At 33.3% G+C, this 144,179-nt stretch overlaps 12 protein-coding genes and 1 long non-coding RNA gene across 14 annotated transcripts; 6 read left to right on the top strand and 7 right to left on the bottom strand.

The window, feature by feature from the left end:
- Positions 1 to 93,030: 93,030 nt before the first annotated feature.
- fand (Pre-mRNA-splicing factor SYF1 fand) lies at positions 93,031 to 96,703 on the bottom strand. The gene is made up of 4 exons (XM_075313462.1): positions 96,530 to 96,703; positions 95,765 to 96,462; positions 94,363 to 95,695; positions 93,031 to 93,699 (listed from the first exon to the last, which is right to left on the bottom strand). Exons 1-4 carry the CDS (start codon positions 96,572 to 96,574, stop codon positions 93,124 to 93,126), a joined length of 2,652 nt encoding a protein of 883 aa, XP_075169577.1. The 5' UTR covers positions 96,575 to 96,703; the 3' UTR covers positions 93,031 to 93,123.
- Positions 96,704 to 97,632: 929 nt separating this feature from the next.
- Positions 97,633 to 98,122, top strand: LOC142241678 (uncharacterized). Its single transcript, XR_012723755.1, has 2 exons — positions 97,633 to 97,851; positions 97,909 to 98,122. It is a non-coding gene; the product is annotated as an uncharacterized LOC142241678 (long non-coding RNA).
- A 1,242-nt stretch (positions 98,123 to 99,364) lies between these two features.
- On the top strand, positions 99,365 to 107,914 carry Naus (cortactin binding protein N-terminal like nausicaa). 2 transcript variants are annotated; one of them, XM_075313464.1, is made up of 4 exons: positions 99,365 to 100,594; positions 102,017 to 102,203; positions 102,266 to 102,402; positions 105,022 to 107,914. In XM_075313464.1, exons 1-4 carry the CDS (start codon positions 99,775 to 99,777, stop codon positions 105,633 to 105,635), a joined length of 1,758 nt encoding a protein of 585 aa, XP_075169579.1. In that variant the 5' UTR covers positions 99,365 to 99,774; the 3' UTR covers positions 105,636 to 107,914. The 2 variants fall into 2 exon arrangements, with proteins under 2 accessions (XP_075169579.1, XP_075169578.1); XM_075313463.1 differs by having other exon boundaries at positions 105,019 to 107,914.
- Positions 107,915 to 109,933: 2,019 nt separating this feature from the next.
- Positions 109,934 to 113,441, bottom strand: Nup75 (nuclear pore complex protein Nup75). Its single transcript, XM_075310642.1, has 8 exons — positions 113,303 to 113,441; positions 112,447 to 113,154; positions 111,570 to 112,042; positions 111,388 to 111,500; positions 110,894 to 111,126; positions 110,632 to 110,822; positions 110,266 to 110,422; positions 109,934 to 110,204 (listed from the first exon to the last, which is right to left on the bottom strand). The coding sequence occupies exons 1-8, from the start codon at positions 113,327 to 113,329 to the stop codon at positions 110,079 to 110,081; spliced, it is 2,028 nt and encodes a 675-aa protein (XP_075166757.1). The 5' UTR covers positions 113,330 to 113,441; the 3' UTR covers positions 109,934 to 110,078.
- Positions 113,442 to 119,838: 6,397 nt separating this feature from the next.
- On the bottom strand, positions 119,839 to 120,338 carry LOC142241032 (lysozyme 2-like). The gene has a single exon (XM_075312776.1). It carries the CDS (start codon positions 120,318 to 120,320, stop codon positions 119,892 to 119,894), a length of 429 nt encoding a protein of 142 aa, XP_075168891.1. The 5' UTR covers positions 120,321 to 120,338; the 3' UTR covers positions 119,839 to 119,891.
- Positions 120,339 to 120,681: 343 nt separating this feature from the next.
- On the top strand, positions 120,682 to 121,169 carry LOC142241028 (lysozyme 2). Its single transcript, XM_075312772.1, has one exon. It carries the CDS (start codon positions 120,687 to 120,689, stop codon positions 121,113 to 121,115), a length of 429 nt encoding a protein of 142 aa, XP_075168887.1. The 5' UTR covers positions 120,682 to 120,686; the 3' UTR covers positions 121,116 to 121,169.
- Positions 121,170 to 123,274: 2,105 nt separating this feature from the next.
- Positions 123,275 to 123,758, bottom strand: LOC142241029 (lysozyme 2-like). The gene has a single exon (XM_075312773.1). The coding sequence runs from the start codon at positions 123,752 to 123,754 to the stop codon at positions 123,326 to 123,328; it is 429 nt and encodes a 142-aa protein (XP_075168888.1). The 5' UTR covers positions 123,755 to 123,758; the 3' UTR covers positions 123,275 to 123,325.
- A 344-nt stretch (positions 123,759 to 124,102) lies between these two features.
- LOC142241031 (lysozyme 2) lies at positions 124,103 to 124,584 on the top strand. Its single transcript, XM_075312775.1, has one exon. The coding sequence runs from the start codon at positions 124,103 to 124,105 to the stop codon at positions 124,529 to 124,531; it is 429 nt and encodes a 142-aa protein (XP_075168890.1). The 3' UTR covers positions 124,532 to 124,584.
- Positions 124,585 to 126,554: 1,970 nt separating this feature from the next.
- Positions 126,555 to 127,038, bottom strand: LOC142241030 (lysozyme 2-like). Its single transcript, XM_075312774.1, has one exon. The coding sequence runs from the start codon at positions 127,032 to 127,034 to the stop codon at positions 126,606 to 126,608; it is 429 nt and encodes a 142-aa protein (XP_075168889.1). The 5' UTR covers positions 127,035 to 127,038; the 3' UTR covers positions 126,555 to 126,605.
- Positions 127,039 to 127,367: 329 nt separating this feature from the next.
- LOC142240985 (lysozyme 2-like) lies at positions 127,368 to 127,811 on the top strand. The gene has a single exon (XM_075312727.1). It carries the CDS (start codon positions 127,383 to 127,385, stop codon positions 127,809 to 127,811), a length of 429 nt encoding a protein of 142 aa, XP_075168842.1. The 5' UTR covers positions 127,368 to 127,382.
- Positions 127,812 to 129,648: 1,837 nt separating this feature from the next.
- Positions 129,649 to 130,077, bottom strand: LOC142240997 (lysozyme 2-like). The gene has a single exon (XM_075312735.1). It carries the CDS (start codon positions 130,075 to 130,077, stop codon positions 129,649 to 129,651), a length of 429 nt encoding a protein of 142 aa, XP_075168850.1.
- A 3,114-nt stretch (positions 130,078 to 133,191) lies between these two features.
- LOC142240460 (uncharacterized) lies at positions 133,192 to 137,635 on the bottom strand. Its single transcript, XM_075312160.1, has 2 exons — positions 137,426 to 137,635; positions 133,192 to 134,030 (listed from the first exon to the last, which is right to left on the bottom strand). The coding sequence occupies exons 1-2, from the start codon at positions 137,538 to 137,540 to the stop codon at positions 133,273 to 133,275; spliced, it is 873 nt and encodes a 290-aa protein (XP_075168275.1). The 5' UTR covers positions 137,541 to 137,635; the 3' UTR covers positions 133,192 to 133,272.
- Positions 137,636 to 141,471: 3,836 nt separating this feature from the next.
- Positions 141,472 to 141,900, top strand: LOC142240606 (lysozyme 2-like). The gene has a single exon (XM_075312312.1). The coding sequence runs from the start codon at positions 141,472 to 141,474 to the stop codon at positions 141,898 to 141,900; it is 429 nt and encodes a 142-aa protein (XP_075168427.1).
- The last annotated feature ends 2,279 nt before the right edge of the window (positions 141,901 to 144,179 follow it).

Genomic DNA, 144,179 nt, shown 5'->3' with positions numbered 1-144,179 from the left:
TCAGGATTTTCATCGAAATTTTGATTTTTTGGGGGTGGTCACGAATTAAGGTCCTTTTGGCTCTAGGACGCATATTTAAGGAGTTATGGCCAAAATAAGTTTTTCATATAAAAATTTCAATTTTTTCAGGATTTTCATCGAAATTTTGATTTTTTGGGGGTGGTCACGAATTAAGGTCCTTTTGGCTCTAGGACGCATATTTAAGGAGTTATGGCCAAAATAAGTTTTTCATATAAAAATTTCAATTTTTTCAGGATTTTCATCGAAATTTTGATTTTTTGGGGGTGGTCACGAATTAAGGTCCTTTTGGCTCTAGGACGCATATTTAAGGAGTTATGGCCAAAATAAGTTTTTCATATAAAAATTTCAATTTTTTCAGGATTTCATCGAAATTTTTATTTTTTTGGGGGTGGTCACGAATTAAGGTCCTTTTGGCTCTAGGACGCATATTTAAGGAGTTATGGCCAAAATAAGTTTTTCATATAAAAATTTCAATTTTTTTAGGATTTTCATCGAAATTTTGATTTTTTGGGGGTGGTCACGAATTAAGGTCCTTTTGGCTCTAGGACGCATATTTAAGGAGTTATGGCCAAAATAAGTTTTTCATATAAAAATTTCAATTTTTTCAGGATTTTCATCGAAATTTTGATTTTTTGGGGGTGGTCACGAATTAAGGTCCTTTTGGCTCTAGGACGCATATTTAAGGAGTTATGGCCAAAATAAGTTTTTCATATAAAAATTTAATTTTTTTCAGGATTTTCATCGAAATTTTGATTTTTTGGGGGTGGTCACGAATTAAGGTCCTTTTGGCTCTAGGACGCATATTTAAGGAGTTATGGCCAAAATAAGTTTTTCATATAAAAATTTCAATTTTTTCAGGATTTTCATCGAAATTTTGATTTTTTGGGGGTGGTCACGAATTAAGGTCCTTTTGGCTCTAGGACGCATATTTAAGGAGTTATGGCCAAAATAAGTTTTTCATATAAAAATTTCAATTTTTTCAGGATTTTCATCGAAATTTTGATTTTTTGGGGGTGGTCACGAATTATGGTCCTTTTGGCTCTAGGACGCATATTTAAGGAGTTATGGCCAAAATAAGTTTTTCATATAAAAATTTCAATTTTTTCAGGATTTTCATCGAAATTTTGATTTTTTGGGGGTGGTCACGAATTAAGGTCCTTTTGGCTCTAGGACGCATATTTAAGGAGTTATGGCCAAAATAAGTTTTTCATATAAAAATTTCAATTTTTTAAGGATTTTCATCGAAATTTTGATTTTTTGGGGGTGGTCACGAATTAAGGTCCTTTTGGCTCTAGGACGCATATTTAAGGAGTTATGGCCAAAATAAGTTTTTCATATAAAAATTTCAATTTTTTCAGGATTTCATCGAAATTTTTATTTTTTTGGGGGTGGTCACGAATTAAGGTCCTTTTGGCTCTAGGACGCATATTTAAGGAGTTATGGCCAAAATAAGTTTTTCATATAAAAATTTCAATTTTTTTAGGATTTTCATCGAAATTTCGATTTTTTGGGGGTGGTCACGAATTAAGGTCCTTTTGGCTCTAGGACGCATATTTAAGGAGTTATGGCCAAAATAAGTTTTTCATATAAAAATTTCAATTTTCTCAGGATTTTCATCGAAATTTTGATTTTTTGGGGGTGGTCACGAATTAAGGTCCTTTAGGCTCTAGGACGCATATTTAAGGAGTTATGGCCAAAATAAGTTTTTCATATAAAAATTTCAATTTTTTCAGGATTTTCATCGAAATTTTGATTTTTTGGGGGTGGTCACGAATTAAGGTCCTTTTGGCTCTAGGACGCATATTTAAGGAGTTATGGCCAAAATAAGTTTTTCATATAAAAATTTAAATTTTTTCAGGATTTTCATCGAAATTTTGATTTTTTGGGGGTGGTCACGAATTAAGGTCCTTTTGGCTCTAGGACGCATATTTAAGGAGTTATGGCCAAAATAAGTTTTTCATATAAAAATTTCAATTTTTTCAGGATTTTCATCGAAATTTTGATTTTTTGGGGGTGGTCACGAATTAGGGTCCTTTTGGCTCTAGGACGCATATTTAAGGAGTTATGGCCAAAATAAGTTTTTCATATAAAAATTTCAATTTTTTCAGGATTTTCATCGAAATTTTGATTTTTTGGGGGTGGTCACGAATTAAGGTCCTTTTGGCTCTAGGACGCATATTTAAGGAGTTATGGCCAAAATAAGTTTTTCATATAAAAATTTAAATTTTTTCAGGATTTTCATCGAAATTTTGATTTTTTGGGGGTGGTCACGAATTAAGGTCCTTTTGGCTCTAGGACGCATATTTAAGGAGTTATGGCCAAAATAAGTTTTTCATATAAAAATTTCAATTTTTTCAGGATTTTCATCGAAATTTTGATTTTTTGGGGGTGGTCACGAATTAGGGTCCTTTTGGCTCTAGGACGCATATTTAAGGAGTTATGGCCAAAATAAGTTTTTCATATAAAAATTTCAATTTTTTAAGGATTTTCATCGAAATTTTGATTTTTTGGGGGTGGTCACGAATTAAGGTCCTTTTGGCTCTAGGACGCATATTTAAGGAGTTATGGCCAAAATAAGTTTTTCATATAAAAATTTCAATTTTTTAAGGATTTTCATCGAAATTTTGATTTTTTGGGGGTGGTCACGAATTAAGGTCCTTTTGGCTCTAGGACGCATATTTAAGGAGTTATGGCCAAAATAAGTTTTTCATATAAAAATTTCAATTTTTTCAGGATTTTCATCGAAATTTTGATTTTTTGGGGGTGGTCACGAATTAAGGTCCTTTTGGCTCTAGGACGCATATTTAAGGAGTTATGGCCAAAATAAGTTTTTCATATAAAAATTTAAATTTTTTCAGGATTTTCATCGAAATTTTGATTTTTTGGGGGTGGTCACGAATTAAGGTCCTTTTGGCTCTAGGACGCATATTTAAGGAGTTATGGCCAAAATAAGTTTTTCATATAAAAATTTCAATTTTTTCAGGATTTTCATCGAAATTTTGATTTTTTGGGGGTGGTCACGAATTAAGGTCCTTTTGGCTCTAGGACGCATATTTAAGGAGTTATGGCCAAAATAAGTTTTTCATATAAAAATTTCAATTTTTTAAGGATTTTCATCGAAATTTTGATTTTTTGGGGGTGGTCACGAATTAAGGTCCTTTTGGCTCTAGGACGCATATTTAAGGAGTTATGGCCAAAATAAGTTTTTCATATAAAAATTTCAATTTTTTCAGGATTTTCATCGAAATTTTGATTTTTTGGGGGTGGTCACGAATTAAGGTCCTTTTGGCTCTAGGACGCATATTTAAGGAGTTATGGCCAAAATAAGTTTTTCATATAAAAATTTCAATTTTTTCAGGATTTTCATCGAAATTTTGATTTTTTGGGGGTGGTCACGAATTAAGGTCCTTTTGGCTCTAGGACGCATATTTAAGGAGTTATGGCCAAAATAAGTTTTTCATATAAAAATTTCAATTTTTTCAGGATTTTCATCGAAATTTTGATTTTTTTGGGGGTGGTCACGAATTAAGGTCCTTTTGGCTCTAGGACGCATATTTAAGGAGTTATGGCCAAAATAAGTTTTTCATATAAAAATTTAAATTTTTTAAGGATTTTCATCGAAATTTTGATTTTTGGGGGGTGGTCACGAATTAAGGTCCTTTTGGCTCTAGGACGCATATTTAATGAGTTATGGCCAAAATAAGTTTTTCATATAAAAATTTCAATTTTTTCAGGATTTTCATCGAAATTTTTATTTTTTTGGGGGGTGGTCACGAATTAAGGTCCTTTTGGCTCTAGGACGCATATTTAAGGAGTTATGGCCAAAATAAGTTTTTCATATAAAAATTTCAATTTTTTAAGGATTTTCATCGAAATTTTGATTTTTTGGGTGTGGTCACGAATTAAGGTCCTTTTGGCTCTAGGACGCATATTTAAGGAGTTATGGCCAAAATAAGTTTTTCATATAAAAATTTAAATTTTTTCAGGATTTTCATCGACATTTTGATTTTTTGGGGGTGGTCACGAATTAAGGTCCTTTTGGCTCTAGGACGCATATTTAAGGAGTTATGGCCAAAATAAGTTTTTCATATAAAAATTTCAATTTTTTCAGGATTTTCATCGAAATTTTGATTTTTTGGGGGTGGTCACGAATTAAGGTCCTTTTGGCTCTAGGACGCATATTTAAGGAGTTATGGCCAAAATAAGTTTTTCATATAAAAATTTCAATTTTTTCAGGATTTTCATCGAAATTTTGATTTTTTGGGGGTGGTCACGAATTAAGGTCCTTTTGGCTCTAGGACGCATATTTAAGGAGTTATGGCCAAAATAAGTTTTTCATATAAAAATTTCAATTTTTTAAGGATTTTCATCGAAATTTTGATTTTTTGGGGGTGGTCACGAATTAAGGTCCTTTTGGCTCTAGGACGCATATTTAAGGAGTTATGGCCAAAATAAGTTTTTTATATAAAAATTTCAATTTTTTCAGGATTTTCATCGAAATTTTGATTTTTTGGGGGTGGTCACGAATTAAGGTCCTTTTGGCTCTAGGACGCATATTTAAGGAGTTATGGCCAAAATAAGTTTTTCATATAAAAATTTCAATTTTTTCAGGATTTTCATCGAAATTTTGATTTTTTGGGGGTGGTCACGAATTAAGGTCCTTTTGGCTCTAGGACGCATATTTAAGGAGTTATGGCCAAAATAAGTTTTTCATATAAAAATTTCAATTTTTTCAGGATTTTCATCGAAATTTTGATTTTTTGGGGGTGGTCACGAATTAAGGTCCTTTTGGCTCTAGGACGCATATTTAAGGAGTTATGGCCAAAATAAGTTTTTCATATAAAAATTTCAATTTTTTCAGGATTTTCATCGAAATTTTGATTTTTTGGGGGTGGTCACGAATTAAGGTCCTTTTGGCTCTAGGACGCATATTTAAGGAGTTATGGCCAAAATAAGTTTTTCATATAAAAATTTCAATTTTTTAAGGATTTTCATCGAAATTTTGATTTTTTGGGGGTGGTCACGAATTAAGGTCCTTTTGGCTCTAGGACGCATATTTAAGGAGTTATGGCCAAAATAAGTTTTTCATATAAAAATTTCAATTTTTTCAGGATTTTCATCGAAATTTTGATTTTTTGGGGGTGGTCACGAATTAAGGTCCTTTTGGCTCTAGGACGCATATTTAAGGAGTTATGGCCAAAATAAGTTTTTCATATAAAAATTTCAATTTTTTAAGGATTTTCATCGAAATTTTGATTTTTTGGGGGTGGTCACGAATTAAGGTCCTTTTGGCTCTAGGACGCATATTTAAGGAGTTATGGCCAAAATAAGTTTTTTATATAAAAATTTCAATTTTTTCAGGATTTTCATCGAAATTTTGATTTTTTGGGGGTGGTCACGAATTAAGGTCCTTTTGGCTCTAGGACGCATATTTAAGGAGTTATGGCCAAAATAAGTTTTTCATATAAAAATTTCAATTTTTTCAGGATTTTCATCGAAATTTTGATTTTTTGGGGGTGGTCACGAATTAAGGTCCTTTTGGCTCTAGGACGCATATTTAAGGAGTTATGGCCAAAATAAGTTTTTCATATAAAAATTTCAATTTTTTAAGGATTTTCATCGAAATTTTGATTTTTTGGGGGTGGTCACGAATTAAGGTCCTTTTGGCTCTAGGACGCATATTTAAGGAGTTATGGCCAAAATAAGTTTTTTATATAAAAATTTCAATTTTTTCAGGATTTTCATCGAAATTTTGATTTTTTGGGGGTGGTCACGAATTAAGGTCCTTTTGGCTCTAGGACGCATATTTAAGGAGTTATGGCCAAAATAAGTTTTTCATATAAAAATTTCAATTTTTTCAGGATTTTCATCGAAATTTTGATTTTTTGGGGGTGGTCACGAATTAAGGTCCTTTTGGCTCTAGGACGCATATTTAAGGAGTTATGGCCAAAATAAGTTTTTCATATAAAAATTTCAATTTTTTCAGGATTTTCATCGAAATTTTGATTTTTTGGGGGTGGTCACGAATTAAGGTCCTTTTGGCTCTAGGACGCATATTTAAGGAGTTATGGCCAAAATAAGTTTTTCATATAAAAATTTCAATTTTTTCAGGATTTTCATCGAAATTTTGATTTTTTGGGGGTGGTCACGAATTAAGGTCCTTTTGGCTCTAGGACGCATATTTAAGGAGTTATGGCCAAAACAAGTTTTTCATATAAAAATTTCAATTTTTTAAGGATTTTCATCGAAATTTTGATTTTTTTGGGGGTGGTCACGAATTAAGGTCCTTTTGGCTCTAGGACGCATATTTAAGGAGTTATGGCCAAAATAAGTTTTTCATATAAAAATTTCAATTTTTTAAGGATTTTCATCGAAATTTTGATTTTTGGGGGGTGGTCACGAATTAAGGTCCTTTTGGCTCTAGGACGCATATTTAAGGAGTTATGGCCAAAATAAGTTTTTCATATAAAAATTTCAATTTTTTCAGGATTTTCATCGAAATTTTGATTTTTTGGGGGGTGGTCACGAATTAACCCTGGACCGTCATCCTTCGTCAAAATGACGACGCATAATTTCATTTTCGATTTAAAATGCATTTTGGTCGATTGGGAAATGAAAAATTTAAGTTATACCAAAACAACAATTTCATGAATTTTTGTCTCATACTAATTAAAAACAAATTGAATAAGGAAATTAACTCAATTTTGGTTCTCATTTTTGCTCACGATGCAAATTATTGCGTTTTGAAAAAAGCCGTAGTCAAAATGACGAAGGATGACGTTAGTGTACAAAAAATAAGGATGACTTTCCAGGGTTAAGGTCCTTTTGGCTCTAGGACGCATATTTAAGGAGTTATGGCCAAAATAAGTTTTTCATATAAAAATTTAAATTTTTTCAGGATTTTCATCGAAATTTTGATTTTTTGGGGGTGGTCACGAATTAAGGTCCTTTTGGCTCTAGGACGCATATTTAAGGAGTTATGGCCAAAATAAGTTTTTCATATAAAAATTTCAATTTTTTCAGAATTTTCATCGAAATTTTGATTTTTTGGGGGTGGTCACGAATTAAGGTCCTTTTGGCTCTAGGACGCATATTTAAGGAGTTATGGCCAAAATAAGTTTTTCATATAAAAATTTCAATTTTTTCAGGATTTTCATCGAAATTTTGATTTTTTGGGGGTGGTCACGAATTAAGGTCCTTTTGGCTCTAGGACGCATATTTAAGGAGTTATGGCCAAAATAAGTTTTTCATATAAAAATTTAAATTTTTTAAGGATTTTCATCGAAATTTTGATTTTTTGGGGGTGGTCACGAATTAAGGTCCTTTTGGCTCTAGGACGCATATTTAAGGAGTTATGGCCAAAATAAGTTTTTCATATAAAAATTTAAATTTTTTAAGGATTTTCATCGAAATTTTGATTTTTTGGGGGTGGTCACGAATTAAGGTCCTTTTGGCTCTAGGACGCATATTTAAGGAGTTATGGCCAAAATAAGTTTTTCATATAAAAATTTCAATTTTTTCAGGATTTCATCGAAATTTTTATTTTTGTGGGGGTGGTCACGAATTAAGGTCCTTTTGGCTCTAGGACGCATATTTAAGGAGTTATGGCCAAAATAAGTTTTTCATATAAAAATTTCAATTTTTTTAGGATTTTCATCGAAATTTTGATTTTTTGGGGGTGGTCACGAATTAAGGTCCTTTTGGCTCTAGGACGCATATTTAAGGAGTTATGGCCAAAATAAGTTTTTCATATAAAAATTTCAATTTTTTCAGGATTTTCATCGAAATTTTGATTTTTTGGGGGTGGTCACGAATTAAGGTCCTTTTGGCTCTAGGACACATATTTAAGGAGTTATGGCCAAAATAAGTTTTTCATATAAAAATTTAAATTTTTTCAGGATTTTCATCGAAATTTTGATTTTTTGGGGGTGGTCACGAATTAAGGTCCTTTTGGCTCTAGGACGCATATTTAAGGAGTTATGGCCAAAATAAGTTTTTCATATAAAAATTTCAATTTTTTCAGGATTTTCATCGAAATTTTGATTTTTTGGGGGTGGTCACGAATTAAGGTCCTTTTGGCTCTAGGACGCATATTTAAGGAGTTATGGCCAAAATAAGTTTTTCATATAAAAATTTCAATTTTTTCAGGATTTTCATCGAAATTTTGATTTTTTGGGGGTGGTCACGAATTAAGGTCCTTTTGGCTCTAGGACGCATATTTAAGGAGTTATGGCCAAAATAAGTTTTTCATATAAAAATTTCAATTTTTTCAGGATTTTCATCGAAATTTTGATTTTTTGGGAGTGGTCACGAATTAAGGTCCTTTTGGCTCTAGGACGCATATTTAAGGAGTTATGGCCAAAATAAGTTTTTCATATAAAAATTTCAATTTTTTCAGGATTTTCATCGAAATTTTAATTTTTTGGGGGTGGTCACGAATTAAGGTCCTTTTGGCTCTAGGACGTATATTTAAGGAGTTATAAGTTTTTCATATAAAAATTTAAATTTTTTCAGGATTTTCATCGAAATTTTGATTTTTTGGGGGTGGTCACGAATTAAGGTCCTTTTGGCTCTAGGACGCATATTTAAGGAGTTATGGCCAAAATAAGTTTTTCATATAAAAATTTCAATTTTTTCAGGATTTTCATCGAAATTTTGATTTTTTGGGGGTGGTCACGAATTATGGTCCTTTTGGCTCTAGGACGCATATTTAAGGAGTTATGGCCAAAATAAGTTTTTCATATAAAAATTTCAATTTTTTAAGGATTTTCATCGAAATTTTGATTTTTTGGGGGTGGTCACGAATTAAGGTCCTTTTGGCTCTAGGACGCATATTTAAGGAGTTATGGCCAAAATAAGTTTTTCATATAAAAATTTCAATTTTTTAAGGATTTTCATCGAAATTTTGATTTTTTGGGGGTGGTCACGAATTAAGGTCCTTTTGGCTCTAGGACGCATATTTAAGGAGTTATGGCCAAAATAAGTTTTTCATATAAAAATTTCAATTTTTTCAGGATTTTCATCGAAATTTTGATTTTTTGGGGGTGGTCACGAATTAAGGTCCTTTTGGCTCTAGGACGCATATTTAAGGAGTTATGGCCAAAATAAGTTTTTCATATAAAAATTTAAATTTTTTCAGGATTTTCATCGAAATTTTGATTTTTTGGGGGTGGTCACGAATTAAGGTCCTTTTGGCTCTAGGACGCATATTTAAGGAGTTATGGCCAAAATAAGTTTTTCATATAAAAATTTCAATTTTTTAAGGATTTTCATCGAAATTTTGATTTTTTGGGGGTGGTCACGAATTAAGGTCCTTTTGGCTCTAGGACGCATATTTAAGGAGTTATGGCCAAAATAAGTTTTTTATATAAAAATTTCAATTTTTTCAGGATTTTCATCGAAATTTTTGATTTTTTGGGGGTGGTCACGAATTAAGGTCCTTTTGGCTCTAGGACGCATATTTAAGGAGTTATGGCCAAAATAAGTTTTTCATATAAAAATTTCAATTTTTTCAGGATTTTCATCGAAATTTTGATTTTTTGGGGGTGGTCACGAATTAAGGTCCTTTTGGCTCTAGGACGCATATTTAAGGAGTTATGGCCAAAATAAGTTTTTCATATAAAAATTTCAATTTTTTCAGGATTTTCATCGAAATTTTGATTTTTTGGGGGTGGTCACGAATTATGGTCCTTTTGGCTCTAGGACGCATATTTAAGGAGTTATGGCCAAAATAAGTTTTTCATATAAAAATTTCAATTTTTTCAGGATTTTCATCGAAATTTTGATTTTTTGGGGGTGGTCACGAATTAAGGTCCTTTTGGCTCTAGGACGCATATTTAAGGAGTTATGGCCAAAACAAGTTTTTCATATAATAATTTCAATTTTTTAAGGATTTTCATCAAAATTTTGATTTTTTTGGGGGTGGTCACGAATTAAGGTCCTTTTGGCTCTAGGACGCATATTTAAGGAGTTATGGCCAAAATAAGTTTTTCATATAAAAATTTCAATTTTTTAAGGATTTTCATCGAAATTTTGATTTTTGGGGGGTGGTCACGAATTAAGGTCCTTTTGGCTCTAGGACGCATATTTAAGGAGTTATGGCCAAAATAAGTTTTTCATATAAAAATTTCAATTTTTTCAGGATTTTCATCGAAATTTTGATTTTTTGGGGGGTGGTCACGAATTAAGGTCCTTTTGGCTCTAGGACGCATATTTAAGGAGTTATGGCCAAAATAAGTTTTTCATATAAAAATTTAAATTTTTTCAGGATTTTCATCGAAATTTTGATTTTTTGGGGTTGGTCACGAATTAAGGTCCTTTTGGCTCTAGGACGCATATTTAAGGAGTTATGGCCAAAATAAGTTTTTCATATAAAAATTTAAATTTTTTAAGGATTTTCATCGAAATTTTGATTTTTTGGGGGTGGTCACGAATTAAGGTCCTTTTGGCTCTAGGACGCATATTTAAGGAGTTATGGCCAAAATAAGTTTTTCATATAAAAATTTAAATTTTTTAAGGATTTTCATCGAAATTTTGATTTTTTGGGGGTGGTCACGAATTAAGGTCCTTTTGGCTCTAGGACGCATATTTAAGGAGTTATGGCCAAAATAAGTTTTTCATATAAAAATTTCATTTTTTTCAGGATTTCATCGAAATTTTTATTTTTTTGGGGGTGGTCACGAATTAAGGTCCTTTTGGCTCTAGGACGCATATTTAAGGAGTTATGGCCAAAATAAGTTTTTCATATAAAAATTTCAATTTTTTCAGGATTTTCATCGAAATTTTGATTTTTTGGGGGTGGTCACGAATTAAGGTCCTTTTGGCTCTAGGACACATATTTAAGGAGTTATGGCCAAAATAAGTTTTTCATATAAAAATTTAAATTTTTTCAGGATTTTCATCGAAATTTTGATTTTTTGGGGGTGGTCACGAATTAAGGTCCTTTTGGCTCTAGGACGCATATTTAAGGAGTTATGGCCAAAATAAGTTTTTCATATAAAAATTTCAATCAGGATTTCATCGAAATTTTTATTTTTTTGGGGGTGGTCACGAATTAAGGTCCTTTTGGCTCTAGGACGCATATTTAAGGAGTTATGGCAAAAATAAGTTTTTCATATAAAAATTTCAATTTTTTTAGGATTTTCATCGAAATTTTGATTTTTTGGGGGTGGTCACGAATTAAGGTCCTTTTGGCTCTAGGACGCATATTTAAGAAGTTATGGCCAAAATAAGTTTTTCATATAAAAATTTAAATTTTTTCAGGATTTTCATCGAAATTTTGATTTTTTGGGGGTGGTCACGAATTAAGGTCCTTTTGGCTCTAGGACGCATATTTAAGGAGTTATGGCCAAAATAAGTTTTTCATATAAAAATTTCAATTTTTTCAGGATTTTCATCGAAATTTTGATTTTTTGGGGGTGGTCACGAATTAAGGTCCTTTTGGCTCTAGGACGCATATTTAAGGAGTTATGGCCAAAATAAGTTTTTCATATAAAAATTTCAATTTTTTCAGGATTTTCATCGAAATTTTGATTTTTTGGGGGGTGGTCACGAATTATGGTCCTTTTGGCTCTAGGACGCATATTTAAGGAGTTATGGCCAAAATAAGTTTTTCATATAAAAATTTCAATTTTTTAAGGATTTTCATCGAAATTTTGATTTTTTGGGGGTGGTCACGAATTAAGGTCCTTTTGGCTCTAGGACGCATATTTAAGGAGTTATGGCCAAAACAAGTTTTTCATATAATAATTTCAATTTTTTAAGGATTTTCATCGAAATTTTGATTTTTTTGGGGGTGGTCACGAATTAAGGTCCTTTTGGCTCTAGGACGCATATTTAAGGAGTTATGGCCAAAATAAGTTTTTCATATAAAAATTTCAATTTTTTAAGGATTTTCATCGAAATTTTGATTTTTGGGGGGTGGTCACGAATTAAGGTCCTTTTGGCTCTAGGACGCATATTTAAGGAGTTATGGCCAAAATAAGTTTTTCATATAAAAATTTCAATTTTTTCAGGATTTTCATCGAAATTTTGATTTTTTGGGGGGTGGTCACGAATTAAGGTCCTTTTGGCTCTAGGACGCATATTTAAGGAGTTATGGCCAAAATAAGTTTTTCATATAAAAATTTAAATTTTTTCAGGATTTTCATCGAAATTTTGATTTTTTGGGGGTGGTCACGAATTAAGGTCCTTTTGGCTCTAGGACGCATATTTAAGGAGTTATGGCCAAAATAAGTTTTTCATATAAAAATTTCAATTTTTTCAGGATTTTCATCGAAATTTTGATTTTTTGGGGGTGGTCACGAATTAAGGTCCTTTTGGCTCTAGGACGCATATTTAAGGAGTTATGGCCAAAATAAGTTTTTCATATAAAAATTTAAATTTTTTAAGGATTTTCATCGAAATTTTGATTTTTTGGGGGTGGTCACGAATTAAGGTCCTTTTGGCTCTAGGACGCATATTTAAGGAGTTATGGCCAAAATAAGTTTTTCATATAAAAATTTAAATTTTTTAAGGATTTTCATCGAAATTTTGATTTTTTGGGGGTGGTCACGAATTAAGGTCCTTTTGGCTCTAGGACGCATATTTAAGGAGTTATGGCCAAAATAAGTTTTTCATATAAAAATTTCAATTTTTTCAGGATTTCATCGAAATTTTTATTTTTTTGGGGGTGGTCACGAATTAAGGTCCTTTTGGCTCTAGGACGCATATTTAAGGAGTTATGGCCAAAATAAGTTTTTCATATAAAAATTTAAATTTTTTAAGGATTTTCATCGAAATTTTGATTTTTTGGGGGTGGTCACGAATTAAGGTCCTTTTGGCTCTAGGACGCATATTTAAGGAGTTATGGCCAAAATAAGTTTTTCATATAAAAATTTCAATTTTTTCAGGATTTTCATCGAAATTTTGATTTTTTGGGGGTGGTCACGAATTAAGGTCCTTTTGGCTCTAGGACACATATTTAAGGAGTTATGGCCAAAATAAGTTTTTCATATAAAAATTTCAATTTTTTCAGGATTTTCATCGAAATTTTGATTTTTTGGGGGTGGTCACGAATTAAGGTCCTTTTGGCTCTAGGACGCATATTTAAGGAGTTATGGCCAAAATAAGTTTTTCATATAAAAATTTAAATTTTTTCAGGATTTTCATCGAAAAATTTAAATTTTTTTTCATATAAAAATTTAAATTTTTTCAGGATTTTCATCGAAATTTTGATTTTTTGGGGGTGGTCACGAATTAAGGTCCTTTTGGCTCTAGGACGCATATTTAAGGAGTTATGGCCAAAATAAGTTTTTCATATAAAAATTTCAATTTTTTCAGGATTTTCATCGAAATTTTGATTTTTTGGGGGTGGTCACGAATTAAGGTCCTTTTGGCTCTAGGACGCATATTTAAGGAGTTATGGCCAAAATAAGTTTTTCATATAAAAATTTCAATTTTTTCAGGATTTTCATCGAAATTTTGATTTTTTGGGGGTGGTCACGAATTAAGGTCCTTTTGGCTCTAGGACGCATATTTAAGGAGTTATGGCCAAAATAAGTTTTTCATATAAAAATTTCAATTTTTTCAGGATTTTCATCGAAATTTTGATTTTTTGGGGGTGGTCACGAATTAAGGTCCTTTTGGCTCTAGGACGCATATTTAAGGAGTTATGGCCAAAATAAGTGTTTCATATAAAAATTTAAATGTTTTCAGGATTTTCATCGAAATTTTGATTTTTTTGGGGGTGGTCACGAATTAAGGTCCTTTTGGCTCTAGGACGCATATTTAAGGAGTTATGGCCAAAATAAGTTTTTCATATAAAAATTTCAATTTTTTCAGGATTTCATCGAAATTTTGATTTTTTGGGGGTGGTCACGAATTAAGGTCCTTTTGGCTCTAGGACGCATATTTAAGGAGTTATGGCCAAAATAAGTTTTTCATATAAAAATTTCAATTTTTTCAGGATTTCATCGAAATTTTTATTTTTTTGGGGGTGGTCACGAATTAAGGTCCTTTTGGCTCTAGGACGCATATTTAAGGAGTTATGGCCAAAATAAGTTTTTCATATAAAAATTTAAATTTTTTAAGGATTTTCATCGAAATTTTGATTTTTTGGGGGTGGTCACGAATTAAGGTCCTTTTGGCTCTAGGACGCATATTTAAGGAGTTATGGCCAAAATAAGTTTTTCATATAAAAATTTCAATTTTTTCAGGATTTTCATCGAAATTTTGATTTTTTGGGGGTGGTCACGAATTAAGGTCCTTTTGGCTCTAGGACACATATTTAAGGAGTTATGGCCAAAATAAGTTTTTCATATAAAAATTTCAATTTTTTCAGGATTTTCATCGAAATTTTGATTTTTTGGGGGTGGTCACGAATTAAGGTCCTTTTGGCTCTAGGACGCATATTTAAGGAGTTATGGCCAAAATAAGTTTTTCATATAAAAATTTAAATTTTTTCAGGATTTTCATCGAAAAATTTAAATTTTTTTTCATATAAAAATTTAAATTTTTTCAGGATTTTCATCGAAATTTTGATTTTTTGGGGGTGGTCACGAATTAAGGTCCTTTTGGCTCTAGGACGCATATTTAAGGAGTTATGGCCAAAATAAGTTTTTCATATAAAAATTTCAATTTTTTCAGGATTTTCATCGAAATTTTGATTTTTTGGGGGTGGTCACGAATTAAGGTCCTTTTGGCTCTAGGACGCATATTTAAGGAGTTATGGCCAAAATAAGTTTTTCATATAAAAATTTCAATTTTTTCAGGATTTTCATCGAAATTTTGATTTTTTGGGGGTGGTCACGAATTAAGGTCCTTTTGGCTCTAGGACGCATATTTAAGGAGTTATGGCCAAAATAAGTTTTTCATATAAAAATTTCAATTTTTTCAGGATTTTCATCGAAATTTTGATTTTTTGGGGGTGGTCACGAATTAAGGTCCTTTTGGCTCTAGGACGCATATTTAAGGAGTTATGGCCAAAATAAGTTTTTCATATAAAAATTTAAATGTTTTCAGGATTTTCATCGAAATTTTGATTTTTTTGGGGGTGGTCACGAATTAAGGTCCTTTTGGCTCTAGGACGCATATTTAAGGAGTTATGGCCAAAATAAGTTTTTCATATAAAAATTTCAATTTTTTCAGGATTTTCATCGAAATTTTGATTTTTTGGGGGTGGTCACGAATTAAGGTCCTTTTGGCTCTAGGACGCATATTTAAGGAGTTATGGCCAAAATAAGTTTTTCATATAAAAATTTCAATTTTTTAAGGATTTTCATCGAAATTTTAATTTTTTGGGGGTGGTCACGAATTAAGGTCCTTTTGGCTCTAGGACGCATATTTAAGGAGTTATGGCCAAAATAAGTTTTTCATATAAAAATTTCAATTTTTTCAGGATTTTCATCGAAATTTTGATTTTTTGGGGGTGGTCACGAATTAAGGTCCTTTTGGCTCTAGGACACATATTTAAGGAGTTATGGCCAAAATAAGTTTTTCATATAAAAATTTATTTTTTTTCAGGATTTTCATCGAAATTTTGATTTTTTGGGGGTGGTCACGAATTAAGGTCCTTTTGGCTCTAGGACGCATATTTAAGGAGTTATGGCCAAAATAAGTTTTTCATATAAAAATTTAAATTTTTTCAGGATTTTCATCGAAAAATTTAAATTTTTTTTCATATAAAAATTTAAATTTTTTCAGGATTTTCATCGAAATTTTGATTTTTTGGGGGTGGTCACGAATTAAGGTCCTTTTGGCTCTAGGACGCATATTTAAGGAGTTATGGCCAAAATAAGTTTTTCATATAAAAATTTCAATTTTTTCAGGATTTTCATCGAAATTTTGATTTTTTGGGGGTGGTCACGAATTAAGGTCCTTTTGGCTCTAGGACGCATATTTAAGGAGTTATGGCCAAAATAAGTTTTTCATATAAAAATTTCAATTTTTTCAGGATTTTCATCGAAATTTTGATTTTTTTGGGGGTGGTCACGAATTAAGGTCCTTTTGGCTTTAGGACGCATATTTAAGGAGTTATGGCCAAAATAAGTTTTTCATATAAAAATTTCAATTTTTTCAGGATTTTCATCGAAATTTTGATTTTTTGGGGGTGGTCACGAATTAAGGTCCTTTTGGCTCTAGGACGCATATTTAAGGAGTTATGGCCAAAATAAGTTTTTCATATAAAAATTTCAATTTTTTAAGGATTTTCATCGAAATTTTGATTTTTTGGGGGTGGTCACGAATTAAGGTCCTTTTGGCTCTAGGACGCATATTTAAGGAGTTATGGCCAAAATAAGTTTTTCATATAAAAATTTCAATTTTTTCAGGATTTTCATCGAAATTTTGATTTTTTTGGGGGTGGTCACGAATTAAGGTCCTTTTGGCTCTAGGACGCATATTTAAGGAGTTATGGCCAAAATAAGTTTTTCATATAAAAATTTCAATTTTTTCAGGATTTTCATCGAAATTTTGATTTTTTGGGGGTGGTCACGAATTATGGTTCTTTTGGCTCTAGGACGCATATTTAAGGAGTTATGGCCAAAATAAGTTTTTCATATAAAAATTTCAATTTTTTCAGGATTTTCATCGAAATTTTGATTTTTTGGGGGGTGGTCACGAATTATGGTCCTTTTGGCTCTAGGACGAATATTTAAGGAGTTATGGCCAAAATAAGTTTTTCATATAAAAATTTAAATTTTTTCAGGATTTTCATCGAAATTTTGATTTTTTGGGGGTGGTCACGAATTAAGGTCCTTTTGGCTCTAGGACGCATATTTAAGGAGTTATGGCCAAAATAAGTTTTTCATATAAAAATTTAAATTTTTTCAGGATTTTCATCGAAAAATTTAAATTTTTTCAGGATTTTCATCGAAATTTTGATTTTTTGGGGGTGGTCACGAATTAAGGTCCTTTTGGCTCTAGGACGCATATTTAAGGAGTTATGGCCAAAATAAGTTTTTCATATAAAAATTTCAATTTTTTCAGGATTTTCATCGAAATTTTGATTTTTTGGGGGTGGTCACGAATTAAGGTCCTTTTGGCTCTAGGACGCATATTTAAGGAGTTATGGCCAAAAATAAGTTTTTCATATAAAAATTTCAATTTTTTCAGGATTTTCATCGAAATTTTGATTTTTTGGGGGTGGTCACGAATTAAGGTCCTTTTGGCTCTAGGACGCATATTTAAGGAGTTATGGCCAAAATAAGTTTTTCATATAAAAATTTCAATTTTTTCAGGATTTTCATCGAAATTTTGATTTTTTGGGGGTGGTCACGAATTAAGGTCCTTTTGGCTCTAGGACGCATATTTAAGGAGTTATGGCCAAAATAAGTTTTTCATATAAAAATTTCAATGTTTTCAGGATTTTCATCGAAATTTTGATTTTTTGGGGGGTGGTCACGAATTAAGGTCCTTTTGGCTCTAGGACGCATATTTAAGGAGTTATGGCCAAAATAAGTTTTTCATATAAAAATGTCAATTTTTTCAGGATTTTCATCGAAATTTTGATTTTTTGGGGGTGGTCACGAATTAAGGTCCTTTTGGCTCTAGGACGCATATTTAAGGAGTTATGGCCAAAATAAGTTTTTAATATAAAAATTTCAATTTTTTAAGGATTTTCATCGAAATTTTGATTTTTTGGGGGTGGTCACGAATTAAGGTCCTTTTGGCTCTAGGACGCATATTTAAGGAGTTATGGCCAAAATAAGTTTTTCAATAAAAAATTCAATTTTTTAAGGATTTTCATCGAAATTTTGATTTTTGGGGGGTTGTCACGAATTAAGGTCCTTTTGGCTCTAGGACGCATATTTAAGGAGTTATGGCCAAAATAAGTTTTTCATATAAAAATTTCAATTCTTTAAGGATTTTCATCGAAATTTTGATTTTTTGGGGGTGGTCACGAATTAAGGTCCTTTTGGCTCTAGGACGCATATTTAAGGAGTTATGGCCAAAATAAGTTTTTCATATAAAAATTTCAATTTCTTCAGGATTTTTTGGGGGTGGTCACGAATTAAGGTCCTTTTGGCTCTAGGACGCATATTTAAGGAGTTATGGCCAAAATAAGTTTTTCATATAAAAATTTCAATTTTTTAAGGATTTTCATCGAAATTTTGATTTTTTGGGGGTGGTCACGAATTAAGGTCCTTTTGGCTCTAGGACGCATATTTAAGGAGTTATGGCCAAAATAAGTTTTTCATATAAAAATTTCAATTCTTTAAGGATTTTCATCGAAATTTTGATTTTTTGGGGGTGGTCACGAATTAAGGTCCTTTTGGCTCTAGGACGCATATTTAAGGAGTTATGGCCAAAATAAGTTTTTCATATAAAAATTTCAATTTTTTCAGGATTTTTTGGGGGTGGTCACGAATTAAGGTCCTTTTGGCTCTAGGACGCATATTTAAGGAGTTATGGCCAAAATAAGTTTTTCATATAAAAATTTCAATTTTTTCAGGATTTTCATCGAAATTTTGATTTTTTGGGGGTGGTCACGAATTGAGGTCCTTTTGGCTCTAGGATGCATATTTAAGGAGTTATGGCCAAAATAAGTTTTTCATATAAAAATTTCAATTTTTTCAGGATTTTCATCGAAATTTTGATTTTTGGGGGGTGGTCACGAATTAAGGTCCTTTGGCTCTAGGACGCATATTTAAGGAGTTATGGCCAAAATAAGTTTTTCATATAAAAATTTCAATTTTTTCAGGATTTTCATCGAAATTTTGATTTTTGGGGGGTTGTCACGAATTAAGGTCCTTTTGGCTCTAGGACGCATATTTAAGGAGTTATGGCCAAAATAAGTTTTTCATATAAAAATTTCAATTTTTTCAGGATTTTCATCGAAATTTTGATTTTTGGGGGGTTGTCACGAATTAAGGTCCTTTGGCTCTAGGACGCATATTTAAGGAGTTATGGCCAAAATAAGTTTTTCATATAAAACTTTCAATTTTTTCAGGATTTTCATCGAAATTTTGATTTTTTGGGGGTGGTCACGAATTAAGGTCCTTTTGGCTCTAGGACGCATATTTAAGGAGTTATGGCCAAAATAAGTTTTTCATATAAAAATTTCAATTTTTTCAGGATTTTCATCGAAATTTTGATTTTTTGGGGGTGGTCACGAATTAAGGTCCTTTTGGCTCTAGGACGCATATTTAAGGAGTTATGGCCAAAATAAGTTTTTCATATAAAAATTTCAATTTTTTAAGGATTTTCATCGAAATTTTGATTTTTTGGGGGTGGTCACGAATTAAGGTCCTTTTGGCTCTAGGACGCATATTTAAGGAGTTATGGCCAAAATAAGTTTTTCATATAAAAATTTCAATTTTTTCAGGATTTTCATCGAAATTTTGATTTTTTGGGGGTGGTCACGAATTAAGGTCCTTTTGGCTCTAGGACGCATATTTAAGGAGTTATGGCCAAAATAAGTTTTTCATATAAAAATCTAAATTTTTTCAGGATTTTCATCGAAATTTTGATTTTTTTGGGTGTGGTCACGAATTAAGGTCCTTTTGGCTCTAGGACGCATATTTAAGGAGTTATGGCCAAAATAAGTTTTTCATATAAAAATTTCAATTTTTTCAGGATTTTCATCGAAATTTTGATTTTTTGGGGGTGGTCACGAATTAAGGTCCTTTTGGCTCTAGGACGCATATTTAAGGAGTTATGGCCAAAATTAGTTTTTCATATAAAAATTTAATTTTTTTCAGGATTTTCATCGAAATTTTGATTTTTTGGGGGTGGTCACGAATTAAGGTCCTTTTGGCTCTAGGACGCATATTTAAGGAGTTATGGCCAAAATAAGTTTTTCATATAAAAATTTAAATTTTTTCAGGATTTTCATCGAAAAATTTAAATTTTTTTTCATATAAAAATTTAAATTTTTTCAGGATTTTCATCGAAATTTTGATTTTTTGGGGGTGGTCACGAATTAAGGTCCTTTTGGCTCTAGGACGCATATTTAAGGAGTTATGGCCAAAATAAGTTTTTCATATAAAAATTTCAATTTTTTCAGGATTTCATCGAAATTTTTATTTTTTTGGGGGTGGTCACGAATTAAGGTCCTTTTGGCTCTAGGACGCATATTTAAGGAGTTATGGCCAAAATAAGTTTTTCATATAAAAATTTAAATTTTTTAAGGATTTTCATCGAAATTTTGATTTTTTGGGGGTGGTCACGAATTAAGGTCCTTTTGGCTCTAGGACGCATATTTAAGGAGTTATGGCCAAAATAAGTTTTTCATATAAAAATTTCAATTTTTTCAGGATTTTCATCGAAATTTTGATTTTTTGGGGGTGGTCACGAATTAAGGTCCTTTTGGCTCTAGGACACATATTTAAGGAGTTATGGCCAAAATAAGTTTTTCATATAAAAATTTCAATTTTTTCAGGATTTTCATCGAAATTTTGATTTTTTGGGGGTGGTCACGAATTAAGGTCCTTTTGGCTCTAGGACGCATATTTAAGGAGTTATGGCCAAAATAAGTTTTTCATATAAAAATTTAAATTTTTTCAGGATTTTCATCGAAAAATTTAAATTTTTTTTCATATAAAAATTTAAATTTTTTCAGGATTTTCATCGAAATTTTGATTTTTTGGGGGTGGTCACGAATTAAGGTCCTTTTGGCTCTAGGACGCATATTTAAGGAGTTATGGCCAAAATAAGTTTTTCATATAAAAATTTCAATTTTTTCAGGATTTTCATCGAAATTTTGATTTTTTGGGGGTGGTCACGAATTAAGGTCCTTTTGGCTCTAGGACGCATATTTAAGGAGTTATGGCCAAAATAAGTTTTTCATATAAAAATTTCAATTTTTTCAGGATTTTCATCGAAATTTTGATTTTTTTGGGGGTGGTCACGAATTAAGGTCCTTTTGGCTCTAGGACGCATATTTAAGGAGTTATGGCCAAAATAAGTTTTTCATATAAAAATTTCAATTTTTTCAGGATTTTCATCGAAATTTTGATTTTTTGGGGGTGGTCACGAATTAAGGTCCTTTTGGCTCTAGGACGCATATTTAAGGAGTTATGGCCAAAATAAGTTTTTCATATAAAAATTTAAATGTTTTCAGGATTTTCATCGAAATTTTGATTTTTTTGGGGGTGGTCACGAATTAAGGTCCTTTTGGCTCTAGGACGCATATTTAAGGAGTTATGGCCAAAATAAGTTTTTCATATAAAAATTTCAATTTTTTCAGGATTTTCATCGAAATTTTGATTTTTTGGGGGTGGTCACGAATTAAGGTCCTTTTGGCTCTAGGACGCATATTTAAGGAGTTATGGCCAAAATAAGTTTTTCATATAAAAATTTCAATTTTTTAAGGATTTTCATCGAAATTTTAATTTTTTGGGGGTGGTCACGAATTAAGGTCCTTTTGGCTCTAGGACGCATATTTAAGGAGTTATGGCCAAAATAAGTTTTTCATATAAAAATTTAATTTTTTTCAGGATTTTCATCGAAATTTTGATTTTTTGGGGGTGGTCACGAATTAAGGTCCTTTTGGCTCTAGGACGCATATTTAAGGAGTTATGGCCAAAATAAGTTTTTCATATAAAAATTTAAATTTTTTCAGGATTTTCATCGAAAAATTTAAATTTTTTCTCATATAAAAATTTAAATTTTTTCAGGATTTTCATCGAAATTTTGATTTTTTGGGGGTGGTCACGAATTAAGGTCCTTTTGGCTCTAGGACGCATATTTAAGGAGTTATGGCCAAAATAAGTTTTTCATATAAAAATTTCAATTTTTTCAGGATTTTCATCGAAATTTTGATTTTTTGGGGGTGGTCACGAATTAAGGTCCTTTTGGCTCTAGGACGCATATTTAAGGAGTTATGGCCAAAATAAGTTTTTCATATAAAAATTTCAATTTTTTCAGGATTTTCATCGAAATTTTGATTTTTTTGGGGGTGGTCACGAATTAAGGTCCTTTTGGCTTTAGGACGCATATTTAAGGAGTTATGGCCAAAATAAGTTTTTCATATAAAAATTTCAATTTTTTCAGGATTTTCATCGAAATTTTGATTTTTTGGGGGTGGTCACGAATTAAGGTCCTTTTGGCTCTAGGACGCATATTTAAGGAGTTATGGCCAAAATAAGTTTTTCATATAAAAATTTCAATTTTTTAAGGATTTTCATCGAAATTTTGATTTTTTGGGGGTGGTCACGAATTAAGGTCCTTTTGGCTCTAGGACGCATATTTAAGGAGTTATGGCCAAAATAAGTTTTTCATATAAAAATTTCAATTTTTTCAGGATTTTCATCGAAATTTTGATTTTTTTGGGGGTGGTCACGAATTAAGGTCCTTTTGGCTCTAGGACGCATATTTAAGGAGTTATGGCCAAAATAAGTTTTTCATATAAAAATTTCAATTTTTTCAGGATTTTCATCGAAATTTTGATTTTTTGGGGGTGGTCACGAATTATGGTTCTTTTGGCTCTAGGACGCATATTTAAGGAGTTATGGCCAAAATAAGTTTTTCATATAAAAATTTCAATTTTTTCAGGATTTTCATCGAAATTTTGATTTTTTGGGGGGTGGTCACGAATTATGGTCCTTTTGGCTCTAGGACGAATATTTAAGGAGTTATGGCCAAAATAAGTTTTTCATATAAAAATTTAAATTTTTTCAGGATTTTCATCGAAATTTTGATTTTTTGGGGGTGGTCACGAATTAAGGTCCTTTTGGCTCTAGGACGCATATTTAAGGAGTTATGGCCAAAATAAGTTTTTCATATAAAAATTTAAATTTTTTCAGGATTTTCATCGAAAAATTTAAATTTTTTCAGGATTTTCATCGAAATTTTGATTTTTTGGGGGTGGTCACGAATTAAGGTCCTTTTGGCTCTAGGACGCATATTTAAGGAGTTATGGCCAAAATAAGTTTTTCATATAAAAATTTCAATTTTTTCAGGATTTTCATCGAAATTTTGATTTTTTGGGGGTGGTCACGAATTAAGGTCCTTTTGGCTCTAGGACGCATATTTAAGGAGTTATGGCCAAAAATAAGTTTTTCATATAAAAATTTCAATTTTTTCAGGATTTTCATCGAAATTTTGATTTTTTGGGGGTGGTCACGAATTAAGGTCCTTTTGGCTCTAGGACGCATATTTAAGGAGTTATGGCCAAAATAAGTTTTTCATATAAAAATTTCAATTTTTTCAGGATTTTCATCGAAATTTTGATTTTTTGGGGGTGGTCACGAATTAAGGTCCTTTTGGCTCTAGGACGCATATTTAAGGAGTTATGGCCAAAATAAGTTTTTCATATAAAAATTTCAATGTTTTCAGGATTTTCATCGAAATTTTGATTTTTTGGGGGGTGGTCACGAATTAAGGTCCTTTTGGCTCTAGGACGCATATTTAAGGAGTTATGGCCAAAATAAGTTTTTCATATAAAAATGTCAATTTTTTCAGGATTTTCATCGAAATTTTGATTTTTTGGGGGTGGTCACGAATTAAGGTCCTTTTGGCTCTAGGACGCATATTTAAGGAGTTATGGCCAAAATAAGTTTTTAATATAAAAATTTCAATTTTTTAAGGATTTTCATCGAAATTTTGATTTTTTGGGGGTGGTCACGAATTAAGGTCCTTTTGGCTCTAGGACGCATATTTAAGGAGTTATGGCCAAAATAAGTTTTTCAATAAAAAATTCAATTTTTTAAGGATTTTCATCGAAATTTTGATTTTTGGGGGGTTGTCACGAATTAAGGTCCTTTTGGCTCTAGGACGCATATTTAAGGAGTTATGGCCAAAATAAGTTTTTCATATAAAAATTTCAATTCTTTAAGGATTTTCATCGAAATTTTGATTTTTTGGGGGTGGTCACGAATTAAGGTCCTTTTGGCTCTAGGACGCATATTTAAGGAGTTATGGCCAAAATAAGTTTTTCATATAAAAATTTCAATTTTTTCAGGATTTTTTGGGGGTGGTCACGAATTAAGGTCCTTTTGGCTCTAGGACGCATATTTAAGGAGTTATGGCCAAAATAAGTTTTTCATATAAAAATTTCAATTTTTTAAGGATTTTCATCGAAATTTTGATTTTTTGGGGGTGGTCACGAATTAAGGTCCTTTTGGCTCTAGGACGCATATTTAAGGAGTTATGGCCAAAATAAGTTTTTCATATAAAAATTTCAATTCTTTAAGGATTTTCATCGAAATTTTGATTTTTTGGGGGTGGTCACGAATTAAGGTCCTTTTGGCTCTAGGACGCATATTTAAGGAGTTATGGCCAAAATAAGTTTTTCATATAAAAATTTCAATTTTTTCAGGATTTTTTGGGGGTGGTCACGAATTAAGGTCCTTTTGGCTCTAGGACGCATATTTAAGGAGTTATGGCCAAAATAAGTTTTTCATATAAAAATTTCAATTTTTTCAGGATTTTCATCGAAATTTTGATTTTTTGGGGGTGGTCACGAATTGAGGTCCTTTTGGCTCTAGGATGCATATTTAAGGAGTTATGGCCAAAATAAGTTTTTCATATAAAAATTTCAATTTTTTCAGGATTTTCATCGAAATTTTGATTTTTGGGGGGTGGTCACGAATTAAGGTCCTTTGGCTCTAGGACGCATATTTAAGGAGTTATGGCCAAAATAAGTTTTTCATATAAAAATTTCAATTTTTTCAGGATTTTCATCGAAATTTTGATTTTTGGGGGGTTGTCACGAATTAAGGTCCTTTTGGCTCTAGGACGCATATTTAAGGAGTTATGGCCAAAATAAGTTTTTCATATAAAAATTTCAATTTTTTCAGGATTTTCATCGAAATTTTGATTTTTGGGGGGTTGTCACGAATTAAGGTCCTTTGGCTCTAGGACGCATATTTAAGGAGTTATGGCCAAAATAAGTTTTTCATATAAAACTTTCAATTTTTTCAGGATTTTCATCGAAATTTTGATTTTTTGGGGGTGGTCACGAATTAAGGTCCTTTTGGCTCTAGGACGCATATTTAAGGAGTTATGGCCAAAATAAGTTTTTCATATAAAAATTTCAATTTTTTCAGGATTTTCATCGAAATTTTGATTTTTTGGGGGTGGTCACGAATTAAGGTCCTTTTGGCTCTAGGACGCATATTTAAGGAGTTATGGCCAAAATAAGTTTTTCATATAAAAATTTCAATTTTTTAAGGATTTTCATCGAAATTTTGATTTTTTGGGGGTGGTCACGAATTAAGGTCCTTTTGGCTCTAGGACGCATATTTAAGGAGTTATGGCCAAAATAAGTTTTTCATATAAAAATTTCAATTTTTTCAGGATTTTCATCGAAATTTTGATTTTTTGGGGGCGGTCACGAATTAAGGTCCTTTTGGCTCTAGGACGCATATTTAAGGAGTTATGGCCAAAATAAGTTTTTCATATAAAAATCTAAATTTTTTCAGGATTTTCATCGAAATTTTGATTTTTTTGGGTGTGGTCACGAATTAAGGTCCTTTTGGCTCTAGGACGCATATTTAAGGAGTTATGGCCAAAATAAGTTTTTCATATAAAAATTTCAATTTTTTCAGGATTTTCATCGAAATTTTGATTTTTTGGGGGTGGTCACGAATTAAGGTCCTTTTGGCTCTAGGACGCATATTTAAGGAGTTATGGCCAAAATTAGTTTTTCATATAAAAATTTCAATTTTTTAAGGATTTTCATCGAAATTTTGATTTTTTGGGGGTGGTCACGAATTAAGGTCCTTTTGGCTCTAGGACGCATATTTAAGGAGTTATGGCCAAAATAAGTTTTTCATATAAAAATTTCAATTTTTTCAGGATTTTCATCGAAATTTTGATTTTTTGGGGGTGGTCACGAATTAAGGTCCTTTTGGCTCTAGGACGCATATTTAAGGAGTTATGGCCAAAATAAGTTTTTCATATAAAAATTTCAATTTTTTCAGGATTTTCATCGAAATTTTTATTTTTGGGGGGTGGTCACGAATTAAGGTCCTTTGGCTCTAGGACGCATATTTAAGGAGTTATGGCCAAAATAAATTTTTCATATAAAAATTTCAATTTTTTCAGGATTTTCATCGAAATTTTGATTTTTTGGGGGTGGTCACGAATTAAGGTCCTTTTGGCTCTAGGACGCATATTTAAGGAGTTATGGCCAAAATAAGTTTTTCATATAAAAATTTCAATTTTTTAAGGATTTTCATCGAAATTTTGATTTTTTGGGGGTGGTCACGAATTAAGGTCCTTTTGGCTCTAGGACGCATATTTAAGGAGTTATGGCCAAAATAAGTTTTTCATATAAAAATTTCAATTTTTTCAGGATTTTCATCGAAATTTTGATTTTTTGGGGGTGGTCACGAATTAAGGTCCTTTTGGCTCTAGGACGCATATTTAAGGAGTTATGGCCAAAATAAGTATTTCATATAAAAATTTCAATTTTTTCAGGATTTTCATCGAAATTTTGATTTTTTGGGGGTGGTCACGAATTAAGGTCCTTTTGGCTCTAGGACGCATATTTAAGGAGTTATGGCCAAAATAAGTTTTTCATATAAAAATTTCAATTTTTTCAGGATTTTAATCGAAATTTTGAATTTTTGGGGGGTGGTCACGAATTAAGGTCCTTTTGGCTCTAGGACGCATATTTAAGGAGTTATGGCCAAAATAAGTTTTTCATATAAAAATTTCAATTTTTTAAGGATTTTCATCGAAATTTTGATTTTTTGGGGGTGGTCACGAATTAAGGTCCTTTTGGCTCTAGGACGCATATTTAAGGACTTATGGCCAAAATAAGTTTTTCATATAAAAATTTCAATTTTTTAAGGATTTTCATCGAAATTTTGATTTTTTGGGGGTGGTCACGAATTAAGGTTCTTTTGGCTCTAGGACGCATATTTAAGGAGTTATGGCCAAAATAAGTTTTTCATATAAAACTTTGAATTTTTTAAAGATTTTCATCGAAATTTTGATTTTTTGCGGGTGGTCACGAATTAAGGTCCTTTTGGCTCTAGGACGCATATTTAAGGAGTTATGGCCAAAATAAGCTTTTCATATAAAAATTTCAATTTTTTCAGGATTTTCATCGAAATTTTGATTTTTTGGGGGTGGTCACGAATTAAGGCCCTTTTGGCTCTAGGACGCATATTTAAGGAGTTATGGCCAAAATAAGTTTTTCATATAAAAATTTCAATTTTTTCAGGATTTTCATCGAAATTTTGATTTTTTGGGGGTGGTCACGAATTAATGTCCTTTTGGCTCTAGGACGCATATTTAAGGAGTTATGGCCAAAATAAGTTTTTCATATAAAAATTTGAATTTTTTAAGGATTTTCATCGAAATTTTGATTTTTTGGGGGTGGTCACGAATTAAGGTCCTTTTGGCTCTAGGACGCATATTTAAGGAGTTATGGCCAAAATAAGTTTTTTATATAAAAATTCAATTTTTTCAGGATTTTCATCGAAAGTTTGATTTTTTGGGGGTGGTCACGAATTGAGGTCCTTTTGGCTCTAGGACGCATATTTAAGGAGTTATGGCCAAAATAAGTTTTTCATATAAAAATTTAATTTTTTTCAGGATTTTCATCGAAATTTTGAATTTTTGGGGGTGGTCACGAATTAAGGTCCTTTTGACTTTAGGACGCATATTTAAGGAGTTATGGCAAAAATAAGTGTTTCATACAAAAATTTGGATTTTTTCAAAAAAAAATTGAGAATTTTGATCGAAATTGTGATTTTTCGGGGTCACGAACTGTTAATGCAACATTGAACTGGCTTTTTGAAAATCCATTCGTTTTTTCCCTTCACATAAACCCGCCTACTCATCCAGCCACATATATATATGAACTCTTGTTTGAATGTTCTGCAATGTTCAATTTATGTAAATTTCATTTTGTCGAAATTTACTTTTATTAAGTTGTGAAGTTTTTAAAAATGCAATCATAATTCCCTTAATAACACTTTTCTCGGGTGTGTTGGAATTAAGTCGCTTATCCTGTGGCATTCCTTCTCTTGTTGTTGAATTTCCATTCTGGTTGTTGCTGCTGTTGTTGTTGTTGTCGCATCGTCATTATTGTCCTTGTGGATATTGTTTGCCTGCCACCTTCAATGGCACCGTTGTCGTTGCCACAGTCGATGTTACGGCTCTTGTTAACTTGCGGAACTACAAAAATCTTTTCGAACAACACATTCCAGTGTACCTTTATGGCTTTTGCGAGTTATTATTGTCATTGTCGGACGACGACAACCATAGTAGTATGGACTATTTTGCTTTTGGCTTTTTGCCTGGTGTATTTGAACTGCAGCAAGGAATCTTTGTTCTTGTCAGAGATTATTTGCCAAGGTATAAGGATAGCAGTTGAGATGTGGAAAATTTGGATATTGGGAATTTGGCAAAAATTTAAGGGATTCCGAATTTTTTTATTAGACAACAATCAAGTGTGACTATAGTTACATTAAAATAATAGCAATTAAAAGGCTTGGTATATTTGATTTTAGTTTTCTGGTGAGTGCGCATGAGCAAGCGGACGTAAATTCATATAGAAGTTAGATAATGGTCATACGGATATAAATAAAGGAAAGTAAGTAAATTAAATATAGTGAATAAGAATATAAGCGAGTGCGGAGCAAGTAAGTTGCCCACAAGAAAATAAGCGAATGTGTGGTAAATCCTCTTGTGCGGATACATCCGGACAAAGAATGAAGCCGACCCATTTTTGTCGGAGCAGCTGACACTAAATTGTTGCCTCCGGCGGCGGCGACGGAGGCGGCTTGATGGCTAAGCCATTCGGCGGCGGACAATTATCCATTATAAAACCAATTTGAATTTATTCGAATGGTAATGAGATTAGTTGGACAACCAATCTTACAATCAAACTTGCATTCGTTAAAATTTTCTGAGCTAAATTGTAGATGGAAGGTTCGAAATTTCGGCACAAACTATGAGAATTATTAATACATTTTTATACCCACCAACATAGAATGGTGACGGGGGTATAATAAGTTTGTCATTCCGTTTGTAACACATCGAAATATCGATTTCCGACTATATAAAGTATATATATTCTTGATCAGGGAGAAATTCTAAGACGATGTAACGATGTCCGTCTGTCCCTCTGTCTGTCTGTCTGTTGTAATCACGCTACAGTCTTCAATAATGAAGCAATCGTGCTGAAATTTTGCACAAACTCGTCTTTTGTCTGCAGGCAGGTCAAGTTCGAAGATGGGCTATATCGATCCAGGTTTTGGTATAGTCACCATATAAACCGACCTCCCGATTTGGGGTCTTTGGCTTATAGAAATCGTAGTTTTTATCCAATTTGCCTGAAATTTGATATCTACAGGTATTTTATGACCATAAAGAGATGTGCCAAAAATGGTGAGTATCGGTCCATGTTTTGGTATAGCCCCCATATATACCGATCTCCCGATTTTACTTCTTGGGCTTATAGAAACCGCAGTTTTTATTCAATTTACCTGAAATTGGAAATCTAGAGGTATTGTAGAACCACAAATACGTGTTCCAAAAATTGTGAGTATCGGTCCATGTTTTGGAATGGCCCCCATATAAAACGACCTCCCGATTTGGGGTCTTGGGCTTATAGAAACCGCAGTTTTTGTTCAATTTACCTGAAATTGGAAATCTAGAGGTATTGTGAGTATCGGTCCATGTTTTGGTATGGTCCCCATATAAAACGACCTCCCGATTTTACTTCTTGGGCTTATAGAAACCGCAGTTTTTATTCAATTTACCTGAAATTGGAAATCTAGAGGTATTGTAGAACCACAAATACGTGTTCCAAAAATTGTGAGTATCGGTCCATGTTTTGGAATGGCCCCCATATAAAACGACCTCCCGATTTGGGGTCTTGGGCTTATAGAAACCGCAGTTTTTGTTCAATTTACCTGAAATTGGAAATCTAGAGGTATTGTAGAACCACAAATACGTGTTCCAAAAATTGTGAGTATCGGTCCATGTTTTGGAATGGTCCCCATATAAAACGACCTCCCGATTTGGGGTCTTGGGCTTATAGAAACCGTAGTTTTTATCCAATTTGCCTGAAATTTTAAATCTAAAGGTATTTTATGACTATAAAGAGGTGTGCCGAAAATGGTGAGTATCGGTCCATATTTTGGTATAGCCCCCATATAGACCAATTTCCCGATTTTACTTCTTGGGCTTCTAGAATCCGAAGTTTTTACCTTATTTGCCTGAAATTGGAAATCTAGAGGCATTTTCGGGTCATAAAGAGGTGTGCCGAAAACGGTGAGTATCGGTCCATATTTTAGTATAGCCCCCACAAGAACGATCTCCCGATTTAACTCCTTGGGTTTCTAGAAACCGTAGTTTTTATCTGATTTGCCTGAAATTGTAAATATTCTGGTATTTTAGGCTCACAAAAACGTGTATCGGATTAAGTTTTTATCGGTCCATTTGGTAATGCCTCCATATAGACCGACTTTACTTCTTGAGGGTGTAGAAGGCGCACTGATCATGAAAATTGCTTGAAACTCAATGTAAAATTTCCAGATTTTACTTCTACAGATTTAAGATTTCAAATCAAGGCGTTATTTTATAATTTTCTTGCACACTTACAAGAGATGTTAATGATTCCTCTAAAACTCAAACAAAAATGGTTCTTATAAATCCAGAATCTGATATAGTCCTTATAGGTGAAATCTTTAAATTTATCTTCGGGAAGTGTCCTCAAGTCCTCAAGCCCTCCTGAAATTTCAAAGGAAACCCTAATATTTGGTTCATGGTGGTGGGCAGGGCTGTGGAGCCGGAGTCGGAGTCTGAAGATTTTGCTGGAGTCGGAGTCGTAAAAATTTCGCTCGACTCCGACTCCGGCTAAACCAAATTTTTCACTTCACATTTTTTGTAACTAAGCAAGTTTTTACGCAGATTAGTTTCAATTGCGTTATTCATTCGATCAATGTACAGCATGATTGTAAATGAAAATCAACTTCCAATTACGGCTATCTTTTTATGTTTCCTAGAATGTTAGACTAGCAGATGGGCTGGATTGATCCATTTTAATGCCCATATCAATTTATTTGAAATATTTCGAACAATCGAAATTATTTTTTTTTTAATTTTATTTTAAGGCCATATACATATGTGGAATATTGACAGAAAATTTTTTAAAAGTTGTTTTTTTTTATAGAAAATTTTGGTAAAATTTTATTTCTGTACAAAAAAATTTGTAAAAATTTTATTTCACTAGAAAATTTTGTCAAAATTTTATTTCTATAGAAAATTTAGTCAAAATTTTGTTTCTGTAGAATATTTTGCAGAATTTATTAACTACACAAAAATTTTTCTAAAATTGAATTTTTATTGATAATTTTTCCAAAATTTTATTTCTATAATTTCTATAGCAAATTTTCTCAAAATTTGTTTTTCTTACTGATACTCACTGCTACAAAAATGTATTCAAAATTTTATTACTATAGAAATATTTTTTTTCTATATAAAATTTAGTGAAAATTTTATTTCTATAGAAAATTTAGTCAAAATTTTGTTTCTATAGAATATTTTGCAAAATTTTATTTCTATAGAAAATTTTGCAAAGTTTTGTTTGGTACACAATTTTTTTTTAAATTGTATTTCTATTGATAATTTTCTCAAACTTTTATTTCTATAAAAAATTTGCCAAATTTTATTTCTATAAAAATTTAGTCAAAATTTTATTTCTATAGAAAATTTAGTCAACATTTTATTTCTATATAAAATTTTGCGAAATTTTATTTACTAGACAAAAATTTTTCCAAAATTGTATGCTCACTGATACTCACTACTAAGTCGAAAACTTGTAGAAATGACTCAAATTTTTCAATGAATGAATCATAAATGCATTTTTGCGAAACAATTGTCTAAACAATTATAAATATTTCCCAAATATTGCCCGAGATTTTGTAGAAGTCTGATTTGAGATTTTATCAAAATGTAGATCTAAATACAAAGTTGTGCAGAGTATATTATAATCGGCCCGCCCGACTTTAGACTTTCCTTGCATTTTTATTTTTTGTTAAAATTGTGTTACGTCCCATAACGTTAGTTTTAAATTTTAAGTACATAGATTTTGTAGAAGTATATACAATTTTACCTAAATCGATTCAGATTCAAATTCATGCATATGGGAATATAAACCTTTATATAGCTCGCAAAATAAAAACTTTGGTCGAAGCATGGATCGAACCCACGACCCTTGGCATGCAAGTCAGACGTAGCAACCACTGCTCCACGGTGCCCAAGTAAATGTATTTTTTTGTTAAATAAACTTTGTTTAATCGGCTCGTGGGCGCCGCAAGCTATGCTATATAAATATAACTTATATGGGTAATTGTCTATTGATGACAATGACGGCTACATAGCTCAGTGGATAGTGTGTTGGCTTACAAATTGCATGGTCCGCGGTTCGATTCTCCGTCCAGGCGAAAGGTAAAACAATTTTAAAAATTTATAAAATCGTATAATTTCTTCTACATTGTTGGTATTACAGGAAAAGGTGTTAGAACTAAAAAACTTCGTGGAAGTGAGAAAGATGTGAGGGAAAATGCAATTAGCCAGAAACAAATTTTTTTGAGTTAGTCTTTATGAAATTGTTTTTATATCCTGGAAAAGAATAAACGTTTATCATAAAAAGTATATACTTTTCTTCCAAATACACTTCCTTTCAGCGAAAAGCAAATGAGAAACGAACTCTGTTTGTCTAAAATTTCGTTTTGGGAGGAAATAATTATTTTTTTGCGTTTAATATCTCAATGAAATGAATAAGAAGTTCCATAATAGAAGTGTCTGACCCCTAGGCAAGCCACAACAGAGCTGCCTAGAGGATTTCCTACAATAGTAGCGAAAACTCCAAATTTCAATTCTAGACATAGAGTGGATTTCATATCAATATTATGTGCAACAAATTTCTTTTCTCAGAAACGAAACTATACACCAACGAAGTTTTCTTTTGTAACATAGATAAAAAGGGCTCTTCTAGGCCAAACAAAGATTCCTGGGAACAAACGTGACAAAAAGTACAAAAAGTCAACTTTAATAAGAAAAAAAACTTCGGTGGTCTAAAATGTCTTATTTTCTGAGAAAAGAATTATTTTTGTATGCCAAATCAATCCCTAAACATCCTCACATAAATCCCTAAGCACTCCTTCCTCACCACCGAAATTCATAACCACCAATTTAGTGGCCCACAAGACAGAACTTGTTTGCTTTTAGTAAAGATAGGCAACCAGGTTGGTAAAAGTTGGTGGTGGGCCTGAGTGGCATTTAACAATGGCCAAAGTTACTTAAATATAAGCATTGTTCATCCGGCCACCAGCTTTGTGTGATTACTGAGCCTGTAATATTCACACCTCTATGTTATTGCCACAAACTCAAGGGGGTTAAGTCGTGGACTATTTTCAAATATACTTACAGGTTTAACAACCAGTTAAGTTCCATAAAACTTTAAAGGGCGAAATGTTGGGCTTAAGAATGGGAAATCTGAAGGCAGTAGCAAAATCTAGTGGAGGATTTTTCATGTGGTTTTAATTCCAAGGCGGAGATTATTTGATGTCATTTAAAATCAACGTTCTTATGTTTAAATGGTTTTATTATGAAAGTGCCTTTCTTCCTTCCTGTACTCCACATTTACACAGTTATATTTTCTCGTTTTGTTGGAATGAAAAAATTTTGTGCAGTGAATGGGCTTGGAATAATGATTAGTATGTGGGAAAACGGGTTGAATTGCTGTTTTGGGGTGGAGAAACAAATATTTTCCTAATAATACCTTATGCAAATTTTCTTTTATTTGAAGAAGCATTTTTCCGGTTACCGAGGAAATTAAATGAAACCCTCGGAGAAAAATTAATGAACCATACATGAAGAAAACTAAGGAAACATTTGGCTTTAGAACTAATTAGAAGTAAACGATCAAAATTTCGACAAAGAGATATATGTTAATAACTTTATGTTAATCTTTTATCCCTTTTGATGCTTTTGGTTTAGCCTGAAATGATCAGGTAATTTTTTAAGCCATATAAAATTCCAGGGCTAGACACTAGAACAATTAGGACCTTGTGTTTAGAATAAATTTTGTGATACCACAAATGGTGAACTTCTCTCTTACCAATGACCCGATTATATGTTAAGCTCGCTGATAAGGGATTTCCTTCTTATAGCCGAGTCCGAACTCCATTTCACATTGCAGTAAAACCAGTCAGAAATGTCTACAGAATTCCTGAGGGGGAATAATCCACAGCTGGAACAATTTTGGTGATCGGTAGTAGCTGGGATTGAACCCTGAACCTTTGAACACTGTAGCTCCGAAGTGTGGTTGGTAAACCTCACATTATTTTGCTCCTCCTCCGTTCTCAAGAATATCTTGCTCATACTAACTACTGTTTCTCAACTGAGTGTTTGGCCAGTATATCTAAAGACAATAGATGCAATGTAGCGTTAAGAGAATCTCTACTTGTCTTATTAAATACATCTGAACAGTTCGTTGTACTTTTTCCAACATCGCCGGAAAATTCGATTGCTGTAATGAAAAAAATATTGACTTTCTATGAAAAAGTATGCATTCTAAACCAGTGATGTGGAGTCGGAGTCTGAAGAGTTTGCTGGAATCGGAGTCTGAGTTGTAAAAATTTTGCTCGACTCCGACTCCGGCTCAACTAAAGTTTTTATAACACTTCACATTTTTGTAACCAAAGATGTTTTTACACAAATTAGATTCCATTGTGTTATTCATTCGATCAATGCGAGGTATGACTGTAAAGGAAACGCAACTTCCAATTATGGAGATTATTTTATGTTTCATAGAATGTTAGACCACCACCATAAAAATTTATTTGAAATATTTCGAACCATCGATTTATTTTTATACCCTCCACCATAGGATGGGGGTATATTAACTTTGTCATTCCGTTTGTAACACATCGAAATATTGCTCTAAGACCCCATAAAGTATATATATTCAGGGTCGTGGTGAAATTCTGAGTCGATCTGAGCATGTCCGTCCGTCTGTTGAAATCACGCTAACTTCCGAACGAAACAAGCTATCGACTTGAAACTTGGCACAAGTAGTTGTTATTGATGTAGGTCGGATGGTATTGCAAATGGGTCATATCCACTTTTACGTATAGCCCCCATATTAACGGACCCCCAAATTTGGCTTGCGGGGACTCTAAGAGAAGGAAATTTCATCCGATCCGGCTGAAATTTGGTACATGGTGTTAGTATATGGTCTCTAACAACCATGCAAAAATTGGTCCACATCGGTGCATAATTATATATAGCCCCCATATAAACCGATCACCAGATTTGGCTTGCGGAGCCTCTAAGAGAAGCAAATTTCATCCGATCCAGCTGAAATTTGGTACATGGTGTTAGTATATGGTCTCTAATAACCATGGAAAAATTGGTCCACATCGGCCCATAATTATATATAGCCCCCATATAAACCGATCACCAGATTTGACCTCCGGAGCCTCTTGGAAGACCAAACTTCATCTGATTCAGTTGAAATTTGGTACGTGGTGTTAATATATGGCCTCAAATACCCATGCAAAAATTGGTCGAAATCAGTCCATAATTATATATAGCCCTCATATAAACCTATCCCCAGATTTGACCTCCGGTGCCTTTTGGAGAAGCAAAATTCATCCGATCTGGTTGAAATTTGGTACGTTGTGGTAGTATATGATATTTAACAGCCTTGCCAAAATTAGTCCATATCAGTCCATAATAATATATATTCCCCATAGAAACCGATCCCGAGATTTGGGTTTGGAGCCTCTTGGAGGAGCAAATTTAATCCGAGTCAGTTGAAATTTGGTACATTGTGCTACTATATGGCCGTTAACATCCATGCCTAACTAGGTCCATATTGGTCTATAGTTATATATAGCCCTCAGATAAATCGATCCCCAATCACACAAAAATTGGTCCATATTAAGTTCATAATTGTATATAGCCCCCATACAAGCGACCACCATATTTTAATTCTGGCTCTCTACGTACCGTGTAAAAGTCCATATCGATTTGTAATTATTTGTAGACGTACCTATACATACCTTTTTTGTCTAATATATACCACGTATGGACTAACTCACAATTTAGAAAACGATGTTAAGACGTTTTATGATACCACAACGCAAGTAATTCGATTGTGGATGACAGTCTTTCGTAGAAGTTTCTACGCAATCCATGATGGAGGGTACATAAGATTCTGCCTGGCCGAACTTACGGCCGTATATACTTGTTTTTATTTCATTTTAAGACCATATACAGTATGTCAAGAAAGTCTTTTGACATTGCCAAATATTTCAAATTCTAGAAATAATTGAAATATTAAATATTTTATTAAATTTTTAATTCTGTGTACGTATGTATACTTTGCAAAATACATAATAAAATATTTTTTTAAAATTTCATTATATTTAATTTTGGAACAAAACATAATTTTTATCCCATTGTCAAAACACTTTCTTGACAAACTGTACCTATACATACATATATCGAAAGTTGGCAGAAAATTTTGTCAAAATTTTATTTCTATATACAATTTTGTAAAAATTTTATTTCTATAGAATATTTTTGTCAAAATTTTATTTATAGAGGAAATTTTGTAAAAATTTTATTTTTATAGAACATTTTGTCAAAATTCTATTTCTATAGAAAATTTTTCAAAATTTTATTTCTATGAAAATTTTTGTTAAAATTTTATTTCTATAGAATTTTTTTGTCAAAATTCTATTTTTATAAATTTTGTCAACATTTTTTTTTTTTTTTAATTTTGTCAAAATTCTATTTCTTTAGAAAATTTTGTCAAAATTCTATTTCTATGTTATAGAAAATGTGGCAAATTTGCTTGAAATTGGTTCAGATTTAGATATAGGTCCCATATCTTTTGCCTGATTTACATTCTAATGACTACATATGCCAAAACTGTTCTCCGAATAAGGAGAACATAGGTAGCGGAATTAACAGTCTAATTATGCACACCAAATTTGGTCAAAAGCAGTTTAGATTTAGATATAGCTTCCATTTATCTTTCGCCCGATATGCATTCATATGGCCCCAGAAGCCGGAGTTTTAATCCGATGTACATAGAGAGTTTTGCACAGGGAGTAGAATTAACATTTTTACTATGCATGCCAAATTTGATGAAATTGGTTCACATTTAGATATATCTTCCATATATATATATATATCGTTCGCTCGATTTCGACTCATACGACTTTCGCAGTTCAAAATTTAACTCCAATTTACTTGAAATTATTTCACAGAGAGTAAAATTAAAATTTTAGAAGTGTGTGTCAAATTTTGGTCAATATCGGACAGGATTTTTATATGATAATTTAATCTATTAAACGTAGGACCCATAGGACCCATAAAACGTAGGCCTTAAAATTGAAATATAGAGTTCAATTGGCATCAAATGTGAAATTTAGAACTACAAATTTAAATGAGATTTAGTTATTTATTACCCGAAGTCGAGTCTGATAAAAAATGCTGGAGTCGGAGTCGAGCAAAATTGGGTCGACTCCACAGCCCTATTCTAAATATTAGAACAAGCAATTTACACAATATTACGGACAAATTTCTTAAAAAAAAAAAACAAGAATTAAAAGAAAGTTTATAATTTTTGCTTTAAAAATGTCTATCATTAAATTTAGGACACAAAACTTTGAAATTTAAATCTTTTCGTTAATGTCATATATTTTTTGGAAGTAGGGAACATTTTCCTTAAAGTAAAGAAACACAATTTAGATTTAAAGAAATATTCTATAAAGTAACTGATATATTGAATCTTTGTGTTAAAGATGGGTAAATTTAAAATATAGGCTAAGACTTATTTTGAGGATTTTGTATCTTTGATTTAAACCTTTTTTCAAATTAAGGAAACAATTTTTACTTTGAAGTATTTGTTATAATTCAGATTATTAAACTGAAATTTATTTAATTAACAATTTCATTTAATTAATAATAATTAATAGCTTTGTTATTGTATAGGAATCTGTGTCTGTATTCTAATTTTAATTTTATATAGCCTAGATTAAAAGCTAGATAGCTTACTAAAAATATCTTTATTTTAAAGAATCGGAATCTTTGGCTCGGAATCATTACCAAAATACTTAACAGAATAACAAAATCCAAGTAAACTCTTGCTTTTTTGAGTGTGATCCGATCTAACTATATGCAAGACTATCTGCCATTATTTATCATTCTGAAAATTTATTTTATTCATTCTTTTCTTTATTTTTACAAACATTATTTCTCTGAGTGTCTAACCCAAAAAGCAAAAAAATATATAAATTTTTATATACATACATATAAATTTAGACCAACAACTAGTAGCCGTCTGAGTGGCTTTTGGAGGAAACAAAAGAGATGTGGACATTTACATAAACAATAAAGAAATTTCAGCACATTTTCACAAATGAAATACAAATGTAAATGTCCACATAAAATACCGAAATTTCACACAATCTAAGTGCACACTCAAACTCATTCATACAAACTACTAAATACAAAATTTTAGCAAATGGATATATTAAGATGGGTAAAACATATCTACACACCATTACCATATCAAAATTGGTCCATATCGGTCTATAGTTACATATAGCCCCCAGATAAACCGATCCGAAATCACACAAAAATTTGTCAATATCGGTTCATAAGTATATAACCCCCATATTTCAATTCTGGCTCTGTAAATACCTCGCAAAAGTTCATATCGGTTCGTAATTATTCGTAGACTTTTCCTATATATTCCGGCCAAGAACTGAATTATATACATATTTAATCGGCCTTTTTTGTCGAATATATACCCCGTATGAACTAACATACAATTTAAAAGACAATGTTAAGAAGGTTTAAGATATCTCGGCAAGTGTTACCGAAACCCAAGTAATTCGATTGTGGATGGCAGTCTTTAATACAAGTTTCTACGCAATTCATAGTGGAGGGTACATAAGGTTCGACCTGGCCGAACTAACGGCCGTATATACTTGTTATTTTGGTTTTCCACAAAAATATTTTTTTTTATTTTCCTCATATATATAAAAGAAAATATATATAAAAGAAAATATATTGAAAAAAAAAATCCCATATAATAATGACTCACATTAATGTAAACATTGTACTTTGAAAACTTTTAGAAATGTTGTTACCCGTTGTTACCAAAAGTTTTGTGATTAACTCAACAACATCAACTAAAATGAAGTCGTTTATTTGTGTAGATGTATGAGTGAATGCGGGAGTGAGTGAGTGAATGGGTGAATAAGTCCTTTTCATAGTTTGTACATACAAATACATATGTATATATGTGTTCTCAAGTACAAAGACAAACATGTGTATATCATATGTAGAAACTACATGCAAGAACATAATGGTAAGCCTTTTCCAAAAGGACATATTGTGCAATGATTATAAATACATGAACACACACACACACATAGGCACACTCAAATACAAATTCAAAGAATGAACTATTGAAATGTGTAAATGAGGCAACAGCCTTATATGGTAGCATTAGTGGTAGTATTCTATGGCAATATTTCCATTCAAAATTTTCACTAGAATAATCAGTAGAACAAAATCAGCCTTCATATGTCTATATATATATATGTTGGTGTGTATGCATACATGGCAGTAGTTATGTATGTATGTATGCTATACAATAAAGATCTATAGAAATAACATATACGTATATGTATGTAAAGGAATGTGGGCTTTTTGCATCAGAACAAGAGAATGCGGAATGAGTATGTAACAATTTTTGGAAACCTAGTTTCTCCAATGTATTTTAAGCTAAAACATAGACATCCTTTTGGCTATATGCGACAAATGGAGGTTAAAATATAGGTACCAATAGCAGTATTAAGTAGCATCAAATACACTGCAGTAGGGTATAATATTTCAAACCTTTTCTACACTGAAAACACAGGACACAGAATATACACATTACTAAGGACAAATTTCTTTAAAATAATGAAATTTTCAAATTGGCATTTGTTTATATGTGAATAGCTTTATTAACATATCGCAAATAGAGAATGAAAATTTAATACATGAAGTATAAAAAAAGGTTACTGGGATCCAAAGATTTTGATCTTCACTTAAGTATTTTGGTATTGATTCCGAGCTTCTGGCTTTAAATCTACAAACAAAAAATAATTTTTGGATTCAATACCGAAATTAATTTTTAATTGAAATGTCTTCAATGATAGCATTGAAATGATAGTATCAATCACCGAAGTCAATTAAAGAATTAATTGATACTATTATTTTGTGTGATTTATTTTTGTTTTAATTAAAAAAAAATTTTTGAATCAGTTAAATTTTTAATTGGTCCAATTAATTTTTAATTGAAATGTCTCCAATGATAGCATTGAAATGATAGCATCAATCACCGAAGTCAATTAAAAATTAATTATTATAAAATAATTATTTTTTGTGATTTATTTTTGTTTTAATTAAAAAAAACGTTGAATCAATTAAATTTTTAATTGAATAATTTTGAAAATTCAATTTAAATTTTAATTGGAAATATTTTTGAAATTTTTTTTTTTCTGTGTAGGAGCAATAAAATTAAATTTCATTTTCTTTTCGGAATTTCATTTTAATTTAGCGGAATAATAATAAAACTATTCACGTACAAATAAATGCCAATATAAAAATCTAAATTTTAACGGCTATTTCAAAGTAAAAAATGTTTTCTTCAATTCCACTCCAAAAAAAAAAAACAAAACATTGTACCAAAGATGCAAATCCTCAAAATAAGTCTTAGCCTATATTTAAAGCGTTTTTATAAAAAATCTAAAGGTTGAGTTATATATCTTGCGTTAATCCGTGCGTTGATGGAAGGGCTGATTTTTTTCAGTTTGAAGCACTCCAAGAAAACTGTTGCTTTCAAAGAAGAAATTCAACTCTTCAATCAACGGACGCATTAACGCATGGTATGTAATTCAACCTTAAAAATTCAATATTTCAGTAAATTTAAGGACGATTCTTTAAATCAAAAATGTGTTTCTTTACTTTCAAGAAAATTTGCTTAGTTCAAAGACATACGGCTTTAACGGAGGGAAGCAAAATTCCAAAATTTAATAAAAACAAGTATATACGGCCGTAAGTTCGGCCAGGCCGAATCTTATGTTCCCTCCACCATGGATTGCGTAGAAACTTCTACAATCGAATTACTTGGGTTGCAGTAACACTTGCTATATACAATTAATTATGAACCGATGTGGACCAATTTTTGTGTGATTGGGGATCGGTTTATATGGGGGCCATATATAATTATGAACCGATATGGACCAATTTTTGCATGGATATTAGAGGCTATATATAAACACCACATACCAAATTTCAACCGGATCGGATGAAATTTGCTCCTCCAAGAGGCTCCGGAGGTCAAATCTGGGGATCGGTTTATATGGGGGCTATATATAATTATGGACCAATTTTAGAATGGTTGTTAGAGACCATATACTAATACCATGTACCAAATTTCAACCGGATGAGATGAATTTTGCTCCTTCAAGAGTCTCCGGTGGTCATCGATTTATATGGGGGCTATATATAATTTTGGACCGATATGCACCAAATTTTGCATGGTTGTTAGAGACCATATACATACGTACCATATTTCAACCGGATCGGACCAACTTTCAACCGGATGGGATGAATTTTGCTCCTTCAAGTGTCTCCGGAGGTCAAATCTGGGGATCGATTTATGTGGGGGCTACATATAATTTTGAACCGATATGCACCAAATTTTGCATGGTTGTTAGATACCTTATACTTACACTACGTACCAAATTTCAATCGGATCGGATGAATTTTGCTCCTCCAAGAGGCTCCGGAGGTCAAATCTGGGAATCGGTTTATATGGGGCCTATATATAATTATGGACCAATATTTGCAAGGTTGTTAGAGACCATATACTAACACCATGTACCAAATTTCAACCGGATCGGATGAATTCTGCTCCTCGAGGAGGCTCCGCAAGCCAAATCTGGGGGTCGGTTTATATGGGGGCTATACGTAAAAGTGGTCCAATATGGCCCATTTGCAATACCATTTGACCTACATCAATAACAACTACTTGTGCCAAGTTTCAAGTCGATAGCTTATTTCGTTCGGAAGTTAGCGAGAACAGACAGACGGACGGACGGACGTGGCTACATCGACTTAGAATTTCACCACGACGCACAATATATATACTTTATGGGGTCTCAGAGCAATATTTCGATGTGTTACAAATGGAATGACAAAGTGGTGGAGGGTATAAAAATGGAGTGGGCCGTTCTCCACTCGCATTCATCAACAGCGGGGTCAAAAAAAATGCCGAATTTATCGGGAAAATATCCTAAAGCCCAGTATTTAAGCCGTGGACAAACAAACATTTCGACTTCAGACCATGAACATTCTAATAGCACCAGACTCTGCATTATCTCATTCAAGACGCGTCAACCAAAGATGGCTTAAAAAGGAGGTTTCTCGCTTTAATTATATCCCAAAATCTACTGATCTCAATCCGTTGGACTATTGCGTCTGAGGTATTTAAAGAGTAATGTTGGGGTTAAAAAATGCCTAAGTGTCGATCATCTGAAGACAGCACTTCGACGAGATTGGGCCAAATTGCCACTTTCATGCAGTATGTGATGGCTTTGTCGACCGTTTAAAGGCCATAATTCGTTCCAAAGATAACCAATTCGAACTGATTCAAAAATGTAATATTATTTCCGAAATTTTTGATTTTGAACAAGAAAATTAAAAAATAGAGGTTGCACAACGATTCATCAAACGGTCTTGTAGTCTTAAGAGCTTTACCTTAATCAGCCACCTTGGTGCAATGGTTAGCATGCCCACTTCAAACCCAGTTTCTACCTAACACCAAAAAGTTATTCAGTAAAGCTGGTGATATTTCTGAGTGTTTCAAAGCTTCTGCAATTTGGAACACCGTTCGGACTCGGCTATACAAAGGAGGTCACTTGTCATTGGGCTTAACATACGAGGACGGTTCGGAAACTTCTTAGCCTATCAATGAAAGAGAATAGTTAGTTTTTCAAAAATATTTTTATACCCTCCACCGTAGAATTGGGGTATATTAACTTTGTCATTCCGTTTGTAACACATCGAAATATTGCTCTAAGACCCCATAAAGTATATATATATTCTGGGTCGTGGTGAAATTCTGAGTCGATCTGAGCTGTCCGTCCGTCTGTTGAAATCACGCTAACTTCCGAACGAAACAAGCTATCGACTTGAAACTTGGTACAAGTAGTTGTTATTGATGTAGGTCGGATGGTATTGGAAATGGGTCATATTGGACCTCTTTTACGTATAGCCCCCATATAAACGGACCCCCAAATTTGGTTTGCAGATCCTCTAAGAGAAGCAAATTTCATCCGACCCGGCTGAAATTTGGTACATGGTGTTAGTATATGGTCTCTAACAAACATGCAAAAATTGGTCCACATCGGCCCATAATTATATATAGCCCCCATATAAACCGATCCCCAGATTTGACCTCCGGAGCACCTTGGAAGAGCAAAATTCATCCGATTCGGTTGAAATTTGGTACATGATGTTAGTATATGGTATCCAACAACCATGCCGGAATTGGTTCATATCAGTCCATAATTATATATAACCCCCATATAAACCGATCCCCAGATTTGACGTCCGGTGCCTTTTGGAGAAGCAAAATTCATCCGATCTGGTTGAAATTTGATACGTGGTGGTAGTATATGATATTTAACAACCATGCCAAAATTGGTCCATATCAGTCCATAATCATATATAGCCCCCATGTAAACCGATCCCGAGATTTGGTTTTGGAGCCTCTTGGAGGAGCAAATTTCATCCGAGTCAGTTGAAATTTGGTACAGTGCTAGTATATGGCCGTTAACAACCATGCCTAACCAGGTCCATATCGGTCTATAGTTATATATAGCCCTCAGATAAATCGATCCCCAATCACTCAAAAATTGGTCCATATCGAGTTCATAATTGTATATAGCCCCCATATAAGCGACCCCCATATTTCAATTCTGGCTCTCTACGTACCGTGCAAAAGTCCATATCGGTTCGTAATTATTTGTAGACTTACCTACACATACCTTTTTGTCTAATATATACCACGTATGGACTAACTCACAATTTAGAAAACGATTTAAGATACCACAACCCAAGTAATTCAATTGTGGATGACAGTCTTTCGTAGAAGTTTCTACGCAATCCATGGTGGAGGGTACATAAGATTTGGCCTGGCCGAACTTACGGCCATATATACTTGTTGTAATTGATTTTTGTTTTAATTAAAAAATGTGTTAAATCAACTAAATTTTTAATTGAACATTTTTGAAAATTCAATTACAATTTTAATTGGAAATATTTTGGTAAAAATTATTTCTGTGTAGAATCGGGCAGAACTCGGTTATAAGAGAGAAGTTCACCACTGTGGTATCACAATGGACTGAAAAGTCTAAGTGAGCCTGAAATATAGGGCAAGCACTATACCTAACCTAAAATTAATTGAATTACATGAATTTCGATTTTTGTCACATTTATCACACGACTGGAGGATATATCACACTACGTCTATTCGATGTCATATCCCTTCCAATGTCTAAACTTTCAAAACAACTTCATAATTTTTGTCACAGTCTTACTATTTCTATCCAGACATATCTTTATATTATTATGGAGAATCATAATGACAAAGGGTTTACTCCCTTGGAAGTTCACAAAAGTTCAACCACCTTAGTCCTGCAATCTAACGTCTCTCTCTCACTCTCCATAAAGTATTCAACTAACAACCCTATCCACAATACCTGCATATCATGGAAACTGTAACCTCTATTCAATCTCAATTTTTCAGTTCTTATTGTTGTTTCAAGAATCGTGGCAAAGCCATCACGGATGGTTATAGCAAAATATGCCTTACCGTCCATTAACTGGACGAGCTACTACTAAATACAATCGACCATTGTTGTGTTAATGCCACTTATACAGTCAAAGGCACGCATCCTGGCTTAATTCAGTATTGTGTTTCCCCTTCCGGTGTTATGGTTCTCATTGTTTTGTCACCAAATGCAAAGGTATTGTTTCGAACACGGTTTGCCATTTGTATTATAGCCACTTGATATTAACGTTTATTATTTTTATATTAACATAGTTTGTTTTATTATCGTTGTTGTTGTTTTGCTTTTTAAGCTTTTACAAATGCAATTGAACATGGAGAGGGTGTTTGATCGAATCGTGTTGGTGTTAACAATGAAGCTAGGCAATGGTTTCCTATTGTGTTAGGTTAGTTATGGAGTATTATCATGATGCCATTGTAAATATCATCCAACAGCTGCATTTTTATACAATTTGCATTGGTGAATTGATGTGATACTATACAATTGGATTGAAACGAAAGTAAATGACACTTTTGAAAATATTCAATTAAATAGGTAAATATAGTGTAAGTATTGGTATCAAACTTTAATTGATTGCATTAAAATAAGTTTGGATGATTTCATACTAGTTTTCGGTTGTATCAAACTAGTTCTGGTTGCATCAAACTAGATGTGGTTGTATCAAACTAAATGCAAAAGCCTTACCCAATCAGGTTTGGCCCGTCGCAAAATGTGACTTTTGCGACATATGTTTACGACGGTACAATACGTACCCAGCAAAAACTCCTATTACCAGGTATGAGTACAAGTATGCCTGCGCCAAATTGGTAACAACTTCCTCGTACATATATCAGTAGTAATACTTTTACACGGGCATGACATTGGAGGAAAGTACTTCCGTGCAAGCATACCAGCAGTCGAAAAATAAGTACTTTTTCGCAAGCATACCAGCTCTCCAAAAATAATATCTTTACCATAAAGATACCCAAAAAGTGCGAACTCACACCTGTTGTTTTGTAATTCAACACACTATTGCACGCTCCACGACATGGATCTATTCAATGATGTTATTTTGTAATATAAATTATGTACAATACAACTTTAGAAAACAAAGGTATATTTTATTGGCAATTTTTTCTGAAATGTAATTTGGCATTACTTATCGCTACTATTAACGGTGCCCACTGTAGAGCCGAACCCGGACCTCAAGATATGATTTTGATTACCGGTATTAATAGAAGAATCACTTTTTGCCTACACAGGTAAGTTATTATTTTTAAACCCCAGGTAATACTGCAAGTAGTAACTTTTTGATTACCGGTATTAATGAAACAATCACTAGTGCTTACCCAGTTTTTGCTGGGTATGTCGCATAAGTCGTAAACCTAATGTAGAAAACCTAATTTTTAATTAAAGAAATTGTGAATATTTTTAATTTAATTCAGCTAGGCTCCCCGATAAAAGGGAGGCAAAAAGTGCTTTATATTGTTTTATTCAAAACTCTACTTATTTTTACATCTTTCATTCGCAACTTCAAACTATTCTTGGTCTGCGTGGTCTATAACGACCATCCATTGCATCAGCGAATGACTAACTATATTTTTGAACACTTTACATTATCGCGCTAAAACAGACATTTTTTCACGGTTACTTTAATAATTCATTTTAACCCTTTCACTACCGAAATAAACCTAAGGTTAAAAACTTTAATTTCTCTTCTGTTTTTACTAGTACTAACAGCATGTAAAACAAAAATTGTCATGTTGAGATCCTACCTCAATTACTTCAAGAACTATATGAGCTTGTTCTGAAAATTGGATTCTTGAATTGTGACCAAATGGCCTTACGAAAAGAAGCGCTATTTGGTCTATAATATTTTTCAAAGTGTAAGAAAAAATACAAAAAAGAACCCGAAAAGTATCAGCTATAGTTTTTGTATAAATGTCAATTTACTAAAGACATACAATAGAAAAATTGTCTCAAATTTTTATATTTTTCGTTTATTGTTAAAAAAGTTTATAAAAATATATTTTAGTGCCCACCAATATGGAAAATATGTATAGCTTAGCTTAATTAGCTTAAATCGAAACTAAGTGGGAAAATAGAATTTGGTGTATTTTTCGAATGTCCTTCTAAGTGAACATCGGTAGTGAAAGGGTTAAATTAAATACAACTTTTCAATTGTTGGTTTGGATCATTCCCCATCTAGTTATAATAAAATTTGCCAAAGACAGTTATGATTTTATTCTGCTTTTATAGACTTATTTTCGATTTTAGTCGCTAAACTTGAACTTAGTACCCACCTTATTAAGCCAAAAAGAGATTTTATAAAATTCTCTCTAAACAGCAATTCACTTAGGCAAGACTTTAGTAGTTTTCCTTCCTTCGAGTTTCTGCAGAAATTTGTGAAACGTGAATTATGAGCGAGTTCCGAACGTCACGTTTACTGCACCATCGAGTAGTTCATAGTAATAGTGGCTTGGAGTCTCCAATTGAGTTTTCTAACTCGTTAATAATTTTAGGAACATTCCTCAGAATTGAAACTTCTTCTCACATATCATCATCTTGGATAGCATTCTCTGCCTAACTGAAGGGACTAAAGTATTTTGAGTTTGCGACGTTTGCTACTTTTTATACATTTACGACACGTTTGTGACGTTTACGACGTTTACAACTTTGCGACAGTCGCAACCCTATGTTAAAAAAGTTTGATATAGACCATCTCTGTACCCAATGGGTCCTTGATGTGAATTCATTACGGAACGGAACCTAAGTCCTGCATAAGCAGGATAAATCTGCAATCAGACGTTTGTCTTTGTCTGATCTTAGTTTGATCACAACTATAGTCATACAGCTGAATAAATAGAAGATAAAACTGTTGCATTTGCCTGAGCTTAGTTGGATCACATGTTTTGCCATGAAAGATATTTCCGCTGGAGTAATTCCACCTATTCGAGGTCCCTAGATACTTATATCCTATTTGATCCTGGGTTTTGTTACAATTTCGCTGCACGTAACCTCTATAATTTCATGATTGGTTTCAACATCAAAAACACTCAATGAATATACCAACTTCCAAGCAACAAACTCTTTACTGAATGTAACATATCTACTGATTCTACGTAATATGCCATTTACTCTGATAGCTAACAACGTATTTTAAAATCCATTTAAATATGAAACAAAATGCTATTTTGCACGTTTCACTGGTCAAACAAAAATAATGCAAGTATGCCAATAAGGGATACACAAATAGGATTTAAGGATTTTCTTTACTATCGAAACCTATTCATTAATAAGTGTCGGCGCCAATATTCCGTGATGCATAAAAGCCTAATAGGATTTACTGAGAAAAGTTCATACGTAATAAATTCTCTATTCCATGGCCTATTATTCATAGTTGGTTCATCCTTAGGGAATTGAACAGTAAGTTTAATCCTTTTAGCCATTACTATATTGTCATTATAATTATCTCTGGGCCAACGGGTAGCATCAGGTTAATCTATGATGAAATGACCTGGGATAAAGAAGAGTTTATTTTGAAGAGAAATATCGGACAACTAAAATTTAAGGATGTGCATGCAGGTTATAGTACGAACTGACTCCACCGAGTGCGTCAAGAGTGATTCCGGTACCATGAGAAATACATTTCATCCCATTAAACACTTCGGGAAGTGAGGTAATTGACCAATTTTCTGACATTCATTTTAAATGTTTGGGTACAGCATTTCACTACACTTATTCAGATTTTGAAGTGTTGTCCAACTGACCCAAAAGGACTCATGATACAGATGGCACTACGGCGGTCAAAATTTTACACCTTTAAATATTCCGTCACGATCTACAGCTAATACTGAAAGTCCAAACGGTGACAACATAGTCCACAAAAAAATCATTAATCGATATGAAAGCCCTAAGGACTATATACTTATGTTTACTCTTATTCTTCATCTCCTCGTCTGATGTTAAAGGTGGAACGCCAGCTGTTGTAATGAATGACATTAAACACTAAGTCTATGTCGCCATCCCTGTCTTGTTCAGTGGGAATGTTGGCTTCTTAGCTCCGTATGTTTACTCAATATGTTGCCAACTATGTATGTCAGCAGTGATCCCCACCTCAATCTCTTTAAAATCTACTACCATGGCAACTATTGAATAGCCTGCATAAGTTATTATTATAAAATCTAGTGATAGACTGGGTGAATTGATGTGAAGCTTTTGATCACCATTACCACCTAGAGTTCATCCCTCTATAGGACCTGAAAAGACTGGAGTTGCATTTACCTGCAAATGGTTGCACGCATGACGTTCTCGTTTACTACAGATATTATCCCTTTGGATGAACCTTTAAAGGTTTCAAATTATTATCTGAAACAGGTTGAATGGAAGAACGCAATCTTCCGATAACTTTACGTGGATTTTTTCTTTGTTATCTACCATCCCTTATGCCTTCATGGAGAATTTGGGGCCGATATCAGAAATCGGATCCAATAGAATACATTTTCTGAATGCCCTCACCTACCTAGACCCTATCTGCTGATTTTCTACCCAGACAGAGCTGGGGAAGTCTAGTTGATAAACTAGACCTCCCCAAGCGAGGTTAGTTCCAGTTAGCTTGGCCAAAGTTTACTCATTAGCCGTTTTCGGGTCACCCTCAGTGTCACACGCTAAGTCCTATGGGCCATTAGGAACAACATAATCATGGTTATGCGAGACGAACCATTTTCGTTTGTGACACCTATTTAGATTTGTATCATTCGCCTGATCCTCAATAGACCATTCCATGGAGTCTCAGCCCAGCAATGAGAATTAACTGTCATGGGGTTTTTGATCGGCCGCCAAATCATGCAAACTTCATGCAGCAATTTAACCACTGAGACTACAGCCTTCAGTTCAACGACTGCTATTCAACCACTAAGACTGCAGTCACTGAGTCTTTAGCCAGTAGTTCGACTGAGATTTCCGTCAGCAGTTAAACCACTGAGCATTCAGCCAATTCAATTGCAATTCATCGACTGAGATTTAAGTCTGCAATTCAACCACTAATGCCTGTGTCCATAGTTCTATCACCGATAATTCTGCCTGCAATTCAACAACGACGGGAATTCAGTTTTCAATAACATACAACCATGAAGATATCAATCTGCACTTTAACCACTAATACTTCGGTCTGCAGTTCACTAAAATTTTAGTTTGAAGTTCAACGACTGAGATTCCAGTTTACAATTCAACTACTGATACTTCGGTCAGGAGTTCATCGACTGAGATTTCAGTATGTAATTCAACCATTAATAATTCGGTCTGCAGTTCAATCACCAAGACTCCATCCTGCAATTCAACAACTGAGATTTCAGTTTACAATACAACCACGAAGATATCAATCTGCACGTCAACCGCGGAGACTTCAGTCTTCAGATCCATCAATAAAACTTTGGTTTGCAGTTCAACGATTGAGATTCCAGTCTGCAATTCAACCAATGTTACTTCGGTCAGGAGTTCATCGACTGAGACTTCAGTATGCAATTCAACCACTAATAAGTCGGTCTGCAGTTCAATTACCAAGACTCCATCCTGCAATTAAACTACTGAGATTTCAGTTTGCAATACAACCACGAAGATATCGATCTGCACGTCAACCGAGGAGACTTCAGTCTTCAGATCCATCACTAAAACTTTGGTTTGCAGTTCAACGATTGAGATTCCAGTCTGTACTTCAACCACTGATACTTCGGCCAGGAGTTTATCGACTGAGAGATGAAAGTTTGCAATTCAAGTACTGAGACTTCAGTCTGACCTTCAACTACTGAGAATTCAGCCTGCAATTGAACCACTCATTATGTCTCCTAAATAGGATGATTTGCTGCAGTAATGACTTGCACGTCAACCGCGCAGACTTCAGTCTTCAGTTCAATCACTGAAACTTCGGTCTTTTCAATCACGGAGACTTTCTATTGAGTCTGAGATTTCAGTCTTAGATTCCAGTCTACAATTCAAACACTGATACTTCAGTCAGCAGTTTAATCAATTGAAAGTTCCGACTGCAATTCGACTGAGATTTCAGTCTGAAGTTCAACCACTGAGACTTCAGTCTGTAATACATCGACTGAGATTTCAGTATGCAATTCATCCACTAATACATAGGTCTGAGAGAAGTTCACCACTGTGGACTGAGCCTGATACATCGGGCTGCCACCTAACCTAATCTATGACTGCAGACTTCAGCCTGCAATTAAACCATTGAGATGACAGTTTGCAATTCAATTACTGAGACTTAAGTCTTACTATGGCCACTTAGTATGGCTCCCAACTAAGGTGGTTTTCTGCAGTAATGTCTTGTATTCGGTCTGGTGAACCTATTCGGAGGCATATACGAATTTAAAATGATTTTACCTCTCTATCATAAAGGAACTTCATTGAATTGTTCAAAAATTCTAAAATACCAGCAGAAATTCCAAATATTCAAAGGTCTACTATAAACCTGAAATTTCTTTGGTAACAAAATTTTCCAAAACCAATTTTTAATCAAGCCTTATTAAGGCTCAAAGTGACTACCTCCTCAGTTAAAAACAAACTTTCAATTGTTAAGGTTTTCGAAGCGATAACGTATTCCTCCGGTACACAGCTTATCTATCTCTCGCTAACTATTCGCTCAATGGTTTTTACACTTTAGCAATTTAACAAACCGACAAGTGTTATTTAATTATACGCGCGTTGATTTTATTGTAAACTTTTGAATATCCATCCTGCCGTTTTTATAGTATTTTGGATAGCGGGACCTTTTGCCCATACTAGTTACTGGTGATGTTGTTTCTGTTGATATTCCAGTTATTGTTATATTTCTTGCCATTGTTGGTGTTTTCATTTTTGTTTTTTTTTTTTTTTTTTTGCTGTTGGGACTTTTATTACTGTGGCTTTTAAAGGTTGTGAAAAGTCATTGTAAAGTTTTTCCGTTTCAGATTCAGAAACAAAAGTTTACACGCCGCTTTAAACGAACCTCGAACTCAGTAGTTCAACTATTTTCACAGTCCCCTACAACGCCATCACAAAACTGTGGTGACGATGATTTGCCCTCAAACACTAGGCAATACTTTCAACTACTTGTGCTCTTCGTTTAACCCAATCTTGGTTGTTCTCGTTAAACTTTAGTTAAGATATGCGTTGGAAAACTTTCATGTTTTGTAGTTTTCGTTTTTTAGCTTGATTGCGTTTAATGTTTACAGCTTGAGTTGCTGCTATTTCAGTTGTTCATCGATGTTATGCAAGGGGTATTTTTGTTTGCATTTTTATAGCATATTTTCAGGCTGCGTGTGGGAAGATCTTTTCATATGAGAAAATTCTACTTCTGTCCCCACGCCACAAATGAAAAAAATAAAACTTCCCTAAGAACCCTCTTTCATAGTTTTCCCCAAGCATATAGAACTCAATTTAAGGAACATACTTTTAGGGGTGCAAGGCTAACGATACGGAAATAAGTGTTTAATAAATTCCACTTTGATAAACACATAGCTTAACATGGATAAGAGTAAACCAAATGAAGTGTAAAGATATCTAGCATAAGAAGTAAAAAAATAACAAACACAGCGAAATGTTTCACCTTTACTTGAAGAATATAAGATGATGAGTTTTTGGCAAAAGTTCATTTGCCAGAAAATATACTTCACTTTAGGTCCAATTTATTCAATTTATTTTCTTAACCTTAGAATATATTATATTTCTATTTAAGTCCCAAAAGTATACACTTCACTTGCAAAAAAAAGATATCTTGCAATAGATCCTTGCACTTATGCAGAAAAACCTTTTAAGCTTTACTTAGCCGAAGTCTTTTTTTAAATCTCATTTATTATACGGTGATTTGTAAAGAGATACAAATCAGCATAAGTAAAACATATTTGGAATTTCGTTTCGTTTTTTTCTCCTTGTTTCCTTTTTTAGGTTTACCATCGAAAATCTCTACAATTTATTCTGTGGATTTTCTTTATTAACTCGTTTTACCAGATTTTCTTTTTTAACAAGACAGAGACCTAGAGAGACAGTGGTTTCACAATTGTTTGTAGATATTGTGAAAAATTTGATAGGGGGAAAAGTCATAAGCCGGCGGTAATTGTAGTAACTGACAGTTTATTGTTAAGGATTCTTCCTCTGGCATCTGAGTCCGAATGATCAGACACTATTAGGCACCAGCACTAGAGATGTCATTAACATTAACATCACTGATATTTCGGCTAATCGTACCCCAACGTGCAGTTTATTTGCTGATACTTATAACGATCCTCTCTATAAATCTATCTCCTCTGGAAGTTGCTAACTTCTGGCTCTCGGCCGTGCTCAGTCTTGGGAGGCTTCGCTTTCCGTCAGGGATAGATTGCGGATCCGTATACAGAAATTAAGAAGATAAGGTAGCTCTTGTGTTTAGTGCAATAAGAGTGTGTGTATATGTGTGTATCGAAAACGTAGTGGTATATATCGAAAGATGAAAATGGTGTTAACTAAGACGAGCCGGCTTAGGTATTTAACTGCGGCACATATTTCTGTACCCGACCTACGTGCTGACAACAAGGTCAAACCCACTAATTATCAATTACATAGACATCAGTCTGGAGTATAACCACTGAGACTTCGGCCTGTAATTCCATAACTGAAGCTTCAGTCTGGTATTCAACGACTGAGACTTGAGTTTGCAATTCAACCACTAATACTAAGATCTGCATTTCTGATCACTAAGACTTTATCCTGCAGTTCGACTGAGACTTCAGTCTGCAATTCAACGACTGATATTTCAGTCTGTAATTCAATTAGAAATATTTAGGTCTATAATTCAATCACTGAGAGTTCAGCCTATAATTCATCGTCTGACATTTCAGTCTGTAGTTCAATCACTGAGCCTTCAATTCATCCACTCAGATTTCCGTTTGCAGTTCAATCACTGATAGCTTTGTCTCCACTTCAATCATTGAGACTTTCACCACTTCAGTTCAATCACTAAGACTTTAACTGAGGCTTTGGTCTGCAATTGAATCACTGAGACTTAAGCCTGGAATTTAACCACACGCTCACAAAAAATGGCTTCTGTAACATATACTCCCAAACATATTTTGCTTCAAGCATATACATTTTTGGGTATTGCCCAAACATTTATATGTTTGATCTCTTCCAATATATAATATGTTTGAAAGCATATTGGTCTAAACAATATATGTTTGGGTAGTCTAAGTTCCAAACATTTTGTATTTTTGCATCCAAATTCAATAATGTTGTCTTCCAAAAAACAATATGTTATTATGTGAACATATAATATGTTTGGAAGCATTTTGCACCCAAAAATATTATATGCTTAAAAAAATTCTCCCAAACAATATTGTGCTCAAAATTTTATTTATTTTTTTATATATTTACAATCATAATGAATTATGAAAATAAACAGGTAATATAGGTGCTAACAACATAGGTTTTCGACCTGAATGCTCAAAATTTTGTTTCTGCCCAATTGTATATTCCCCGACATCTTTCTCACTTCCACGAGATTTTTTAGTTCTTAGCACCTTTTTCTGTAATACAAACATTGTAGAAGAAATTATTAAATTTTATGATTTTTTTTATTTTAATTTTACCTTTTGCCGGACGGGGATTCGAACAGCGGACCACACAGTTTGTAAGGATCAAAGAAGTAGCTGATCAATTGCCCAAGGAAAAATAAAATGTTAATTTTGTAACAACAAGCAACAACCACCAACTTAATTCAATATCGCTCCCTGTTAAATAGCGCTCCAAGCTACTAAACACATATATGTTTATAGGCTATTTCTAAATTAATATATGTTTGCATCCAAGAATATTATATTTACAAACATTTTATGTCCCAAACATAATATGTTCTAACATATTAACATATATGTCCCAAACATGTTATGCTAGTTTATGAACATTATATGCTTGCACTCAAAAATATTGTGTTTAAAAATTTGTGTTCCAAACATATAATGTTTATAGCCAAACATATGAAAAACAGTCTTTTTCATCCGTGCACTGAGAATCAGGGATGGAAAATACAATTTTTAAGAAAGTACAAAAAAGTTATTTTTTGAGCGGAAAGGTACTTTTTACTAAATTTCAACAAAAATTTCACTGGAAAATTATTGTCAAGAGACTAAATTTTAAAGAAAATAAAATTTTGACAAAATAAAATTTTGCAAAAATTTTCTATAGAAATAAAATTTTGCAAAAAGAATCTGTAGAAAAAAAATGTTGCAAAATTTTTTCTATAGAAATAAAATTTTGCAAAAATTTCCTATAGAAATAAAATTTGTACAAAATTTTCAATTGAAATAAATTTTTGACAAAATTTTCTATAAAAATAAAATTTTGCAAAAATTCTATATAGAAATAAAATTTTGACAACATTTTCTACCGAAATAAAAAAATCGATAATATAGAATCACATTCTTTTTTCGACTAAAACATTCTTGAAGTTCAATAAAATCCGGTTTTTGACTATGTCTTTTACAAAATCGAGATTTTCTTCCCACATGAACATGTGTGTTTTGCCATATTTGTAAAAGACTATTAGCAAATAAGGTTGATAAAGACTTTCTCAAAATATTAAAATATTTTGTCAAAGCTATTGTACCATAAATCTGATATCGACTCAAAAATGTCTACACAAAAGGTACTAAATCATTCGCGGGGGTACTACGGTACTGACCGGGGTGAAAAAGTATTGAAAAAAGTACTATAGTACTGCATTTTCCATCCCTGCTGAGAATTCAGCATGCAGTTCAACGACTGAAATTCCACTCTGAAATTCAACTACTGATACATCAATCTGGAGTTCAAACACTGAGAGTTCAATTTGCAATTTGACGGAGATTTCAGTCTGCAATTCATAGACTAAGAGTTAAGTCTGCAATTCATCGACTGAGATTTAAGCCTGCAATTCAACCACTGATGGCTATGTCTGCACTTTAGTCAAACATAGCCATGAAGCCTGCAATTTAACGACTGAGATTTCAGTTTGCAATTCAACCACTAATATATCAATCTGCACTTCAACCACTGATACTTCAGTCTGGAGTTCAATCGCTGAGAGTTCAGCCTATAATTCGACTGAGATTTCAGTCTGCAGTTCAACTACTGATACCTGTGCAATTCAACTATTGATTCTTCCGTCTGGAGTTCATTCACTGAGAGTTCAACCTGCAATTCAACGACTGAGTTTTCAACCTGCAATTCAACGACTGAGTTTTCAGCCTACAATTCAACCACTCAGATTTAAGTCTGCAATTCAACCACTAATACTTCATCATAGAGTTCAATCACTGAGAGTTCAGCCTGCAATTCAACTGAGATTTCAGTCAGCAGTTGAACCACCGAGACTTCAGTTTCCAATTCAACCACTGATCCTGTGTCTGAAGTTCAACCACAAAGACTTCAGCCTGTAATTAACCACTGAGACTTCAGCCTGCATTTTAACGTCTGAAATTCCATTCAGAAATTCGACTGAGATTTCAGTCTGCAGTTCAACAATTGAGTTTTCAGCCTGCAATTCAACGACTGAGATTTAAGTCTGTCATTCAACCACTAATACTTCATCATAGAGTTCAGCCTGCAATTCGACTGAGATTTCAGTCAGCAGTTGAACCACTAAGACTTCAGTCTACAATTCAACCACTGATGCCTGTGTCAGAAGTTCAACCACGGAGACTGAGTTTTCAGCCACAAATTCAACGACTGAAATTCCAGTATGCATTTTAATCACTGGTCTGGAGTTCCAATCACTCAGAGTTCTGCCTGCAATTCGACTGAGATGTCAGCCTGCAGTTCAACAGCTGAACCCTCAGTCTAGAATTCAACGACTGAGATTTCCGTATGTTCTTCAAGACATCGATCTGGAGTTTAATCACCCAGACTTCAGATTGCAATTAAGCGACGTAGATGTCAGTTTTCAGTTCAAGTACTGAGACTTCAGCCTCCATACTCCAGCCTATATTAACAAATCTAGTATATAACATTTAAGCCATTTCTTCCAGTCCCGACTACTATTAGCACAAAGTGTCATAGCAGAATCTTCAACATATCTCGCAAATACTTCCAACAATATTAAGATCTCCGAACCTGATAGAAACAGAAGATCCCTATACAAATCCGTAGATTCGAGTTTATATAGTTAATAGTAATAGGAAACCATCCTAAATTCTAGCGAGTTCCTGTTCTTATGAACATGGATATTGTCCATAAAAAATTCCCGTCAACTGTAACCGAATTTTTTTCTCCGTTTACATATCAATGAGTGCAATCGTCTAGAATACATATTTGATCCGAAAAAGAGAAATTTCTTATAAAATCGCCTCCCGCATAGACCTTTCGTTGAAGTGACTCAACAGAGATAGGCCTTCTATGATAAGATTTCATTAGTCTAGTTTCCATTCCACTGTCTCTGAGTGGTGGGTGGGAGTGCAAAACTCTTTTACATATGACAAACATATTAAGAACACTCTTTTTGGATATTTCATACTTATCCTTTCTTTTTGCCATTCACCATGGAATGGAACATAAATTCATTTCATACTTTGTACAACATTCTGAGGAAAAATGAAAACAAGAATAACAAGAGCAATAAGTTGCAATGGAATCAACCCAAAAGGCTTGTAACAACTTTCTTATACTTACTCATCATAAACTCTAAGGCGTTGTGTGGCATTCTCGTCAAGAAAACTGAAACTACAATCTCATTTCTCTTATTCATGGTTAGGGGGGTGGGGGGGAGGAAAGATGTCTTCGCAGCAAAACATGTTCATTTTAGCGCGCATAAAAATTTTATGCAAAATGCATATTTTTCATTTATTTCGTGTATGAATTTGTCCATCATTTATTGGGCCGCAAGAGAAAGAATGAAGCTGAAAGGAATGTATACACTTTAAGAAAATAATATATGTCAATAGGAATTCATAGGTCCTGGGCGAAGTGTTATATTGTGTTGTATAGAGAATAAGGATTATCTCCCAGTTTTATTCTCCATCTCGGGGCCATATTTTCTAAATTGATTTTGATCCTTGTTGCGAATTAGACGCCCGTTCAGTATAGTGTTTTGGTCCATATGACAAACCTGAAGCTTGCAAAAGCCAGAGACAGAAGTAATGCTGCCGATTACGGCTTGGTTACCAAATCCTCTACATAGGTTAGGTGGCAGCCCGATGTATCAGGCTCACTTAGACTATGCAGTCCATTGTGAACTTCTCTTTTGTCACTGAGTGCTGCTCGATTCCATGTTAAGCTCATGGCAAGGGGCCTCCTTTTTATAGTCGAGTCCGAACGGCGTTCCACATTGCAGTGAAACCACTTAGAGAAGTTTTGAAAGACTCAGAAATGTCACCAGCATTACTGAGGTGGGATAATCCACAGCTGAAAAACTTTTTGGTGTTCGGTCGAAGCAGGAATCGAACCCACAACCTTGTGTATGCAAGGCGGGATGCTAAACATTGCACCAAGGTGGCTCCCTCTACATATACAATGTTACACGCAACTCTAGACAATAAACGCAAATTTCCACTGTATTAGGTTGGGTTAGGTTATAGAGGATGAAACCAGCCCGTAGCAAAGGGCTGGTTTCCCTAGTGTGTCCTCACAGTTGTTTTCCTTCAATTTCATCAATCATTCGAGCATTGGAGTTTCCAGACGAGTTCTAATAACAGAGTTTTCTAGGTCTTCCATTCCGAGGCCTTGGTGAAGGCAAGTATATCCTTCAGGTTACAGTTCCGTACATCCTGAATGAAAAAGAAGCCCAGTATCTTGTTTTTATACCCTCCACCATAGGATGGGGGTATATTAACTTTGTCATTCCGTTTGTAACACATCGAAATATTGCTCTAAGACCCCATAAAGTATATATATTCTGGGTCGTGGTGAAATTCTGAGTCGATCTAAGCATGTCCGTCCGTCCGTCCGTCTGTCCGTCTGTCCGTCTGTCCGGCTGTCCGTCCGTCTGTGGAAATCACGCTAACTTCCGAACGAAACTAGCTATCGACTTGAAACTTGGCACAAGTAGTTGTTATTGATGTAGGTCGGATGGTATTGAAAATGGGCCATATCGGCCCATGTTTACGTATAGCCCCCATATAAACCGATCCCCAAAATTGGCTTGCGGAGCCTTCCGGAGCAGCAAAATTCATCCGATCCGGTTGAAATTTGGTACGTGGTCTAAGTATACGGTCTCTAACAACCATGTAAAAATTGGTCCATATCGGTCCATAATTATATATAGCCCCCATATAAACCGATTCCCAGATTTGACCTCCGGAGCCTCTTGGAGGGGCAAAATTCATCCGATCCGGTTGAAATTTGGTACCTGATGTTAGTATACGGTTTCTAATAACCATGCAAAAATTGGTCCATATCGGTCCATAAATATATATAGCTCCCATATAAACCGATCCCCAGATTTGACCTCCGGAGCCTCTTGGAGGAGCAAACTTCATCCTACCCGATTGAAATTTGGTACGTGGTGTTAGTATATGGTCTCTAACAACCATGCAAAAACTGGTCCATATCGGTCCATAATTATATATAGCTCCCATATAAACCGATCCCCAGATTTGACCTCCGGAGCCTCTTGGAGGGGCAAAATTCATCCGATCCGGTTGAAATTGGGTACCTGATGTTAGTATACGGTCTCTAACAAGCATGCAAAAATTGGTCCATATCGGTCCATAATTATATATAGCTCCCATATACACCGATCCCCAGATTTGAACTCTGGAGCCTCTTGGATGAGCAAAATTCATCCGATCAAATTGAAATTTAGTACGCGGTGTTAGTATATGGTCTCTAACAACCATGCAAAAATTGGTCCATATCGGTCCATAATTATATATAGCTCCCATATAAACCGATCCCCAGATTTGACCTTCGGAGCCTCTTGGAGGAGCAAAAGTCATCCGATGCGGTTGAAATTTGGTACATTTCGTTAGTATATGGCCTCTAACAGCCATGTAAAAATTGTCAAATTTTATTACTATAGAAAGTTTTGTCAAAATTTCATTTCTATAGAAAGTTTTGTAAAAAGTTTATTTCTATAGCAATGTTTGTCAACATTTTATTACCATAGAAAATTTTGTCAAAATTTTATTTCTATAGAAAATTTTGTAAAAAATTTATTTCTGTAGAAAATTTTGTCAACATATTATTTCTATAGAAAATATTGTCAACATTTTATTTCTATAGAAAATTTTGTCAAAATTTTATTGCTATAGAAAATTTTGTCAACATTTTACTTCCATAGAAAATTTTGTCAACATTTTATTTCTATAGAAAATTTTGTCAAGTTTTTATTTCTATAGAAAATTTTGTGAAAATTTTATTTCTATAGAAAATTTTGTCAAACTGAATTATATACGTACTTAATCGGCCTTTTTTTTGTTTTATATATACCCCTTATGGACTAACTTACAATTTAGAAGACAGTGTTAAAAAGTTTTACGATACCTTGCCATCGGCAAGTGTTATCGCAACCCAAGTAATTCGATTGTGGATGACAGCCTTTAGTAGAAGTTCCTACGCAATCCATGGTGGAGGGTACATAAGATTCGGCCTGGCCGAACTTACGGCCGTATATACTTGTTTCTAAATTATAATGCTGGACACTGGCCCAGAAAATGGAAGGAGTCTTCTGTTGCCTCTGGGTCGAAATACCATCTACAAATATCGTCAGTCATTAAGCCAAACCTTACCATACATTTTCCATGTGTATTATTGAACTCTTCTTCGGAAACTCTTCGACGTAAATAGAAGCAGAGTTAAATCTTTGCGGGGCTTCTTAGTCCTTTTCCTGATGTGGCCTTGGAATTCCGATTAATTAACAAATGTTTCTTCCACTGGAATCTGGAATCGTTTACATAACCTAAACAAAAACTGTAAATCCACATGAATGAATTAGCCCACTCTTCCATAACATTCCTCTCAGTGTACCTACGCCTTATGCCGACGCCACATAGACAATAAGTCACAGCATCATTCAGTTTTCTTTTGGCCGACAAGGGTGGCTTAATGTCACGATGTTGTGATGAAATTTTTGAAAGTTTTTAGAAGGAGGCACTGGCATATCCAAACCACCCCAGAACTAGTACTGTCGGTGTTGTGGATGTGGATCCTGATGATAGCTAACAAAACATATCCTGCTGATTCTTGGCGCTGCTGATGGTGTTAAAATAACAAAGTTTTATTAAGCGTTGGATTGTTTTTCGCCTTTTATTCGTGACGGGATTTTTTTCTTGCTCTCTGCATGCCTGTGACTTGGTGGTGGCGGACGTTCTTTACTTAAGGCCTTTTCCATAGGTTTGTATGTCACTCAAGCATTGCTTAAACTCCCCACATAAGGCATAGCTAGTTCAATGGAATGGGGGGAAAACCAAAAAATATATATGCTGGTAATAAAGATTAGTTTGTAAAGGATTTTATAGGTTTTTTTCTTGGTTATTCGCAAATCGTGAGGAATCTGTGTGTGGGAGTGCCTCTGCATCTAGGTTTGAAATATTTCTCTTTCATATTTCAAAAATGTTCACGTACTTCGCTAATAACTTTGCACTTTGCAAATTTTTTCCCGGGGAAAATTTTAATAAAACATTAGACAACAATGTGAGAGCTTCAAAAAGTGTGACCAATTATACGATATAACGAAGAGTTTTGGGGAATTTGAACATAATTGAAGATCTGTGACGGATTGTGGGTTATTTGCCTAATGGAAATTAATTAGGTAGAGAAACGAATAACGATGGTGGCGGTTTCATAATATAGGGCAGTAACAGATCAACGGGCATAGGTTTCCGCCTCTGTATTAAGCTCAGGCAATTTTTATACCCTCCACCATAGGATGGGGGTATATTAACTTTGTCATTCCGTTTGTAACACATCGAAATATTGCTCTAAGACCCCATAAAGTATATATATTCTGGGTCGTGGTGAAATTCTGAGTCGATCTGAGCATGTCCGTCCGTCTGTTGAAATCACGCTAACTTCCGAACGAAACAAGCTATCGACTTGAAACTTGGCACAAGTAGTTGTTATTGATGTAGGTCGGATGGTATTGCAAATGGGTCATATCGTCCACTTTTACGTATAGCCCCCATATAAACGGACCCCCAAATTTGGCTTGCAGACCCCCTAAGAGAAGCAAATTTCATCCGATCCAGCTGAAACTTGGTACATGGTAGTATAGGGTTTCTAACAACCATGCAAAAATTGGTCAACATCGGTCCATAATTATATATAGCCCCCATATAAACCGATCCCCCAATTTGGCTTTCGGAACCTCTAAGAGAAGCAAACTTCATCCGATCCGGCTGAAATTTGGGACATGGTGTTAGTATATGGTCTCTAACAACCATGCAAAAATTGGTCCACATCGGTCCATAATTATATATAGCCCCCATATAAACCGATCCCCAGATTTGGCTTGCGGAGCCTCTAAGAGAAGGAAATTTCTTCCGAACCGGCTTAAATTTGGGACATGGTGTTAGTATATGGTCTCTAACAACCAGGCAAAAATGGGTCCACATCGGTGCATAATTATATATAGCCCCCATATAAACCGATCCCCTGATTTGGCTTGCGAAGCCTCTAAGAGAAGGAAATTTCATCCGAACCGGCTGAAATTTGGTACATGGTGTTAGTATATGGTCTCTAATGACCACGCAAAAATTGGTCCACATAGGTGCATAATTATATATAGCCCCCATTTAAACCGATCACCAGATTTGAACTCCGGAGCCTCTTAGAAGACCAAAATTCATCTGATTCAGTTGATATTTGGTACATGGTGTTAATATATGACCTCAAACACCCATGCAAAAATTGGTTAAAATTGGTCCATAATTATATACAGGCCCCATATAAACCGATCCCCAGATTTGACGTCCGGTGCCTTTTGGAGAAGCAAAATTCATCCGATCTGGTTGAAATTTGGTACGTGGTGGTAGTATATGATATTTAACAACCGTGCCAAAAGTGGTCCATATCAGTCCATAATCATATATAACCCCCGTATAAACCGATCCCCCGATTTGGCTTGCGAAGCCTCTAAGAGAAGCAAGATTTGGTTTTGGAGCCTCTTGGAGGAGCAAATTTCATCCGAGTCAGTTGAAATTTGGTACATTGTGCTAGTATATGACCGTTAACAACCATGCCTAACTACCCAGCAAAAAAATTTGGAAGTTCTTCCAAAGGCACAGCTTTAAAAGCACTTCCAGAAGATGCACTCCCATTGATTTTCTTTATTTTAACTACCCAGGAAGTTCTTTTAATTAAATTTTTTATAACATACTTTTTTCATACTTTTAATGGGTAATTTTAACTTGTTTTATTTCAAATAGGTTGCAACCAGAGTAAGAATTCATAAAATGGTACAAATCATTTAAATTTTGTCGAAAAAAATGCTAAATCCAATCTGAAAAAATTTTGAATTTTTGAAAATATTTGAAGTCAAACGTTTACGACAAGCGTTAGAATCCATTAAAAATTATAAAAAATTATAAAAATTATTCATTTGACAAAATATCACAGAATTTTTTAATTTACATCCAAAACATTGAACTCGGATCACACCTAAAGAAGTGATGCAAATTCAGTGCAACGGCTGTTGAAATTGAGGACTTCCGTCCTATGACAAGCCCATGTTAAATTCATCGCTTCTGCGTTAATTTTGCACCACTTCCGGATCCAAAAAGAACATTTTCATTACTTTTTTGGCGACGCTTTTTTTGCTGGGTAGGTCCATATCGGTACATAATTATATAAAGGGTGATTCTTTTGAGGTTAGGATTTTCATGCATTAGTATTTGACAGATCACGTGGGATTTCAGACATGGTGTCAAAGAGAAAGATGCTCAGTATGCTTTGACATTTCATCATGAATAGACTTACTAACGAGCAACGCTTGCAAATCATTGAATTTTATTACCAAAATCAGTGTTCGGTTCGAAATGTGTTTATCGACAAATTTTGTTCAGCGATGAGGCTCATTTCTGGTTGAATGGCTACGTAAATAAGCAAAATTGCCGCATTTGGAGTGAAGAGCAACCAGAAGCCGTTCAAGAACTGCCCATGCATCCCGAAAAATGCACTGTTTGGTGTGGTTTGTACGCTGGTGGAATCATTGGACCGCATTTTTTCAAAGATGCTGTTGGACGCAACGTTACGGTGAATGGCGATCGCTATCGTTCGATGCTAACAAACTTTTTGTTGCCAAAAATGGAAGAACTAAACTTGGTTGACATGTGGTTTCAACAAGATGGCGCTACATGCCACACAGCTCGCGATTCTATGGCCATTTTGAGGGAAAACTTCGGAGAACAATTCATCTCAAGAAATGGACCGGTAAGTTGGCCACCAAGATCATGCGATTTGACGCCTTTAGACTATTTTTTGTGGGGCTACGTCAAGTCTAAAGTCTACAGAAATAAGCCAGCAACTACTCCAGCTTTGGAAGACAACATTTCCGAAGAAATTCGGGCTATTCCGGCCGAAATGCTCGAAAAAGTTGCCCAAAATTGGACTTTCCGAATGGACCACCTAAGACGCAGCCGCGGTCAACATTTAAATGAAATTATCTTCAAAAAGTAAATGTCATGGACCAATCTAACGTTTCAAATAAAGAACCGATGAGATTTTGCAAATTTTATGCGCTTTTTTTAAAAAAAAAGTTATCAAGCTCTTAACAAATCACCCTTTATAGCCCCCATATAAACCGCTCCCCGCTTGAGGAGCCTCTAAGAGAAGCAAATTTCATCCGAACCGGCTGAAATTTGGTACATGGTGTTAGTATATGGTCTCTAAAATCCATGCAAAAATTGGTCCACATCGGTCCATAATTATATATAGCCCTTATATAAACCGATCCCCAGATTTGACCTCCGGAGCCTCTTGGAGGAGCAAAATTCATCCGATCCGGTTGAAATTTTGTACATTTCGCTAGTGTATGGCCGATAACAACCATGCCAAAATTGGTCCGTATCGATCTATATTATATATACTCAGAGCTCCCAAAAAGTTTATATTTCTATAGAAATTTTTGACAAATATTTATTTCTATAGAAAATTTTGACAAATATTTATTTGTATAGAAAATTTTGTCAAAAGTTTATTTCTATAGAAAATTTTGTCAGAATTTCTGTAGAAAATTTATGAAGCATTTCATAGTTGGAGAGGAATATTTTGCAAAATCTTCCAAAACATCAAGAATTCTACCAATCTACCAAACAGTAAAAAATCTGCCATTTTTGGTAGACTCGTGCTCATAATTGTATGCGCCCCCATATTTCAATTCTGGCTCTATAATTACCGCACAAAAGTTAATATCGGTTTGAAAATTATTTCTTCCCTATATATACCGGTCAAGAACTGAATATTAGAGACCATATAAATACTAACACCACGTACCAAATTTCAAAGAAAGAAGAATTTTGCTCCAAAGAATTTTGCTCCTCCAAGAGGCTCTGCAAGCCAAATCTAGGGGTTGGTTTATTTGGGGGCTATACGTAAAAGTGGTCCGATATGGCCCATTTGCAATACCATCCGACCTACATCAATAGTAACTACTTATGCCAAGTTTCAAGTCGATAGCTTGTCTCGTTCGAAAGTTAGCGTGATTTCAACAGACGGACGGACATACGGACGGACGGAGATGCTTAGATCGACTCAGAATTTCACAACGACCCAGAATATACATACATTATGGGTTCTTAGAGCAATATTTCGATGTGTTACAAACGGAATGACAAAGTTAATATACCCCCCATCCTATGGAGGGTATAAAAATAAGATAATCAAAAGAAAAATGGTTTGATACGGGATATGAACCTTGGTGATCATAGCCCTTATTTGGTATTAAAAATTAAATTGTGCATACCTGATTATAATTTCGTTACCATTACGTTTTCAGATCACGAACGCTGGTTGATGTTTTAACAATTCTCCGTTTGCAACCACACTGTGTGTTGATTCACTTTCATGAACAGATCGTTTTGAAACACACACACACCGTTCATGATTTTGGGTCTATGGGTATTAGAGCTGAGGCACATACAACATGATATGTGAACATTTTATAGTTCTAAGTAATCTTGGCAGACATCCCTAAAGCTGGGCTCCTCGACCTTGGGAAAATTTGAACAACCTTCCAAATCTTCATTTCCTATTCAGCTCGATTTCGATTAATTTGTTTTGTTTTTGTTTTTGTTCTTGTTATTGTCGGTTTCTACTTCAATCATTATTTTTGTTGGTTAAGCTGCTCTTGTAGTTAAGACAATGCATGTTTTTTTTTTGTCGTTCCACTGTACGGCGTACAACTATAATGGTCCGCAATTTCACATTGATTTGCTAGAAATTTAGCACAAAGATTTAAACATCCACGTCTTAAAGGACTTGTTAGGTTAAAGTGGCAGCCCGATTAAGTTGCAGGCTCACTTCGACTATTCTGTCCATTGTGATAAGCATATCATATGGGCGCTACAAAATAGGTCTATAAACTCACAGCATACAACTTGGCGTATTTATGTCATGCTATTCACAAAAATATTCCTATAACAAACACTGTATGTAAATACATTTCAACACAAACGAAGTTGAGATTTAAATGGCTATCCCATAAAAGTGAATTATTGCAAAACCAATCAAAAAAATATTTAAATACATATCTTTTAAAGCAAATATTTTTATTGAGGTCGTTTTTTTTTTCTCGTGACATTTCATTTCATTCCAATGATCGCAGCTTTTTCATTGAGCACACTAATGAAATATACACTCTGCGGTGAATAGTGAATTTTAATTTAACGCTAAGGTAAATTTTATTATAATTTTTTTTTTTGTTTTGCCACCTTTTATCCTTGTAGCTGGATATTTTCATGATTCTGCTGGTTTTTCTACTCCCACATTTTGGGTGTTTTAAATTGGCCACTTCCCCCCACTCCTGGCCGTGGGGTTTTCCGCATGTCTATTGCAAAGAAAAATGTTATAAAATAGACTTCAATACAATTGTGGTTTTATCATTTGTTGTATTTTGGTGTGCAAAAAAACGTACCGAAGGGAAAGGGGTAATTCCCTTTAATTTCAAATATTCACAAAACGGGGTGGTCCGTAACGCCCAAGAGAATATATTCTCCTGTTCCGTTTGTTTGTCGTTGTTGGTACAAACTATCATTTCGTGTTTTTTTTTCTCTGTGGTTTTTGTGCGGAACATTGCCCAGAATTCCTTTTTTACGCGCTTCACTAAATTTTTGCTTCGTTAAGCAACAAAAATAAATGTTTTTCGTTTAAAATTTGCTTCCTCGTTTTTATTTCGAAGCTGTGAAGCATTTTCCTTTCTATTTTTCAATGTAGCATTATTTTTTGGTTTAGTTTTTATTTTCTTTGCTGCTTTGGATTGTTGTGGTGAATTCATTTCATCCATGATTATTTTTATTGCATGAAATAGTTTTTGGTTTGTTTAAATATCTGGAAAGACAATAAGTTAAGGAAGAAAATTGACAATGGGATTTTTTTGTTTTTGTTTTTCTTGGTTCCAAAGACTCCCATCGTTAAGGTAGGGTGTAATTTTTGTAAAAATATAGGCTTCTAATTTACCTCGTTAGGAAATAGAAACTAATGACCATCATAATATATTGAGAAAATAATGTCATTTATATAAGTTAAGAATCGCCAATAAAGTTTGAAGGAAGTAGGTTAGATTAGGTGGCAGCCCGATGTATCAGGCTCAGTCCATTGTGATACCACATTGGTGAACTTCTCTCTTATCACTGAGTGCTGCCAGATTCCATGTTAAGCTCAATGACCTCATTTTTATAGCCAAGTCCGAACGGCGTTCCACATTGCAGTGAAACCACTTAGAGAAGCTTTGAAACCCTCAGCATTACTGAGGTGGGATAATCCACCGCTGAAAAATATTTTGGTGTTCGGTCGAAGCAGGAATCGAACCCACCACCTTGTGTATGCATGGCGGACATGCTAACCATTGCACCACGGTGAAGTAAGTAAGTAATAACGGTTTTGTTTAGCATTTAAATCACTTGTGTTAGGTTAGATTGCGATAAAGTCGCCGCCTGCTTTGTTTCAGGCTCACTTAGACTATTCAGTGAATTGGAAGAGCCACTATACTCTACCATATGCAGAAGAACGGTGGGCTCTAAATGGGACCTACAGTAATAGAAAAAATTACGTCCCAAAATCGTGAACGTTCGGTAACAAAATGAAACGGAAACGTTCACGAAAAATCATGACGGAAGTTCACAGTTTCATCCACGGGCGTTCACGATTTAAGGAACGTCTTTCGTTTTTCTTTGGTCATGAAAAGTCTTAAAATATTTTATATATATTTTTTTTATAAATTCGTAACCATTAGATCATTGTCGTTTTTAAAACGAATGGTGTCATTTCATCGTTATCAGATTGACACCGTTTGACATCACATGTGTGCTCATTCTCTTTCATGAACGGATCGTTCTGAAACGTACACCCGTTCATGATTTTTTATGGGTGTAAATCCAAAGGCAACGGACTGGATATATGAGAGCGTAATAAGGTCAATTCTGATATACGCGTCAACATTCTAGTGGATATCGATGGAAAGGAATTGATATATAGAAATTGTACAACGGGCCCAACGGACATGTTGTCTTGGCAAAACTGGGGCAATGAAGGCCACATAGATCATACCCTCGGAGACGATGCTGGATTTTAGACCTATAGAAGTTCAGACCAAAAGCATAGCCGCCATGGCTGTGATGAGATTGAAGATATTAGGAGAATGGATAGAAACTCGAACCATCAAAGTACAAAGGAGAGACGTTGGGTGAATTAGCGGATGCTGCATCAACCCACGATCGTATACCTGAGGTGGCCATAGATACCGAGTGTGACTTTCTGACGCCAGTAATGGAAAATGGCCATGAAAGAATGAGACCCCAAAACAGATACCAGAGGGAAATAACTGCTACACCGATGGTTGGAAGATGGGTGAGAGGACTGACTGGGCGTATATGTGGAGGAGCCAGACACCAGGATCTCAATGTGCGATTAACGGAGCACAGGACAATCTTGCAGCCAGAAGTATGTGCCATAACGAAATAACACGTGAACATTTTCACAGATTGCCGGAGATCATTGAAGACTACAGTAGACATTACGCGAACCAAATTGGAATGCACAAGCATGATCAACGAATACTCGCAATACGGCAGGGTCCGTATCATGTGGGTGCCACGACATGTCGGAATACGGGGAAACATAAAGGCAAATGAACTGGCGATACGACCTAGGGGAAGTGAACGTAGAGAACGTAAAACTAATAGAGGCAATGTGGGCCGAGTTGGATGAATGGACACGGGAGACACATACAGCGATGTAGACCAAAGCAATGGTCGAAAGACTGGCGAAAATACTATGGGGTGACCCAGATAGGAAAAAGATTGGAGAACTACTCAAGGAGAGTAGGACGACAGTCAGGAGGACCGTGGGAATAATGACCGGACACCTAGAATTGAGAGTGTATCTGTGCCGATTAAGAGCAGCAGAGGATGGCGCATGGAGGGCGTGTTTTGAGGATGATGAGACCTTGGAACACTACCTTAGGATAGGTATAATGACAGCCAAATCATGCTCACTTAGACTATTCAGTGGTAAACTTCTTTCTCTCTTATCACTGAGTGCTGCCCGATTCTATGTTAAGGTCACTGATAAAGGACCTACTTTTTATAGCCGAGTCCGAACAGCGTTCCACATTGTAGTGAAACAACTTGGAGAAGCTTTGAAGAACTCAGCATTACTGAGAGGAGATAATCCATCGCTGAAAATCTATTTTTGGTGTTTGGTCGAAACTGGGGTTGATCCAGCAACCCTATGTATGCAAGGCGGGCATGCTAACCATTACACCACAGGGACTCACTACCTTTGTCACTGCCCTGCCTTCACTATGTAACCATATGGGTGAAGATGTGATTCGGGACCTGGCCCAGGACTGGAAACAAATGAGAGAATTTGTTCGATATACAGAGTTCTTAGAATAAAAGAAGTATACGATGGATAGAATAAGTTAGAGCGCATAACACGCCGATTATTGGCTTACGTGTATGACAGCCGACATGAGACAGGACAACCTGCGTCTTCTTTTCAACCTAACCTCAAGAAGATGTGTTAATTTCTGACTCATATGGGAGTTTATTCGTTTCGGAATCCTTCGCCCTAACGATTTTGTACATTTTCATTTGGATATAATGGAAGCCATAAATCACACTACGCTGGGACTTGGCTAAATGTGACAAAAACTGTACGTTCAATATAAACCCCGAATGTCATCCAATCAGCGGTCTTTTCTTTAGTCTTTTCAATATAGATTCAGGTTCAGGAGGTTTTGCGGGTATCCATGCATGTGATCTAGGTTTATCCGTTATGACTTTCTACTCGATTAACGTCAGAGTGGCTCCTTTCTTAAATTCACCAAATAACATTAATTCTTTGGAATCAAGTCGTCCATAGTCATCACAAAAATGTCTTCTAATCTGAGGCAAATGATCTTTGATCCCTTTTAGAAGCTGATAACTCATCCGATTTGATTGGCAGGAGAGATTAGACAGCCCGTTATTTTTATTCTAATAAAACATGCATTTCGAATGTACTTTGTCAAAGTTTTGGATAAAGAATCCCCCATCGATTGTAGATGGCGCTATTGTTAGCTGACAATGTCTATGTAATGTAATGAAAATAATATACCTCTGGTCACGGAAACTCATCATTCTTCTAGGATTCATCATTGTGCTTTCAGTTTTTCTTCGCTTTGCTTTTTATTTGACAACAAAAAAAAATAATGGGTATATAATTAATTTTTGGCTGTTGAAAATTTTTGACGAGAAAACCAATCCCCTCAAACAGCAAAATATTAGAATTTCCAATTCCAAGTAAAAGGAATGAACCTTCCTAATGAAACCATTAAAAGGTTTTGAGGTTTCATTCGATGGTGTGAATTTTAACTGCTCACAAGCCAACAATAATGGTCATAGTCCGAATTATCCTTGATTCGGCCATAGCGCACACTTCTGTGGTATTTAAAGGTAAGATAAATAAAATGAGATTTTCACAATGCTCTGCATACATCCCAAAGAGTTTGAGGCAGGGAGGAGAATGACTGGGTATGGGATACCGGATAGAAAAGATTACAACGATAATAATGACTAAAACAAAGTACAAAGAAAATTTAATAAATGACTCCCGTTATTGTTTTTCTTTGGATTTTTGGATGGTGCAATGCTTTTGCCAAAAGCCAGCGGAAAAGATAAAAGGAAATTTATTAAATGAAATGGAAAAATTAAAACTCCCCATAGAAACATACACACACCCAGAATAAACCCAGATACCCACAAGGACAGTTGTGGAAAACCAAAGATTTAAAAATTATTATTTTGAAAAATATTAGACCAGACGTTAGGTTAGGTGATTGCGAAAGGTGGTATTTAGAAAGACAGAAATTAATATTAAAAAAATCTTTAGTGAAGTTGGAAACATTTTTGATTATTTGAGATCTATACTAAAGGCTAAGGAAATTCGAATTAGCCAGCGATGAAACATGTAACATATATAGTTAGCCTTGTGGAAATTGGTATCTGGCATTTTCGTGTCAATAACTTAATAATTCCAATTCCTTAATCATCATGACCAATAAGCTCGTATTAAAATTATAATAATGTTGGTCTTATTTTTTGTGTACTAGATAACAAGGTTGTCAAACTTTCCCTTAAAAGGTCGAACCGCCCCTTATATCCATCATTCCAAAACAAAAATCCCTACGTTTCATTACAGTTATACTTTTCAAATCATTAACCTAATCTATTTTAAATCCAGCACCCCACCGCATTCTGGAAACCATTGTCGCCCTTTTAATTACATTTTAAGTTACATTTAATCCATCTCATAAAGTAAAAGAACCAAACTAATTATTGTAATTCCAAGTGAATTTTTCCATATGAAGCAGAGTGAATCTATGAATGAGTGAATGAATGAAAAAATGAAACGGTGCGATGATGTTATGTGTTGTGGTGGTCACCATCACCAGCCATATAATGTCATCTTCATAGTACAGCTCTTCTGTTTATTTGGCTCTAATCCCAAAGTATCCTAATGAACGATGGCAAACATTAACCCAAATATTTTTGTAATCTTTAGATAACTTGAATGTTTGAAAAAGTGAACAAAAAAGTGATTAAGAATACCAAACACCCTCCCAAAATGGTAGAAAGACATTAATCATGACACCCGGGAAACAGAAAAACAATTAAAAGGCCACATAGTAGATAATAGAGGATACTCTGGTTTAAAGAACCCATTTAGGATGGAAAAAATTTGTGTGGCTAAAAATCTTAACGGCTTGGTAATAATTGGCCAAAGGCCATTTTATTTAAATGTTTAACATTTGAAAAATTGAAAAATAAATGATTGGTCAAATTAAAACACAAAAGGTAATTGCAAACCTTCCACACCCAAAAAAATAATTCTTTCCTCCCAAACGAAATTTTAGACAAACAAAGTTCGTTTCTCATTTGCTTTCGTTGAAAGGAAGTGTATTTGGAAGAAAAGCATATTTTTTTTGTGATAAACGTTTATACTTTTCCAGGATGTAAAAACAATTTCATAAAGACTAACTCGAAAATTTTTTTTCTGGCTAATTGCATTTTCCTTCACATCTTTCTCACTTCCACGAAGTTTTTTAATTCTTAGCATCTTTTTCCGTAACACAAACAATGTAGAAGAAATTATACGATTTTATAAATTATTAAATTTTTTTTTACCTGTCGCCTGGACGGAGAATCGAACCGCGGACCATGCAATTTGTAAGCCAACACACTATCCACTGAGCCATGTAGCCGTTATTGTCATCAATAGACAATTACCCATATAACTAAGTTATATTTATATAGCATAGCTTGCGGCGCCCACGAGCCGATTAAACAAAGTTTATTTAACAAAAAAATACATTTCGTTGGGCACCGTGGAGCAGTGGTTGCTACGTCTGACTTGCATGCCAAGGGTCGTGCGTTCGATCCCTGCTTCGACCAAATTTTTTTTTACATATATTCCAGATATGATCGGAAGATTCCGAAAAAATTTTCAACATTACATTCTACTATATTAAATTTTTACTATGAACTGTAAAATGTGTCTTATTAAAGACCTAAATTTAGAAAAGAACAGTGTTTGATATAAACGAAATGGACTGTGCTGTTGGTTCAAAAATAACTTTTTTTATTGAAAAAATAAAAATTTTGTAACAAACGAATTTTTTTGTTGATAAAAGCGTATACTTTTCGAAGTAATTCAAAAAACTCTAACAAAAGAAAAACGTTTTCGGTACACGTTTTCCAAACGTTTTTTTTTCTTTGCGTGCACAGTCCTCAATCAGATGACTGAGCTGGTTGTGTTAGCAAGACTAGGCAATATCGTAAGCCAGGGAAATCTAATCTACTAAATCTAATCTACTAAAATTTGAAGGACATTTAACCATAAAACTACCAAATAAACCAATATTATTTGACTTCTACAAAAGGCAGCAAAATGAAGACTTTGATAGTATGGCTGGCATAACACAAAAATTAAAATTTTTAAATATATTGATTTTATATAAAATTTAGTCAAAATTTTATTTTTATAGAAAAATTTGCTAAATTTTATTTCTTTAGAAATGTGTGTAAAAAATGTATTTGTATAGACAATTTTGCCAAAATTTTATTTCGATAGACAATTTTATAAAAATTTATAAAAAAATATTTCTATAGAAGATTTTGTCAAAGTTTTATTTCTATAGAATTTTTTTTTCAAAATTTTATTTCTATAAAACATTTTGTCAAAATTGTATTTCTATAGAATTTTTTTTTCAAAATTTTATTTCTATAGAAAATGTTGTCAAAATTTTATTTTTATAGAAAATTTTGTCAAATTTTATTTCTAAGAAAGTTTTGTCGAAATTTTATTTCTATAGAAAATTTTTGTCAAAATTTTATTTCTATAGAAAATTTTGTCAAAATTTTATTTCTATAGAAAATTTTGTCGAAATTTTATTCTTATAGAAAATTTTGTCAAAATTTTATTTCTATAGAAAATTTTGTCGAAATTTTATTCTTATAGAAAATTTTGTCAAAAATTTATTTCTATAGAAAATTTTGTTAAAATTCTATTTCTATAGAAAATTTTGTTAAAATTCTATTTCTATAGAAAACTTAGTCGAAATTTTATTTCTATAAAACATTTTGTCGAAATTTTATTTCTATAGAAATTTTTTTTCAAAATTTTATTTCTATAGAAAATTTTGTCAAAATTTTATTTTTATAGAAAATTTTGTCAAATTTTATTTTTAAGAAAGTTTTGTCAAATTTTATTTCTAAGTAAGTTTTGTCGAAATTTTATTTCTATAGAAAATTTTTGTCAAAATTTTATTTCTATAGAAAATTTTGTCAAAATTTTATTTCTATAGAAAATTTTGTCAAAATTTTATTTCTATAGAAAATTTTGTCAAAATTTTATTTCTATAGAAAATTTTGTCAAAATTTTATTTCTATAGAAAATTTTGTTAAAATTTTATTTTTTTCTTATAGAAAGTTTTGTCTAACTGTTATTCTTACAGAAAATTTTGTTAAAATTTTATTGCTCTAGAAAATTTTGTCAAAATTTTATTTCTATAGAAAATTTTGTCAAAATTTTATTTTTATAGAAAATTATGTCAAATTTTATTTCTAAGAAAGTTTTGTCAAAATTTTATTTCTATAGAAATTTTTGTCAAAGTTTTATTTCTATAAAGAATTTTGTCAAAATTTTATTCTTATAGAAAATTTTGTGTAAAATTTATTTCTATAGAAAATTTTGTCAAAATTTTATTTCTATAGAACATTTTGTCGAAATTTTATTCTTATAGAAAATTTTGTCAAAAATTTATTTCTCTAGAAAATTTTGTCGAAATTTTATTTCTATAAAAAAATTTTGTCGAAATTTTATTTCTATAGAAAATTTTGTCAAAATTGTATTTTTATAGAAAATTTTTTTCAAAGTTTTATTTCTATAGAAAATTTTGTCAAAATTTTATTTCTATAGAAAATTTTGTCAAAATTTTATTCTTATAGAAAATTTTGTCAAAATTTTATTCTTATAGAAAATTTTGTCAAAATTTTATTCTTATAGAAAATTTTGTCTAAATTTTATTTCTATAGAAAATTTTGTCAAAATTTTATTTCTATAGAAAATTTTGTCAAAATTTTATATTTATAGAAAATTTTGTCAAAATTTTATTCTTATAGAAAGTTTTGTCTAAATTTTATTATTGTAGAAAACTTTGTTAAAATTTTATTTTTCTAGAAAATTTTGTCGAAATTTTATTTCTATAGAATTTTTTTTTTCAAAATTTTATTTCTATAGAAAATTTTGTCAAAATTTTATTTTTATAGAAAATTTTGTCAAATTTTATTTCTAAGAATATTTTGTCAAAATTTTATTTCTACAGAAAATTTTTTCGAAATTTTATGTCTATAGAAAATTTTGTCTAAATTTTATTTCTATAGAAAATTTTGTCAAAATTTTATTTCTATAGAAAATTTTGTCAAAATTTTATTCTTATACAAAATTTTGTCTAAATTTTATTTCTATAGAAAATTTTGTCAAAATTTTATTTGTATAGAACATTTTGTCGAAATTTTATTCTTATAGAAAATTTTGTCAAAATTTTATTCCTCTAGAAAATTCTGTCGAAATTTTATTTCTATAAAAAATTTTGTCAAAATTTTATTTCTATAGAAATTTTTTTCAGAATTTTATTTCTATAGAAAATTTTGTCAAAATTTTATTTCTATAGAAAATTTTGTCAAAATTTTATTTTTATAGAAGATTTTGTCAAATTTTATTTCTAAGAAAGTTTTGTCGAAATTTTATTTCTATAGATTTTTTTTCAAAATCTTATTTCTATAGAAAATTTTGTCAAAATTTTGTTTTTGGTAGAATTCTACCAACTTTGGCAACTGTGAGTACGATTCCCATCGTATTAGAAAATCCCCTTAACAACTCTGAAAACTAAATCCTTAAAAATACCACTTAAAGCAAATTATCCATTTATCTTTCTTTACAATGTCATTTATTTTCCATTGGACAAGAGTTCCAACTTATTTTAGTTGCATAGGAAAAAGTTAATCATAAAATGAAATCCTTAGCATCATAAGAGCAGCATATATATGAGTCTTTCCATTGAGAAGTTGAAGAATGAGGTGAAATTATTGGTTTCCCAGATTGTTATGCCTCGCATAGCCACAAAGACTTTATTATTTTTTAATTAAAAAGTTTTTATTTTTAATTAAAAAATTTTAATTTAAATTTTTCGCATAGGCACAAAGACTTTATTATTTTTTAATTCGTTAAGGAAAAAAATTTCGGCCAATACAAGCGTCGCTATGGTTGACATAAATTTAGGTTATTAAACATAAAAAATACTTTATTGTAAAAAAGAATTGTATTTGTAAAAAAACTCCTTATTCAGAGAAAAGAAAAAAATGCAGCGTGTAACGGTTCTCTTATTTGTTAGCTCTAAACAGTCTTAATTTTCATGGAATGCCCCTTGCTATAGCATAAAGTAGCTTCAACATTATGGCATAGTGAAAATGAAAATCTAATGCCAATGCTAGCCACCAATGTAATCAGAAGCATTTTTCAAAATGATGATGGCTTCTTCGATGTTGATGATAATGATGACGATGAGGGTGCTGATGTTGATGATGTGATGGTACTTCAATACTTTCCTAAGTATATGGCAATTGACGTTGCTTCACAGTATGACGATTTGCCCAACGAGTAATGAAACGGACATGGAAATCTTAAAAAAAGCTTGGCAAACGCACTTACTGCCGCAGCACAGTGGTTTGAGAAAAATGTCATGTGGTTACCAATGGAATGCATGTTGTCTTGATTCATAATGATGGGCAATCGCCGGGAATTTGCAAGTTCTTAATCATATTTTGAGCCACCGTGGTGCAATGGTTAGCATGCCCGCCTTGCATACGTAAAGTCGTGGGTTCGATTCCTGCTTCGACCGAACACCAAAAAGTTTTTCAGCGGTGGATTATCACACCTCAGTAATGCTGGTGACATTTCTGAGGGTTTCAAAACTTCTCTAAGTGGTTTCACTGCAATGTGGAACACCGTTCGGACTCAGCTATAAAAAGGAGGTACCTTGTCATTGAGCTTAACATGGAATCGGGCAGCACTCAGTGATAAGAGAGAAGTTCACCAATGTGGTATCACAATGGACTGAATAGTCTAAGTGAGCCTGATACATCGGGCTGCCACCTAATCTAATCATATTCGTGCTTGCTTCATAAGATTGCCAATCGTGAGGTTAAGTGCAGTAGCAATCCTTTATTTCAGGCTCACTTAGACTATTCAATGTCAAAAGGACCTCCTTTTTTAGCCAAGCACGAACGGCGTTCCACGTTACGTGAAACCATTTAGAAAAGCTTTGAAACACTCAGAAATGTCACCAGAATTAGTGAGAGGGGATAAACCACCGCTGAAAAACTTTTTGTTGCTCGGTCGAAATTGGGATTGAACCCATGACCCTTTATATGCGAGACACCATGTAAACCCAAACGGCCCGAACGGCGTTCCATGTTACGTGAAACCATTTAGAATAGCTTTGAAACACTCAAAAATTTCACCAGAATTAGTGAGAGGGGATAAACCACCGCTGAAAAACTTTTTGTTGCTCGGTCGAAATTGGGATTCAATCCATGACCCTTTATATGCGAGACACCATGTAAACCCATCTCCCGATTTGATTTCTTGGCCTTCTATATTAGTTTTTATTAGGTTTACCTGAAATCGGAAATCTGGATGTCTTTTAGGACCACAAGTAGCTATGCGGAATATGGTGTTTATCGGTCCATGTTTTGGTGTAATTCTTATTTCTAGAAACCCACATTTTTATCCGATTTGCCTGAAATTCGACATCTATAGGTATTGTGCCGAATTTGGTTTATTTTGGTAAAGCGCCCATGAAGACAGATCTTCCGTTTTGAATTTTTGGGTATATAATTTCTTCCATTTATTCCGTTACCATTCCACTGTGCTTCCTAGCCACACATCGTCGCCATCAATTGGAACTCATTACTCAAATTTCCAAAAGCCAGGAATATTTTTTTACTCCCATTTCTTGGTTTTTTTTTTTGCCTTTCTGGAAATAAATGAAAATGTTGCCATAATTTGTTTGTTGTTATTGCTACTTTTATTCCTTTGCATTCTATAGAAAGAAATTTTTAGAGAATGAAAAAATAAAAATCGGCAAAGTTTCAAGTTCTTTGCAAATGACTTGAGTTGAAGTCAATGCTGGTTATGCTTGTGGGAGTGTATTCACGATGTTGATGATGATGGCGTTTGCCATTCTGCAGCCATCAATGATTTGCGAAGGATGGTACTCTCATTCGCATAGAACCACTAAAAAATTAAAGTTTTCGCATAGAACTAAAAAAAAATCCCATCCCATTCGAATAACTGGAAGAAAAATGTGGAGGAAACGAAAAAGGTTTCAGGAACAGGGAAGACTACTTGTGAATATTTAGTGCAAAACTTTAGTGCACACACCAACTAAGCTTTTTAGTGTTGTTAGTACAAAGATACTTGTGCACACATAAAATGTTAACAAATTATAATAATAGACAAATGACTTATGATTGCATTTCCACTCTAGGGTGGTAATCGTATAAGGAGGATGGTATGACAAGCCGGTCACATAAATTAACCATATTAGGACAAAGTTCGCCTATTATCCGTTATTGGCTTGTGATACTTACTCCTTCTATAAAGATGAATGTTTTTAGAGCAAGATAAAGTGTCCTTAATGATATAGAAAACAAGCCAGGCCAGGCCGAATCTTATGTACCCTCCACCATGGATTGCGTAGTAAGTTCAACTAAAGACTGTCATCGACAATAGAATTACATTAGTTATGGTTACACTAGCCGTTGGCAAGGTATCTTCAAACGTTGTCTTTTTCAACCGGATCAAGACCAATTTTTGCATGGATGTGGGAGCTATATACTAACACCACGTACCAAATTTCAACCGGATCGGATGAATTTTTCTTCTCCAAGGGGCTCGACAAGCCAAATACTAAGTTTGAAGTCGGTAAATTGTTTCGTTCGGAAGTCATTTCAACAGACGGGCGGACGGACGGAGGGACGGACATCGCTAGATAGACTCAGAATTTCACCATGACCCAGACTATATTTATGGAGTCTGATACCAATATTTCGTGAATTGAACATATCGCACATCCAAAAGGCGCAAGATCTCACCGATGTACACAAAAAAGTTAGACTGGAAAGAGTCAAGGTGTTACTTCGCTTCGCAGTGACTTGCAAGTGACCAGTTATCGAAACTGGTTTTCTCTAATGGGAAGCCATTCCAAATTGTGAACAAACAAAATGGTCGGGTTTACTTACCGAAGATGTCAGCTAAAAATGTGCACCTTAGATTGTCCACCAGAACTCAAGCAGCGCCCATGTTAATGATGTGGGCCGCCGTGGCGGTCGATGCTTGCTTCCCGCTCGTATTCAGTTTGTGAACAAAGGAAATGCCCGAGTTTACTTGCTGAAATTGGTTTTCTCCCATGAGAAGCCATTCCATATTGTGCAGTTTGTGAACAAACAAAATAGCCGGGTTTACTTGCCGTAGAGATCAGCTAGAAATGTGCACCTTCAATTGGCCAACAGAACTCAAGCTCCGCCGATGCTAATGGTATAACCTCCATAACGACGGTCGCTCCTTGGAGTCAATGAAAATTGAAGACCTGACTGACAAACATTTCTGACGCAAACTCTGGACATTTCTACAGAACTCAACACTATCGCACTCAGCATGCGTAAATCAAGAATGACTTAAAATTGAGGTTCCTCACTTCATTTCTACCGCACAGTGGTCACCAAAATCTCCGTATTTTCATTCCGTTGGACTTTAGCACTGAGGCATATTGGAGAGTAAGATTGGCACTAAAAAATACCAAAGTGTTTATAATCTCAAGACGGCATATCGCTAGCAATTGGCCAAAATACCGGAGAGCCACTTCGGTGCAGGGTGTGATGGCTTATGTTAGGTTAGGACATTATTCGTTCCACGAGCGCCCCCTTAGGCAACACATCTACTTCTTCATTTCCCATTATTCCACAGTGCCCATGTACCTAACAAAGGGTGACATTATCATGTTCAGTAAGAACTCTATGCTCTCTACGACAGCGACTGACTACCTTAGACCTTATGTCTGCATTTACCCAAGACATTTACAACCGCCTGCCGGACTGTCGATGAAGAAGCTGATATCGCCTCTAAATAACAGCTGCATCAACTGCGATTCAGTAGTTTTTATAATTGCAGAAATTTCTGCTTGAAAGATTCTACAATCGCTGTCTAATGTACACGACTGTCGTATTTCACCGCTACCAGTTCCTTCGTCCATTTCAGATTCACCTATATAGATATTCAGAGTTTCGAAAGGTATCCTCCCTTACTCCCACTTATCCATACTTGATATAGTATATTTCGGCTGATATGGCGACTGAGCGCCATATAGTCCGTCTCTTTATAACGCTCGGCAAGAAGTTCGGTATGCCTGCAAACAGCTTTTAAGTCTCAATACCTCTCCCATCAGTACTTCTAAAGCGGCAGTGGATGTAATTCTCATAGCACTTGCCATAAAAATAAATGGCGTTCTATTCATTCTATTATTTTTATACCCTCCACTATAGGATGCGGTGTATATTAACTTTGTCATTCCGTTTGTAACACATCGAAATATTGATCTAAGACCCTATAACGTATATATATTCTGGGTCGAGGTGAAATTCTGAGTCGATCTAAGCATGTCCATCCGTTCGTCTGTTGAAATCACGCTAACTTCCGAACGAAACAAGCCATTGACTTGAAACTTGGCACAAGTAGTTGTTATTGATGTAGTGCGGATGGTATTACAAATGGGCCATATCGGACCACTTTTACATATAGCCCCCCATATAAACAGATCCCTAGATTTGGTTTGCGGAGTTTCTTCGAGGAGCAAAATTCATCCGATCCGGTTGAAATTTGGTACATGGTGTAACTATATGGTATCTAACAACCATGCAAGAATTGGTCCGTATCGGTCCATAATTATGTATAGCCCCCATATAAACCGATCCCCAGATTCGACGTTGGGAGTCTCTTGTAGGAGCAAATTTCATCCGATCCGGTTGAAACTTGGTACGTGGTGTTAGTATATGGTCTCTAACAACCATGCAAGAATTGGTCCATATCGGTCCATGATCATATATAGCCCCCATATAAACCGATCTCCAGATTTGACCTCCGGAGCCCCTTGGAGGAACAAATTTCATCCTATTCGATTGAAATTTGGTGCGTGGTGTAAGTATATAGTCTCTAACAACCATGCAAGAATTGGTCCACATCGGTCCATAACCATATATAGTCCCCATATAAATCGATCCCCAGATTTGGTTTTGGGGCCTCTTGGAGGAGCAAATTTCATCCGATTCAGTTGAAATTTGGTACATTATGCTAATATATGGTCGTTAATAACCATGCCTAACTATGTCCATATCGGTCTATAGTTATATATAGCCCTCAGATGAACCGATCCCCAATTACACAAAAATTGCTGCATATAGGTCCATAATTGTATATAGCCCCAATATTTCAATTTTAGCTCTCTAATTACCGCGCAATAGTAAATTTTTTTTCTGATTCAATCACGAAATTAATTGATCCAATTAATTTTTTAATTGAAATGTCTTCAATCACGAAAATGATAGATCAATCACAGTTTTAATTGGGCATAGAAAAAATTCTTGATTAAAAAATTAATTGATTTCATTACCAAATTTCAATTAATTTTTTAATTGATTCAATTAAAAATTTAATTGATGTTGATTGCAAAACTCAATTAATTTATTAATTAAAAAAAGGTAACAGTTATCAATTACATTCTGAATTGGCTTAGAATTTTTATTTGGATTAAAAATTTATTGTTTGAAAAAAAAAAATTAATTAAAAATTTAAAAAAAAATGTTCATCACTTTTTTAACTGTCTTAGTCTTCCGAATTTGATTAAAAGTTAATTGTATCAATTAACTTTTTAATTAAAAATTTTAAAATTTTCAATCATTGACTTAATTAACTTCATGTTTCTATCTTGATTAAAAAGTTAATTGTACCAATTAAATTATTAATTGAAAAAAATTTCAACTTCAATTAACTATTTAATTGGAAATATTTTGGTGATATTTTTTTCTGTGTATATATACATTTTTTGTCTAATATATACCACGTATGGACTAACTTACAATTTAGAAGACGACGTTAAGAAGTTTTAAGATACCTTGCCATCGGTAAGTATTACCACAACCCAAATAATTCGATTGTGGATGACAGTCTGTCGTAGAAGTTTCTACGCAATCCATGGTGGAGGGTACATAAGATTCGGCCTGGCCGAACTTACGGCTGTATATACTTTTTCGATATTTGATTTTGGTGGTTCACGATTTCCACGAAATGTGGCGGTTATATGTAGCCACAGACTTTTTAACCGCAGTATAAAACCCAAATAAAAAAAGGGAAGGTCGCAGTCCCCATAGTTCCCGGCCTAATTTTAGAAACGTGTACAATGCCACATAGGCCTTCTTAATGCTGTCTGTGGTATTTTCCCTTACAGTTCCAGTTTCCAAACCGGGCCAGGTCCCGAATCCCCTCTTAACCGATATGGTTAACCCTTTGCCTAACAAAACACGCCCTCATCATCATCCTCTGCTGCTCCTATTCCACGCCCTCCTGACTACTCTCCTTTATCGCTTTATGTGTCTCTGGTGCCCATTCATCCAACTCGCTCTGCATTGCCTCTATTGTCTTTGCGTTCTCTAAGTTCACTTCCCTATGTGTCCTAGCTCTTATCATCAGTTCATTTGCCTTTACGTTTTCTCTTATCTATGCGAGGGCTTTGTCGGCCGTTTGAAGGCCATATATAGCCAATTCAAACAAATCTAAACTGAAAATTTGATATTTTTGCGACATTTTTTGCTTTTGAATAAGAAAATTAGAAAAAATGAAAAAAGGATTTTACTGCATTGCATGTCAGCCACCCTGTATTGACCTAATTTCTTTAGAGTATATAGCTTGCTCATATGATGTAAACTTTAGGAAGAACCTAAACTTTCCATACCACTTATAAGTTTCACTCCTTTAGCATACTACACGCCAATTTGTGGTGATGAAGCACTTCCTATCCCATGCAGAATACGTGTAGGTGTGGGTTTTGATGTTCTTTTTGGTTCGAATGAAAAACTTTTCGACGACAGTCAAGTGTAATTTATGTAATTTATTTGCTCCCTACCCCTACTAAAGCAGTCCCCCCTACACTCTCTCTCTCTCTGCACTTCAGTGGACCTATATATCTAGAACTCTATTAGATATTTTGCTCCTTGTTCCCGGAGAGAAGGAAGACAAGCAAATTGTTAAAGTATTATTTTTTCCACTTGACTCGAATACGGAGAAAACAAAAAGACACTAGGTTTTCATAACAGGAAAAAAAAACAACGACGACATTCGACTCAAGTCATCTCTAATTAGTGGCAGGAAATGCCATTTTGCTCCATCCACGCAAAATAATGATTGTCGCTGTTTAATGAAGTGCAAAGCGGAAGAAAATACTCAACTCGAACAATTTTCGAAATTTCAAAGTGAAGTGGTAAACTTTCCTATTTTCTTCCACCACTCTATTCCTCCCTCTTTCACTTAATTTTCATTGGAAATTCTTAAGTAGTACTTGTAAAGCATAGAAGATTATTTTCTTTAAAGCCAGCTTTTAATTAAAATCAAAATGATTTTTATCAAAACCAAAAACAATTCATTCTCGAAGCTCAAGCAAAAAATTTCCCAAGTAATTAAGCCACGTTTCATCGCCTTTTATGACACTTTGGAAAATGCTTTGGTATATTTGAGGCGGGTGGGGAGGTGGAGTATACCTGATTGCCTAGACTCTCCTGCTCTTATGGTTTCTATACGGCCAGGAGTTTATGTCTTTAATAACCATTTTGCAAGTTGACTATGGTCGCGATAAGCCTATGCCTCTATCATGAATTGTTTTTATGAGGGACTATCTGTCTCTCTGTCTCGGTGTTTGTGAGTGTGTATGTGCCTAAAAATTTTTGAGCATAGCCATTAGATTTTCCGCCTCGCTGTGCGCTGTTCTCCATATCTCGTTTTGTTCTAGTGTTTTGTTTTTTTTTTCCACCCATTTATGGTCTACAATTATCTCCTCTGTATAGCTGGGAAATATTTAGAAATTGCAAAATTCATAGAGATGAAAACATTGCATGCCTTGGCAATTTTTGTCAGTTGTCTCCATAGTGGAAACAGGATATAGAAGGAGGCCTTGTTGGAGGAAGCTGAAAAAACTATTTCGAGTTAACAACATCGCCAATAAGAACTAATGCCAGTACAACGAAAATTTCTATTTGGTCAAAGATGAAATGTCTGAGATTACCAGTATAGTGTTAATGCAGTTATGAAGCTTCGAAATGCCGGGCTAGAAACGATCAATACATTTGTAGGAATGTATTGATCGTTTCTAGCGTTAGTAGGAATACCTTGGACATACCTTGTATGTCAACAGACATATACACTCATAGAAAAATGTCGTCAAAAACTAGACTATATATAATTATGGACCGATTGGACCAATTTTTGCCAAGTTTTAATGGGACCAATCTGTACAAAAATCATGTACCAAATTTCAACCAGATCGGGTGATTTTCTACTCGAGGAGGCTCCGAGTCAAATCTGGGGTCGATTTATATGGTGGTGGGCTAATAAATATGGACCGATATAGACCAATTTTTCCATTGAATTTTGGAGAAGATACTGACAATTTGAACTTTGCTCCTCCAGGAGCCTGTAATTATGGACCGAATGGACCAATTTTTGATAGGAAAAATTTTTGTAGAGGATCTGTACTAAAACCACGCACCAAATTTCAACCAGATCGTTGTATTTCCTACTTTAAGAGGCTCCGAGGGTCAAATCTGGCTAATAATTTTGGACCGATAGAAACCAATTGTTGCATGATTGCTGGAAAGATATACTGACAATTTGAACTTTGCTCCTCCAGGATGCTCAAGAATCTCAAATATGGGAATCGGTTTATATGGTGCTACATACAATTATGGGCCGATAAATATGGACCGATATAGACCAATTTTTGCATTGATTTTTGGAGAAGATACTGACAATTAAAACTTTGCTCCTCCAGGAGCATGTAATTATGGAGCGATTGGACCAATTTTTGATAGGACAAATTTTTGTAGAGGATCTGTACTAAAATCACGTACCAAATTTCAACACGATCGTGGTATTTCCTACACCAAAAGGCTCCGAGGGTCAAATCTGGTGTCGATTTATATGGGGGGGCTAATAAATATGGACCGATATAGGTAGGAGAATGGGACTGGGCGTTTTTGTGGAGGAGCCAGACACCGAGATCCTATCACGGTTGCCACTCGTGTGAAAAATAATCTGCCAAAATTTGAAAAAAATTTTACCAAAAATCTATCAAATTAAAAAAATCTTATTTTGAAATCTTAGATCAAAATTTTGTGCTTAGTATGAAAAAATGTTTTTTCTTCTAAAGAAATGTTTTATTTTTTTATTTTACCACTTCATTTCAATTTATTGCAATATTATCTATTATAATCCAGTTAGAGACAAGTTTTTGGGTGTAAAAATATCCCTGGAATTGTAAGTGTGGAATTTTAAATGTTTTAACGATTTTAGCTTGCACCAACAAAGTGCACGGGAGAACTTGCAATGGACTTTGATAGTACGACCGTAATTAAAAATATATTTAAAGTTATTGAATTTATTGAAAATTTTGTCAAAATTTTATTTCTATAGAAAATTTTGTCAAAATTGTATTTCTGTAGAAAATTTTGTCAAAATGTTATTTCTGTAGAAAATTTTGTCAAAATTTTATTTCTATAAAAAATTTTGTCAAAATTTTATTTATATAGAAAATTTTGTCAAAATTTTATTTCTATAGAAAATTTTGTCAAAATTTTATTTCTATAAAAAATTTTGTCAAAATTTTATTTCTATAGAAAATTTTGTCAAAATTGTATCTCTATAGAAAATTTTGGTCAACATTTTATTTCTATAGAAAATTTTGTCAAAATTTTATTTCTATAAAAAATTTTGTCAAAATTTTATTTCTATAAAAAATTTTATTTCTTTAGCAAATTTTGTCAAATTTTTATTTCTATAGAAAATTTTGTCAACATTTTTATTTCTACAAAAAATTTTGTCAAATTTTTATTTCTATAGAAAATTTTGTCAACATTTTATTTCCATAGAAAATTTTGTAAAAATGTTATTTCTATAGAAAATTTTGGCAAATTTTATTTCTTTAGCAAATTTTGTCAAAATTTTATTTCTATAGAAAATTTTGTCAAAATTTTTATTTCTATAAAAAATTTTGTCAAATTTTTATTTCTATAGAAAATTTTGTCAACATTTTATTTCTGTAGAAAATTTTGTCAAAATTTTATTTCTATAAAAAATTTTGTCAAAATTTTATTTCTATAAAAAATTTTGTCAAAATTTTATTTCTATAAAAAATTTTGTCAAAATTTTATTTCTATAGAAAATTTTGTGAAAATTTTATTTCTATAAAAAATTTTGTCAAAATTTTATTTTTATAGAAAATTTTGTCAAAATTGTATTTCTATAGAAAATTTTGTCAAAATGTTATTTCTGTAGAAAATTTTGTCAAAATTTTATTTCTATAAAAAATTTTGTCAAAATTTTATTTCTATAAAAAATTTTGTCAAAATTTTATTTCTATAGAAAATTTTGTCAAAATGTTATTTCTATAGAAAATTTTGTCAAATTTTATTTCTTTAGCAAATTTTGTCAACATTTTTATTTCTATAGAAAATTTTGTGAAAATTTTATTTCTATAGAAAATTTTGTGAAAATTTTATTTCTATAGAAATTTTTGTCAAAATTTTATTTCTATAAAAAATTTTGTCAAAATTTTATTTCTATAGAAAATTTTGTCAAAATTTTATTTCTACAGAAAATTAATGTACCTCTTAGTTGGAGAGATATATTTATACTAAACGAGAACATTTTCACAGATTTCCGGAGGACAATAAAGGCAATAGCAGACTTTAGGGTTCGATCGCGAACCGTATTAGATGGCAAAAGAATTATCAACGAATACCCAGAATATGGCAGGATTATATGGGTGCCGGAACAGGCTGGAATAAGAGGAAACAAAAAGGCAAATGAAATGGCGATCAGAGCTTGGACACATAGAGAAGTGAGCTTAGAGAACGCAAAACCCATAGAAGCAACGCTATACAGAATACGCTTTGATTTATCCTGTTCGTTATATCGGTCCATACTACCATAATTTTCAATCTAGTCACCGTTATGGTCACCTCATATTTGACCCATTTTGCTATAGGTCTGATGAGGTACTGTATTGTCTCTAAGACCTTTGTGGACGAAGTCATCATAGTTCCTTAACCTTACCAACATAATGGACGCACATACTTCATTCAATTTGCATATTTTGATTCAAAATTAAATGACACAAATTATGGTCAAAGTTGTTCTACAAACAACTTCTTTATTGAAGAATATGTATAAAACATCATGATGCCATGGAATCATTTTCGAAATATCTCAAAATATAAATTCCAATTTAACAGCATCAAATATCAGTTTTAAGTCTAATGTAATGTGTCAAGCATTTTAATCGCTCAAATTGTCCCTCATCATTTGCAAACAAATCCCCCAGAATAAGGCACAAAACAAGAATTCGAACACAACTCAAGGCTCCACCTCAAATGAAGTTATGTAGTAAGTACGAGATGTTGAATTGCATTCTCCATCGTCCTTCATCCAAGAAAACACTGGAAATGTTTACATAGACTATGTTGTTTACCATTTTTGTGTTAATACCTCATTGTTTCGATTCCTCTCCCTGCCATCAGCCATCAGCTCTTTTGTTTGCTCTTATCCGGAACTTTTATCTTCTTTCATTATAAAGAAGACTTGTGATGCAACAATGTATTACAATGTTAACATGTCCCTATCACCAGCAGTAGCTAAGCTAAAGAAAAGCAACAAAAAGGAGGCCGAGTAGTAGCAGAAACATCAGCTCTTTAACAACATTGTCTTCCCAGATAGTTCTATATATTTTGTTATGTGGTTTGGTCTACTGATGATGTAGCCAACCCAGTAAGTTCATCCAATCGGTTCGAGTAGTTGTTGCAGTTGTAGCATAATTTGCGGCTTGTCTTGTACAGAGATTTTAAGCATCAGCTGCATATTCCATGCACCGACAAAAGGGGCTCACCCAACTCATGTATGGGCCCCCATATATTTTAAAGGAACAAATGGATACTTAGGGAAAATTTTGTACACACTCGATATGGAGTTCATTTGTACATATAGTACATAACATTCACATACGCTTGCCGAAAACAATGTCCTTGCTTATAAAAGACAGTGGCAACTATAATATGCATGTCAACCGCCATGTTTCTATGGCTGAGATTTAGGTTAATTTGTGAGACATGTGAACATAGATCACAAAACTTATAACACAAGACCGGAAAAAGAACTCCCCACCAAAAAAAGGGACCAAAGCACACGTACACATAGAGGCAAGTTTTGTTTTAGGAAGAATGAAAACAACAGGAAAGAATGTTAACACAAACATCTAAGGAAGAGGAAACATGAAAGTTTTCTTCGAAACAGGAATAAATAACACAATAATGGGGCTACAGACAATAGATTGATAGGGTCATACAGGCTAGAATATTTCATAATCCATTAAATTGAAGAATGTTTGAATTTTAAAGCTACCTTACTAAAATTATTGCAATTTACAACTTTTCGATTAAAATACTACACAGAATAAAATATAAAGTATGACCAAAATATTTCCAATTAAATTAAAATTTTAATCAATTAAACAAATTTAATATATTAATTATTCCAATTAATATTATTATTAAATAAAAATACATGTCCAATGAAAATATAATAAAATATAATATAAATAAATGTATGTAAATTATATGTTTAATTAAATAAATTAAAAATTAATTGAAATTGTCGAAGGTTAAGTTAGTGTTGAACTTCTCTTATCAATGAGTGCTACTTGATTCTATGTTTAGCTCAATGACAAGGGGCCTCCTTTTTTAGCCCGAACGGCGTTCCACACCAGCATTATTGCTGAAAAAACTGTTTGATGTTTGATCGCAACTGGGATTGAACGCATGGTCCTTTTATACATTGCACCACAGTGGCTCTCTAGTCCAACTAAATAATCAAGTTTAATCACGTATACATTTTTCATGATTAAAGGGTCCTAAGGATGGCATACGACTGGACAAGACCCAGGGTCCAGAATGTTAAGCCGGAGAAAATAGAATTATGCCTATTCACTAGAAGGACTAAAATTATGGATGCCACAACAATCCATGATCGTATACCAGAAGCGATCATAGCTGCCGACGCCAGTATGATGGTCCTGGGAGAATGGGATCATAGAACAGATACCAGGGGGAAATAACTGCTGCACTGATTAATCAAATATGGGGAGAGGACGTGACTATGCATTAAAACTCGACCGAAGCATCGGCTTCGGCATTCGGCCAAAAATCGATTATCGGCCACGAATCGGCTTCAAGAGGCCTATTAACCGAAGCCGAATAATTTATTTGATATTGAATTGTCCAAGTGTAGAATTTGTCTCAGTCAAAACAGTACAAATAAACAGTAACAGTACAAATAATACGTAAAAAATTATTAAAAATCTTGTTTTGTTACTATAATATCAAATGAATTGCCTTTTTTGTTGTTGTATTTATGCATTTGTTTAAAAAAATATTCTAATATTGAACTAAAAAACACCAAATTTCTTTAATTACAAATTTGAGGAAAATATTATTTGGAATACTAGAACTCTATTGATTGAATTCTCTCAACATGTTGTCCAGAAGGGCGTTGGTTGATTAAAGAAATAAATAAATAAATAATCGATATTTTAAATAATCGGCTTCGGCCGATTATTGCTTTTTTTGACGAACATCGGCTTCGGCCAAAAAAACCCGCTTCGGTCGAGCTCTACTATACATACATGTGGAGGACCAAGACACCGAGATCCTATTCCGATTACCAGTCCACAACATAATCAACCACCCGAATACAGGCTTACCATATGTGTATGTCTGCCATCATGAGACTGGGAAAACTGGATCCTCTTTTTAACCTAACCTAACCTTAACCAATTTCAATTAAAACAAGTATATACGGCCGTACACCATGAATTGCGTAGAAACTTCTTCTAAAGACTGTCATCCACAATCGAATTAAGGCCGGTACTATGTTCATTTTTGCGAAAAAAAAAAAAATTATAGAAACCATTATTTTGCACATAGAAAGCGGTGTTTATTTAGGTAACAGGGAGCGCTATTTAACAGGAACCGATATTCAATTAAGTTGGTGCTTGCTGCTTGCTATTACAAAATTAACATTTTATTCTTCCTTGGGCAATTAATCTGCTCCTCCTTTGATCCTTTGTATATTTTCGGAACAAAAATATGATCCGTGTTTGCGTTATAAACCCACAAAAATAATTTTAATTAATAAAAAATGATTTCTTAATTCACATGGCAAATGACGCCATGCTATAAAAATAGTTTTTCAAATCGAAAAAACAAAGTACCACAAATGGAAAACATTTCGCTAGTTTTTCGCATTTTTTGGTTTTGTATGGAGTTTCAACGCGAAAACCGAACAGAGTGCCGGCCTTTACTTGGCAAGGTATCTTAAAAACACCGTCTTCTAAATTGTAAGTTAGTCCATACGTGGTATATATTAAAACTAAAAAAAGGCCGATTAAATACGTATATAATTCAGTTTGACAAAATTCTCTATTGAAATAAAATTTTGACAAATTTTCTATAGAAATAAAATTTTGACAAAATTTTCTATAGAAATAAAATTTTGAAAAAATTTCTTTAGAAATAAAATTTTGACAAAATTTTCTATAGAAATAAAATTTTGAAAAAAATTCTTTAGAAATAAAATTTTGACAAAATTTTCTATAGAAAGAAAATTTTAACAAAATTGTCTATAGAAATTTGGAAAAAATTCTTTTGAAATAAAAATTTTGACATTTTCTATAGAAATAAAATTTTGATAAAATTTTCGATAGAAATAAAATTTTGAAAAAATTTTCTATATAAATAAAATTTTGACAAAATTTTATACAGAAATAAAATTTTCCATAGAAATAAAATTTTGGTAGATTATTTTTGGCTCGAGTGGCAATCATGATTATGAACCGATATGGACCAATTTTTGTGTGATTGGGGACCGGCTATATATACTATAGACAGATATGGATCAATTTTGGCATGGTTGTTAGAGACCATATACTAACACCACGTTCCAAATTTCAATCGGATCGGATGTATTTTGCTACTCCAAGAGGCTTCGGAGGTCAAATTTGGGGATCGGTTTAATGGGGGCTATATATAATTATGCACCGATATGGACCAATTTTTGCATGGTTGTTAGAGATCATATACTAACACCACGTACCAAATTTCAACCGGATCGGATGAATTTTGCTCCTCCTAGAAGCTCCGCAAGCCAAATCTAGGGGTCGGTTTATATTGGGGCTATACGTAAATGTGGTCCAATATGGCCCATTTGCAATACCATCCGACCTACATCTATAACAACTACTTATGCCAAATTTCAAGTCGATAGCTTGTTTCGTTCGGAAGTTAGCGTGATTTCAACAGACGGACGGACATGGTTAGATCGATTTAGAATTTCACCACGACCCAGAATATATATACTTTATGGGTGCTTAGAACAATATTTCGATGTGTTACATACGTATCCAGCAAAAAATACTTCAGCAGCTTGTTTCGTTCGGAAGTTAGCGTGATTTCAACAGATGGACGGACATGGTTAGATCGATTTAGAATTTCACAACGACCCAGAATATATATACTTTATGGGGGCTTAGAACAATATTTCGATGTGTTACAAACGTATCCAGCAAAGAATACTTCAGCAGTAAGAGTTTAGTTGCGCTTTTTGGTATACAATAAAGTAGGCAGTACATCCACACTGCATGAATCGATGGCAATAACGTAAACGAGTAATCAAACTAGTTTATGATCATTCGTTTACGTTATTGCAACCAATTCATGCAGTATAGATACATGAAAGGTAGTGCTGTTTTCCTTCACGCCAACAATGCTATACTCAAGATTATATACCACTTCTGAGCAATATTTCTATTAAAATGAGCCATTATATCAGCGCTATGTAGAAGCTGCTCTAAACCGGGACATACCCCACAAATATCAACGCTGATTCGATTGTTTTGTAAGCAGTTGGTACTGCCTCTCTCCCTTACAATCCTGCTGAAATAGTGCTCCATTGTTTGTTCAAATTTTTAAGCTTAGACCTACAGTAGAAACGAATTGTGCTCGTCGTATCAACTACTATCTTTTAACCGGCCACAATTGGATGGAAAAAAATGAATGCTAGTTCGAGATTGATATTACATTGAGCTGCGGCCAAAGAGATTTGCATCGTTTGTTGTTTTTTTGTGAATTGAATTTTGATCAACATCAAAAGTCATTAAAGGATTTTTAACATTAATAAAGTAGACATCGCACTTTCGGTTTTTTTTTGCAAAAGTAAGACTTGCCTTTTATTATCCCTAGAGTGAGCAAGGATAATCCACCGCTTTACCTATGAGAGGTTCCAGGGTCAACGCTTCAATTTCAGTCTTTTATACCGCTTTTTTCAAATGAGAACAAAATAAACCCTGCACTCATCCTACCTCAACTTCATTGAAAGTCAATTTTTGAAATGAACAGTTCCGGGGAGAACTCGGTTTGCCTACTACATACAGTTTTCTTTACGGATGTGGCACAAAAATCTGAAAAGTATGACAATTTGTAGCTCAATATTGCCGCCACTAAGATGTTACAACCCTACAACCAATAACAATTTCACTACATTTGACAAAAATAGTATACTACTCCATTTTTATAGTGGAACAAAAACAAATCTCTTACCTTTTCTTAAAAAAAAGTTTATGCGTTTATTCTTTATTTGTCTATGTTATCAGTCATCGAAATGTATATCATTACCCTTTCTTTCACTTTCAATCATCGTCCTCATCATCATTTGTTTTTGTCTTTAGGCCACCAAACACTTTGGATGGTATTGACTTTTGTTCAATTCTCAATTTCTTCATAATCAGATCGTTATCATCTTTACGCGTAGCCCCCTCATTGTGGGCACCATCATCGCCTCCGTTTTCATCCTCTTCTCCATCGTCTTCGTCGTCTTCTTCATCACTGTCACCGATATCAATCTCATCGGGATTAACAACTTTATCCTTGGCCATACCACCTTGAGTCTCACCACGTACAAACATAATATTGCTGGCACTTTGTGCTTTAGCTGGCGGTGCTGGTGGTGGTGCCATATTTCCTTGTTGGCTAGCGGCGGATGCTTTAGCATCCAATTGCCGCATAGCATCGGAACCAGCAGCATCTGCTGCTGTATTGCCTGAAGTCATAAACTGAGCAGCCATCATATTAACTTGAGTATTATAAGTGGCCTGTACAGAGCGTTTGATACGTAACATCTCACGCATGGTATCTTCATTGCCATGACGGACTTCAAACTCTTTCCAAGTTTGCCAGAAATCTGCTGTAATACGAGGATCACAAACCTGAAATGCAAATAAGGAAAAGAAGTGATGTGATTAAACATCGGATATTTGAAAAACTTTAGAGTAACCAACACTACTACGTGTGGAGGAAATCACATTTTAATGGAAATCATTACAATTTTTTTAGCACAGTGATCGCCGATACGATAAGTACCGAACTAAGGATAAAGCATAATGGGTCTTGTACAATATTTTAAACAACCTGACGAAGTGTTTAAATATGGGATTATGGGCTATAACTGAGACCATGACGCGTCCGTGAATGTATGTATATCGATTCACGAATCTAATTTTTCTATAATAGGATTTTAGATAGACTAGGTCAACCCAATAATGTTACAAAATGTCAACATGGGCAATACTTTTCCAATTATTTGCTATATAAAACGATTCATTTATCTATTTCACAGTTCTATGGCAGATATTTGGATATAACACGGTCTATATTATAGGCTTTGTGGGTTTGGTTTTTAAAAGCTTGTACTCCGGTATATAACTTTTGTTTTTAATGTAGTTTCGATTTTGACATACAGGAGTCATTAGTCATAGTATCACAATGGATTGAATAGCCTAAGTGAGGCTGAAACTAAATCGGTCTGACACCTTAACCTAGTCATAGTAATTTTTGTTATAAATGCCTTTTTTCACCCTCCACCAACTTACCTGAGAACAATGGGCATATATAGCTCGAGCTCTATCAACTTCACCCAATTTTGTTTCCATTTCAGCAAATCGTACACACATAAGACGCATATTCTCTTCCGGCAAACTTTCAATGGCCTTCTCGTAGATTTCACGTGTACGAGGTAAACCATAAATTTCTGCTGCCTTTTTCACAAAAATATTATACATGTCAAACATTTCCTCAGGTTTGACAGCACTTGTAGCTCTATCATAGACGGCCATGGCATGACGGGCCAATCCGTGTTCTTCTTCCAATTTCGCATATAACAGATAGAAATATTTTGCATGTTCAGGAGGACAATTCTCCAGACATTGCTCAAACAAATCACGGGCTCTTTCTAGCTTGGAGCCACCGTAACGTTTTAGGAATTTCGTTAAATATGCATTCCATATATCATAGACATTGGGCCATTTAAATAAGGATATACCCTTCTCATAGGCTCTAAAGGCTTCCTCAAAGTAGTTATGTTCTTCCAAGAACAGGCCATAATTTATGATAATTTGTGGAGTACATATCTTCAAATCGATAATACGATCGTAGACAGCCTTACAGGTTTTGAATGTACCAAACGATTCCTCCAAATCGGCATACAAAGACCACACCTTTAAGGATTTATAGAGACGCATTTGTACAGTTTCTGTATCATCATGATAGGCCACTTTTCGTTTTGGCATTACGGTGGCCTTTTGCATGAGCTTCAGAGCTTCTTCGAAATTTTCCTGGCGTATTTCCATTTCAGCCCACTCGCACCAGACACTTGCCAAATCTTCCACTTTTACATATTCGACTTCAGTGGCTCTTTCGAAAACCACTCGAGCATCATCTAATTGATTATTCGATTCGTAAAACTTGGCAAACTCTACCCATAGGGTGTGCAATTTTCCAACTGCCAATTTGGGTTGTACAGTCTGCACAGCTTCTGTATAAGTATTGATGATTTCATGAGGTTTATCCTCGTAAAGTTTAACGCGCTTATGCCATTCATGCACATTATGGGGATTTTGTCTTAGGAGCACAGAATTCAATAGAAGCAAACGTCGGTCCATTAAATGCTCGAAGCGTGCCAAACGCAATTCAACATCAATGTCATCCTCTTCGGTGGCATCAGGATCATTTGCCACCATTTCCATTCGCTTATTAAGAGAAAGTTCTTCAAATTGGGCATATTCGTCAAAGACCTGAGTAAAATCACGAACAGTACGCACAGTTTGAATGGCTTCCTCATAGATATCTCGGGCGCGATCGAATAGACCGGAACGAACATAATAATCCGCCAAGCAGTTCCAAAGATGACCCAACTGATCAGTATATCTAAAAAAAAATTGGAGACAATTACAATAAAACTAATTGAATATTTCCCCAATTATTATCAGTGTTTACCTCCTTAGACCACCCCTGATGATGGCATCGACATTCAACGAATGAACTTTATCGGGATTTTTCGATATCAATTCACATAATTCTGTCCATAACTGATGACTGGACTTGCCATGCTTTGAAGCAAAATGTTCATTATCCACAATACTGGCCAATTGCTGGGCAGCATCATCTAAACGATTAACACTTAACAAATATTCAATGTACTCTTCTGCATCATCGGGGGCCAATTTCAAATAGCGGCGGAAAACTCTCACTCCCGTTTCAGGAATATCATATTTCTTAACAAACTTCAAATATAATGGCCATATACGATGATGCTGGGTCACCGGTAGAGCACGTAAAGCTCTATCAAAAACATGTCTGGTCCTCGTTATTTTACATTGACCCGTCATGAATGTACCATAATCCATCCAAATACGTGGCATTTTATGCATAAACACAAGAGCTCTTTCAAATGTATTATTGACTTCCTCATACATGGGATCTGTAATACATTTCCCGCGCACCTGCTTCCTACGAGTTCGCAGATAATTATACCAGATTTTATAACTTCCGGGCAATTCTTTCAAAGCTCTTTCATAGACAATATTTACGGCATTGTTAGGTGCCCGTGATTTGTGGTCTATGTAACGCAACCAATGTTTCACAGAGTAAGCATTACGTAGAATTTCCTCCTCGTAGGGAACATCTTCATCAGGCTGATGGATGAAATTTGTTGGGAAGCAATCAGTACATGTACACTTTGCTTAATAAAGACATACTCACAAATTCAATTTCCATTGTAATAGAAGGCGCCAGTGTTAATGCCATTGCAATAAGTTATTGTGGATGTTCCAGAATATAATTTCCAGTTTTTAAATTACTCGCAAATATATGGCCAGCAGTCAATGTAAATCAAGGGAAAACAAACGTTTTAACGTCACATTGCTGTCAACCCCAGCCGCTAACAGCTGATGGTGAAACTTAAATTAAAGCGTTCAACGGCCATATGTATAGATGCTTTAGAAATGTGTAATCACATCCTTAGCATCTGGCGGCAAGCGAACACACGTACATAGATTACACTACCTTCACACCATGCTGGAATTTGTAGTTTTTTGCTTCACATTCGTATGGAAAATCAATCATCAACTCTTGGAAAAGCGAAATTTCGAGCATAGTCTATACGTAGTATTACACGTTGCTGATAAAGTAGTTTTATTTGTACAATAATGTCGAAGATTTCGCACGAAATCTTCAGTTCATAGATATACATTTCAAGAGAAATACAAGCTAGCTGCCAACATTGTTTTATGCACTTTACAGACTATCAGTTATTCCGGACGGAATGTCGGTGAATCTTACAGTGTCGGATCGATACGACTTGTCGGCGATGACTGAATAATCGGTAAATGTGTTATCGATCCCATAAACATGCAGCAGTATCGATTATGCCTTCGGACTTAACTTATAATGTGCACAATACATGGGATATGTTCGACACGAGCACTGTCGTCCGGAATCACTGATACTCTGTAAAGCGCATTACAGTGTTTCCAATCGATACGAATTGTCGGCGATGACTAAATAATCGAATAAATAATGTGGCCAATAAATTTTACTCACGCAAGCTCACGCACGATATTGTTTGGTAGGACTCACGAAAAGAAAACTTGTACTCATGCAAGAAAATGTCGTGACTCACGAATAATTTTAGGAGTAATTTACCTTATCGATCTGTCCGAAAACATGAGCAAATTCTTAATATCCAAGGTGCCACTAAAATTGTAAATGAATTCAATTCGTAAGCGTTTTATGTCAATGGGCGAGAATATTTTCGTGAGCGTATTTTTCCGAAATTCATTACGCGTGAATCCCCTGCCAGCATTTCAAAGTTCCATTTCATCCTCATCGTTACCACAGACTCGTAAATGTCACTTCAACCATCATGAAAAGGTACATCAAAAAGTACATGAAAGTATTTTGCCATCCCTACTACGATTTTATTTTTTGTGAAACGCCAAGCGCAACCAGCTTGTTATATTTAATTAAATAAAAACGAAAATAAAGTTCTGAAAACATAGATTATACGCTTAAAATTGTTAAAGGTATATTGGTGAACAATTTGGTGATTTTCCAAATGGAATAAAGTGATTGTTTTTCAGATATTTTACAGACATGCTGCTTCCATCAAATAAAAACACTAGTTGATAGACGCTGCAACATGTAACTCGCTACTTGTAACTCAACATCATCATTAATGCCAAAAATTATTTAAAATGTAATGTGATAGTGGTATAAATGTTATATTTTTAAGAATTTGTAAATGTTTACACAAATTAATAAATATCTAAACAAACGTGTTTTACTCGACCACAATGATTCTTTTACAACTATCTTAAAATGCACTTTTTCGGATTGTTTGGAGGGTCCCTTATTGGCGTCGTTCTAAATTGATCTATAAAGGCACCTAATAATTGCACTCATGCGAAACTTTTTGTAGTAACTTTTGCGTGGTACAACTTCTCAATAGTGACGGCGCTTTTCCGACGAGTTTTTGATATCGTATACGATTGTTTTCGACGTGGTGGAGATTCTCAGAAGTGTCGTCAAATTCCAAAAATGTTGGCAGGGTCACGAACATTTTCATGAGTCAAGACAATTTCGTTTCACGTGCACACCTCTAGCATAAGGTAAGTACTATGTTCGCTTTTCGAGTTGAAATTTTCGTGGTTACTTTATTAGAACAGTTCAATATAAAGCAGATAAACTAACTCAATTGATTCACAGTTTCTTGTTCATCTAAATTTTGGCAAGACATTATAGGAATATGTTTGTTTTCATTTATAATTTTGACTATTTCAAAAAAAGTAATCGCGAAAATAAAGTGATTTTCAACTCGAAAACCGAACGTCAAGGCATATTAATTAAAGGTAAAGTCACGAGCAAGCGTGTGTACCCCCCCCCCCCCCCCATGATATTAATAATGTCAAACTAAAATGGCAGATCACTCAAGTTTTGTTTGTATGTGTAGTGTTGTTGTGTTTGTGTATGTGTAGTGTTGTTGTATTGTTGAATACATAAATAAAACATCAACATTGTTGAATACTAAACGTAAACAAAGCCTTTGACAAGATGAATGTCGATATTAGTCACCTGATTGCATGACTTTACCTCTTTAATATGCCTTGACCGAACGTAGTACTCACCTATAATGCGCTTTACAGATTATCAGTTATTCCGGACGGAATGTCGGTGTTTGTAAAGAATCTTACAGTGTGTCGGATCGATACGACTTGTCGGCGATGACTAAATAATCGGTAAATGTGTTATCGATACCATAAATATTCAGCAGTATCGATTATGCCTTCGGACTTAACTTATAATGTGCACAATATATGGAATATGTTCGACACGAGCACTGTCGTCCGGAATAACTGATAGTCTGTAAAGCGCATAAACCAAAATAAAATTTTGGTGAAAAACCGAACTTGCCGGTAAACTTGATGTGAAAGCCTGGCAACCCTATATATTTTGTGTAACCCTGTCGAAAACATATGCCTACTTTGTAATCGCTAATAATCGATATCGTAAATTTTATGGATAAAATTCCAAAGGCAGAGCATATCGATAATCCATATACCATTCGATTACACGGGATAAATAAAAATAAGAGACAGGAAAAAATAAAAGTGGAATCAACGAGCTGCGAAAAAAGCTGGCTCGTTGAAAATAAAAAAGCGATTACCTCTAGTGGTAAAAATAATTTGTTTTTGAGTTGTGCAAATTTTTGTTATTGTTCCTGTGCATTTTGGTGCAGATATTTTTTGCATCACTTCACATCACTGGGTTACACATAGACGTAGAGTAAACACACAGACACATTTTCAGACAAGGAAGAAGAAAGAAGAAAAAAACCGACCGACGACAACCGTCGAGGGTATTCAGAGATACGACCAGATTCATGTAATTGGTTAATAGCCAGACCGAGTCTTCAAAAGGATCATTTTAATTGTTTTATTCGTGTCGGAATGGAACAAAATGCAAATGATCCGTTCGCTTCGGAGAACAGTGGTACAGCGAGATTTATAGGAGGAGGAGACCACTCCCTAGACAATGGATTGCCGGGAGGCTCTGGAGGATTGGGTAACTCCAGTGCTGGTGGTACTGTAAGTGCTGCCCATGAATTTCAGACCATGAAGCCGGGTTTAAGCGGGGGACTTCCCGGTCGCACTGAGATACCTCATAGTGAATTGGTAAAAATGCTATACTATCTGGAGGGAGAATTACAAGCCCGCGACGTAGTAATTGCGGCATTACGCAATGAACGTGTAAAACAATACATCTCACAATTGAAAACTAAGAGGCTGCAACCGAATGATCCTCATGCCGCAATATTCCGCGACAAAGTCGCATTATCAGGTAATCTAATATCAAGGGAGTCATCCACACAGGCTGCCCAAGCCGAAATGGAAGTACGTCAAATAATTGAACAACAAATGGAGCAACAATATCAGATGGTTAACAAACAGAGGGCCACACATTTGCGTATGGTGAATATTCTTACGGAATCGTTGGAGAATAATCAACGTATGCTACAAGAATTGGAAGAGGAAAAACGAAAACATGAACATGATACAGCCCAGGGTGATGATATTACATATGGCCTGGAAATGGAACGTACAAAACTAAGGCAAGAATTGGAGGAAGAAAGGGCTCAGGTTAAGAAATTGGATAAAGAATTGAAGAAGCTTCAAGAAACATTGGAATTCGAAAGAAATCGCCAAAAACAGATAGTACTGTTGTTGATAGCAGAACGAAAGAAGATTATGATGAAGTACATTGAAGAGGGTAAGTTGATTAAAGATTATAAAGATTTAAATGAACATTAAGTTTAATTTATTAATTATTACTCATTTCATGGTAAATTGTTTTAAAATTCTTTAAGCTCAAAAACATATACAAAATTTGATCTATATATAAAAGGCCCACCGATGATCCAACATTGTGTTAAATCCTGGACCCAACATTGTATTAAATCATTTTTCGAGTAAATTTATTAATCCCTTTTGTGTTCACAAGAATTAGGACAATTTTCCCCCCAAAACCCACGAAATTACGCACCAAAGGTGTTTTGGTCCGGCCGAATCCCTTTGGACCCGCAAAATCTGAAGATATAGATCATATATATAGATCTCTAATATGAATCGGCATATTTGCTAAATGTGATACTATTATACTCATATTGACTTCATTTTTCAAATATGGCACAAAATAAGCCACCGAGTGCGAGTTTAGATATGGAAGGCTATGCTATGTATGTTTTTTCAGCAAAGATCAATCACCACAATTTGTTTACAAAGATCAATCATCACAATTTGTTTACAGGCGGGATACTTCTAACAATTTAAAAATCGTTGTTAAATTATGGTTATTTAAGTGTTATAGTCAAAATTGGGTTATCTACTCCATGTTGGGTTAGCTTAGCTTAGGTATTGTGGCAGCCCGTTATTTTAAGCTCAGTTAGACTATTCAGTCCATTGGGATACCACAAGTGGTCAACTACTCTCTTATCAATGAGTGCTGCCCGATTCTTTATTACGCTCAATGACAAGATAGATTTTATAGCCGAATCCAAAGTTGCTGCAACCGCTTAGAGAGGATTGAAACCCTCAGCAATGTCACCAGCATTACAGACAGGGGAAAATCCACCACTGAAAAACTTTTTGGTGTTTAGCTGAAACTGAGATTGACCCCTGAATCTTTGTATGCAAAGCGGGCTTGCTACTCCATGCTAATACTTCAAGATAAGAATTTCTCTCTTATTAATGGATGCGGCGCGAATGTATTCGTAACTCAATGACAACGGACATTTTTACTGCCGGGCTGGAATCGGAATCATCTTAATCGATGACTGGGAAATGTGCTTTTAAGATTGTTTGAGAGCATAGCGGTCAGTATCACTCTAACGAGTTAAAACTCAAAATATTAATCGATATGGCTGAAATGTCCAGGGTGGTGCAATGGTTACCTCAGTAATACTGATGAAATTTTTGAGTGCTTCAAACTTCTCCAAGTAGTTTCTCACATTGTGTGACACGCCATTTGGACTTTTGGCATCGATATTATAAAAATTTTGTGTATTTATGCGTTGGCCTACAAGATTGTATGGGTTGTCCTTACATACAATCTATACTAAGTTCCACTTTGAAATTTAATTTGTAAGACCTCGTCTTTAAGACAAAATATGACTTACTCACTTCTTATAATCAGGAAAACGTTCAGAGGATCTTGCTCAAATATTAGCTGAAGAAAAGCAACGTTCCGATACTATAGCTGAAGGACTAGAGGAAGAAAGTAAAAAATCTTTGCGCATGGAAGAAGATTTAGAAAAGCAGCAAGCAGCTTTTGACCAGGAACGTAAAGTGCTAAAATCAAGTTTAGCAAAAGAAGAGCTAAGGTGGTTATCAAATTTAATCTTACAAGCAAAATTTCTAAATCTCTCTTATTATTTTACTAAAGAGTCAAAGAATTGGAACAAGAGCTAATAGCATTACGAGCCGAAAATGAAACTTTGAAAAAGCATCAACAACAACTACAACAAAACGCTGCTGCTTTAGCTGCTGGCAGTACGGCAGCCAAGTCAAGAGCTTTTAGTGGTAAGTTAAGAGTTTGAAATTGTTTTTGTTGTTTTTATTTTCTTAACTTATGTATTAGATAAAGTCTATGAATATTTAAATATTTAAAGCTTTGGAGTAAACTTATTTAATTTAATTTGAAACTTTTTAATTTTCTTTGATACAGAAATATTTTGTTAACAAAAAACAAATTATAAAATAACAAATACTACTTGAGAAAGTTCTATTATAACCAAACCAAAAAAAGCCAAATTAAATAAAACAACTTAATTACAAATTCCTTCTTATGCTTCTTCACCTTCTTTTTTTCCTTAAATCAAAAATACAAACCAACTCCTTGACCATCAAAACTTAAAATTGCCAAAAACCAAACCCAAAACAATTTAAACCAATCTATCTCTACAAAATATACCAAAAATCAAAGATATCTGAAAAATGTATAAAAAACAAGGTGATTTTTTTGATTTTCTTCTTCATTTCATTAGTTTTTACCCTACCTCTTTGTCAGTTTAAATCTTTGTCGCATAACTCTCTATGTCTTGTTATCATTCTAAAATTCACCAGCACTTTTAGTATATTCTCTTTTTATTTTTGTTTTTTTCTTTTAATTTTTTCCTTTTAAATTTTTTTATTTTAAAATAAATATATTTTGTATTAACAGAAAATGGCACTTCTTAAAAAATCATTTACAAATTTTGTGTTATTCGTTTGATTGTAAAGGAAAAAACAAATGTCATTTTATATATTCTTTTTCGAACTATAGTCATAAAAATTAACATTAGAGTTCGACCGAATTTGTCATGTCTTTATTACCATAGTAAATTTAAAGTATGATTTTAACAAACATATACGATTTGGAATGGAAATATAGTGGCATAGGCATTTTCAGATTTGTTCAAACTCAACATTTAATACAAGATATAATCATTTTCCAAAATTGAGTATTTGAGTTTTGATTTAAAACAAAAATCTTTAGGTAAATAAAAATGGGCTGATCCATGATCACAAAATCTAAAACACGAGCATTCTTAAAAATTTAAATTCCAAATATAACATAAATCATATTGCAAATGTGGAATTTTGATTCTAACTTTTTTGAAAATTTCAATTTTGAGTTGATTACCGTCTGTCTGTTATAAATAAAAACAATTTTTAATTTCATATAGGATACCCGATCAAGTTTTATTTTTTGAGCGTCAAAAACTTAGGCAAAAATAAATAAATAAATTAATAATTAGGCAAAAGAAGTTCGTATTTCAATAACTAAATTGATTGACCATGGGTGTAGATGTTCATAGTTTGAATCTCAGACTAACAAACCCCTAGAAATTTTACAAATGTTATAAACTTCCACGGCAATGTAGATATATTTTGGGCTTGTAATCACGGTTGCCATAGTTGGTAGAATTCTACCAAAAATGGTAGATTTTTTACTGTTTGGTAGATTGGTAGAATTCTTTATGTTGTGGTAGATTTTGCAAAAAGGAGAAATACATTTTTGACAAAATTTTTGACTATAGAAATAAAATTTTGACAACATTTTCTATAGAAATAAAATTTTGACAAAATTTTTTATAGAAATAAAATGTTGATAAAATTTTGACAAAATTTTCTATAGAAATAAAATTTTGACAAAATTTTCTATAGAAATAAAATTTTGACAAAATTTGCTATAGAAATACAATTTTGACAAAATTTTCTATAGAAATAAAATTTTGACAAAATTTTCTATAGAAATAAAATTTTGACACAATTTTCTATAGAAATAAAATTTTGACAAAATTTTCGATAGAAATAAAATTTGGACAAAATTTTCTATAGAAATAAAATTTTGACAAAATGTTCTATAGAAATAAAATTTTGACAAAATTTTCTATAGAAATAAAAATTTGACCAAATAAAATTTTCACCCCAAATTTTGGTAGATTATTTGTGGCTCTAGTGGCAACCGTGCTTGTAATTCTTCCCTAAAATAGTGCCTAACACTCTGTGGCAAGCCGTTTGGGTTTTAATCCGATGTAGCTCCAATATAACCCATTATCCAAGTACGAATTTTGTCCTTCATGGATATCAGTACAATTATATGTAGTAAAGCTATATGTAACACCACTCAAAGTCTCTTAAAAAAATGCCAATTGTAGTATGGTTTAATTTGGGAAAAGTCGATTAATCCTATAGTTGAATTTTAAAGACCACGAACAAAATAAAAAAAATAGTCGATTAATACAATATCGACTGTTAAATACCCCTTCACATGTATCACCATGCCCCTTAGATACACCTAGAATCCTTGATGCAATAATTATTATTAATAATCCTACACCAAGTCCATTTGTCATGTCCATGTCCGCATAATATACGTCAATTTATTTTTATCAGGCTTTAGTTAGTGTATTTCCATGCTGCATTGTTTCGCGTTTCGGTCGAGCTCTATATTCCATTTAATATATATATAACTAGTATTTCTTCTTGTTCTCATTTGATGCGATTTTGTGGCAATAACATCTCTTCTTCCACGTTGGCTATATATGTAATGACACTAATTGTTATTTGTTTCCATTGTTTGCTTCTTGTTTTTTGCCCCGCCTATCATCAACAATCACACCCAAAAAACACCTCTATGTAATGTTAATGTAGCAGAAGATGGATGTGCCACATCTATGGTTAATATAGCGAAAATTGTACAACCCACGGCTACAGTATCTAGTGTCCCTGTATCAGGTCCCACCACTGGTATTGCTCGATCCCTAGCCCCAGGACAAAATTTACGTACGGGTGTTGCAACAGCTCCTACTATAGCACCATTACCTCAAATGGCCGCCACACCAGTCTCTCAACAAGCATCAACAATAGTGGCCACAACAGAGAATGTTATACCATCACCGTTAAATTTGAATCCTGCTTCCTCGCCATCGATTGGAGCGGCCCCACCATCGCCATCACCACCTAAAATGCAACCAACGGCAACAATACAAAGGGCTCCCGGTGGTAAATATTCAGCTTTAGCAGCTGCTGCTGCGGCCGGCCACTCACTTGATCAAGCTCCTTCACCGCATCCGGTCCCCATAGCGGTACCACCAGTCACAGTGCCACCGTCTGGGGCCAGAGGTGCTCCACCACCCATTCCCCCCAACAAGCCTATCGTACCACCAAAACGTGAACCATCATTATCACGTTTGGGTTCGATAACAGGTGCTGCTCCGAGTGTAGCGGCTGCCGCCTCAACAGCTACTAGTAATGCTAAAATTAATTAGACAACCTATATATACATACATATATATAAATCCAATTGCAACAAGAACACACAAATAAGGTAATATAAAATGTTTACCAATCTGAATGATAACAAAACAAAAGAAAAGAAAAACATCAAACTGCAACAACAATAATACTCTCTTAAATTACTTTATACATAAACAAAAGATGATGAAAGATAGATACATACGTACAAAATGGCTACGTACTATTTAAAATAAAATTGATAAATTTAGATCTTGAATAATTATTCCAAAATGTTAGGAAACACGTAAAACAAAACTGAAAGTGAATGTAATCTCTTTTATTAAATAATAATTTTAGATTTTTTAGGCGTACATTTACAAAAAAAAAAGGAATAAATTTGGGTCAGAAGATGAAAACCCTAATTAATTGAACATGGCATCACATACATATATGCAAGTTCAATGTATTGCATAATAAAATAACACAAAAACATCTGATTCAATCACGAAATTAATTGGTCCAATTAATTTTTAATTGAAATGTCTTCAATCACAAAAATGATGGTATCAATTAAAAAATTTATTGTGTCAATTAAAAATTTAATTGATCCAATTAAAAAATTAATTGACAGTATTAATTTTTGTGATTGATTTTTGTTTCAATTAAAACCTTTGTTGAATCAATTAAATTTTTAATTGTATACTTTTTAAGCTCAATTAAGATTTTAATTGGAAAAATTTTCGTGCAATTTTTTTCCTGTGAAATAACAAAAAATTTAAATTATTATTTATCTGAAGATATTGCTTTTAATATATTTTGTAGTTTTTATTTTGAATGTTTTCAATTTAATTTTTATTAATTTAATAATTTCTAAGATAATTAGGTCATTTCTGATTCAATTACAAAATTAATTTATCCAATAATTTTTTTAATTCTAAATTCTTTAATCTCGAAATTGACAGTACAAATCATAGAATTATTTAGAAATTACAAATATTACTTGATTTTTTTTTGACACTATCAATAATTTTTTTAATTGGTTCAATTTTTTTTCCACAAAACAACTAATGTTTTAAATGAGTTACGGCCATTTTCATGTTGCTCCGTTAGGCTTTAACTGCCAGTTAACAGAAAGTAAATTCCAAATATCTTCTCTCCGGTTAACTTTAACTGAAATTTTTTCGTCAGTTAAGTTCCAAACTGGCCTATGGAATATAAAGGCAGGATGACAGCTTCGTCTATAATACGGTTTAAAAGTTGGTTAGTTAACGGAACACTAACGGAGCTTTATGAAAATGGGGGTTAATCGATTATTTATTTTTTAAAAATTATTTTTTTTTATTTTACGTTTTAGGTGAAGTAATGTTCCTAAAATGTAGTGTTTTTTAAAGAATCTTTTTGGATTTGAGTCCAAATGTAATGATTCTAGTATGCATATATTTCAGAAAAGAATTTTTTTTATGTTTTTTTTTCAAAAACGAAAAAATTTGATTTAATGAAAATTTTTATTGGACAAATTAATATGTTAATTAAAAAATAAAAAATGTTCAGTAATTTTCTTAATTGATTTTATTTTTAATTTGATTACAAAATTAATTGTATCAGTTAATTTTTTAATTGGTTACGTTTTCAACTGCAATCAACATATATTTCGGAAATATTTTCGTGATATTGTTTCCTATGTAGAATTATTTACTTTATATTCCATATTTAATCTAAAGTCGACTTTTAGATTCTTTCGTTAAAAGTCGATTTTGGCCAACATTAATAGGCGATTAGTCCTTTTTGTTGATTTTTTTATTCCAATGATCCAATCAGTCGAAATCTATTATAATTGATATTGGAATTTTGCCATGAAATTCCACTATTTTCTATGATCCCTTTCGATATATTAAATGTTCGTCTATTTATTTATGTATTTTTAATATTCCTCTTCTGTCCCAAAAAGTTTTTCCTTTTTTTGTAAAATATTGTACGAGTACTTTGTAAATTTTAGTTATATTTCATATTATTTGAATTGAAAAAAAAAAAAACAAAAGAAAACTTACAACTAATCTGTATTATGAAGAAGAAAATTGTAGCAACTCCATTTTTTAAGTATTATGCCACAAAACAAAAACAATTCCCAGAAAACTCCAATAATGATTAAAAAGTGAGCAGCTATAATTTACTTATTCCGTTTTGTTTAATTAGCCATAAGCTGCCTGCCTGTATGAACGCTATTATTGTGTTTTTAAGTATATGTAATTTTCTCCTACGTTAAGTCAACAAAAAAGTGATTGTGTAATAAAGAATGACTTAAAACCATGAATAGTTTTGATTTGTTATATTTAGAAATATCTTAGAAAAATAGTTTATATATACTTTAAAAACACCTAAGCATTATACGTTTCAATTAATTTAAAATCAGTCAGAATAGAAGAGATTTGAGTTTATTTGCGGTAATAATTTATAACCCCAATTAAATATTCTTGGTGAAATATTATAGGTTTGGATACACACAAATAGAAATATTTTTTGTCTTCAATCACGAAATTAATTGATCCAATTAATTTTTGAAATGTCGTCAATCACAGAAATGATAGTATCAATTAAAAACAAAATAATTGAAAGTCAATTAAAATATTAATTGAAAGTTAATTAAAATATTAATTGAAAGTCAATTAAAAAATTAATTGATACTATTAATAAAGTGTAATAAAGAATGACTTAAAACCATGAATAGTTTTGATTTGTTATATTTAGAAATATCTTAGAAAAATAGTTTATATATACTTTAAAACCCCTGAGTATTATACGTTTCAATTAATTTAAAATCAGTCAGAATAGAATAGATTTGAGTTTATTTGCGGTAATAATTTATAACCCAATTAAATATTCTTGGTGAAATATTATAGGTTTGGATACACACAAATAGAAATATTTTTTGTCTTCAATCACGAAATTAATTGATCCAATTAATTTTTTAGTTGAAATGTCTTCAATCACAGAAATGATAGTATCAATTAAAAACAAAATAATTGAAAGTCAATTAAAATATTAATTGAAAGTTAATTAAAATAATAATTGAAAGTCAATTAAAAAATTAATTGATACTATTAATTTTTGTCTCAATTAAAAATTTATTGAATCAATTAAATTTTTAATAGAATATTTTTAAAACTCAATTAAAACTTTAATTGGAAAAAATTTTGTGAATTTTTGTTTTTCTGTGTAGGCTGCAACATATTTTGGGACAACTTCACCATTATTTTATATATTTTAAATATTTTTTTTATATATTTGGGAATACTCCTTTTGTGATTGCTTTGAAAATTATACCAAAATTTCTGGCAAAGGGCTAAGCTCGAAAAATTTGAAATTGAAACCGCCCAAACAGTGGCAAAACGATTAAGTTTTTGTTCTTGTATCTATGTTGCGCTTAATACCAAATGTTAGTATTGTCTTTCGTTTTAAGCAAAAAATAAAAATGTAGTACAGAAATTATTTAGACCACAGTACCGAATTTTCTCCTATTCTCCTATTACGACTTCCAATTGTTAGACTCTCCAGATTCATCTGTAGTTGTTGGCCTAGACCTTCCCTATGCGAAGACATCGTTTTTCCAATTGGGGTCTATTTACTTTTAAAATGAACGCTGATGTCTTGGTTTTCGAAACATGTTCATGGCCTGCAATAATATTTAATTTAAAATCGAATGTCAAAGTTGGTTAAGCGAGCCCTGTAGTCGCGAAAAAATTTTCCAATTTTATTCAAAGGTAAACCTGGATTTTATTTTCAATTTTTATTTAAAAAATAAATAAATGAAAGGACATTTTCAAAATTTCTTTTACATAGAGCTAATCCAATACAAATATTTAAGAATCAACTTTTTTTAAATAGTTATTCGAATGACATAAAAGACTCAATACTACAATAGATTGAAAGAACGCCAATATACGGAAATATATACACTAAAATAAAAAAATAAACAAAAACAAATAATTTGACAATGTAACTACCTTTTGCTATATCCTATTAAAATCTATCAAATCATTTAAAACAAAGCAAAACGTAAAATATAATTTAAAAAAAAAAAAGAACTACATAAAAACAAATTCATATGAATGTATAGAGTTTTATAAAGGCTAGTTACCTTTAAACCAACTGAAAACAAAATAAATTATGAAAAGAAAAAGTTTCATGTAGATTAAACAAAAAAAAAAACATATGTTGAACAAATTTAAACTTAAAAAAATTGTATTTCAAAAATAAACATAAAATGTCATGTTTTGAATGCCGCGAGTATATATTCTCTGAAAACTTTCCAAAAGAAAAAAATACCACAAAATTAAATTAGATTGTGACAAAAAAAATCTTGCGACAATTTATTAACCCGAAAAAGGAAACAAATACATCATTATAAAAAAAGAAAAACCTAAAGTATAAATTAATAAAAAAAAACGTATGATATAAAAAATGACATCTATCATCTTTTAACCCATCATAGTGTTTTCTATTATAATCGCCCTTGATAGATTTCGAGCACATGCCAAACGCAAAAGATTTATGATCTCTTCAATATTCTCTATGCGATAATCTTTAAGTATATTAACGGGTTCCTAAAAAAAGAAAGAAAAAGACTAAGCAAAAGGAAATTGATTTAAGGGGGGAAAAACTTACATCTGGGAATTTTTGTAAATGTTTCTTTTTCTTATCAATTAAGGGGACCAATTCCGATTCCAAATGATGAAGTATGGCACAGGTTTCTTTTGATAGAATTTTAGGATCTTTCGACTCCAATAAGGGAATAGTGTCGATCAGTAAAGAAGGCCAAAAACTGAAATGTGAAAACAGGAGAAAGAATTACATAAAACTAAGGTTTTAAAAATGTGTAATAGCCCATTCAGATTAGGCTAGAAATTCTTTTTAATATAGTTAAAGTAAATTTTGGAAGTGTAATGTCTGTGAGGTATAATGATAATAAAAAAGTGGATTTTTCAACTTGTTCCAAATATCTAATTTCAAATAATTTCAATATATACTCACTACTCTGGTGTTATTTTAGACTCTAGTAAATTCACCAACAATTCAGCAGCTGGTAGAAAATCTCTTTTTCTATAGAATTGATAAAAATCAAAGTATTTCACCAAGAATACCAAACGAGGAGATATGAACATTCTAGCCCCAATATTGGCAATAATATCCGGACATAGCATGTCCCCGGTTTTTGAGTAATGCTGGAATGTGAAGCAATAATATATTTAAAAAATTGCAACTGCTTTTGAAAATTTAACTTGGCGTAACATACCTTCAATAGAAAGTCCGCAATGGATGTAACGTATATCGTGTCTTTGGATCGTATTGCCCATTCCAAAGCATTTCCATAACGTTCATCATCTAACGATTGTTTAGCTTGTACTTTACAAATTTCTTGCTCAGCGTTGGAGAAACCCATTTTATTGCAGATTTCTAAAATTTTTGTGGCTTGTTTCTCAGTTTTTATGGGAATTTTAGTTAAGCACAATTCCAAAGCAGCAACTCCTAGAAAATAAGAAGCATAAAGCCTCGTTAGTGTTATATGCCCGTTAGGAACTTAACTGCTCAAATTTTTTCAGTTAAAGTTAACCGGAAAGAAGATATGTGCAATTTAATTTTTGTTAACTGACAGTTTAAGCTCAACACAGCTACATAAAAATAGCAATGTACTTTAGTTTCATTCTGACGAAAACAAAAATTCTCGAAAAGTCTGAAAAAACTATTTGGAGGGAAACTCTTTTGTTTAACACCATATTATAATTTTACCTTCTTCCGAGCAATATTGTAAATAATCCATGCCCAATTGCCACAAAGAACTGCGTGTCATTAAATTACTACCGAATTCATAGAGCAAAGAATCTCTCAGCTTTATGCAATCACTAAAAAAAAACAAGAACACAAGATCTTAAATTTATTTCTTTAAATTTAAAAATTTCATTATATCTTACTTCATTTGATGTTCTCCAACAACTTGCAATTGTCCACAATTATATAGCAAATCAGTGAGATGTGTCACAAACCATTGATTATCAGCCATAAGCTGAATGGCATGTATAACCTGATGCATATCATTTTCCATTAGACTTAATATCACCTTATCCAAATGTTTCAATTGTGGTTCTTTACCCTGTTGACTTTTCATACGAGCCCAACGATCCAGCCATGAATTGGCTGCAGTACCCAATTCAAAATGTTTACATGCTGGATTAGTATAGAATAGGTAGCCCGGAAGATATTCATACCAATACTCTGATTTGTCTATATGAGTGTTCCATGTTTGTGTATCACCTATAATTAAATGTACTAGTTCTTCCAAAGATGGTTCTATCGATAAAATATTGGCAGTTAATTTTCTTTCGGTATCAGTGATCCAATATTGCCACTGTGAACGGAATTTCTGTATAGAGAAACCTCCATAGACCTGGAAAAAATAAAAATCATCAAAAAGGAGTTCATTGTATAGGTTAAAGGAATACAATAAAAAAATTGTGTGATGAAATCCTTTTATAATTATCGTCTGTGGCAACTATAGTGAATCGAAAACTTCAGTAAAAAAATAAATGGCAATTAAAAATTAAGCGTGTCTGTGGTTAACATTTAAAATATGTAGAATATTTCAGGGAAACCTCTCGACTGTGGATACCCATGGTTTTGTCCACATTTGGGTGATGACCACTTTTGAGAGATGTTCGCTTTTCCTAGTGTTCAAATTTGGGAGTTGTATTGCATATACTCATGACAAATTTACATAAAAGGATTTACATTCACATCGATAATCTCAGTTTCTCGAATTACGAATGTATTGCCTATATAGGCATGACTTACATTAAATGTTGGCATTGCTTTCAAAATCTGTTCGGTCATTTTGAATGCTGCACTTTCCGCTTGTGGATGCAATTGTAATATGGCTCGAGCCACATCCACTTGACCTTGCAATACAAGACCTTTTAAAGCCGGCCAATATTCTTCGCTATCACTAGCATCACGACCCATTAACAACAAATCTGTGGCCATACGTTCGGAGGCGGGAAAATGAAAACGTACCCAATCCAACAACTGAGGTACAACCACATTTGATGGTGTCTGATCCAAAAATAATATTTCACTTAAATGCCAAACACATTCTATCGAATAGAATATTGATATATACTGTTGATACATTTCCTTTTCGGGGGTTTCCTCTTCGGCCAAAGTGGCAGCATCTTGTAATTTTTCCAGACATGCTCTTATAATGCTACGATATGTTCGTGAAATTTTTGTGTAATCTGCTTTGGAGCCCTTCCGCTTCAATGCTTGTAGAGTGACAAATGTTGAATTTGCCTCAGCAATAAGACTTCTTAGTATAGGATCATCAAATATGAATTCCGGTTGCAACATATGAATCGAGACGGGATCTTTGCCGGCATATTCTGTGGGCTTATCTGTTGTCGTCGATGTAATGGGGCGGAATGCATGAACAGCAATTTTATTGCCGCTTACAAATTTTCCTGCTAATGTATTTCCATATCGTGTACTTAGCGGATCAATGATTCCCTACAAAAAAAGAAATTGTTATTAAAAGAAGAGACAATTTGTAAACAAAAAACGTGCTACCACCGCCAATTCATGAAAAGGCATTAAACCAAGCAGCTTTCCAGCAACTTGATACCGCTTAGTATGTTTTTTGCTTGAAATTACTTACAAATACTGCAATTGGTTCATCTTCCATATTTTATTTGTAATTAATTGATAAACTTGCAGAAAAACAATAGCAAGAGACGGAATCTGTCAAACTCTGCCGGCGCGTAGTGTTGGGAAATAACGAGTATTTGATTACGAGTATTCGTTACTGACTAATTTTTTGAGTAGTCGTTACAATTAAATGAGTACTAAATATCTTCAATACAATCCCATAACAACCGCTTGAAAATGCAAAAATTCAAAAGTTTTTCAAACAATTAATAAGTTAATTTCAGATCTTAAAATTAATTTTAGCAATCAAAAGACTGTTAGAATAAAATTAAAATATCCCACGGAAATTTGGATGGTGATGCCTAAATATGTGTAAAGAATATAATAAAATAAAAATGAATTTGAATTTGATGTGCATTATAAAAGAGAACAAAACTAAAAAATGCAAGTGAGAAAAGTAGAGCTTAACTGTATGGTCTCTCTCGATAAAAAAAAAAAAAAAAACATTGAGAGAGTTTACGTTGCCGTCAATATGCGTTGCATGCGATTAATATCCGCTTCCTCTCTTTACTCAACAGGTTATTTTATTGTCATCCAAAAACTAAACTAACAGTTCGGTTTTTATGCTCGTATCGTGTAGTTCGTTTTTGTGTTATGCAAATGTGCTATTTTTATAGTGTTGTGTGTTTGTTTTTCAATTTCTTCTGGGTTAAAAAACTATATTCATGAAAAAAATACTCGCCAAATATTTTGAATAAATCCAATTGGTGCTTTACATGAAAGTTTGTTTACTGTTCAATGTTTTTTAAATGCTTACATATATTTGTTGTTAATGGAGAAATTCATGTTGTCCAATACATAACTGGTGGATCACGTACGTGCTGTACTTTTGTGGAAGTAGTTTGAGTGAGTACGAAATTTTGCGCTATTTAATAGAAATACAACATCAACCAAAGTTGTTCTTGTGGTGGGAAAATAAAGTAAGATTTGTATTTCTTCACACACACAAGCTTACATTAAATATGAGAATACATTGCTTGTGGTCTACCCCTGCAAACATTTTCGATCGCAAATGAGTCTTCTTTGAATCATTTTGATGTTCAAAACGATTGCGGAAGAGCGAATCTGAGAGTCATTTATGCGTCCCCAGTATAAAGTAGTTGTGTCTCAAAATGATTCTTTTCCTTGAGTTATAAATGAGTCTTTCAGATTAGTAAAAAAAAGTCATTTGAAAGAAGTATAATATGATAAATCTACTTACTCATATACGAATCAATCGAATGCTTCATAAATAACCCCTACAAAATATTAAGAAATAACTCCCCACGTCAGATTAAATATTGAGTCTTTTCAAGCGGATCAATGATTCCCTACAAAAAAAGAAATTGTTATTAAAAGAAGAGACAATTTGTAAACAAAAAACGTGCTACCACCGCCAATTCCTGAAAAGGCATTAAACCAAGCAGCTTTCCAGCAACTTGATACCGCTTAGTATGTTTTTTGCTTGAAATTACTTACAAATACTGCAATTGGTTCATCTTCCATATTTTATTTGTAATTAATTGATAAACTTGCAGAAAAACAATAGCAAGAGACGGAATCTGTCAAACTCTGCCGGCGCGTAGTGTTGGGAAATAACGCGTATTTGATTACGAGTATTCGTTACTGACTAATTTTTTGAGTAGTCGTTACAATTAAATGAGTACTAAATATCTTCAATACAATCCCATAACAACCGCTTGAAAATGCAAAAATTCAAAAGTTTTTCAAACAATTAATTAGTTAATTTCAGATCTTAAAATTAATTTTAGCAATCAAAAGACTGTTAGAATAAAATTAAAATATCCCACGGAAATTTGGATGGCGATGCCTAAATATGTGTAAAGAATATAATAAAATAAAAATGAATTTGAATTTGATGTGCATTATAAAAGAGAACAAAACTAAAAAATGCAAGTGAGAAAAGTGGAGCTTAACTGTATGGTCTCTCTCGATAAAAAAAAAAAAAAAAAAAAAACATTGAGAGAGTTTACGTTGCCGTCAATATGCGTTGCATGCGATTAATATCCGCTTCCTCTCTTTACTCAACAGGTTATTTTATTGTCATCCAAAAACTAAACTAACAGTTCGGTTTTTATGCTCGTATCGTGTAGTTCGTTTTTGTGTTATGCAAATGTGCTATTTTTATAGTGTTGTGTGTTTGTTTTTCAATTTCTTCTGGGTTAAAAAACTATATTCATGAAAAAAATACTCGCCAAATATTTTGAATAAATCCAATTGGTGCTTTACATGAAAGTTTGTTTACTGTTCAATGTTTTTTAAATGCTTACATATATTTGTTGTTAATGGAGAAATTCATGTTGTCCAATACATAACTGGTGGATCACGTACGTGCTGTACTTTTGTGGAAGTAGTTTGAGTGAGTACGAAATTTTGCGCTATTTAATAGAAATACAACATCAACCAAAGTTGTTCTTGTGGTGGGAAAATAAAGTAAGATTTGTATTTCTTCACACACACAAGCTTACATTAAATATGAGAATACATTGCTTGTGGTCTACCCCTGCAAACATTTTCGATCGCAAATGAGTCTTCTTTGAATCATTTTGATGTTCAAAACGATTGCGGAAGAGCGAATCTGAGAGTCATTTATGCGTCCCCAGTATAAAGTAGTTGTGTCTCAAAATGATTCTTTTCCTTGAGTTATAAATGAGTCTTTCAGATTAGTAAAAAAAAGTCATTTGAAAGAAGTATAATATGATAAATCTACTTACTCATATACGAATCAATCGAATGCTTCATAAATAACCCCTACAAAATATTAAGAAATAACTCCCCACGTCAGATTAAATATTGAGTCTTTTCAAGAGTTAGAAATTACTCCTTCTAACTAGTATTTTATTGTTTCCACGAAATACACTTGTGATTAAAATTTGCATATTTAATTTATGGCTTTATTGTTGATATAAAAATTCAGGTACTTAAAGAACTAATAATACCTATCCTTAAATATATAATGAAAAAACAAGTATATACGGCCGTAAGTTCGACCAGGCCGAAGCTTATGTACCCTCCATCATGGATTGCGTAGAAACTTCTTCTAAACACTGCCATCCACAATCGAATTACTTAAGTTGCGGTAACGCTTGCCGATGGCAAGGTATCTTAAAACCTCCTAACACCATCTTCTAAATTGTATGTAAGTCCATACGTGGTATATATTAAATCAAAAAAGATCGATCCAATACGTATATAACTCAGTTTGACAAAGTAGGCATAAAATTTTGACAAAATTTTCTACAGAAATAAAATTTTAACAAAATTTTCTATAGAAATAAAATTTTCACAAAATTTTCTATAGAAATAAAAATTTAGACAAAATTTTCTATAGAAAGAAAATTTTGACAAAAATTTCTGCAGAAATAAAATTTTAACAAAATTTTCTATAGAAATAAACTTTTGACAAAATATTCTATAGAAATAAAATCTTGGTAGATTATTTTTGGCTCGAGTTGCAACCATGATTATGAACCGAATAAAATTTGAACAAAATTTTCTATAGAAATGAAATTTTAACAAAATTTTCTATAGAAATAAAATTTTGAAAATGATGAAAATTTTATTATGAACCGAATAAAATTTTAACAAAATTTTCTCTAGAAATAAAATTTTGGCAAAATTTTCTATAGAAATAAAATTTTGACAAAATTTTCAATAGAAATAAAATTTTACAAAATATTCTATAGAAATACAATTTTGACAAAATTTTGTATAGAAATAAAATGTTGGCAAAATTTTCTATAGAAATAAAATTTTGACAAAATTTTCTATAGGAATAATATTTTCACAAAATTGTCTATAGAAATAAAATTGTGGCAACATTTTCTATAGAAATAATATTTTGACAAAATTTACTGCAGAAATAAAAGTTTTACAAAATTTTCTATAGAAAAAAAAAATTGACAAAATTTTCCATAGGAATAAAATTTTGGCAAAATTTTTCATAGAAAACAAATTTTGACGAAATTTTCAGTAGAAATAAAATTTGGACAAAATTTTCAATAGAAATAAAATTTTGACAAAATTGCCTATAGAAATAAAATTGTGGTAAAATGTTCTATAGAAATAAAATTTTGACAAAATTTTCCATAGAAATAAAATTTTGACAAAATTTTCTATAGAAAAAATTTTGACAAAATTGTCCATAGAAATAAAATTTTGACAAAATTTTCCATAGAAATAAAATTTTGACGAAATTATCAATAAAAATAAAATTCTGACTAAATTTTCTATAGAAATAAAATTTTTGTTGTTTTTTTATTTCAGCTTAAAACCATACATTGACTAAACTACAATTGTAGCTTAACCAACAGAGGAAAAGAATGTTTGTCAAATTTATTTGGGCAAAGCCCTATAGACTGCAAGATGGTTGGATGGACGCACGTTTCGGAATTACCACATTCCTAATCAGCATCCTCTACTTGCAGCAAAACTATCAACCAATTATCAGAATAAATTCAGGCAGTTTATTAAACCCAACAAAAACCACACTTGAACCCTCCGAAAAAAGGTTTTACATTGATAGCCGGCTTATGCCGAAATAAATTCGAAACAAACATATCTCTTTTCCTATGCCACTGTCAAATCATCGATTTGAATTCACATGGCTGGGTTTATTTTGAGCGTGCCTCCTCTTCTTTTTCCATTTGTTTTGTTTTGTTATTGTTGGTTTTGTTCTTTAAGCATTGTTGTTGTTTTTTTATGCTTAAAGAACAAAACCAACAATAACAAAACAAAACAAATGGAAATAAAATTTTGACAAAATTTTCTATAGAAATATTTTGACAAAATTTACTGTAGAAATAAAATTGTGGTAAAATGTTCTATAGAAATAAAATTTTGACAAAATTTTCCATAGAAATAAAATTTTGACAAAATTTTCTATAGAAAAAAATTTTTGACAAAATTGTCCATAGAAATAAAATTTTGACGAAATTTTCAATAAAATTCTGACTAAATTTTCTATAGAAATAAAATTTTCTACTGAAATAAAATTTTAACAATGTTTTCTATAAATTCATTATTAAACATTTATTTCGAATAAGACTACATTTTTTTTATACAACACACAAAATTTGATCAACAACTTGAAAAATTCTTTAAATTTGGTAGATTTTTGGTAAAATTTTCTTCAAATTTTGGTGGATTATTTTTGGCACGAGTGGCAACTGTGATACCAATACTATAGGTGTAAAATTAAATATTGCTCCTACATGTATCTTACATGTAGGAGCAATATTTAATTTTACACATCTCTAGTAAAATTTGCAATTTCTCTATCTGACAACTGTCAAATGTAGTCTCTCTTTTGCTGCGTCTAAACGTGTAAACAAACGGCTTCTAGTCAAAAATTGGAATTTGCTATTTTTTGAATAAAAAATCGTCCAAATGCCGATAAATCGGTAAAATTGGCAGCCCTGTGTGGTGGTTATAAAGGGGAACAAAAACAAAACCCAAAACTGCGAATGAGAAAATAGTTTAATTTTATTTCTCTTCCGATAAAAAAACACACACACACACAAAAACTGAGAGTTTCCGTTGCCGTCAACATGAGTAGCATGCGTTTAATATCCGCTTCCTCTCCTCACACAACAGGTTATTTTATTGAAACTATCAGTTACCCAGCAAAAAAATTTGGAAGTTCATCTTAAGGCACAACTTCCAAAAGCACTTCCAAAAATGTCCTCCCAAAGTTGTTCATTTGAGTCAATTTTTTATAACTCGCTTTTTTCATATTTTTAATGGGAGATTTAAAATTTTATTGTTTTAAATGGGTTAAAAATAGATAAAAATTAATAAAATCGTGCAAAATATTATATTTTGTCGAAAAAAAAAGATTGCTAAATCCTTTCCAGAAAAATTGCGAATTTTTGAAAATATTTGATGTCAAACGTTCCAGACAAGCATTATAACACATTAAAAATCACAAAAACAAAATTTAAAAATTATTTATTCGTCAAAATATCACAAAATTTCTTTATTCACATCCAAATCAATGGATTCGCATCACACCTTAAGAAGAGATGCAAATTCAGTGCAACGGCTGTTGAAATGGTGGACATCCGTCCCATGACAAGCCCATTAAAAATATTTGAGATATTTATTTTTTTATCAGTACATGGTTGTTAGATCATTTACGTGCTGTACTTCCGTTTTAGCTGACTTTTCGCCTGTTTCTACTAAAAAAATTTTTTGATTGTATTCCAATCCAAAAACTGACTGAAAGTTAGCTATTTTAGGAACCAAAAACTTTTTGAACTGACTTTTAGTAATTTTAGCAGATTTTTCTATTATTATTCTCCCCTTAAGTGAAAAAGCAATCACACTATTCATTTTGCCGGCAACAACTCCCATTCTCTGCTATGATTGCAAACAAAAAAACTATATTAGCAATTACGCAGACACAAATCTGTTCTCCTAACCTATTAATTGCTATACGAAATAAAAAATCCCTTTAGTCGCATTGTAATGTTATAACAAGTAAAATTAATGAAAATCACATATATTTTAAGTATAAAGCATTTTATTCAATGGAAAATTTAGAAGCAGTCATCAATGCTGGCCAAAGTACCGTCACAGTATTTCCAGGTGGACCAGGCAGTCCAGCCTTGTTGTTTCAAGACCAATTGGGCGCACTTGACGGCTGGTTCAATGCTGTCAACCAAGAAATCTTCGCACTTGACTTTGCATTCGTTGTAGGAGAAAGCACCAGAGGGAGGAGAGCACCAGTAGTAGTTGTTGATTTGGAAGATACCATAGTCGCGGGAGCCATTGGAGTTCAAGGAGCCGACAGCCTTGGTGTTGTAGGAAGATTCGTGTTGAGCAATGCAAGTCCAACGAGCCAATTGATCCTTTGGTACACCCAAATTGTACATAGCCTTGGCCAAGGAACAGCGAGTGTAGACCTCAGCGTAAGAGGGGGCAACCAAAAGGATGGCGGCCAAAACGGCGAAAGTGAACTTGAACATTTTGCTTCAATGGTAATCAAAGTAAAACTGTGATATAAATTTGAAAATTGACCATATTTATAGGTAAGTGGTCAAGAGCCGTGAATAGATAAGATATAGTGATTTGATGGATGAGGGGATTAGACAGAGTTTTGTCTAATATTTGGTCGTTATCAAACAATAAGATAAAACTAAAATATACGCAAACTTATTAATGTTATATTCCTTGAGATATTCAGATATATCAAACTGATAATATGTACATTCATTTCTATCTATAAAATATTTTTATCAAATTAGTTTTAGTTTTATTTTTTTATTTTACTATAAAAGGCCCAGCATTTTCTGAAATTATCATAGTTTGTTTTCGATTACATCTGAAGCAAAATGTTCAAGCTCACTTTCGCTGTTTTAGCTGCCGTCCTTTTGGTCGCTCCTGCTTTCGCTGAGGTCTACACCCGTTGCTCCTTGGCCAAGGCCATGTACAACTTGGGTGTTCCTAAGGATCAATTGGCTCGTTGGACTTGCATTGCTCAACATGAATCTTCCTATAACACCAAGGCTGTTGGTTCCTTGAACTCCAATGGTTCCCGCGACTATGGTATCTTCCAAATTAACAACTACTACTGGTGCTCTCCTCCCTCTGGTGCTTTCTCCTACAACGAATGCAAAGTCAAGTGCGAAGATTTCTTGGTTGACAGCATTGAACCCGCTGTTAAGTGCGCCCAATTGGTCTTGAAACAACAAGGCTGGACTGCCTGGTCCACCTGGAAATACTGTGATGGTACCTTGGCCAGCATTGATGACTGCTTCTAAATTTCTGCGATGATATTATAGAAAATAAAACAATAAAATAATTAAGAAAGGAAACCATTCATACGTATTTTTACATAATATTGAGATTTTGCCTATAGTTATTTTAAAGGGTCGAACTGCTTCTCGATAGTATTGACTTCTAAGTAGATAATGGGACTATCTTTAGAGGTGACGTTGCTAGGAGCCGATTTCTCAATGTACACACAAAAAATTTAGTTTTGATTCAATCACGAAATTAATTGATCCAATTAATTTTTCAATTGAAATGGCTTCTATCACAGAAATGATAGTATCAATTAAAAAAATAATTGAAGGTCAATTAAAAAATTAATTGAAGGTCAATTAAAAAATTAATTTATCCAATTAAAAAATTAATTGATACTATTAATTTTTGTGATTGATTTTTGTTTCAATTAAAAATTTTATTGAATCAATTAAATTTTTAATTGAATATGTTTTAAAACGCAATTAAAATTTTAATTGGAAACATTTTCGTGAATTTTTTTCTGTGTATTATTATTTATCGTGTTGCTGACCCTATATCAAAAGTTTACTACCCATTTACGACGGTTAAGTACTAATCAGAGGATGAAAAGCTAACCATAAGAAGTGAATATTGCTATCGGGGAGCACTCATTGATAAGAGCGAAGTTCAGCACCTGTGGTGTCACAATGGACTGAATAATCTAGGTGAGCTGTGAATAAGCGGCTGCTGCCGTTATACCTAGTTTAAACTATAAGAAATATTTATATAACCCCTTAATAAAACAGGGTTTGTCTGGCCCCAGATAAGGTGATGTGCATAAGTCTTCTTCGCAGTACGTGCAATAATGGCGGCAAATCTGATAATGTGGGCTGTTAAACCGATATCATCACTTTGATATCGTTACTTAGAGGTTATAAGTTATGAATAAACAAAGTCTCCAATAATAATATGCTTTACTTGGGTTTCCAATGAAAATCACATATGTATGTCTACTATAAATAAGGGCCGATCATATTATATATTTAGGCGCTTCAAAGCCACTGGCATCTCGTTGTGTATAGCGGGAATGCTAACGAAAGCTTTGGGCTTTTCCGAATTTGGTGGCTTTCAAGGCCTTGAATTATTAAAGTATTTGATTGAAGGTGATGATGGGCTATATACGAACCATTCATGAATTTATATTAATATGGATTGGATGAATATTCGAATTTTGAAATAACCGCGGAACGGACTGTCAATATCAACAGGTTCCAACATTATATAATGCACGATATCCCTATCTCCTCGAAATATTCATAAGGATTTTCTACGGTGGTTTATCTCCTATTAGTATTACTGATTACATTACTAAATGCTGGAAATATGAAAATTCCACTTTTCCTGACATTAGAACGACACTTAGCATTTTTCATAGATCTGTGAATATCACTTGAAAGATATAGAAAAGACTCAAGTCAAATCTCGGTAACGGTTCGAAAATTTAAATGAATCGCCCTACAGTCCTATCCAAAATTCGGATTTGACCGAATTTTGAAGTGATCCTTTGGTTTGGGAGCCACCGTGGTGCAATGGTTAGCATGCCAAGGTCGTGGGTTCGATTCCTGCTTCAACCGAAATCCAACAAGTTTTTCAGCGGTGGATTATCCCACCTCAGTAATGCTGGTGACATTTCTGAGAGTTTCAAAGCTTCTCTAATTGCTTTCACTGCAATGTGGAACGCCTTTCGGACTCGACTATAAAAAGGAGGTCCCTTGTCATTGAGCTTAACATAGAATCGGGCAGCACTCAGTGATAAGAGAGACATTCACCTATGTGGTATCACAGTGAACTGAATAGCCTAAGTGGTCCTGATACATCGGGCTGCCACCTAACCTAACTTAACCTTTGGTCATAAACAGCTTATAGTATGGAAATATAGGCAAAGCTATTACACCAAAAATTGACCCTAAACCTATTATGAAAAATATACAAGTGCGGTTTCCTCTCCTAATCAATGTTGTATTTTATTTAGCATGACTTAATGTATGTAGAAGCTGTCGTCAATGGAGGCCAATTATTTTTTTATATGTACAATGCCCAGATAGAATAATGGATTTATAGGCTAACACCATAAAAAATTATTGTGTAATTCAGACTTATCTCTTTCTTAAATGCTAATAAATCAAACAAAATATTTAATTGTCAATTATTTTATAGTCTTTTTATTTTCAAATCAAAGCAAAATTTAGAAGCAGTCATCAATGCTGGCCAAAGTACCGTCACAGTATTTCCAGGTGGACCAGGCAGTCCAGCCTTGTTGTTTCAAGACCAATTGGGCGCACTTGACAGCTGGTTCAATGCTGTCAACCAAGAAATCTTCGCACTTGACTTTGCATTCGTTGTAAGAGAAAGCACCAGAGGGAGGAGAGCACCAGTAGTAGTTGTTGATTTGGAAGATACCGTAGTCCCGGGAGCCATTGGAGTTCAAGGAGCCGACAGCCTTGGTATTGTAGGAAGATTCGTGTTGAGCAATGCAAGTCCAACGAGCCAATTGATCCTTTGGTACACCCAAATTGTACATAGCCTTGGCCAAGGAACAGCGAGTGTAGACCTCAGCGTAAGAGGGGGCAACCAAAAGGATGGCAGCCAAAACGGCGAAAGTGAACTTGAACATTTTGCTTTAGATGTAATCGAAAACAAACTATGATAATTTCAGAATATGCTGGGCCTTTTATAGCAAAACTTGAAAAAAAGTATTTGATAAAAAGATATGTTATAGATAGTAATGAATGTATTATTAATTTGATATATCTAAAGGAATATAATATAAATTAATTTTTGAATATATTTGTTTTATCATATAGGTTGATAAGAACCAAGTATTAGACAAAAAATATGTCTAATACCTTCATCCACCAAAACACTATAACTTATCTTTTCACAACTCTTGACAGTGCACCTATAAATTTGATCAGTTTTCAACTTTAGATCACAGTTTCTCTTTGATTAACATTGAAGCAAAATGTTCAAGCTCACTTTCGCTGTTTTGGCTGCCGTCCTTTTGGTCGCTCCTGCTTTCGCTGAGGTCTACACCCGTTGCTCCTTGGCCAAGGCCATGTACAACTTGGGAGTTCCTAAGGATCAATTGGCTCGTTGGACTTGCATTGCTCAACATGAATCCTCCTACAACACCAAGGCTGTCGGCTCTTTGAACTCCAATGGCTCCCGGGACTACGGTATCTTCCAAATCAACAACTACTACTGGTGCTCTCCTCCCTCTGGCGCTTTCTCTTACAACGAATGCAAAGTCAAGTGCGAAGATTTCTTGGTTGACAGCATTGAACCAGCTGTCAAGTGCGCTCAATTGGTCTTGAAACAACAAGGTTGGACTGCCTGGTCCACCTGGAAATACTGTGATGGTACTTTGGCCAGCATTGATGACTGCTTCTAAATTTCTGCGATGATATTATAGAAAATAACAAATAAAATAATTAAGAAAGGAAACCATTCATACGTATTTTCACATAATATTGAGATTTTGCAATATAGTTATTTCAAAGGGTCGAACTGCTTCTCGATAGTATTGACTTCTAAGTAGATAATGACACTATTTTTAGAGGTGACGTTACTAGGAGCCGAGTTCTCAATATACCCACAAAAAATTTTGTTTTGATTCAATCACGAAATTAATTGATCCAATAATTTTTTCAATTGAAATGTCTTCAATCACAGAAATTAGAGTATCAATTAAAAAAAATAATTGAAGGTCAATTAAAAAATTAATTGAAGGTCAATTAAAAAATTAATTTATCCAATTAAAAAATTAATTGATACTATTAATTTTTGTGATTGATTTTTGTTTCAATTAAAAATTTTATTGAATCAATGAAATTTTTAATTGAATATGTTTTAAAACGCAATTAAAATTTTAAATGGAAAAATTTTCGTGATTTTTTTTTTCTGTGTATTCTTATTATTTATCGTGTTGCTGGCCATATATCAAAAGTTTACTACCCATTTACGCCGGTTAAGTACTAATCAGAGGATGAAAAGCTAACCATAAGAAGTTAATATTGCTATCGAGGAGCACTCATTGATAAGAGCGAAATTCACCACCTGTAGTGTCACAATGGACTGAATAGTCTAGGTGAGCTGTGAATAAGCGGCTGCTGCCGTTATACTTAGTTTAACCTATAAGAAATATTTATATAACCCCTTAATAAAACAGGGTTTGTCTGGCCCTGGATTAGGTGATGTGCCTAAGTCTTTTTCGCAGTACGTGCAATAATGGCGGCAAATCAGATAATGTGGGCCGTTAAGCCGATATCGTCACTTTGATATCGTTACTTAGAGGTTATAAGTTATGAATAAACAAAGTCTCCAATAATAATATGTTTTACTTGGGTTTCCAATGAAAATCACATATGTATGTCTACTATAAATAAGGGCCGATCATATTATAAAGGCGCTTCAAAGCCACTGGCATCTCGTTGTGTATAGCGGGCATGCTAACGAAAGCTTTGGGCTTTTCCGAATTTGGTGGCTTTCAAGGCGGAATTTGGTAGCTTTCAAGGCCTTGAACTATTAAAGTATTTGATTGAAGGCGATGATGGGCTATATACGAACCATTCACCAGGTTCAGAACCATGAATTTATATTAATATGGATTGGATGAATATTCGAATTTTGAAATAACCGCCGAGCGGACTGTCAATATCAACATGTTCCAACATTATATAATGCACGAGATCCCTATCTCCTCGAAATATCCATAAGGATTTTCTACGGTGTTTTATCTCCTATTAGTATTACTGATTACATTACTAAATGTCGTTCCCGAAATGGGAACGACACTTAGCATTTTTCATAGACCGGTGAATATCACTTGAAAGATATAGAAAAGACTCGAGTCAAATCTCCGTAACGGTTCGAAAATTTTAAATGAATCGCCCTACAGTCCTATCCAAAATTCGGATTTGACCGAATTTTGAAGTGATCCTTTGGTTTGAAAGCCAGCGTGGTGCAATGGTTAGCATGCCAAGGTCGTGGGTTCGATTCCTGCTTCAACCGAACACCAACAAGTTTTTCAGCGGTGGATTATCCCACCTCAGTAATGCTGGTGACATTTCTGAGAGTGTCAAAGCTTCTCTAAGTGCTTTCACTGCAATGTGGAACGCCGTTCGGACTCGGCTATAAAAAGGAGGACCCTTGTAATTGAGCTTAACATAGAATCGAGCAGCACTCAGTGATAAGAGAGACATTCACCTATGTGGTATCACAATGGACTGAATAGTCTAAGTGGGCTTGATACATCGGGCTGCCACCTAACCTAACCTTTGATCATAAACAGCTTATAGTATGGAAATATAGGCAAAGCTATTACACCAAAAATTGACCCTAACCTAACACCATAAAAAATTTTTGTGTAATTCAGACTTATCTCTTTTTTAAATGCTAATAAATCAAACAAAATATTTAATTGTCAATTATTTTATAGTCTTTTTATTTTCAAATCAAAGCAAAATTTAGAAGCAGTCATCAATGCTGGCCAAAGTACCGTCACAGTATTTCCAGGTGGACCAGGCAGTCCAGCCTTGTTGTTTCAAGACCAATTGGGCGCACTTGACAGCTGGTTCAATGCTGTCAACCAAGAAATCTTCGCACTTGACTTTGCATTCGTTGTAAGAGAAAGCACCAGAGGGAGGAGAGCACCAGTAGTAGTTGTTGATTTGGAAGATACCGTAGTCCCGGGAGCCATTGGAGTTCAAGGAGCCGACAGCCTTGGTATTGTAGGAAGATTCGTGTTGAGCAATGCAAGTCCAACGAGCCAATTGATCCTTTGGTACACCCAAATTGTACATAGCCTTGGCCAAGGAACAGCGAGTGTAGACCTCAGCGTAAGAGGGGGCAACCAAAAGGATGGCAGCCAAAACGGCGAAAGTGAACTTGAACATTTTGCTTTAGATGTAATCGAAAACAAACTATGATAATTTCAGAATATGCTGGGCCTTTTATAGCAAAACTTGAAAAAAAGTATTTGATAAAAAGATATGTTATAGATAGTAATGAATGTATTATTAATTTGATATATCTAAAGGAATATAATATAAATTAATTTTTGAATATATTTGTTTTATCATATAGGTTGATAAGAACCAAGTATTAGACAAAAAATATGTCTAATACCTTCATCCACCAAAACACTATAACTTATCTTTTCACAACTCTTGACAGTGTACCTATAAATTTGATCAGTTTTCAACTTTAGATCACAGTTTCTCTTTGATTATCATTGAAGCAAAATGTTCAAGCTCACTTTCGCTGTTTTGGCTGCCGTCCTTTTGGTCGCTCCTGCTTTCGCTGAGGTCTACACCCGTTGCTCCTTGGCCAAGGCCATGTACAACTTGGGTGTTCCTAAGGATCAATTGGCTCGTTGGACTTGCATTGCTCAACATGAATCCTCCTACAACACCAAAGCTGTCGGCTCTTTGAACTCCAATGGTTCCCGCGACTATGGTATCTTCCAAATCAACAACTACTACTGGTGCTCTCCCCCCTCTGGTGCTTTCTCCTACAACGAATGCAAAGTCAAGTGCGAAGATTTCTTGGTTGACAGCATTGAACCAGCTGTCAAGTGCGCTCAATTGGTTTTGAAACAACAAGGCTGGACTGCCTGGTCCACCTGGAAATACTGTGATGGTACTTTGACCAGCATTGATGATTGCTTCTAAATACATTTAGTAACGCTAAATAAAATGAAACATTGATTAGGAGAGGAAACTACTTTTGTGTTCTTTTTCTTAATAGGTTTAGGGTCCATGTCAATGATTTTAATCGTGTAGTACTCTGGAAGAAATGTGTAATAGCTCCGGTATATATTCCCATGCTATAGGCCGTTTAAGACCAAAGGATCATTTCCAAATTCGGTCAAATACATAGCGGCGATTCATCAAAAATATTTGAACGGTTGGATATTTGAGTTGAGTTTTTTGTATTTTCAAAGAGGCATTCATGGCATCTATGAGAAATGTCATGAGTTGTCCTCGGCGCAGACAAAGTCCTATACATCCAGCATTTACTAATGTAACTATAATTACTAGTAGTAGATAAATCACAGTTCAGAATCGTTTTTGATATTTTGAAGAGAGAGGGTTCTCATGCTTGGGAACTTATGTGGTATTTTAACTCCCTTTTGGCCAGTGGTTCCGAAATTCGAAAGTTCTTCAAATCCAATCAATCCATATTAATATAACTTCAAGGTTCTGAAGCTGATGAATGGTTCGTTTGTAGCCTATCACCAACTCCACTCAAATATGTTGATACTGCAAGGCCACCAAGCATTACCCGACGAGCCCAACAATAGTAGTTCGTAGTAGTATCTACGTCGTAGCTCCCTCGCAAGAGCGCAAAACTTTGGTTAATATTCCCACTATAAAGTAGAACCAAGAAATGTAAAAAACTATTCGTGATCAATTTATTTCATAACTGACAAACAATTATATTCATAACTGAAAACCTGTACTTTGATACCATTTTAATGTTACGATATCTCTTCATCAGCCCGTGATATCTAATTAGCCACCATGATTGCAGGCATACTCAGTGGAAACTGTTCGTTTTATTAACGATTCTGACCTATAATATTGAGCCGTTAAGGCAACGATTGGTTTCGTTGTATTAAAGCAATATTCGTTGTGAGGGAGCCATCGTGGTCCTATGGTTAGCATACCCGCCCCAATTTTGACCAAACACCAAACAGTTTTTCAGCGGTGGATTATCCCCTATCATTAATGCTGGTGGCATTTCTGAGCGTTTCGAAGCTTCTCTAGGTGGTTTCACTGCAATGTGGAACGTCGTTCGGTCTCGGCTATAAAAAGGAGGCTCCTTATCATTGAGCTTAACATGGAATCGGTCACCACTCAGTGATAAGAGAGAAGTTCACCGCTTTGGTATCACAATGGACTGAATATTTAAGTGAGTCTGAAATATCGGGCTGCCACTATACCTAACCTATTCGTTGGATTAACGAAAGTTAGTTTTTTTTAGTGCAGAGAGGCGAAGAGGACCTGAAGCACATCACCTCCTATCGGTTCGCACGGACAGATGTTTCTTATAGGTATAGCGGTGGTAGGTGATTATTTCCACCTCATTTGGACTATTCAGTCCATTGTATTACCACTGCTGGTGAACTTCTCTCTTATCACTGAGTTGTGTTCGATAGCAATTTTCTTAGAACCGGTTTCTAAATCGTGCGTAAAACAGCAGATCGCGTAGATAAATTGTACTGACTCCTGTTAAGTACTTATCGGAGGATTAGAAACCGGACAGTTTATCATCTTCCAATGAGTACTTAACTGCGGAATAGACTATTGTATACGATTAATAATAATAAGACATTGAGAAATTAATATCCATATCCCTAAAAGTGTTGGCATTGTTCAGTCAGAAGAATCAGTTGGACCCTTTTATGCCTATATTGAAAAGTCGCAATATTTTGTTAGAAGACGTATGCACGCTTTCCTCTCTTAATTTATTTTTTTTATTTCTCTATAATATCATCGCATAAATTTAGAAGCAGTCATCAATGCTGGCCAAGGTACCATCACAGTACTTCCAGGTGGACCAGGCAGTCCAGCCTTGTTGTTTCAAGACCAATTGGGCGCACTTCACGGCTGGTGCAATGCTGTCAACCAAGAAATCTTCGCACTTGACTTTGCATTCGTTGTAGGAGAAAGCACCAGAGGGAGGAGAGCACCAGTAGTAGTTGTTAATTTGGAAGATACCATAGTCGCGGGAACCATTGGAGTTCAAGGAACCAACAGCCTTGGTGTTATAGGAAGATTCATGTTGAGCAATGCAAGTCCAACGAGCCAATTGATCCTTAGGAACACCCAAGTTGTACATGGCCTTGGCCAAGGAGCAACGAGTGTAGACCTCAGCGAAAGCAGGAGCAACCAAGAGGACGGCAGCCAAAACAGCGAAAGTAAGCTTGAACATTTTCGATTAGTATGCGAAAACAACTATGCTCTTAGTTTTTTCGAAATGCCTTTTATACGAAAAAAAATCGTATCAGTGGAATAACAGATATGTTTAGTTCATCAGTTCGACAAAAGATAATATCGATAATACCTACACATGATGGATAGTTTTATATGGTAGACATTGAAATTTTTTGCACCACATTTTTAGAAAGTAGGAATGGTGCTAAATTCGTTCACTGTAGAAAGTTATCGTTAGATAATTTTGGCAGATTTAACGATTTCTTGTAGACAATCAGAATACAATATCTTCCGTAGGAAGTTTTTATAAGAAATCCAATTCAGCTATGATGAAGAATAGAAGAGGATGCAGAAAATCCTGCTCAGTCTGTCGTAATAGAAGCTAATCCTCTATAAAATAATATTATATTCAGCTAGGCGGAATAGAAGATTTTCCATAGAAGAGTTTCCATAAAAGAGTTTCTTTAGTTCAACTAGGCTGAATATGAGATTTTCTATGGAAAATCCTATTCAGCCAAGCTAAATATAAGATTTTCCATGGGAGCCAACGTGGTGCAATGGTTAGCATGCCCGCCTTGCATATACAAGGTCGTGGGTTCGATTACTGCTTCGACCGAACACCAAAAAGTTTTTCAGCGGTGGATTATGCCACCTCAGTAATGCTGGTGACATTTTTGAGGGTTTCAAAGCTTCTCTAAGTGGTTTAACTGCAATGTGGAACGCCGTTCGGACTCGGCTATAAAAAGGATGCCCCTTGTCATTGAGCTTAACATGGAATCGGGCAGCACTCAGTGATAAGAGAGAAGTTCACCAATGTGGTACCACAATGGACTGAATAGTCTAAGTGAGCCTGATACATCGGGCTGCCACCTAACCTAACCTAATCTTCCATAGAAAATTCTATTCAGCAAGGCTGAATATAAGATTTTCAATAGAAAATCTTATTCAACTAGGCTGGATATACGAATTTCCATAGAAAATCCTATTCAGCTAAGTTGAATGTAAGAATTTCCATAGAAAATTCTATTCAGCCAGGCTGAATATAAGATTTTCCATAGAAAATCCTATTTAGCCAGACTGAATATAAGATATTCTATATAATATCTTATTCAGCCGGGCTGAATATAAGATTTTCGATAGAAAATCAAATTCACCATTGCTGAATATAAGACCACGCTGAATAGTATTTTATATCGAAATTTTTATATTCAGCCTGTCCGAATATAATATCTTGAATTCAAAATTCTATTCACCACTGTTGAAGATTTTCCTTAAAAAAACCTATTCGTTCAGGCAGAATAAAAGATTTTCATTGTAAATCCTATTCGACCAGGTTGATTTCCCATAGAAAATATGCTCTTAGTTTTTTCGAAATGCCTTTTATACGAAAAAAAATCGTATCAGTGGAATAACAGATATGTTTAGTTCATCAGTTCGACAAAAGATAATATCGATAATACCTACACATGATGGATAGTTTTATATGGTAGACATTGAAATTTTTTGCACCACATTTTTAGAAAGTAGGAATGGTGCTAAATTCGTTCACTGTAGAAAGTTATCGTTAGATAATTTTGGCAGATTTAACGATTTCTTGTAGACAATCAGAATACAATATCTTCCGTAGGAAGTTTTTATAAGAAATCCAATTCAGCTATGATGAAGAATAGAAGAGGATGCAGAAAATCCTGCTCAGTCTGTCGTAATAGAAGCTAATCCTCTATAAAATAATATTATATTCAGCTAGGCGGAATAGAAGATTTTCCATAGAAGAGTTTCCATAAAAGAGTTTCTTTAGTTCAACTAGGCTGAATATGAGATTTTCTATGGAAAATCCTATTCAGCCAAGCTAAATATAAGATTTTCCATGGGAGCCAACGTGGTGCAATGGTTAGCATGCCCGCCTTGCATATACAAGGTCGTGGGTTCGATTACTGCTTCGACCGAACACCAAAAAGTTTTTCAGCGGTGGATTATGCCACCTCAGTAATGCTGGTGACATTTTTGAGGGTTTCAAAGCTTCTCTAAGTGGTTTAACTGCAATGTGGAACGCCGTTCGGACTCGGCTATAAAAAGGATGCCCCTTGTCATTGAGCTTAACATGGAATCGGGCAGCACTCAGTGATAAGAGAGAAGTTCACCAATGTGGTACCACAATGGACTGAATAGTCTAAGTGAGCCTGATACATCGGGCTGCCACCTAACCTAACCTAATCTTCCATAGAAAATTCTATTCAGCAAGGCTGAATATAAGATTTTCAATAGAAAATCTTATTCAACTAGGCTGGATATACGAATTTCCATAGAAAATCCTATTCAGCTAAGTTGAATGTAAGAATTTCCATAGAAAATTCTATTCAGCCAGGCTGAATATAAGATTTTCCATAGAAAATCCTATTTAGCCAGACTGAATATAAGATATTCTATATAATATCTTATTCAGCCGGGCTGAATATAAGATTTTCGATAGAAAATCAAATTCACCATTGCTGAATATAAGACCACGCTGAATAGTATTTTATATCGAAATTTTTATATTCAGCCTGTCCGAATATAATATCTTGAATTCAAAATTCTATTCACCACTGTTGAAGATTTTCCTTAAAAAAACCTATTCGTTCAGGCAGAATAAAAGATTTTCATTGTAAATCCTATTCGACCAGGTTGATTTCCCATAGAAAAGCCTATTCAGCCAGGCTGAACGTAAGATTTTCCATAGAAAATCTCATTCATCACTGCTGAATGTAAGATGTTCCATTGAATCATCTATACCACGGCTGAATATAAGACTTTCCAAAGAAAATCCTATTCACCACGGCTGAATATAAGATTTTCCGTAGGAAAGCCTATTCAGCCAAGCTGAATATAAGATTATCTATATAAAATATTTTCGTCAGCAAATGCTATTCAGCTAGGCCGAAAAAAATGTTATTCTGCTAGGCTGAAAAGAAATTGTTCAGTAGAAAATCCTATTCAGTTGTGATCAGTATCACTTTTTCTATAGGAAGCTACATATATAGTCAGCTACAGTTTTACATACAAATATGTTCTTTATTTTAGTATTTCACAATTGTCTATTTTTATTAAAGCAAAATTATATATACAGTGACCAACAAATTAAATAGAAACTACGAACATTATAAAAACAAAATCACACACATATGTTTTTTGGTGTTCTAATGCAAGTCCTTATCTAAATTAATCCAGCGCTTCTGACTCCAGGTATCGAAGTTTGATTATGGCTATTACGGCTTAAAATCTGTCTCATTGTCTGTAGCTCATCGCGCAATGCTAAAACTTGAGCTCTTAACAATGAATTCTCCTGTTCTAGAAATGCAGCACGAAAAGCTATACGATCCTCACGTATTTTGCGAGCATCTCGGGATTTCTTTGCGGCCTCATTATTTCTTTTTCTTCTCTCGTAGTATTTGTCATCCTTCTGTTCTTCAGGTATGGGTCTTTTTTCACCACGTGGTCTACGATGTAGAAACGAGGGAAACACACTACCCACCCGATTTAATTCCATAAGAGGAAAATCTACAGGACTTAAATTTCGAGCAGCAGGAGTTAAATATTCAAAAGCTGGCAGTGAAGGTTGCGTGGTACTACTCAAGAGGTTAGCGGACGAGCCAGGGAGAGGTAAAATATTTATGTTGGGCAATGTTAAGGCTGCAGGTGTCACAGTTTGCAATAGATCCGTATCGTCAGCTATAGAATCCTTAGCTTTTGAGATATTTAATGATTTCTCTGAACCTGATTCGGTATGGCTAAAGCATCCAACGGTGTTATCCATTTCCGTTGGTATTTGTTCCAAGGTCGAATTATCCATAACATCGAGTATGGGTGATGTAGGTGGAGTTTTTGCTGTTTCATAGTTATGATGAAGAATTGTATTCAGTTGAGGATTCATTTGGGCATTGTCCTTTAGTAGGTTATAATATGGAGAAGGTTCTGAAATGAGAAATTTGGAGATGTAATTTAAAATTTTAAGTTGGAAGTTTTTTAGTTAAAGGCATGAAACCATAGATACAGCACTTGAAAAAATAAAAACAGACTCTGTTTCTCTTGTAAGCCCGATATAAGATAAGATTTTGATGGAAAAGATTTTTGAAATACTTTTCTCAATATTGGTAGAGGTATTCCCAAGATAAGTTCAGTAGTTCTCCCCAGGAATGTGTCTACATGAATCGGCGTTCCTCTCTATGACTTGGTGCGATTTCTCAGAATGAGAGTCCTTGTAATGAAATTTTGCTTAAGAAAAGCTAAGTCGAACCACAATGGGAAGTCGGCAGATCACCAAGGTGTTGGGAAAGAAATACTTTTATTTGAATATATCGGCGCATAATAGTGATTGAGCACATTCCTAGCGAAGATCACGCTTTAATGATTTATCAATTCAAAACACTGCTTGTTTTATAAGATGTACCTTGGTAACTCCTTTAGACTCAAGCCCTCGGTATTGTAAGATAAGGCTAAAGTGGCGAAATATTGTAGATGCCAAATAACCTTTCCCATACTCGTACTATAAACGTTCACCTTTCGTTTCTGCTCAATCGTCGATTTAAAAAGTCATACACGGAGTATCTTCCTTGAATTCGAGGTTTATATTCAAGTCAAGAAGAACAGATTTTTAAAAAGCATCGTGTATATCTATCCCGCGGAGGATAAGCTGAACTTCCCGATAGGTTAGGTGGCAGCCCGATGTATCAGGTTCACTTAGACTATTCAATCCATTGGTGAACTTAGCCTATTCAGTCCATTGGTGAACTTCTCTCTTATCACTGAATGCTGCCCGATTCCATGTTAAGCTCAACGACAAGGGACCTCCTTTTTATAGCCGAGTCCGAGTGAAACTTTGAAGCTTTGAAACCCCCACCAGCATTACTGAGGTGGGATAATCCACCGTTGAAAAACTTTTTGGTGTCGCCCGAACCAGGAATCGAACCCACGACCTTGTATATGCAAGGCGGGCATGCTAACCATTGCACCACGGTGGCTCCCGATATTATCCCCGATACTATGTGTATTATAGTCGAGTCCGACGGACAGAAATACAACCACTGGACTGTATGAATTAAAAGCTAACACTAGATCGCATAAACTTTGCCTCAAGATGGTTGTCCATCTGATAACCTGGGGGGATGATTGTTCCACAGTCAAAGGAGAGTTAGCTGAATATCAATTAATGCCTCCTCGCACTCATCTGCAACTTTTTGTCACCAAAACACAGCGATCATATTAATTCCTTGGAGTAGAAAGATGAAGCAGACATCCATATACGTGGCCAGATCATTCTCTCGGTCATGAGTTCCATGCTTCTGGGAGGAACTATTGAAATCGGAACCTCTTCATTATACATGAGAAGTTGGTTGCGAAAAATGTCGGGAGCCGAAATTAAATTCCAAAAATCGGTTGTGAAATAATCGAATTCAGATCAAATCATGTCATGGTTGGAGGATAATCCCTGAGTCAAATCCAGCAGGAAACATAACATTCACAACTACCTACTAGCGAAGATGGCTGCAACATCACTCTGGACGCATTCCGACGAGAAAGTTCATGTTCACAATGTCCCTTAAATTTCAAATTTAATTTTCATTTTTCCGTATGTACGTCTGTAGAAATTTTGCTATTTTTCGAACAAACTGAGATATCTGCTTGAAACATGGAGCAAAGATTTCTTACTGCTAAATGTCACCGTATATTGCACATGGGGCATATCGGACTATATATAGGTATTACCACCACATAGATTCCCAGATTTGAGTTTTTGAGTATCCTGAAGGTTTATTTTTTCATCGGATCAGCGTGAAATTCAGCACGTTATGTTGATGTTCCTGACTAAGAAACCACACAAAAGTTAGACCATTAGATATGGCCACCAAAGAGACCGATACCCAGATTTGACTTTTAGAGTGTCCCGACGGTTTTTTTTATACCCAATCCACCTGAAATACGGTACGTGATGTTGGTATTCTCCCTTAAGCAACCAGACAAAAATTGGATGACATTTGTTCATAATTAGATGTAGCCCCTATATAAACCTATCCCCAGATTTGGCATTTTGAGGGTCTTGAATTCTTTTTTCCGTGTCGTCGTGTATTGCAAATGGGGAATATAGGATTACATATACTAGTAGATATTGTCTCCATATAGACCGATCCACAGATTTTAGATCTAGAGCGCCCTGAAGGCTTATTTTTCAACCCATCAGCGTGAAATTCAGTACGCGATGTTGGTGTTCATCCTTAAGAAACCACAAAAGATTGGTTGACATCGGTCCATTATTAGATGAAGGTTTTATTCCCAATCAACCTCAAATTCGGTACGTGATCTCAGTATTCAGCATAAGGCAACCACGTAATGGCCCTTACTTAGATAAAGCAACGGGAGCCACCGTGGTGCAATGGTTAGAATGCCAGCCTTGCATACACAAGGTCGAGGGTTCGATTCCTGCTTCGACCGAACACCAAAAAAGTTTTTCAGCGTTGGATTATCCCACCTCAGTAATGCTGGTGGCTATAAAAAGGATGTCCCTTGTCATTGAGCTTAACATGGAATCGGGCAGCACTCAGTGATAAGAGAGAAGTTCACCAATGTGGTATCACAATGGACTGAATAGTCTAAGTGAACCTGATACATCGGGCTGCCATCTAACCTAACCTAACCTAACCTAGATAAAGCCCCCATATAGACCAATCCGTAGATTTATGTTCTTGAGCGTTCTGAAAATTTATTTTTACCCGATCTGCTTGAAATTCGGTACGTGATGTCGTTATTCAACCTTTAGCAATCACACAAAAATGGGTCCATATCGGTCTATAATTCGATATAGACACAATATTTCTTCTTGAGGTTTAGATTGCAGCCGTTCCGCCTCATTCGTAAGAAACCATAAAAAATGGGCAATATTGGTACATAATTAGATGAAGTAATGCGATATTGAGCGACCGTTGTTAGGAGGATTTTGTGCACAATCCATGGTGGTGGGGATTGGTCCGTGTCTTTTAATTATTTCAACTCTGATATATGTATGGAAATCCCTGTGGATTTCCATACATCAGTAATTCCCAAATTGCTCTGGTTGCAACAAGTTGAGACAGCTTGTTTCCTTGAGTCAAATGTCTTTAATTTTATATTTCCTTCCTTATTTCTTTTCAACACCCATACAAAGGAATCCCAGCGTCCACAACAACGACACTACTAATTTCGAAAAATCATTATTCATCCATCATTCAATCCAGAAGTATTGGATTTTTATATTTTATTTTGATTTATTTTATATATAAGTGCATACTTCAAATCCCTTCAAAATTTCTGAAAATTTCACTTTCGCGAGCCATTACCTGCATTGGGAGGTAACATCAAACGATTCCTTGTACGTAAAAAATGTAATGTCGAAAAAGAGAATGGCTCCATAAGATTATTAAAATTTCTTTGATGTAAGGATGTATTGCACATTTTGTTAAACTTTATGAACCCGTTTCAAATTCAAAAAATAACCGTTAGATTCACAGCAGTTAGAATCTTAGTAGCGAAGCGATAACGTTACCATTACAAATCACGTCTAAACAACAACTAACGTTTTTCTAAGCTTATCGAGTCCTTAAAAAACGGCGATATCCTCCACCATATTATATTATTTTTATTTTCTACATACCTATCAATATGAGGGAAAAAATACATTGCGTAGTGTTCTATACAAATGTTGATTTGTACGAATGTATGTATAAGCATTATAATATCCCCCAACTTTGATTCAACCAATCATGCAATGTTGACTGGTAATTACAACGTAAATTGCATGACACTTTACATACACACTCCACACACATACAGTCGAACCCATATGTCCTAAAAATCCTTGTAAGTATACATGTGTATACATGTATCTGTTATATGTAGGATATATATATATATCTTTTATATGGGTATGTGTTCGCGTGTAATGTCATAGACGATTATAAGGACTTCATATAACTGGTTACAACAAATGAAAGGACATTATCATTTTGTGGCCAAAGGGTGGTACCTTTCTAGTTTTTTTTTATACATGTATGAATAATTGTCTAGTGGTAGCAGTGGAATATTATGGTTGTGTAGTCGAAATAAAAACAGTGCACAATAGTTAGAAAATAATAGTAATAATAATTGAAACATGAAGGTACATGTAAAGGAATTTTTAAATACTGATATTTATCTTCCAATCGCCATAAAATTTAGAATCATCAGAGATGGGTACATGGGTCAGTACACTCCAAATAAAATTTTGACAAAATTTTCTATAGATATAAAATTTGACATAATTTTCTTTAGAAATAAAATTTTGACAAAATTTTCTATAGAAATTAAAATTTTGACAAAATTTTCTATAGAATTAAAATATTGACAAAATTTTCGATAGAAATGACATATAGACAAAATTTTCCATTTTAAGAAAATTTCTATAGAAATAAAATTTTAAAAAAATTTTTCTATAGAACTTAATTTTGTAGAAAATTTCCTATAGAAATAAATTTTTGACACAATTTTCTATAGAAATAAAATTTGTACAAAATTTTCTATAGAAATAAAATTTTGACAAAATTCTCTCAAGAAAAAAAAAATTGACAACAATTTCTATCAAAATAAAATTTTTACAAAATTTTTTTATAGAAAAGAATTTTGACAAAATTTTCTATAGAAGAAAATTTTTAAAAAATTTTCTATAGAAATAAAATGTTGACAAAATTTTCTATAGAAATAAAATTTGACAAAATTTTTATAGAAATAAAATTTTCTATAGAAATTAAATTTTGACAAAATTTTTATAGAAATAAAATTTTGAAAAAAAACATAAATTCTATAAAAATAAAATGTTGACAAGATTTTCTATAGAAATAAAATTTTGACAAAATTTTCTACAGAATTAAAATATTGACTAAATTTTCGATAGAAATGACATATAGCAAAATTTTCTCTAGAAATAAAATTTTAAGAAAATTTCTATAGAAATAAAATTTTAGGAAAATTGCTATAGAAATAAAATTTTCAGAAAATTTTCTATAGAAATTAATTTTTTAGAAAATTTCCTATAGAAATAAATTTCTGACACAATTTTCTATATAAATAAAATTTTTACAAAATTTTCGATAGAAATAAAATTTTGACAAAATTTTCGATAGAAATAATATATAGACAAAATTTTCTCTAGAAATAAAATATTGACAAAAATTTCTATAGAAATAAAATTTTAAGAAAATTTTCTATAGAAATAAATTTTTTATTAAATTTTCTATAGAAATAAATTTTTCACACAATTTTCTGTAGAAATAAAATGTTGACAAAATAACATATATACAAAATTTTCTCTAGAAATAAAATATTTACAAAAATTTCTATAGAAATAAAATTTTAAGAAAATTTTCTATAGAAATAAATTTTTGACTAAATTTTCTACAGAAATAAATTTTTTACACAATTTTCTGTAGAAATAAAATGTTAACAAAATATTCTATAGAAATAAAATTTTGACAAAATTCTCTCAAGAAAAAAAATTTTGACAACAATCAAAATCAAAATAAAATTTTTACAAAATTTTCTATAGAAAAGAATTTTGACAAAATTTTCTATAGAAGAAAATTTTTACAAAATTTTCTATAGAAATAAAATTTTGACAAAATTTTGTATAGAATTAAAATTTTGACAAAGTTTTCTAAGAAATAAAATTTTGACAAAATTTTTATAGAAATAAAATTTTCTATAGAAATAAAATTTTGACGAAATTTTTATAGAAATAAAATTTAAAAAAAAAAAAACATAAATTCTATAGAAATAAAATGTTGACAAAATTTTCTATACAAATAAAATTTTGACAAAATTTTCTATAGAATTAAAATATTGACTAAATTTTCGATAGAAATGACATATAGACAAACTTTTCTCTAGAAATAAAATTTTAAGAAAATTTCTATAGAAATAAAATTAAAAAAAAAATTCTATAGAAATTAATTTTTTAGAAAATTTCCTATAGAAATAAATTTTTGACACAATTTATATATAAATAAAATTTTTACAAAATTTTGGATAGAAATAAAATTTTGACAAAATTTTCTATAGAATTAAAATGTTGACAAAATTTTCGATAGAAATAACATAAAGACAAAATTTTCTCTAGAAATAAAATATTGACAAAAATTTCTATAGAAATAAAATTTTAAGAACATTTTCTATACAAATAAATTTTTGATTAAATTTCTATAGAAATAAAATTTTGACAAAATTCTCTAAAAAAAAAAAAAAAATTGACAAAATTTTCTATCGAAATAAAATTTTTACAAAATTTTCTATTGAATTAAAATTTTTATAAAATTTTCTATAGAAATAAAATTTTGCAAAATTATTATAGAAATAAAATTTTCTATAGAAATAAAATTTTGACAAAATTTTTACAGAAATAAAATTTTGACAAAATTCTCTATAGAAATAAAATTTTGACTAAATTTTCTATAGAAATACAATTTTGACTAAATTTTTCAAACAAATAAAATTTTTTATAGAAATAAAATTTTAACAAAAATTTTCCATAGAAATATAATTTTAACAAAAATTTTCCATAGAAATATAATTTTGACAAAAATTTTCTATAGAATTAAAATTTTGACAAAATTTTCTAAAGAAATAAAATGTTGACAAAATTTTCTATCAAAATAAAATGTTTACAAAATTTTCTACAGAAAAAGAAATTTGACAAAATTTATAGAAATAAAATTTTTACAACATTTTCTATAGAGATACGATTTTTATAAAATTTTCTAGAAAAACAAAATTTTGGCATCATTTTCTATAGAAAGATAATTTTGAATAAAAACAACGGTTTCTAGAAGCCCAAGAAGTGAAATCGGGAATTGGTCTATATGGGGGCTATGCCAAAACATGGACCGATACACGCCATAGTCCGCATAGCTGTTTCTGCTCTAAAATACTTCTATAATCCATTTTCATAAAAATCAGTGTTTGTAGAAGCCCAAGAAATCAAATCGGGAGATCGGTCTATATGGGGGTTATACCAAAACATGACATACCATATTAGATTTCCCATTTCATGGAGATCGGATAAAAACTACGGTGATAAAAACTAAGTTTTTTATTTATAGAAAGTATAGAACGTATTATCAGGTTGATATATTAAAATATCTAAAAGAATATAATACACATTAATATATGGATATATTATTTTTTTATCATATTGCCTTCTAACAACAAAATATTAGACAAAACTATGTCTATGTTAATACCTTCATCCATCAAAACACTAAACCTTATCTATTTGCGGCTCTTGAACGCCTACCTATAAATTTGATCAGTTTTCAACTTTAGATCATAGTTTCTCTTTGATTAACATTGAAGCAAAATGTTCAAGCTCACTTTCGCTGTCTTGGCTGCCGTCCTTTTGGTCGCTCCTGCTTTCGCTGAGGTCTACACTCGTTGCTCCTTGGCCAAGGCTATGTACAACTTGGGTGTTCCCAAGGATCAATTGGCTCGTTGGACTTGCATTGCTCAACATGAATCTTCCTACAACACCAAAGCTGTCGGCTCTTTGAACTCCAATGGCTCCCGCGACTATGGTATCTTCCAAATCAACAACTACTACTGGTGCTCTCCTCCCTCTGGTGCTTTCTCCTACAACGAATGCAACGTCAAGTGTGAAGATTTCTTGGTTGACAGCATTGCACCAGCTGTCAAGTGCGCTCAATTGGTCTTGAAACAACAAGGCTGGACTGCCTGGTCCACCTGGAAATACTGTGACGGTACTTTGGCCAGCATCGATGATTGCTTCTAAATTTTACTTTGAAATTAAAATAAAAAAACTATAAAATAATGGACTATTAAATATTTAGTTTGATTTAATAGAATTTAAGAAAACGATATGTCTGAATTATTTGTATGGTGTAAGCCGAGATCAGCAATTAAACCATTGGTCTTGGAACATACAACAACAAAAATCGGTGACCATGGACGTCTGCTTTTAAATGCATAAAGTCACGCTTAATTAGGAAAGGAAATCACACTTGTGTATTTTTAATAAAAGATTTAGGGCCAATTTCAACGATTTTAATCGTTGCTAATATTCCCATGCTATAGACTGTTTATGACCAAAGGACCAATTCTAAATTTGGGCAAATCCGAAATTTTAGATTGACCGTAGGGGGGTCATACAAAATTTTCGAAACGTTAAGAAATTTTGTATAACGCCATTTATAGATTTTATTTCTACAGAAACTGTTGTCAAAATTTTATTTCTATAGAAAATTATGTCAAAATTTTATTTCTATAGAAAATTTTGTCGAGATTTTATTTCTATAGCAAAATTTGTCAAAATTGTATACCTATAGAGAATTTTGTCAAAAGTTTATTTCTATAGAAAAATTTGTCAAAATTTTATTTCTACAGAAAAGTTTGTCAAAATTGTATTTCTATAGAAGATTTTGTCAACATTTTATTTCTACAGAAAATTTTGTCAAAATTTTATTTCTATAGAAAATTTTATTGAATTTTTCTATAAAAATTTTTATTTGTTTGGTCAAAATCGTATTTCTATATAAAATTTTGTCAACATTTTATTTCTATAGAATTTTTGTTTTTTTTTTTCAAAATTTTATTTCTATAAAAATTTTGTCAAAATTTTATTTCTATTAAAATTTTTTCAACATTTTATTTCTATTAAAATTTTGTAAAATTGTATTTCTATAGAAAATTTTATCGAAATTTTATTTCTATAGAAAAATTTGTCAAAATTTTATTTATACCGAAAATTTTGTCAAAATTTTATTTCTATAGAGAATTTTGTCAAAGTTTTATTTCTATAAAAAATTTTATTGGTGGTTGTGTTTTGATTTCAGATTAAAACCATGCATTGACTAAACTACAAGTGTAGCTTAACCAACAGAGGAAAAGAATGTTTGTCAAATTTATTTCGGCAAAGCCCTATAGACTGCAAGATGGTTGGATGGACACACGTTTCGGAATTACCACATTCTTCATCAGCATCCTCTACTTGCAGCAAAACTATCAACCAATTATCAAAATAAATTCAGGCAGTTCATTAAACCCAACAATGAACCACACTTGAACCTTCCGAAAAAAAAACAACAACAATTCTTAAAGAACAAAAACCAACAATAACAAAACAAAACGAATGAAAATTTTATTTGTTTAAAAAATTTAGTCAAAATCGTATTTCTATAGAAAATGTTGTCAAAATTTTATTTCTTTAGAAAATTTTGTCAACATTTTATTTCTATAGAGTTTTTGTTTTTTCAAAATTTTATTTCTATAGAAAATTTTATTTCTATAAAAAATTTGTCAAAATTGTATACCTTAGAAAATTTTGTCAAAATTTTATTTCTATAGATAAATTTGTCAAAATTTTATTTCTACAGAAAATGTTGTCAAAATTGTATTTCTACAGAAAATTTTGTCGAAATTTTATTTATATAGAAAATGTTGTCAAAATTGTATGCCTATAGACAATTTGGTCAAAATTTTATTTCTATAGAAAAATTTGTCAAAATTTTATTTGTTTAAAAAATTTAGTCAAAATCGTATTTCTATAGAAAATTTTGTCAACATTTTATTTCTTTAGAAAATTTTGTCAACATTTTATTTCTATAGAGTTTTTGTTTTTTCAAAATTGTATTTCTATAGAAAATTTTATTTCTATAAAAAATTTGTCAAAATTGTATACCTTAGAAAATTTTGTCAAAATTTTATTTCTATAGATAAATTTGTCAAAATTTTATTTCTACAGAAAATGTTGTCAAAATTGTATTTCTACAGAAAATTTTGTCGAAATTTTATTTCTATAGAAAATGTTGTCAAAATTGTATACCTATAGACAATTTGGTCAAAATTTTATTTCTATAGAAAAATTTGTCAAAATTTTATTTCTACAGAAAATGTTGTAAAAATTTTATTTCTACAGAAAATTTTGTTGAATTTTTTTCTATAGAAAATTTTGTCAAAAATTTATTTCTTTAGAAAATTTGTCAAAATTTATTTCTATAGAAAATTTGTCAAAACTTTATTTCTATAGAAAATGTTGTCAAAATTTTATTTCTA

This window comes from Haematobia irritans, chromosome 5 (assembly GCF_050003625.1).
Source record: "Haematobia irritans isolate KBUSLIRL chromosome 5, ASM5000362v1, whole genome shotgun sequence".
Taxonomy (NCBI): domain Eukaryota; kingdom Metazoa; phylum Arthropoda; class Insecta; order Diptera; family Muscidae; genus Haematobia; species Haematobia irritans.
This window is presented reverse-complemented; position numbering and strand designations above follow the sequence as displayed.

What these genes read in the sequence shown, in the direction of transcription:
- LOC142240997 (XM_075312735.1), bottom strand. Translation starts at nt 130,077, where the DNA reads ATGTTCAAGCTTACTTTCGCTGTTTTGGCTGCCGTCCTCTTGGTTGCT.
- Nup75 (XM_075310642.1), bottom strand. Translation starts at nt 113,329, where the DNA reads ATGGAAGATGAACCAATTGCAGTATTT. An exon ending in ATGAACCAATTGCAGTATTT is followed by an intron (nt 113,155 to 113,302) that starts GTAAGTAATTTC and finishes CTTTTTTTGTAG; the next exon opens with GGAATCATTGATCCGCTAAG. An exon ending in TTGCGGACTTTCTATTGAAG is followed by an intron (nt 110,823 to 110,893) that starts GTATGTTACGCC and finishes TTCACATTCCAG; the next exon opens with CATTACTCAAAAACCGGGGA.
- LOC142241032 (XM_075312776.1), bottom strand. Translation starts at nt 120,320, where the DNA reads ATGTTCAAGTTCACTTTCGCCGTTTTGGCCGCCATCCTTTTGGTTGCC.
- LOC142240606 (XM_075312312.1), top strand. Translation starts at nt 141,472, where the DNA reads ATGTTCAAGCTCACTTTCGCTGTCTTGGCTGCCGTCCTTTTGGTCGCT.
- LOC142241028 (XM_075312772.1), top strand. Translation starts at nt 120,687, where the DNA reads ATGTTCAAGCTCACTTTCGCTGTTTTAGCTGCCGTCCTTTTGGTCGCT.
- Naus (XM_075313463.1), top strand. Translation starts at nt 99,775, where the DNA reads ATGGAACAAAATGCAAATGATCCGTTCGCTTCGGAGAACAGTGGTACA. An exon ending in GATGAAGTACATTGAAGAGG is followed by an intron (nt 100,595 to 102,016) that starts GTAAGTTGATTA and finishes TCTTATAATCAG; the next exon opens with GAAAACGTTCAGAGGATCTT. An exon ending in TTAGCAAAAGAAGAGCTAAG is followed by an intron (nt 102,204 to 102,265) that starts GTGGTTATCAAA and finishes ATTTTACTAAAG; the next exon opens with AGTCAAAGAATTGGAACAAG.
- LOC142240460 (XM_075312160.1), bottom strand. Translation starts at nt 137,540, where the DNA reads ATGTGCAATACATCCTTACATCAAAGAAATTTTAATAATCTTATGGAG. An exon ending in GATGTTACCTCCCAATGCAG is followed by an intron (nt 134,031 to 137,425) that starts GTAATGGCTCGC and finishes TTCTCATTTCAG; the next exon opens with AACCTTCTCCATATTATAAC.
- fand (XM_075313462.1), bottom strand. Translation starts at nt 96,574, where the DNA reads ATGGCATTAACACTGGCGCCTTCTATTACAATGGAAATTGAATTT. An exon ending in TTACAATGGAAATTGAATTT is followed by an intron (nt 96,463 to 96,529) that starts GTGAGTATGTCT and finishes TTCATCCATCAG; the next exon opens with CCTGATGAAGATGTTCCCTA. An exon ending in TATATGCCCATTGTTCTCAG is followed by an intron (nt 93,700 to 94,362) that starts GTAAGTTGGTGG and finishes TTTGCATTTCAG; the next exon opens with GTTTGTGATCCTCGTATTAC.
- LOC142241031 (XM_075312775.1), top strand. Translation starts at nt 124,103, where the DNA reads ATGTTCAAGCTCACTTTCGCTGTTTTGGCTGCCGTCCTTTTGGTCGCT.
- LOC142241029 (XM_075312773.1), bottom strand. Translation starts at nt 123,754, where the DNA reads ATGTTCAAGTTCACTTTCGCCGTTTTGGCTGCCATCCTTTTGGTTGCC.
- LOC142241030 (XM_075312774.1), bottom strand. Translation starts at nt 127,034, where the DNA reads ATGTTCAAGTTCACTTTCGCCGTTTTGGCTGCCATCCTTTTGGTTGCC.
- LOC142240985 (XM_075312727.1), top strand. Translation starts at nt 127,383, where the DNA reads ATGTTCAAGCTCACTTTCGCTGTTTTGGCTGCCGTCCTTTTGGTCGCT.